Here is a 144,179-nt window from a genome sequence, read left to right as displayed (position 1 = left end):
CACCGATATCTAAATATCGGAGGAGGTAAAAAAATTAAAATGCTCCAGGGTTTGTGCAGCCCTGCACAATACATGCTGCACTCATCTGCACGTGTATGGGGAGGTGAAAGGTTCTCTTTAAAGACCAATTTACTTTTACCTATGGAGTACAGGCTGTGCTATGTCATCTGATATTATATCCAGTGAAGGAAACTTGATGTGGAGTGAAAACACATCCCGCAGATTTTTTTTGTGCAGCTGGTGTCCTCTACCCTCTCTTGCTGCTATCCAACTGTCTCCTATCAAGCCGTGCCACAACAATACTGGGACATCCAAATGAGATCAGTGCCATACATTCACAATTCTGCCAGCTTCAAAGCTAAAATCCCTCAGCATTCTTGACTGACTCAATTTAAGCACAAAACTTCTGTTTTACATTATGAAAAGTGTAGTCTTACCAGGCACTGTACAATTATCTGATGTAGGACAAAAAAAATAACTGTCCCCAGCACTATAGGAGCTTAGCTAAATTGTTCGAGTTGTGTCTGTCGACACACTTGTTGACTGTTTCCAATAACAACCTAGGAGTTCACTGTTGTCTGGGCAGCACGGTGGCTCAGTGGTTAGAGCAGGTATTTTGGGTCCGAATCCAACCAAGGGCAACCTCTGTATGGAGTTGGTATGTAATCCACATGTTGGTCTGGATGTCCTAATGGGTTGATTATCTGCCTATGAAATTGTCCGTAGTGTGTGTGTGTCTGAGATAGGGAAATTAGATTGAGAGCCCCATTGGGGACAGGGAATGATGTGAAGGGTGACATTCTCTGAACAGCGAGGTGGAATATGTTGGTACTGTTTAAGCAACGGGATATCAATTCTTGCCCACGGCACCACTTTGCTTTTGCCAGTCCTGTTCTGTAGGATCCGCCTTATTTTCCTACAACACCTCTTCAATGCAATTATTGTCAGTGTCGGGAAGATTAAAATAACATTTCTCAGAGATATTTAGAGCGACAGTGAATTGCCATTAGCCTTTTACAGTTCATACATCACTTAGACTCACGACTAAACATTACTAAAGATGGAAACCTGCTGGAGTCCTAGCACTCCTGGACATTCCCGTTGTTGTACGACTGTGTAAACAGACTTTAAAGTTCAGATGAGAGAGCCCTTAAGAAAATATTCACTTCATTTCAGCCATTAAGATTTCATGAGATTAATGTACTTAGTACTTCGGGGGGTCGTGACGATACAGATTATGAAGCTCTGGAGGTTCCTGACTTATTCTAAGGACTTCATTATAGGATTAATGTATCAGGTGGGAACTTGTTTATTATGCGTGCAACCTTTTTTCTCTCTCTCTTGTCTACATCAATAGAGCAGCAATATTTAATGGGGTTATGTGGGGACCAAAAATTACTAGCAGCATAGTCACTGCAGTATGTGAGTACAGTCGCTAATATATATTCTGGTCCCCCGCCGTGCTGATTCTGAGATTTTTATAGCGCTGCCGGGGGTCCGGAAGTCTAGTTGTGCAGCCTTCTTTGATCACGATACGACTCTTCGTCACATGACAGACCCCGCTGTACTTTATGTACTCGCTGATACTACATAGAGTACAGCGCGGCCGGTCACATGATGAAGAGTAGTATCGTCATCAAAGAAGGCCGTGCAACTAGACTTCCGGACCCCCGGCAGCGCAATAAAAATCTATGAAATTCTCAGAATCAGCACGACTGGAGACTGGAATGTATAATAGCGAGTGTACTCCGATGCTGAAGGGAGTACACTGCTAATCATTTTTGGTCCCTTACATAACCCCTTTAATATTATTACTCACCTCACCCCCATCCAGCGCTACCCGGAGTCTTGGGACCGCCGTATATTTTTAGCCCATTGGGTATTCATGATGACCGGCCCATTTGATGATGTCATGCAGTGGCAGCTTTAAAAGAGAAGATCTGCATGGATCCCCTTGCCTGTGAGTCAAAGTACATTCTGTCTGCTAGTTTTCTGTATATGACCCTGACTCTGACCCCTGACTTTAGCCTTGTCTCTGGATGTCACCTTAGGGTATGTTCACACGTAGAGTCAAAAACGTCTCAAATTACGGAGCTGTTTTCAAGGGAAAACAGCCCCTGATTTTCAGACGTTTTTTGACCAACTCGCGTTTTTCGCTGCGTTTTTGCAGCGTTTTTTACGTCCGTTTTTGGAGCTGTTTTCATTGGAGTCTATGAGAAAACGGCTCCAAAAACGTCCCAAGAAGTGTCCTGCACTTCTTTTGACGAGGCTGTAATTTTACGAGCCGTCTTTTGACAGCGACGCGTAAAATGACAGGTCGTCGGCACAGTACATCGGCAAACCCATTGAAATGAATGGGCAGATGTTTGCCGACGTATTGGAGCCGTTTTTTCAGACGTAATTCAAGGCGTAAAACGTCTCCATTACGTCTGAAAATAGGTCGTGTGAACCCAGCCTTAGTCTTTGGATTTGTTGCCTAAGTACTTGTCGTTTGACCTCTTGGTTTCGAACCATGGCCCACGTGACAATAAATAAAAATAAAAACTTTGTATATCATATTGTAATACAGTATGTGAATCGAAAGAAAATGATAAGAATGGATGTTTTCTCTACATAAACATAGAACAAATACCATACAACAATTTATCCATAACAAGTATACAAAAAAAAAAGACAAAAAACAAACAAAAGTATATTTTCCAGAGCGGCAATTTTGATCAGATTTTTTTCCACTCGGAAAACGTCCCTGGTGTGTATGTATAAACAATGGATTATGGGGAAACACCCGTTAGAAAGAATTTTCTGAGTATCATCTTCCAAAATTACAACAATAAAGTGTAAGAATGACTCTAATTATGATCCCTCTCCTAATTACCCCCTGACATCACTTAATACTGCACGCCAGTGATGTACGGAATGCAGGCTGTCAATCATTCTCTATACATTACTGACCTTGACCTCCCATTAGTTATGTCACAAAATAAGTTTCTTTGTTACAATTATATTTTAGTACTGACTGCTACAATTACAGATGACAAGAAGAGATATTATTTTACAAAAGGATTTCATATACGAAGATCTAAGGACTGTGAAATTTGACTTTTTGTGAAAAATAAACCGGTTTTGTGTTTTTAAATAGATTTTGTGACACAAAATCCGTTTTGTAACTGGCAAGGATTTATTCACACGTTATTGTGTGCACTGGTAGTGTGCCACGCTGACTAAAAAGGGGGTAAAGACTGTGTGTGCGCTTTTACAGCAAGTTGGCATGGTTTTTGGCAAGAGGGTAATCACCAGTGAAGAACATTAAAAACACAGATATTTTACTAATAAAAACCAGGTAGCCAAAAAAAAAACATTGAAAAACCAAAGTAATTCTCATTAGGAACATGCAGAGTTCTAGGTTATATTCACACATTTTGATTTGTTGTAGATATTGGTGCAGATCTTATTGCAGATTTTCGACACGAAAATCTTTGGCTTGAATCTCGATGTGTGAACATAGCCTTAGTCCGCACATCACACTACTGGTGCGTACCGGCATATGTGAATAGACCATAGGCCAGTTTCCCACAGATCCCTATTGATGCTGTTATTTCACATCAAAGCTGCTTTATAGAAAGTCCCACTATTTAATATATTACATTTGTTGGACGACACTAATAATTAAAGCGATCCTCCGGTCCAATAAAAAATATGAACTATACATTGGAAATCTATAGTCAACTTGCCTGCTAACTCTCCTGAATGATCCTGCTTCCGTTCCTGCACCCCAGTCCCCCGTTTTTCACTCTCCAAGGTGGCCGCCGCAGTCTTAGACTTCATTATGGAGAACTTCTTAGCAAGTCTGAGAAATACCCCTACAATGCTACCTGAGGGACCAGCGCTGATGACATCGGCGCTGCTGGACATTGCGCCGACACAGGGGCCAAGGCCATCAGCGATGATCCATCGGAGGGTGTAGGAATGTGACTCAGACTTGCAAAGAAGCTCTCCATAGCAAAGTCAAAAACTGTGGTTGATATCTTGGAGAGCGGAAAACGGGGGACAGGACCGCAGGAACAGAGGCCGGATCATTCAGAAGCTGGGTAGCAGGTATATTCACTATACATTTGCAATGTGTAGTCTTTTTTTCTTTTTTTGGATTGGCAGGTCGCGTTAAGCATTTTTTGCACCTCACGAAATACTTTTGTCCACTAGGGGCACAAAATTGTAAGGCTGAATGAATTTTGGCACCAGCCTTATGATCTTTGTTTTAAATTTGTATACAAAATATACCGGTGTTGAAAGGTGACACCAATACGAGAGGTGTAGTGTGTATTTAGGAAGACGCACGGCACATGGAAAATAGATTCATAGTAAACAAGGTCATGGACAAATGTCACATCTAAAGTAATGACAAACAGTGGCAGCAAATGACAGATGGACAGCCGGTGCAGTGGGGGAGCTATGTGATGAAAATGCCCTACGGAAAATGAAATGTAGTTTTAACCCCTCAAGGTATTTTGGGCCTTAATGACCAGACATTTTTCCCGTCGATACCACCTCAGGACTAGCACCCATAGTCACATCCTTTTTTATAGACATTATTCAAAAATGTGGAGGATGTGTAAAAAGTGTCTAAAACACATATAAAATATATGCTTACAATTTCTTACTAAATATCCCCATAGTAACCCTAAAATGTAATTTACATTTTCATCCACCAATGTTTGCTATATACTTTGGTATGTACACATGCAAGTTGAGCCCCTTCACACCACATTCATTCCCTACGTTTAGTGTGTACGTCGGGAAGGCTTCCGGTGTACCCGCTAGTCTGGTCCGTAGGGCTCCATTAGCCAGACGGAGGCCAAAAAAGCGTCCTTCTGGCCTCCGGCTGGCTAGTATATGTAGTAGATCTTTTTTGAATAATGTGATAGACTTCGCTATTCCATTCTGTGGGATCCGCCAAAAACAAAACTATACTGCAGGGTATACTTTTTTTTTTTGTAACATAGGAGCCTATAGGTGATGTATGCCACTGTATACATCACAGGTATACATTTAACATATACGTCATGGGCTTTTTGAAAGCTTTTCTTGACGTATGCTTTAAATAGATAATATTAGAGTCTATGGGTAATAATTGTGGCATCCGTCACCCATAGACTATAATGGTATCCGTTTAACGGATACGTCATGAACAGGGTCAGTAGAGTTCATAACGTATACATTTAACATATACTGTCAAAATCTATAGTGACAGATGCCACTGTGATGGCGCAACCTTCGTTAGGTGTATGAAAGGGGAGCTTAGGGGAATTGCAATGGAGTTAGTGGTATACATAGAACTACTGGAGGTGTATTGGTTTGTTTTTAAACAGTTCCCCTTAAAAGTCCTTAGAACCCTCTAAAATGTCCTGTATTGTGAAATTTGTTACAGTCAGTGCTTTGCTGGGTCTTGTAAGGCCTGAATTATAAAGAAACAAAAAAGGGCAATAACCCCCATGCCTCTATTGTTTAAATAGGACCTGTTATTAGGTCATATAAGTTGAACTGGTTATCTGACCTGAATAGCGCAGTCTTACTGATTCCAGCACTTTTTTATTTTTTCTTCTGGACCTCCCATTCCAGAGATATGGCCCACTGTTATGTTGGCTTCCTCTATGCGAATTTGCTATAGTTGGCCAACAGTACCCTGCCTTGCGTTGATTGGTCAGCATCAGAAGCAAGAAAGCTAGCTCCACCCTGTTGGCTAACTACAGCAAATTAGCATATAGAGAGCAAACACAACAGTGGGCCATACCTCTAGAACGGGGGGAATCTAGGAAAAAAAAGTGCTGGAATCAGGGAGACTGCGCTATTCAAGTCAGTAAACCAGTACATATGCTGGGAGGGCATGATGTGCTGGCGTTTGGTTTGGCATGCAGAGCAGCCCGCTTTAGCGAACAGTAGCGGCGTTACAAATAGGCTGTTATTCGGCAAGATATGCTATGCCTGACGACCAGCACATTATCCCTCCACGTATTACACATAGTACTGACACCCCATGTACTATTCACAGCACTGACCCCCATTCATCACATTTATTTATTATTTATTTTTATTACATTATCACACAGTTCTGACACTTTCATACATACACATTTCTTTTTTACCATACATTCACACCCTAGCACTACACTAACACTGACACTCATTTATCGCACACCTTTGAGCACTTAGTTCGCCACTCCCCCCAAGACTAGTGGGAGTGGCTATCACTATTTAATGCACCCGCCTTCTGCAGCATTTTTTGATCTGGCTGCGTCCTGCTGGGAGCGGGTTTTCACCCACCCACCTACCTACCTAGTAAGTATGGCCTTTTTTGTGGTTTTGACATTCCAGAGATATGGCCCACTGTTATGTTGGCTTCCTCTATGCGAATTTTCTGTAGTTGGCCAACAGGGCGTAAAGTACCCTGCCTCGCGTTGATTGGTCAGCATCAGAAGCAAGGAAGCTAGCTCCACCCTGTTGGCTAACTACAGCAAATTAGCATATAGAGAGCAAACACAACAGTGGGCCATACCTCTAGAACGGGGGGGGGAATCTAGGAAAAAAAGTGCTGGAATCAGGGAGACTGCGCTATTCAAGTCAGTAAACCAGTACATATTAGAAATAAGTTGCTGTAACCTGCAGTTTTTGATGGGATTGGCCAACTATTTGATGTGAATTGGGGCCTCCTTATTCTCCACCATGAAGATGTCGGTGGGAAGAAGGATCGGACATGTTGAATTTTAAAATGCCGATCCTTTGTTCCCCGTGAGATAAAAGGTGTCTGGCAGCGGCTTACTCCCCTCCTCCCATTGGAAAAAAGCATATAGATTTGGCAGATAGCTCTCTCATGTGCATGCCGACAATCAGTCTTGTTCCCTTAGTCCTATTCTACAGGGCCACAATGGCTGTAAAATTCAGTTTTTCCCGATGTGTTATAACTCGGTTTGATAAGGTCTCATGCACACAATCATATTACAGCTCCATACAACCTCCGAGTTGCATGGAGCTTTAATACACGGCCCATGGACTACTATGGGGTGCTCGCGTATCTCAATTTACCTCCAATTTCATACTGAGGCATATGTTTTTTTTCTGTCAGATCCTAAATACATGAAGGTTGGCTCTACGGAAACTTTTTTTTTTCCATATGTATCGATGAAGGGGGGGGGGGGGGGGCATACACGAAGAGACTAACTTACAACAACTTGGCTGTATCCGAAACTGAAAATGAATATTTTTTCTTTTCCAACTTCAGCATGAAATCCACCTCCGCTAACCATCAAAAAGAATATTATTTGCTTTTCCATGGTTTATTTAATGGATTTAATATCATCAAAACACACAGACACTTAAGTACAAGCTGCACCATATGATTATCTCGATGTTTATTATCCGAGGCCTAGAGTGAGCGGTTTCACATCTTTCCCTAGGAAGTCAATATACCGCGTCTCGTCACCGATGGTGGGGAGTTCAATTGCTCCCCGCTCTATAAAGTGTCTGAAGCTGTAACACATCGAGCTGCCTTCATTCCCAAAATAATTATTATTTTTATTTATTATTTTTTTTATCCAGTCTTCTAAGCAAAAAGTTTTAAAGAGCAGGAATGGATGAAATTACTCATACCCTTTCAGATCCATTTTTTTATCCATAGGGGGCAGTATTACAGTAGTTAGTGCCACTCTTAGATTATCTGAAAAATTACCAAAAGAGCTTGAAGTTTATTCCTTGGTCAAGTCTTTGCTGTAATTTTACAAATAGTGATCCGGGTAATGACATAACATTTCTAGTACAGGCAAGAACCAGAATATCTACACGTTTAATGCTGTGGATATTACTAAACAGATTTTGTTGCACAAAATCAATTTTGTGTCTTATATCAATGATCTTGTGATACAAAATAGATGTTGTGCCAGTCTCCAAAAATGCATATGTAATAGAAAAATATTAACATTAATTATAAAAAAAAAAAAATTTGTATTACAAAATTGACTTTGGCCATAATGTTTTACTTACAGGGGTTGCCGCACTACAAAAAACACTTTCATATTTGAGCCGCGGTCCGGCACCCCTGGCAAATGTTCTGATTTTGCCAGGGGAAGTCGTGACCAGCCGGACATCGCAGCAATAGACGGCACATGGAATGTCAATGACCCTCGAAATAACGCATGGACCGCTCTAGTCCACCAGAGCGGGAGCTGCTCTTACAGAGTGGCACTCTACGCGGGCTCATAGAGGGTGGTCTTGATCGGAGGACCCCCATCTATGCACTCTAATAGAGCATATGGACGGGGTTTTTATGATAAGACAACCTCTTAAATGCAGTATAAATTGGGGGTTACAAGATTTGGGTTACAAAATCAATTTTTTAACTTTAAAACATAAATTTTGTCTCTACTGGGGTTCATTTCCCCTATCTCAGCCGCACACACCTAGTCCCGCTACTGCCGATTTCATGGGAATTTATCTCTCTCCAAACATGAAAACTGCTGTGTGAAGTTATTAACCCGTCAGCTCTAAATTATGTTCCATCTCACTTTGGCACCAGTAGCGTTAAAGTGATTAAAAAGGTCTAATTTTGCACATCCTACAGTCATCAGAGTTATTTACGGCAACCTGGATTTCCTTAAATGCTCTGCAAATACACAATGCTTGTTCTGTTGACTGACAGAAAGGTCAGCGCTGCTTGTTTGCCACATCTGGACCACAGCTGCATCTCCGGAGACCGTCAGATGCTCATTTATTTCTCAGCTGCTTGTAACAGGCTCCCTAGTGCTGAACATAGGAAGACGTCTGTGCACAAACTAAAGGCCCTTTCCTGTTCTGGACTCTGAAGTTTCACTGCGAAGTCACAGACTGAACTATTTGCAATTCCGGCTTCATTGGTTTGGTTAATATGTTGGGTGTTGTGTCATTACCAGGCAGAGTGAATATCTGTTTATGCTGTATCTGTGAATACTGCTTCTTTAACCTCTTAATGACCAGCTATTTTTTTTTGTTTTTGCCTTTTATTTTAGCAGCCATAACTTTTTTTAATTTTTTTTTTTACTTTTTTGCCTGTATGAGGGCTTATTTTGTGTGTAAGAAATTGTCTTTTCTTTTGGCGCTGTTTAAGGGTACACATAAATTAAAGTAATTTGGATACTTAATGGATGCTTAATAAGTGTAGATTTTTTTGCTTTTATGTAATGTATGTGCAATAAATTGTATTTTATACTAAATTATCAAATTTCAAAATTTTTTGGGCCACTTGTTTTATTCCATCTAATGATTACAGTTTCAATTTTTTTTATACTTCAAATGTATTCGCATACTTCTGTATGCTAATACATTATGATCTGTGTCATTATGACATAGGCTGATGTCAGGGCAAAACATAGTGTGCCCTAACAACAGGCTTAGTGTACAGACAGTCCTGGGGGTCCTTTCTAGGTTCCCAGGGCTAACTGCACATAGGTCCCTGATCGTGTTACCGGGAAACCCGGTGATCCGATCGAAGGGGACGTATTCTTTAAACATGCTGCAGTCAGCTTTGACCATGGCAATGCAAGGGTTAAACAACCAGGGTTGGAGGCTTCCCTTATACTGGTCAGAGGAGCAGGAGAGCACCTGCTCCAGGGCGTCATGGGACAAGGTCCCTTAGCGGCTGACATAAAAGGACCATTGTCAGCAGGCCCCTTCTTATATTCTATTTGATTTGTATACAGGTCATTATACTCCATATACAAAGCAAGAGTTCCTGTGTGCTGCCTTTATGGTGCCTCTGTGAGGCACCATATTCTCGTCTAGAAGCAATGCACCTCCATATTATAGCATGTAATGGAAGACCGGGCCATAACTGGATGCACACAATTGGAGGTACAGGTTGGCCCTGTGAAACATAGATCTGCAATATTGCTTTGTACATGGGCCATTACAGTAGAAAGTAGATGCGTGCCTGGGTGTGAGTAATAGGCACAAGAGGTTTTGCCCTTTTTCCAGGAAAAAATGGATTTTCAAGAAACCCCCATTTCTTGGGTTAATTTTTTTGCTTTATATAGAGCGGGTATAAAAATCACTAATTTAGTACATTTGCTGAAAAGGCCACTCAACTTTGTAGATCAAGAAGACTCCTATAAAGACATGGATACGACCTTAGGTTGGGACTACGTGGTGACTTTTGCTGTGTGATCCCCAGCCCAGAACCATGGTGGCAAGATTATTATAAGATGATGCCATGCAAGGGGGCAACCAACCATTGCCTTGGGGTATCACTTGAGTGACCAATGCAGGGAATCAGAAAGAGGTTGCACAACTTGGCACAAAATGTTTCTCCTTCCGACATCCATGACTGTGAGAGATGTAAATCCTTTCTAGTATCTTCACCCACACTAATACTTCAGCTGACGAAAGAGTTGAAACCTCCCTCGTGAGAAAAACCCCTTTCATCCATATTCATATCACAACCTGGGTCCTGGCCCATTCGGGCTCTCGAACTTGGACTTTTGGATCGAGGGAGGAAACTCCGGTGAACACAGGTTGAACAAGCACATTAAAATTAACTTATTCAATTCCAAATAGCAGCAGTGGTACCCATCATGTCGCCCCACTGTCCCCCACATATATATAATTTATATGTCTTATTCTCCATTGTTGCCATCATATAACTTTTTGGAATACAAAGGAAGGAACATTTGCTTCTTTATACATGAGTGATCTGGAAATTACATGATAAGAAGAGATCGCTTTACTGTGTAGCTCTTTTTTTCATAATTTACAATCAAGACTTCTGTAGAATACATGGAAGAAAAACATGAAAGGAGATGAACCCCAAATTCATACGATCTTATGAAAGTGCCATTACAGAAAGTGATGGCATATTTCTTGTATATAACATCACTTTCTGATACAATGGGGTGTGCTTGCTGGATCGCCACAAATCCTGAGAATGAAGGGGCTGTGGTGCTAGTTTACCGCTGTGCCCCTTTCACACATTGAAGTGATCGGCAGCATATATGTACAGTACTGTCCAAAAGTTTTAGGCAGTTGTGGAAAAATGCTGCAAAGTAAAAATGCTTTAACCCCTTAAGGACGCAGCCTAGTTTTGGCCTTAAGGCTCAGAGACAATTTTTCAAATCTGACATATTTCACTTTATGTGGTAATAACGTCGGAATGCTTAAACCTATCCAATTCTGAGATTGTTTTCTCGTGACACATTGGGCTTCATGTTCGTGGTAAAATTTGGTCGATATATTCAGTGTTTATGGGTGAAAAATTGAAAAATTTAGAGAAAATTGTGAAAAAATAGCATTTTTCAGAATTTAAATGCATCTGCTTGTAAAACAGACTGTTATACCACCCACACTAGTCACTAGTTCACATTTCCCATATGTCTACTTTAGATTGGCATCGTTTTTTGAACATTCTTTTATTTTTCTTGGACGTTACAAGGCTTAGAACATAAACAGCATTTTCTCATATTTTTAAGAAAATTTCAAAAGCCTTTTTTATAAGGTACCTGTTCAGTTCTGAAGTGGCTTTGAGAGGCCTATGTATTAGAAACCCTGATAAACACCCCATTTTAAAAACTAGACCCCTCAAAGTATTCAAAACAGCATTTAGAAAGTTTTTTTTAACCCTTCAGGCATTTCACAGGAATTAAAGCAAAGTGGAGGTGAAATTTGCAAATTTCATTTTTCTTGCTGAATTTCAATTTTATTCAATTTGTTTTCTGGAACACAGAAGGTTTTACTAGAGAAACACTACTAAATATGTATTGTCCAGATTCTGCAGTTTTTAGAAATGTCCCACATGTGGCTCTACTGCGCTCGTGGACTAAAACACAAGCCCCAGAAGCAAAGAAGCACCTAGTGCATTTTGAGTCCTCTTTTTTATTAGAATATATTTTAGGCAGCATGCCAGGTTTGAAGAGGTGTTGAGGTGCCAAAACAGTAGGAATCCCCCAATAGTGACCCCATTTTGGAAACTACACCCCTCAAGGAATTCATTTATGGTTGTTGTTACCATTTTGACCGCACAGTTTTTTCACAGCACCTAATTGAATTTCGCTGTGAAATTAAAAAAATTTAAGTTTTTCCAATAAGATGTCATTTTTTATCAAAATTTCTAATTTTCACAGGGAACAAAATGCCCCATTTTGTTGCCCAATTTCTCCTGAGTGCAGCAATACCCCATTTGTGGCGATAAACTGCCGTTTGGGCCCATGGGAGGCCTCAGAAGGAAGGAGCGCTGTGTGTTCTTTGGAGTCCAGATTTTGCTGGTTTGGTTTTTGGGTGCTATGTCGCATTTGCAGAGCCCCAGAGGTATCAAAGCAATGGAAACCCACCAGAAGTGACCCCATTTTGGAAACTACACCCCTCAAGGAATTAATTTATTGGTGTTGTGACCATTTTGACCCCATAGTTTTTTCACAGAACTTATTTGAATTGGGCTGAGAATTAAAACAAAATAAATTTTTTCCAATAATATGTAGTTTTGACTGAAAATGTCTTATTTTTACAAGAAATAAAATACCCCATTCTGTTGCGCAATTTGTTCTGAGGGCCGCAATACCCCATTTGTGGTGAAAAACTGCCGTTTGGGCCCATGGGAGGCCTCAGAAGGAAAGGACCACCATTTGGCCTACTGGGGATTTTCTGGTGCGAAGTCATGTATGCAGAAGCCCCTGAGGTACCAGTACAGTTGAAACCCGCAAGAAGTAACCCCGTTTTAAAAACGACACCCTTAAGGCATTCATCTAGAGGTGTAGTGAGCATTTTGACCGGAGACCTACACCCTACACCCCATAAACTGTAATGTGGGTTCTCTCGGGTACAGCAATACCCTACATGTGGCTGTTATCAGCTGCCTGGGCACGCAGCAGGGCTCAGAAGAGAAAGACGAGGGGGGATAAGCTGTGCGGAGGGCATCAGGGTAAGTAAAATTGGGGTCAATTATAAACCAAGGGATGTATGATAAATTTTAAAACACTTTCATACAGAGCTCTGGTTTTTCAGGACACGTGTCACATTGATATATTGTGTCATCCCTTATCGCCCTCTTATAGCAGACTTTGCACCTCTTTTGACTTTTTCCCTTCTTGCCAGTTTGGGGAACTTCTCCTGGAAAGTGTTGCCCTGGTACGATGCGTGTGGCCTCGCTTCCAGGAGTACTGGGTGCCCCGCCTTCTTGGTCCCTAAAGATTAGGTTCTTGATAACCACCTCTTGAAATTCCAGGAAAGTTCCCGTCTGGCCTGCACATCGACGTAGCACGTACGCATTGTACAAAGCCATCTGTATGATGTGCCCGGCCAGCTTCTTATACCACACCGCATGGCGCTGTAGGGCTTTAGGACTTGATCTGACAAGTCCACCCCTCCCATGTACCTATTGTAGTCCAGGATGCAGTCTGGTTTGGGGGTGGCCTTTCCTTCATATATCCTAAACCTGTAGGTATACCCTGATGCACTCTCACAGCTTATACATCTTCACGCCATACCTTGCCCTCTTACCCGGCAGCTACACGCAGAATTGAACCCTCCCTTTAAAATGTACCAGGGACTCATCAATAGAAATACACTTCTCGGGGGTGTATGCTTGGGAAAACCAGGCACTGGAACGGTCAAAACTGGGGTCATCTCGGGGTGGGCACGGCTCATTATCAGTATAATGTAAGAAGCGAAGTATTGCCTCATTCATTTATTTTTTAGGTTCCAGTTCAGTTCTGAAGTTGCTTTGAGGGGCCCATATATTAGAAACCCCTGTGAAACACCCCATTTTAGAAACTAGACCCCTCAAAGTATTCACAACAGCATTTAGAAAGTTTATGAACCCTTTAGGTGTTTCACAGAAATTTAGAGCAAAGTAGGTGTGAAATGTACATATTTTTTTTTGGTCAGAAAATCCTATTTATACCATTTTTTTATAACACAAAAGGTTTTACCAGAGAAACGCAACTTAATACTTATTGCCCAGATTCTGCCGTTTTGAGAAATATCCCACATGTGGCCCTAGTGCAGTAATGGACTGAAGCACCGGCCTCCGAAGCAAAGGAGCTCCTAGTGGATTATGAGGCCTCTTTTTTATTAGGCACCATGTCCGGTTTGAAGAGGTCTTGTGGTGCCAAAACAGTGGAAAACCCCCAAAAGTGACCCCAATTTGGAAACTAGACCCCTTGAGGAATCCATTGTAGTTTTCTTGGGGTGCATGCGGCTTTTTGATCAGTTTTTATTCTATTTTTAGGTGGCGCGGTGACTAAAAAACAGCAATTCTACTATTGTTTTTTTATTCTATTTTTTTTACAGCGTTCACCGTGCGCTATAAATGACATATTCACTTTATTCTGCGGGGCGATACGATTACGGCGATACCAGATGTTTATAGTTTTTTTATGTCTTATGGCGTTTGCACAATAAAATACGTTTTGTAAACAATCATTTACTTTTTGTGTTACCTTATTCTAAGCGCCAGAACTTTTTTATTTTTCCATCAATAAAGCCGTGCGAGGACTTATTTTTTGCGTAACGAACTGTAGTTTCGATCAGGACCATTTTTAGGTACATGCGACTTTTTGATCTCTTTTTATTTCATTTTTTGGGAGGTGAAGTGACCAAACAATTGTGATTGTGGTACGGTTTATTATTATTTTATTTTACGGCGTTCACCGTGCGGGATAAATAACGAAATAATTTTGTAGTTCAGGCCGTTACGGACACGGTGATACCAATTATGTATAGTTTATTTGTTTGTTTATATATTTTTATTAATAATAAAGGACTGATAAGGGAAAAAGGGGGATTTTTACTTTTAAAACTTTTATTTTCTTATTTTTACACATCTTTTTTTTTACTTTTTTTTTACTTTATTACTTTGTCCCATTAGGGGACTTGAGGGCAGGAGATCCTGATCACTATTCTAATACACTGCACTACATGCGTAGTGCAGTGTATTAGAACTGTCAGCTACTCACTGACAGCAAGCATAGTGGGTCCTGACTTTGTCAGGACCCACTAGGCTTCCGTAGATGGCATAGCCGGACGCCATTGTTTGGTGTCCGGTTGCCATAGTCACCATCGCCGGCCGCTATCGTGTAGCAGGCCGGCGATGGCAGCTTAACCCCTAAAAAGCCGCGATCTCTATTGAACGTGGCTTTTAAGGGGTTAATCAGCGGGGACACAGCGATCGGTCCCCGCTGTAGGAGCTGTGACAGCTCCTGTATGTGTCGGGAGGACGGCCGAAACGGCCGTTACTCCCGAGACGTACTATTAGGTCATGGAGCGCGAACGATACAGCTACCATGACAAAATAGTACGTCCAGGAGCGGGAAGGGGTTAAAAAATAGAAGTGTTAATAGTTCTTTTTTAATCAATTAACGAAATACGAAGCGAATGAACAGAAGATCAATCTAAATCAAAACAATATTTGGTGTGACCACACTTTGTCTTCAAAACAGCATCAATTTTTCTAGGTATACTTTCATACAGTTTTTGAAGGAACTCAGCAGGGAGGTTGTTCCAAACATCTAGGAGAACTAACCACAGATCTTCTGTGAATGTCGCTTCCTCAAATCCTTCTGTCTCTTCATGTAATCCCAGACAGACTCGTTGATGCTGAAATCAGGGCATTGAGGGGCCCATATCATCACTTCCAGGGCTCCTTGTTCTTCTTTATGCTGAAGATAGTTCTTAATGACATCGGCTGTATGTTTGGGGTCATTGTCCTGCTGCAGAATAAATTTGGAGCCAATCAGATGCCTCCATGATGGATAAGTAACTGCCGGTATTTCTCAGCATTGGGGACACCATTAATCCTGTCCATATCCCCAACTCCATTTGCTGTAATGCAGCCAGAAACTTGCAAGGAGCCTCCACCGTGCTTCACTGTTGCCTGCAAACACTAATTATTGTACCGCTTTCCAGCCCTTCGGCAAACAAACTGCCTTCTGTTACAGCCAAATATTTCAAATTCTGACTGATCGGTCTAGAGCACCAGCTGCCATTTTCTTGCACCCCAGTACCTATGCTTTTGCGCATAGTTGAGTCGCTTGGCCTTGTTTCCATATCGAAGGTCTGGTTTTTCGGCCGCAATTCTTCCATGAAGACCACTTGTGGCCAGACTTCTCAGAATAGTGTATGGGTGTACTTGGGTCCCACTGGTTTCTGCCAGTTCAGAGCTGATGGCACTGCTGGACATCCTCCAATTTCAAAGGGAAGTAAGCATGAGGTGTCTTTGATCTCCTGCACTAAGTTCCCTAGGCTGACCACTGCGTCTGCGGTCCTCAACATTGCCCGTTTCTTTGTGATTTTTCAGAATAGCTTGAACAGCACATCTTAAAACCCTAGTCTGCTTTGAAATATTTGCCTGGGAGAGACCTTGCTGATGTAGTGTCTTGTATCTTGTTGCTGTGCTCAGTCTTGCCATGGTGGACCGGTAACATCAAACTGTCCACCACAATCTCACCTTTGTAGCAGAGTTTGGCTGTTCCTCACCAATTTTAAGCCTTAATGACTGTGTTTTAACCTAGATATGAAAATGATGATCATTATAACCTGTTTGGTATAATTGGTTAATCATACACCTGACTCATAACCTTACAAAATTACTTTGTGAACGTTTACTTAGAATAATTGATGCTGTTCTGAAGGCAAACGGTGGTCACACCAGATATGGATTTGATTTAGATTTCTCTTCTTTTTATTTATTTTGTATTTTGTTAATTGATAAAAAACAAAAATATTAACACTTCTATTTTTGAAAGCATTTTTAATTTGCCTCATTTTTCCACTACTGCCTAAAACTATTGCACAGTACTGTATATACCAATAAGATATCTGGTGTGGGGCTCACTATCCCCTACGTAAGGTCCCATGGAGGAACATTGTGATAGTCCCACTTCTGCTCTAAAATTCACATATTCTGCTGATGGTGTCTGGGGTGGTAGCTGCAGTAAATTTGATTTCCACGTAGCTGCCCTTCTCTATTATGTACATTTTTAAGGGGGGTTCTCAAGTGTGTTGGTGTTTACGACAGAAACAGCAGATTTCCCAACCTCCTCCTTCACCTCCCATTAAATTAACTTTGCCAACTTTCTACATGTACTAGATAACACTTTTTTTTTTTTTTTTAGATAGGGTGGTTAAGGGGTTAGTGATAATATCCCTGGGGGTCTAGAGTGACTCAGTAGTTAATATCTAGTATCTCTGTTGGTCTAGGGTGATAAAGTGGTTAATATTGATATACATTATATAGGATGGTTATGTATCTAATGTATCTGGAGGTCTAGGGTGGTTCAGTGGTTAATAAGATGTATTTAACTCAATGTTTTCTCCTGAAAGAGGTTTTCTGGGTACTAGGAAACCCCCTAGGTTTGCCCATGAAAGTGGATATTAGGTGTGGAGTTATAGAGTGAAGAGTCAATCTTACAGGTAGTCAGCGGCAGCCAGCTCAAAAACCCATATTTTATATAAAGGAGACCAGATCCGACTGTATTCACAAATGTTAAATACTTGGATGAAAGGTCTTAATTAAAACCAAGAAGCCACAAGAGACACAATTACAACTTCTTAATGACAAAAAATAATAAATGTCTCATGTAAAACTATAAAAAAAATGAACTTTTCCTTGAGGTTCTGAGCACATTAACATTTTTCTTGGGATGATTTATGTTCCTTTCTGCTACTTGGATTAAAATTAAACTTGTGAAAGAATGCTAAGTAAATATGAATGGCCTCCGTGGGGCTGGGGACTATTTCATAAAAAAAAAAAAGAATTGGCCGCATGGAGAGAACAGAATATTTTAGCAACGTTAATCTAACTCATGCTGCTTCCTCTCCGGAGTCTCTGGTATTATGAAGTAGGTCAAGGTAATTACTAATGCAACAATGTTTACCTCTGCTTTATAATAAAAGTGTCATATGCCAACGATTGAATGCAAGAACAGTCCCTGAAAGGTAAAGTAATGGGTAACATGGCACGGGAGTGGTTTCTGTGTGCCAGGATGGATTGTAAGGTCTTTGCCCTGCTTAGGAAATTTTTATATTATATATTCCAAAAATGACTTACGGGAATGGACATGTTTGTGACTTAGTCTTAACGGCTGGAAGGCATGTACTCATGTATGGCATATGTTATATATTATATTGAGATGTGGGATGTCTTTATGCCCCACATTGAGATACAGGATGGGTTACATGGGGTCATCCACTCCAAAATCACTTTTGTGTTTTCTCAGTGGAGGACAAAGAAAGTCCTTGTACAAGAAGAGTATGGGAGCCCCTTGCACCCCAAAATGTACTATGCCAAGAGTGAAGTGGTGATCATAGATCGATCGCTCAATTTCTCTGGTAGATCGTAGACCAGCAGTACTTTTGAGCAGGAGCGGACCCTCCGGACCACAATATCCCATCACTACCCCCGTAAACAGCCAGCAGGATCCTCCGGACCAAAATATCCCATCACTACCCAGTATACAGCCAGCAGGACACTCCGGACCACAATATCCCATCACTACCCCCGTATACAGCCAGCAGGACCCTCCGGCTCCGGACCACAATATCCCGCTATTACCTTCCTCCCTTTCTATAGCCAGCACCTTTGGATCACTATCCCCATGAATTACCACTTTTCGACGCTCACCAATCCCCCCGTATATGCTGTGTGACCCCGCCGGGAGCACAGCCTCCTCATTCACCATACAGCGTCTAAAGTACATGGGCGTACCACAGGGTAGACGGACCATATACAGAGCTCTGTGTCTCCGCTATAACATGTAGGTGGCCCTAACACGTCCTATGTCAGTGTTAGAACGTGTTAAAAAGTGTTAGAAAGGGTAAAAAGAACAATTGCCCTGGGGCAGCAGCAGCCAGACATGGGACTTTTAAAAAATATAAAGCCTTCGACCAACGATATAAAAGGTCTAGACTGTTGCCTGGTTCTGTTGACATCAGGAGAATATGCCATCAATTATCGAATGTGTATGGTCAGCGTAAGTTATCCACTCATTATAGAAAACAACTACTGGGAAGGGAGCCCCCAACAAAATGTTTCCCCATGAGCCTCCAGCAATCTTGATCCAGCCACGATTTTGAGCTATGGGAGAAGCACAGGCTCTTAGATCTTGAAGACAGTAGAAGACACTGAGATTTTCCTTTAGAGGTGGCTGCAGTGCCTTGCCTACATGGACCATGCACAGCTGCATTGGCGGCACATGTGCTATGCCTACTCCTAGCAAAATTTGACTCATGATGGGGTGCCATGCTAGTCCATACCAACAATACCTCTCATCTGTAATAACGAATTCATTGATTATCTCACACTTATTACATCCCAACTGTGATGCCAAGAACAATGGGTCAATGCTACTGGGTGGAAAACAGCCTAAGGGTATGTTCACACGTCTTAACAAATTACGTCTGAAATTACGGAGCTGTTTTCAGGCAAAAACAGCTCCTGAATTTCAGACGTTTTTGCAAGTACTCGCGTTTTTCACGGCATAAATTACGGACGTAATTGGAGCTGTTTTTCAATGGAGTCAATGAAAAACTGCTCCAAAAACGTCCAAAGAAGTGATATGCACTTCTTTGACGCGGGCGTCTTTTTACGCGCCGTCTTTTGACAGCGACGCGTAAAATTACACCTCATCTGAACAGAACACTGTAAAACCCATTGCAAGCAATGGGCAGATGTTTGCAGGCGTAATGGAGCCGTCTTTTCAGGCGTAATTCGAGGCGTAAAACTCCCGAATTACGTCTGAAAACAGGCCGTGTGAACGTACCCTTACAGGTTTACAAGTACAGTAGTTCCCTATACACGGTCAATGCAAATTGTCATAGAGTTATCAAGAATACAAGTGGAGATGCTAAATGGTCCTTCTTAAATTAGGACAATCATTCCTAGAATGATTGTATCTGTGGGAAGGTTTATAAATAGACGGCTAATGTTTGTAGAGCTCTTCTTGTTAAGTAAGACTGTGCCAGGCTTGAGAAAATGCTTCCTCCATAAATTATAGTTTTATTACTAGTACAACTGTATATTTATTCACCTCAGATGTCTTTAGTTAAGGCTGGGATAGACTATGACTTTAGGTTTGTACCATCCTCCAACTTTTGCACGACAGTTGCACCAAAGACACTCAATGCAACTACAACTATCGTGCGTGCTTACTCTTCAGGTTTGTCTGGGAGTCTCCGAAATAGCAGCCTACTGATTTCATTTTTAATTTGTTCTTGCGATTCGATGAAATGAAGAACTATGTTGTCACTGTGTTTGAGGGGAACACTTTTTTCACACTATTTGGGGCACTTTGCTGGCTTTAATGGTTATGGGGCAGTCTGCTGGCCCTGTTTATGTAAGGCATGTTTCTGGCACTGGTTTTTTTGGGGTACTTTGCTTGCAATGTTAATAGGGTAACTCTGATAGCGCAGTTAATGGACATAATTTGGCTGGTCTTATGGGGGTGTGGTCTATATGTGTTTGTGGGGGAAGGGGGGTTTCTAAGAAAAAAAAATGACTACCATGTGGTTCTGCATCTTTGGTATGACTTACAGTTCTGCCATAGTTGCTCTATAATAGAAGTGAGTAGGAACCAAGCAGGGGGGCAACTAGCCTATCACCGTTAGAGGCCCAGCCAAATAGGAAGTTCGCCTGTCAGCTCATCGTCAGGACAAGCAGTAACATAGAGTAAACAGAGGAAAAAAAATTCTGGCTGTCAGCAGACACCACTAGGGGGAGCTCATTGCATAAGGATTTTGAATCTGCCTTTGAGTACAATGAGATCTGTATAGCCAATGGCATTTGAAGGGGCACAATGCTCAGCTAAGACATAAAGACAGTCCCGACTATTTAACTGTATGTGGCACTGAAATGTTTAATATTGACCCTTCTGAGATCCCACTGCTCAAACCTTTGTCTACCACTGACCTGAAGCTGTTCTTGTGCATCCAAAATCGTATCAGCCCCTTTAGGTAACAGTGTTTGACAAGATTATATCTTGAATACAAAGAAGACCCAGAGAAGGACAGGAATGGGTGAAGGGGGACACGACTAGGTTAGGAGGGATAGAATTTCCTATGGAGGGAGTATGGAGGAAAAGGTCCTAGAGATTGGCACAGAAGGAATCCATCTTGCCTTCAAACTTTGGCAGGGCCAATGGAGTCCATAGAGTCCAGCAGGGGACAAACCCTACCTCAGGTTGACAATAGACCATATCACTTTCTTGGATTTTTTTCCCAAATTACCTACTAGATTTTATGGATGATACGGCCTGTGAGGGAAATGATAGCAGCATACAAAGCACATAAAAGTAGAAATGCAATTAATCAATACAGAGTAGGGAAGTGTGCGCACAAGGTGCCTAGTACTGTCCTGTGGGATGGCCAAGTCAGAAAATTATGATGCATTTTCATTAAAATTAAAAAGGTTGTCTGGTTTAGGAGACCAATTTTCACATACCCTATTTGGGAATTTTGAGTTAATAGAGGGGGTTGTCCCGTTCAGGACCCACATCTTTCAGTTAGAGAAACTACAAAGATAGTGTCCCACTCTGGAGAACAATGAGCACAGTGTAATACTTACATTCCCCTGTTGTGGGGCTGCAGGGAAATTAAACACTTGCTTCCAGGTTCCTCCACAGATCACAGCTGATCACTGGGGGTTGCAGCAGCAGGAGACCCTGTAATCGGCTTATGGTCAGAGATTATCCACAGCGGAGAACCTTTTAGTCACTGATTTCTATATTTTCACAAACAGCATTTTAGCGGATAGTAACTATGTTACTCTGATGTCTTAATTCATAGTGATTTATGGAAGGTGCTTTGTTTTTATATGTTAAAGCATCATATTTAGCCTTGAAATGTAAATGGGAAATTTCCTGCCCCTTCTGTCTACAATGATGTATGTGTATTGTGTATATATTTATTGTGTATATCCTGTAGTTGAGAATAGGCCTTAACAGCATTTAGAAGCATCAATCATCGGCTGGTGCCTTTACTTCTTTTTTTTTCATAAATAACATATTTTCTTCATAATAATACCCTATATAGACTCCAAACATAATATACATATGCAAATATCCCTCATATGCGCCATTTCTCCATTGTTTTGTATTTACATAAAAAAAATATATAACCTGATAATATTTATCAAAGAACATGACAGCTGTAGATGTGTATTAGATGTAGATGTTTGTATAATAGAAGATAAGAAAAAATACAGCAGATTTAGTTGAGTTTGCTGTATTCATGAGTTTGGATCCCTGCCTCTTCTAGCCCCTCTCACAAGTGATTAAGACAGCCACTGTATTCATGAGTTTAGTGCTCCCTGCTTCTCCCTGCCCCCTCACCAGTGACTGAAAGACAATTTATTCATGTCTGACGCTCCCTCCCTCTTCCTGCCCCCTCACCAATGATTGACAGCCACTGTATTCATGTCTGACGCTGCCTCCCTCTTCCTGCCTCCTCACCAATGATTGACAGCCACTTTATTCATGAGTTTGGCTCCCTGCCTCTTCCTGCCTCCTCACTAATGATTGACAGCCACTGTATTCATGAGTTTAACGCTCCCCGCCTCTTCCTGCCTCCTCACCAATGATTGACAGCCACTGTATTCATGTCTGACGCTCCCTCCCTCTTCCTGCCCCCTCACCAATGATTGACAGCCACTGTATTCATGAATTTGGCTCCCCGCCTCATCCTGCCCCCTCACCAATGATTGACAGCCACTGTATTCATGTCTGACGCTCCCTCCCTCTTCCTGCCCCCTCACCAATGATTGACAGCCACTGTATTCATGAGTTTGGCTCCCTGCCTCATCCTGCCCCCTCACCAATGATTGACAGCCACTGTATTCATGTCTGACGCTCCCTCCCTCTTCCTGCCTCCTCACCAATGATTGACAGCCACTTTATTCATGAGTTTGGCTCCCTGCCTCTTCCTGCCTCCTCACTAATGATTGACAGCCACTGTATTCATGTCTGACGCTCCCTCCCTCTTCCTGCCTCCTCACCAATGATTGACAGCCACTGTATTCATGAGTCTGACGCTCCCCGCCTCTTCCTGCCCCCTCACCAATGATTGACAGCCACTGTATTCATGAGTCTGACGCTCCCCGCCTCTTCCTGCCCCCTCACCAATGATTGACAGCCACTGTATTCATGTCTGACGCTCCCTCCCTCTTCCTGCCTCCTCACCAATGATTGACAGCCACTGTATTCATGAGCTAGGCTCCCCGCCTCTTCCTGCCCCCTCACCAATGATTGACAGCCTCTGTATTCATGTCTGACGCTCCCTCCCTCTTCCTGCCTCCTCACCAATGATTGACAGCCACTGTATTCATGAGTTTGGCTCCCCGCCTCTTCCTGCCTCCTCACCAATGATTGACAGCCACTGTATTCATGAGTTTGGCTCCCCGCCTCTTCCTGCCCCCTCACCAATGATTGACAGCCACTGTATTCATGAGTCAGACGCTCCACGCCTCTTCCTGCCCCCTCACCAATGATTAACAGCCACTGTATTCATGAGTTTGGTGCTCCTGCCTCTTCCTGCCCCCTCACCAATGATTGGCGGATCAAGTGAAATTGATGCCCCCCTGCTTCCTGAGTGACATTGGGGAAGATTTATCAGGGTGTTTTATAGTAAGAATGTCCTTTGTTGCCTTTAGCAACCCCCCAGCTTTCATATATTAATGAGCTCAGGTAAAATGAAAGCTGAGCTCTGATTGGTTGCTATGGGCAACAAAGGACATTCTTACAGCTTGATAAATCTCCCCCGTTATAAATATGAGTCTTTGGGATTGTGGACACGGCAACAACGCCAGCTATTCGGTATATGGAAGTTGTTCCTGATAGAAGTACTGAAACCCTCCTTCCTATTATTCGTGGGACGCCCAGGTTCGATGGTGCACAGTGATTCCTGGACTGCCTACAACAATATTCAACCGGCACTGAATTTGAGTCCTGAACGTGTCAATCACAGTGATCCCAAGTTTCCTTTTGTTTCTCCAACTGGTGCTCACACGCAACATATAGAGTCTTACTGGGATAAATGTAAGGCTCGTAACAAGGCGAAAAGGGGTGTTCTTGGTGAATTGCTTTCTATATATCTTGCAGAATTCATGTGGAGAGATCGGTTTGACAAAATACGCATTTAACACTTTGTTTCTACATATTGCAGAGCAGTTTCCTGTTTAGGATTATGCAGTATGATTATGGTTATAAATAAATAAATTGTTATCCCTAGAAATATTGACAGGGGACATATAATTTATTTTTGTTAAAGTGTAACTAAATCTTTAACTAACTTCTGACATATCATAGTGACATGTCAGACGTTTTGATCGGTGGGGGTCCGAGCACTGAGACCCCCACCGATCACTAGAACGAAACGGCAGAAGTGTTCGGGTGAGCGCTGAGCCGCTGTTTCCGATCTGCTTTTTTTCGGAAAGCCGATGCAGCGGTGTACGGGCTCATAGACTTTCTATTGAGTCCGTACACTGTTACATCGACTTTCAGAGAAAAGCCGATCAGAAACCAAGCGGCTGAGCGCTCACCCGAGCGCTTCTGTCGCTTCGTTCAAGCGATCGGTGGGGTTCTCAGTGCTCGGACCCCCACCAATCAAAACTTCTGACATGTCACTATGACATGTCAGAAGTTAGTTAAAGGTTTAGTTCACTTGACAAAAATGTTGTTAAAGTCCTAGGGGGATATAATCTTCACTTGATCCTGATTGACAGCCACTGTATTCATGAGTCTGCCGCTCCCTGCCGCTTCCTGCCCCCTGACCAGTGTTTGACAGACGCTGTATTCGTTCTAAGCAGTTATTATGCAAACTTTAATAATTAAATAGGGCAGCATACAGTATTCCCATGACAGATCCACTTTAAGTTGTGGCAGTGTTACGTCTTATGACGTAACTTCTTTCTCCTATTATTTCATGTCATGTTTTCTAGTCCTAAGTAAACGACAGATGTCTGATAGGTGGCGCCACATCTCTGGGACCTCCACCTATCTCGAGATTGGGGGCCGATGGCCACAGTATCAAGGCGGAGATTACTCCAGAGAAAGTTGCACATGCGCGGCCACCTCTACATTCAATCTCATTTATGACATATCCGCAGGAAATATCTATGGTAGAAGATGTGATAACCCATTTTGTAAACCAGAAAAAAACTAGTGCAGTTGTAATACAAATAATTACTCAGCAGGGGTTGACAACGAGCAGAGAAGAAAGCTCCTTCCAGCATAAAGAGAATAGGAAACCTATGCTCCTTCCTGATGCATGATGGGAGTGATTTGCTCTTTGCCGTGGATTTACCTGTTCTCTGGATCAGGAATGGTCAGGTTCCTAGTCACAAAGCACATCTTGAGTGGAATGGTTTTCTTGTCTCCATAACTGGGCAAAGAAATAGGTGATGGCGGACACGTGGAAGAATTACCCAGCCGCGGAGATTCAGGAGGGGGAGTCTCCCAACCGATTTCTGATACCGGAGATCCCTTCTTGACGTAGGGGGTGGCCTCTCGCATGTACTTCACTATCAAAGACATAAAAGAGCAGAGTTACTCTACATCCCCAACAAGTACAGTGTATAGACACATCACTCAACAAACTAATATCTGCTTTTACAAGCTGCATCTGGCTTGGTCTGGGAAGGAGGCAGTGCAATACATAAAACTTTTTCCTTTTTTCCTGCGGTGGCCAACTTCAAAGAACTCTTCATCTTCTATATATTATGTATTCCTCATTTAATAAGTAAGAGGTCTTGTAATATGATCAAAAGGAACGTGGAACGGTGAGACAAAAATGAATCAGGGAATGCTATTCTGAGAGTGGTTTGTAATGTCAAGTCATTGTGAGCCACAATATTAATGGATATCTATCTATCTATCTATCTATCTATCTATCTATCTATCTATCTATCTATCTATCTATCTATCTATCTATTCTATCTCTCTCTCTCTATATCTAATCTATCTACATATTTCTTACTCTTATCTTATCTTTCTCTCTCTCCCTCTTTCTAGTTATCCCTCGATTTCTAATCTATCTATCTATCTATCTATCTATCTATCTATCTATCTATCTATCTATCTATCTATCTATCTATCTATCTATCTATCTATCTATCTATCTCTTACTCTTATCTTTCTCTCTCTATTCCTAATCTTTCTCTCTCTCGATTTCTAATCTATCTCTTACTCATATCTTTCTCTCTCTATCTCTAACCTCTCTATCTATTTCTCTTTCTCTCTCTGTCATCTATCAATTTTTAGGTAGCAGTTTATCTTTATATTTATCTACGCATCTCATTATCTTTCTATCTTCAGTTAATTCTATGTCATATTTATCTACCATATCCTTGTCTGAGCCGGCATGATTGCCCCTTTGGATTTCCCTTCTCATATATTTTGCATTTCCTACATCAATTCATTCTGGATCCTTTCATTCTTATATGTATTTATTATTCAAAGGTAAAACTCCTTTTTTTATACCCATAGTGGGGAGAATATGTAAAAGGTTTACGCCTGAAGAGAAATCTAAATCAAATCAATATGTAGTGTGACCACCCTTTGCCTTTGAAACATCAATTCTTCTAGGTACACCTGCACAAAGTTATGGGTTTTGTAGGAGTATAGTCAGGTGTATGATTAACCAATTATACCAAACAGGTAATAATGATTATCGTTTTCATATGTAGGTTGAAACACAGCCATTAACTGTAAGAGAAGCAGCTATGTAGGAGGCTTAAAAATGGGTTAGGAACAGCCAAATTTTGCTACAAAGGTGAGGTTGTGGAAGAGTTTCATGTCACATTTCCATCATGGCAAGACTGAGCAAGCCAACAAGACACAGGGTAGTTATATTTAGTCAGCAAGGTCTGTCCCAGACAAAGGTTTCAAAGCAGACTGGGGTTTCAAGATGTGCTGTTTAGGCTCATTTGCAGAAGTACAAAGAAATGGGCAACGTTGAGGACCGTAGACGTAGTGGTCGGTGAAAGATATATCATGCTTACTTCCCTTTGAATTCGGAAGATGTCCAGCAGTGCCACCAGCTCAGAACTGGCAGAAACCAGTTCGGAGAAGTCTGGCCAGAAGTGGTGTTCATGGAATAATTGCGGCCAAAAAAAAGTCACACCTTCAATGTGGAGACTAGGCCAATTGACTCAACTATGCTCAAACATAGGAACTGGGGTGCAGAAAAATGGCAGTAGGTGCTCTGGACTGATGAGTCAAAATGTGAAATATTTGGCAGTAACAGAAGGCAGTTTGTACGCCGAAGGACTGGCGAGCGGTACAATAATAAGTGTCTGCAGGCACCAGTGAAGCATGGTGGAGGTTCCTTGCAAGTTTGGGGCTGCATTACAGCAAATGGAGATTGTCAGAATTAATGGTGTCCTCAATGCTGAGAAATACCGGCAGCTATTTATCCATCATGCAATACCATCAGGGAAGGATCTGATTGGCTCCAAATTTATTCTGCAGCAGAACAACGACCCCAAACACACAGCCGATGTCATTAAGAACTATCTTCAGCATAAAGAAGAAGAAGGAGCCCTGGAAGTGATGATATGGCCCCTACAGAGCCCTGATCTCAACATCATCGAGTTTGTCTGGGATTACATGAAGAGAAGGATTTGGGGAAGCGACAGCCACAGAAAGATCTGTGGTCCGTTCTCCAAGATGATTGGAACAACCTACCTGCCGAGTTCCTTCAAAACCTGTGTGCAAGTACCTAGAAGAATTGATGCTGTTTTGAAGGCAAAGGATGGTCACACCAAATATTGATTTGTTTTAGATTTCTCTACTGTTCTTTCCCTTTGTATTTTGTTAATAAGTGAGGTCGTCTTGTCGTGGCAGATGGGCTCATACAATTTGTTCAAAATGTGCGCTAAGAACCTCACTATTATAAGTAGATTCAGCCGTAATGCATATTTATTTATAGTTTTTTAGGTGGTATTGGTGTTTGCAGTGTACTGTCGCCATTTTCTTGTGTATTGTTTTGCAGTCACAAGCGTACTTGCACCTGTATACACATTCTTTTCATTTTGCTGGAATGTGCTGATCAAACTTTCTTGTGTATTAGATAGATATGAGAGAGATAGATAGATAGATAGATTAGATAGATATGAGACAGATAGATTAGATAGATATGAGATAGATAGATAGATAGATAGATATTTTAACCACACATGTAGAGATGAATTTGTTATTTATGGTTGCAACATTTCTACACTGTGATAACTTAATATCTAAAATGCAGTCCTGTGTAAACTGCAGTCCTATGTCCAACGTGACAGACTGAGCTCTACTACCCCTGTATATAACATCCATTAGGACAGTGCTATATCTCGCCTTGTTGTGCTGTCATGGCGTGTTAGTCTGAAGATGTAGCCAGCCGTGTACTTTACGCAGGATGCGGCAATGATCTTTGTTCTTTGCACAAGATTCATCTCTAATCATTTTAAATCCTCATTTGCCGCTGACATCACGGAACTAAAACAAAAGATTCTATTTTTTTCTTTACTGTAGAAGAGAAACTTGCCAAAATAGCTGAGTGCAGAACTATCTCATGTTCAACAAAGCGTCCATTGTCCGATGTCTGGGTGACATTTACAAGACCAGAAAACACTAGTGAGAGACGACTCGTTACATCAGTTATTGACTGATCGGCCTGTGACTGCAACGTATCCTCAGCCAGAAATCCAGCCAGGAGAATCTGCGTGATCATTTTACAAATACATCATTTTTTTTACATGGCTGTCCTATTAGGACCACCCTAGTAAATATGTCCTATAAGAGCACATGGGGGTCCCCTGCTCAGGAGGTCCCTCTATTAGTCGGAGTGGATTGCTGCTGCAAAGAGCGGCTCCTGCTCTAGAGAACCCATTTATTTAAAGGTACGGCTGGACGCAGCTTCCCTGCTGGTCAGAGTTCAGCTGATCGTCAGCGGGTCTTCATTTAAAAAAGAAGCTGTCCAGTTGGGACAACACTTTAACCGGTTCAGGACCACCGTTTAGCCAGCACGCATTATTTTAACGGCTATAACTTTCTTATTTGTTTGGTAGTGTCGTGATCTTTAGTCTTATAGTTTGAAAAAATTTGTAAAAGAAATAAATAAATATGCTTTTTTACATTTAAGCTATTTATCATTGTCTACCGTAATTTTGGATATATTATATGTCTACTTTAGGGTAATTTGGTCAGGGCTAGCGTTACGACAATGATTGGTGGGGGAGCGTTGTTTTTTTTGGTCGTATATTTTGTGTGTCATTTTTATGGAATTTATTTTTGCTTTGGTTTTTTTACTTTTATTTTTTTAATTTTATAGCCTTTACCTATTTTTTTGAATTTTTTGAATTTTTTTACAATTTACTTTTCCACTGTAAGGGTATGTTCACACGGCAACGCCAAATACGCCTGAAATTACGACGCTGTTTTCAGGCGAAAACCGCTCCTGAATTTCAGACGTTTTTGCAAGTTCACGTGTTTTTCAATGGAGTCAATGAAAAACGGCTCCAATTACGTCCCAAGAAGTGACAGGCACGTCTTTTGACAGCAACGCGTAAAAATACACCTGGTCTGCACAGAACACTGTAAGACCCATTAAAATCAATGGGCAGATGTTTGCAGACAGTTTGGAGCCGTTTTTCCAGGCGTAATTCGAGGTGTAAAACGCCTGAATTACGTCCGTAAATAGGGCGTGTGAACATACCCTAACTGGGGCTGCATAGGGTAAATCAGCCCTGTTATAGTGACTATTGTCACTGTTAGGGCTGTGCTAGGTCTAGTTAGACCAAGCAGCAGCCTCCTACTACTGGCATCCCGGCGATCATATGACTAGTCACATGATCATCGGGACCAATAGAGGCAGCGGCCTATACACAGAACTATGTACATTATTACACAGAAGACAAAAGCGATGAAAACCTCTTTGTCTTTTCTCTAGGGTCCCTGTCAGTTTCTGATTGCTGGGCACCTAACTTCAGCTGCCCAATCGCTCGGACAACGAGCTTACACCTGCGCCGTATATGCACAGTGGGCAGTCCTCAACCGGCATTGATCATAAAAATCATACTTTCCTACTGAGAAATTAACTCAGGGACATAATGTTATTTCCTTGAACCCATAACAATGCCACTTCAGTGCCCTTATAACAGTCACAGCCACAGTGCCCCCATAATAGTGCCAGCTACAAAGCCCCATAACAGTTCCAGACAGTGCCCCATAATAATGACAGTCACAGTGGCCTCCATACTAGTCACAATCACAGTGCCCTATCAGCCAAAATGCAACCCTTTAAAGTGCCATTGACAAGGCTCCTTCTCTGACCATGGGTGGTCATAAGACTATAGGAGGCTCAGTGTAAAATGGAAAAAAAAATTAGATTTTATAAAGATAGATTATTCAAACCAAATTAAATAGTGTATCGGGCCTTCTGATTGGTTTACGATTGAATTCTTTATACACTCTTGCATTATTTGTTCGTACAGGATTGATTGGTCAGCCTGCTCTGTTTGAATGGACTTCATCTATAGAGAATTCAGTCTATATAGAGCGGACATGAGTAATTGATTTGCCATGAAGAATAAAGAATAAAAAGAATAAAAAATAGAGATGCCAACCTCAAAATTGGCGTTAAGGGTCAAAGCGATATATTGGCGAGGTGGAGCAGAAGCTCATTTCATTGTATTCACATAATCTTAGAGATCCCCTTTAAATGTATATACAGTGAATAGAAAAAGTCTACACACCCCTGTTAATATGCCAGGTTTTTGCCATGTTACAATATCAGTCCAAGATTAATAATTTTTCCATCTTTAATGTCACCTATAATCTGCACAATTACATTGAAAAGCAAACTGAAATCTTTTAGGGTGGAAAAATAAAAATAAAGAACAAACATAATGTGGTTGCATAAATATGCACACCCTTAAACTAATACTTTGTTGAATTGCCCTTTGACTTTATGACGGCATTCAGTCTTTTTGGGTAGAGTCTATCAGCATGGCACATCTTGACTCGGCAATTGTTGCCCACTCTTCCTTGCAAAAGCTCCAAATCTGTCAGATTGCCAAGTATCTCCTGTGTACAGCCCTCTTCAGGTCACCCCACAGATTTTCAATGGGATTCCAGTCTGGGCTCTTCCAAAACTTCTTCTGGTGAAGCCGTTCTTTTGTTGATTTGGAGGTTCTGCTTTGGGTCGCTGTCGTGCTGAAAGGTGAAATTCCTCTTCATCTTCAGCTTCTTAGCAGAGGCTGCAGGTTTTGTGACAATATTAACTGATATTTGGAACTGTTCATAATTCCCTCCACCTTGACTAAAGCCCCAGTTCCAGCTGCAGAAACACAGCCCCAAAGCATAATGCTGCCTCCACCGTGCTCCATAATGCTGCCTCCACCGTGCTCCATAATGCTGCCTCCACCGTGCTGCATAATGCTGCCTCCACCGTGCTCCATAATGCTGCCTCCACCGTGCTCCATAATGCTGCCTCCACCGTGCTCCATAATGCTGCCTCCACCGTGCTCCATAATGCTGCCTCCACCGTGCTCCATAATGCTGCCTCCACCGTGCTCCATAATGCTGCCTCCACCGTGCTCCATAATGCTGCCTCCACCGTGCTCCATAATGCTGCCTCCACCGTGCTCCATAATGCTGCCTCCACCGTGCTCCATAATGCTGCCTCCACCACCGTGCTCCATAATGCTGCCTCCACCGTGCTCCATAATGCTGCCCCCACCGTGCTCCATAATGCTGCCTCCACCGTGCTCCATAATGCTGCCTCCACCGTGCTCCATAATGCTGCCTCCACCGTGTTCCATAATGCTGCCTCCACCGTGCTCCAAAATGCTGCCTCCACCGTGCTCCATAAAGCATGCCTCCACCGTGCTCCATTATGCTGCCTCCACCGTGCTCCATAATGCTGCCTCCACTGTGCTCCAAAATGCTGCCTCCCCCGTGCTCCATAATGCTGCCTCCACCGTGCTCCATAATGCTGCCTCCACCGTGCTCCATAATGCTGCCTCCGCCATGCTCCATAATGCTGCCTCCGCCATGCTCCATAATGCTGCCTTCACCATGCTGCACTGTGGGGATGGTGGTCTTTTGGTGATGTGCAGTGTTGGCTTTGCGACAAACATACCTTTTGTAATTATGGCCAAAAAGTTCAAACTTGGTCTCCTCAGTCCATAACACGTTTTCCTACATGCTTCCTGCCCGACTTGATGTAGGTCTTTGCAAAACGTAGCCAGGCTTGGATGTTTTTCTTTGCTAGAAAAGGCTTCTGTCTTGCCACCCTACCCCACAGCGCAGACACATGAAGAATACGGGAGATTTTTGTCACATGCAATACACAACCAGAACCTATGAGAAAGTCCTGCAGCTCTTTTAATGTTGCTATAGGCCTCTTGGTAGCCTCCCGGACCAATTTTCATCTTGTCTTTTCATCAAGTTTTGAGGGACGTCCAGTTCTTGGTAATGTCACTGCTGTGCCAAATGTAATCCACTTCTTGATGACCATCTTCACTGTGTTCCATGGTATATCTACTGCCTTGGAAATTCTTTGGTACCCTCCCCCTGACTGATGCCTTTCAACAATCAGATCCCTTTGATGTGTTGTAAGCTCTTTACAGACAATGGCTTCTGCTGTCACATGCAACAAAGAAAATGTCAGGAAAATCCTAATAGAACAGCTGAACTTTATATGGGGTTACTCAGAATCACTTTACATAATGACAGCTGTGCACTGACTACTATTTAGCATGAGTTTAAATGTGATTGGCTAATTCTGAACACCACCACATCCCCAATTATAAGAGGCTGTTCACACTTATGCAACCACATTATTGTAGTTTTATCATCTTTATTTTTCAGCTGTAAATGATTTCAGTTTGTTTTTCAATGGAATTGTACAGATTATGGGTCACATTAAAGGTGGAAAAAGTTCTGAAATAATTCATCTTGGACTGATTTTTTGACATGACTAAAACCCGGCATTTTGTAGGGGTGTGTAGACTTTTTATATCCACTGTAATTCTGCTACCAGTTTAACAGATTGCACCCAGCACCTATAGAGTAAATTTTCTGAATATTACTGGTAAGCAGAAAATATAGCTGTCACCATCGCCATTTCCACCACCCACACTGCACATTTCTCAGGGCTTGATACACCCTATTTTCTAGACACAAAACACCTTTGAAGTTTTCGGTGTGTAACTTTGATACCAAAGCCCTACATAATGCCCCATACAGAACTGTATGATCCCCGCATGATGGTATTTACTGAGGCATTGTGTGGCACTGTGCAAACAGCCTACAAAGAAGGAGAATCTATATTCCACCTATGTTGAATATAAAATGTACAATATTTTATTAGATACAAAGATAAAACCACAGATATAAAACAGAGATGATTACCACAAGGTGATAGAATGAATGCCAGGCAATAGAGGAGGTTGACCAAGCATAGGTATACAGTGAATAATGTCAGCCTCTATGTGTGGCACAGTACAGTATGTTCTTTTACAGTGTATTTTGCTGGTTGCACTGTATACAGTAGCATATCTATCCTTCTATCATCTATCCAAATATCTCATATCTATCTATCTATCCATCCATCCATCCATCCATCCATCCCTACAGTACCTTGTATAAATATTCCCCAACCTAAAAAGTTAAACAGATCTGGATAAGAAAAGAACACTTACACATATTACTCCGGGCAATATTTTATTATTGCAGATTAGTATGCTCTTAAAATAAATTCTTCTCCTGAAATTCATTATTTGTCAGATTTAAAAAAAAAAATTAAATTAAAAACAGAAAAATACTGCACCTATATAAAAGTGCTAGTTGGAAACTTTCCGTGTACCCATTGTAATTCAGACCCAACTGTTGACTTTTTTGTGGGTTGAATACTTTTACAAGGCGCTCTGTCTATCTGATACAAATTCATACAATGGGTTTATACAGTTAATAGAAGCGTTAGATTTTCTGTATCTCGTCTTCAATCTTTCGTGTTATTTTTGTTCTCTCTGTATATTTAGGACAATCTTTAGGCTTCGACTATTCTTTGTAGACTATTTTTATATACTCTCTGTCAAAGAAATGAGAAAAGAGGCCATTCGACTTCTTTTACATTGGGGCAAGCTGTGATGATTTAAGCTGTGATGAACCGTATCACAGGAGCAGCGAAACGCGTCGTTCATCGGTCCAGGCACTCGGAATAGTCATAGGGAACTGCATGTATTACAGGAAGAACCACCTGTGTCTCACACAAGAAAAATAGAAAACCTGTCTATGGTTATAACTTGAAAGAACATTTTCTCCAAAATAATTGCGCACCGTTTTTGGCCGCGCAGTTTCTACAGTCACAAAACAGTGTCAATTTGGGTGAAACTGCATGCATGCCACTGCCATAAGGGCACTAGATGGACGGGCACCGTAATAGTAATCAGATCGTTTGTCACCCAGCTTTCCAAGATACCTTCAAAATGAAAGCATGTGGGCAATGTATTGCTGTATAACTACAACGATTTGCCATTCAGGTGTCTAGGAGAGCTAGGTGACCACCCCCGAGGAGCTGTAAAAGTACAATATTGTTTTGTCAACCAGCTTACGTAGGTAATTATGTTATACGGGTGGACAATAGATTGCTATATAACTAGGCAGCTTTGCCATTCAGTTGTGTTAGAAAGCTGGGTGACAACCTTGGAGCGAGCTTTTCAATTGGCCATACCTTTTGCTGCCCAGCTTTCCTAATAAATACCTGCCTAATTTTGCATGACATATGGGAAGATCATGTATCACATTATATGGCCAATATATTGCTGTATAACTAAGTAGATTTGGCATTCAGATGTCTAGGAAAGCTGAGTAACAACCACAGAGCGAGCTGAGATAGTGGAAATATTGCTTGGCACTTAGCTTTCCCAGATACTTGCCTTATTATACATAATATATAGGCATATCGCCGATCAGTGCAGCCCATTAACTCTTTCAGCACCCTGGACAGTACCATGCTCGGCGCACGGAAACGGAAAGACGGAGTACACATGGGAGTGCACACGGCCGCTAAAACAGGCACACGGATCCGTCAAAAACCGCCGTGAAAACGGTGTCGGAAGTGTGCACGAGGCCTTACCCAGAATTCTGTGTTTCTTCATCCAGACGTCCTCCTGGGATAACGTTTCATCCCATGTGACCGCTGCAGCCAATCACAGACTGTAGTGGTCACATGGGATGAAACGTCATTTCAGGAGGCTGGTCTGCAGAGGGATGCGTCGCCTAAGTATGAAGCTTCTTTTTTTTTTTCTATGTGCGGTCTTCCGCAGCGGACATTCTGGCCTAAAAACAGCACCACAATTTGGTGCAGTTTTTCGGACGGAGTTTCCAGCGGCGCCTAGAGCGGATACGCTGTGTGCTTTTATGCAGCGTATCTGCCCTGTGTGAACATCCCCTAATACATTGCTGTATCACAAGGCAATTGTGCAATTCAGTAGTTTAGGAAAGCTGGGTAACCACTACTGAGGGAGCTGGAATAACGGCCATATTGTTTATCACCCAGCTTTCCGAAATAGAAATTGCAAATAGAATTTCGTCATTTGAATTTTTCCACCCCTCCTTCCCCCGTCCTGGATTCAGGTCTCAGCACTAGATATAGCTGCTCTGTATCCAGGATACAAGGCAGCTGTATCTCAAAAACAAAAAATAATTTTTAATAAAAACTAATTAGAATGTTGCACAAAACACACCGATACACTTTTTTTTTTTTTATATGAAAACAGATTACTTATGTATTGCAGTGTATTGCAAATTTTTCGTCCTCTGATTATGTCCAATTCCGACCGTTGAAGCGAGGTGTCAGCTCTAATATACAGCTGACACCCGCAGCATATGGAGCAGGTTCAGCCCGTGAGCCCGCTCCATACTTCCTCCTAACGACTATGATGTACATGTACGTCACATGGCTATGTTGTGTTCAATAGCCTCGCTTTCAGCTTCTTACAGCACTTTGCTTTTCATTACTGCTGCAAATCATGCTCGCCTTTTACAGCGTAGAGGGCGGCGGTGATAAAAGCGAGAGGTTAGATTCCTCCAGCCTCATAAGTAAACCTTATCTGATTATGTGGACTTCATTAGCAGGTCACAGACACAATCCATGGCACCATTTGGCTGGCACTGAATGTATCTCAGCACAATAAGCTTATTCTTCTAGCAGGCAGCCAATTATGAATAGAGGAGAGTTGGCATGACATTACAAAGTCTCCTGAAGAATAAACAAAGTATAATTACCCGATGGAGAAATGTTACCAGTAGCCTCTCATTGTATTACCACGGGGCACCATGTTAATGCTGCTAGTGGAATGACAGGTTCCTCTCCGGTATCTGCCGCAGTCATGTCAGAATCACTGTGTACCTGTGTGTGAGGACAGAGATAGCTAACATGTGGCTCGCCAGCTGTAGTGGGACTACAAATCCCACAATATCATGCCAACCAAAGTATAATAATCAGCTAAGCATGACACGTCTTACACGTCTGCAGCACCCGAGGACACGATCTACAGCTGGTATGGAACCTGAAGACTGAGTAAAAGTGAAAAGAATTACAAAGGGATGGGGGGGATGGCGGATTGTCACTTCACAATGTCCCAAAAAAAAGGTTCACGGGATCTGTAGTTCGATGACAGGAGGAGAAGACAACATACTTTACAATTCATTATTACACTTTGTAAAATTGCAGCTTTTATGGAATAGCAAATCCAGTGAGATGTTATAATTCTTCTACCTGTTACATATTCTTGAACTTAGGGGACAGTATTATAGTAGTTATATTCTTGAATATAGGGGCAGTATTATAGTAGTTATATTCTTGTATATAGGAGCAGTATTATAGTAGTTATATTCTTGTATAAAGGGGGCAGTATTATAGTAGTTATATTCTTGTACATAGGGGGCAGTATTATAATAGTTATATTCTTGTATATAGGGGCAGTATTATAGTAGTTATATTCTTGTATATAGGGGCAGTATTATAGTAGTTATATTCTTGTATATAGGGGGCAGTATTATAATAGTTATATTCTTGTATATAGGGGCAGTATTATAGTAGTTATATTCTTGTATATAGGGGCAGTATTATAGTAGTTATATTCTTGTATATAGGGGGCAGTATTATAGTAGTTATATTCTTGTACATAGGGGGCAGTATTATAGTAGTTATATTATTGTACATACGGAGCAGTATTATAGTAGTTATAGTCTTGTACATAGGGGGCAGTATTATAGTAGTTATATTCTTGTATATAGGGGCAGTATTATAGTAGTTATATTCTTGTATATAGGGGGTAGTATTATAGTAGTTATATTCTTGTATATAGGGGCAGTATTATAGTACTTATATTCTTGTATATAGGGGCAGTATTATAGTAGTTATATTCTTGTATATAGGGGGCAGTATTATAGTAGTTATATTCTTGTACATAGGGGGCAGTATTATAGTAGTTATATTCTTGTACATAGGGGGCAGTATTATAGTAGTTATATTATTGTACATACGGAGCAGTAGTATAGTAGTTATAGTCTTGTACATAGGGGGCAGTATTATAGTAGTTATATTCTTGTATATAGGGACAGTATTATAGTAGTTATATTCTTGTATATAGGGGGTAGTATTATAGTAGTTATATTCTTGTATATATGGGGCAGTATAAGGGCATGACCACACATGGCGGAATTCCTCCGCAACTGTCCGCATCAATGCCGCACCTAATCCGGGTTGCGGATTACGGCTGCGGATCTGCACAAAATGTGCAGAAAATTGATGCGGACTGGCCGCTGCGGACTGCAGGAAAAGTGCTTCCCTTCTCCCTATCAGTGCAGGATAGAGAGAAGGGACAGCACTTTCCCTAGTGAAAGTAAAAGAAATTCATACTTACCGCCCGTTGTCTTGATGACGCGTCCCTCCTTCGGCATCCAGCCCGACCTCCCTGGATGACGCGCCAGTCCATGTGACCGCTGCAGCCTGTGCTTGGCCTGTGATTGGCTGCAGCCGTCACTTCCACTGAAACGTCATCCTGGGAGGCCGGACTGGAGACAGAAACAGGGAGTTCTCGGTAAGTATGAACTTATATGTTTTTTTACAGATACATGTATATTGGGATCGGTAGTCACTGTCCCGGGTGCAGAAACAGTTACTGCCGATCGCGTAACTCTTTCAGCACCCTGGACAGTGACTATTTACTGACGTCTCCTAGCAACGCTCCCGTCATTACGGGAGCCCCATTGACTTCCTCAGTCTGGCTGTAGACCTAGAAATACATAGGTCCAGCCAGAATGAAGAAATGTCATGTTAAAAAACCAATACGCTCCGCACCACACATAACATGTGCATGACAGCTGCGGACTTCATTGCGGAACTTAGAATCTCCATTGAAGTCAATGGAGAAATTCCGCCATGAGTCCGCAACCAGTCCGCCACTGCTCCGCAACAGACAGAGCATGCTGCGGACACCACATTCCGCTCCTCAGCCTTACGCATCGTCTAAACGAACACTGCTAAATTAAAGTGGAAGTCAATGGAGAAACGGCTCCGCTGCGGATTAACGCTGCGGAGTGTCCGCAGCGGAATTTAAGTGAAAATCCGCCATGTGTGAACCCGCCCTTATAGTAGTTATATTCTTGTATATAGGAGCAGTATTAAAGTAGTTATATTCTTATATATAGGGGGCAATATTATAGTAGTTATATTCTTGTACATAGGGGGCAGTATTATAGTAGATATATTCTTGTACATAGAGGGCAGTATTATAGTAGTTATATTCTTGTACATAGGAGAAGTATTATAGTAGTTATATTCTTGTATATAGGGCAGTATTATAGTAGTTATATTCTTGTATATAGGGGCAGTATTATAGTAGTTATATTCTTGTATATAGGGGGCAGTATTATAGTAGTTATATTCTTGTACATAGGGGGCAGTATTATAGTAGTTATATTATTGTACATACGGAGCAGTATTATAGTAGTTATAGTCTTGTACATAGGGGGCAGTATTATAGTAGTTATATTCTTGTATATAGGGACAGTATTATAGTAGTTATATTCTTGTATATAGGGGGTAGTATTATAGTAGTTATATTCTTGTATATATGGGGCAGTATTATAGTAGTTATATTCTTGTATATAGGAGCAGTATTAAGTAGTTATATTCTTATATATAGGGGGCAGTATTATAGTAGTTATATTCTTGTACATAGGGGGCAGTATTATAGTAGATATATTCTTGTACATAGAGGGCAGTATTATAGTAGTTATATTCTTGTACATAGGGGGCAGTATTATAGTAGTTATATTCTTGTATATAGGGGGTAGTATTATAGTAGTTATATTCTTGTATATATGGGGCAGTATTATAGTAGTTATATTCTTGTATATATGGGGCAGTATTATAGTAGTTATATTCTTGTATATAGGAGCAGTATTATAGTAGTTATATTCTTGTACATAGGGGGCAGTATTATAGTAGATATATTCTTGTACATAGAGGGCAGTATTATAGTAGTTATATTCTTGTATATAGGGGCAGTATTATAGTAGTTATACTCTTGTACATAGGTGACAGTATTATAGTAGTTATAGTCTTGTATATAGGGGGCAGTATTATAGTAGTTATATTCTTGTACATAGGAAGCAGTATTATAGTAGTTATAGTCTTGTATATAGGGGGCAGTATTATAGTAGTTATATTCTAGTACATAGGAGTAGTATTATAGTAGTTATATTCTTGTACATAGGGAGCAGTATTATAATAGTTATATTCTTGTACATAGGGGCAGTATTATAGTAGTTATATTCTTGTATATAGGGGCAGTATTATAGTAGTTATATTCTTGTATATAGGGGGCAGTATTATAGTAGTTATATTCTTGTATATAGGAGGCAGTATTATAGTAGTTATATTCTTGTATATAGGGGGCAGTATTATAATAGTTATATTCTTGTATATAGGGGGCAGTATTATAGTAGTTATATTCTTGTATATAGGAGCAGTATTATAGTAGTTATATTCTTGTACATAGGGGGCAGTATTATAATAGTTATATTCTTGTATATAGGGGCAGTATTACAGTAGTTATAGTCTTGTACATAGGAGGCAGTATTATAGTAGTTATATTCTTGTATATAGGAGACAGTATTACAGTAATTATATTCTTGTATATAGGGGCAGTATTATAGTAGTTATATTCTTGTATATAGGGGCAGTATTATAGTAGTTATATTCTTGTATATAGGAGCAGTATTATAGTAGTTATATTCTTGTACATAGGGGGCAGTATTATAGTAGTTATATTCTTGAACATAGGGGCAGTATTATAGTAGTTATATTCTTGTATATAGGGGCAGTATTATAGTAGTTATATTCTTGTATATAGGGGGCAGTATTATAGTAGTTATATTCTTGTACATAGGGGACAGTATTATAGTAGTTATATTCTTGTACATAGGGGGCAGTATTATAGTAGATATATTCTTGTATATAGGGGCAGTATTATAGTAGTTATATTCTTGTACATATGAGCAGTATTATAGTAGTTATATTCTTGTACGTAAGGGGCAGTATTATAGTAGTTATATTCTTGTACATAGGGGGCAGTATTATAGTAGTTATATTCTTGTATATAGGAGCAGTATTATAGTAGTTATATTCATGTATATAGGAGCAGTATTATAGTAGTTATTTTCTTTTATATGGGGCAGTATTAGGGTATGTGCACACACACTAATTACGTCCGTAATTGACGGACGTATTTCGGCCGCAAGTCCCGGACCGAACACAGTGCATTGAGCCGGGCTCCTAGCATCATACTTATGTACGATTCTAGGAGTCCCTGCCTCGCTGCAGGACAACTGTCCCGTACTGTAATCATGTTTTCAGTACGGGACAGTAGTTCCACGGAGAGGCAGGGACTCCTAGCATCGTACATAAGTATGATGCTAGGAGCCCGGCTCCCTGCACTGAGTTCGGTCCACTACTTGCGGCCGAAATACGTCCGTCAATTACGGACGTAATTAGTGTGTGTGCACATACCCTAATAGTAGTTATATTCTTGTACATAGGGGGCAGTATTATAGTAGTTATATTCTTGTATATAGAGGGCAGTATTATAGTAGTTATATTCTTGTATATAGGGGGCAGTATTATAGTAGTTATAGTCTTGTATATAGGGGGCAGTATTTTAGTAGTTATATTCTTGTATATAGGGGCAGTATTATAGTAGTTATATTCTTGTATATAGGGAGCAGTATTATAGTAGTTATATTCTGTACATAGGGGGCAGTATTATAGTAGTTATATTCTCTACATAGGGGGGCAGTATTATAGTAGTTATATTCTTGTACATAGGAGACAGTATTATAGTAATTATATTCTTGTACATAGGGGGCAGTATTATAGTAGATATATTCTTGTATATAGGGGCAGTATTATAGTAGTTATATTCTTGTACATATGAGCAGTATTATAGTAGTTATATTCTTGTACGTAAGGGGCAGTATTATAGTAGTTATATTCTTGTACATAGGGGGCAGTATTATAGTAGTTATATTCTTGTATATAGGAGCAGTATTATAGTAGTTATATTCTTGTATATAGGAGCAGTATTATAGTAGTTATTTTCTTGTATATGGGGCAGTATTATAGTAGTTATATTCTTGTGTATAGGGGCAGTATTATAGTAGTTATATTCTTGTATATAGGGAGCAGTATTATAGTAGTTATATTCTGTACATAAGGGGCAGTATTATAGTAGTTATATTCTTGTATATAGGGGCAGTATTATAGTAGTTATATTCTTGTATATAGGGAGCAGTATTATAGTAGTTATATTCTGTACATAAGGGGCAGTATTATAGTAGATTTTATTCTGTACATAGGGGGCAGTATTATAGTAGTTATATTCTTGTACATAGGAGACAGTATTATAGTAGTTATATTCTTGTACATAGGGGCAGTATTATAGTAGTTATATTCTTGTATATAGGGGGCAGTATTATAGTAGTTATATTCTTGTATATAGGGGCAGTATTATAGTAGTTATATTCTTGTATATAGGGAGCAGTATTATAGTAGTTATATTCTGTACATAAGGGGCAGTATTATAGTAGTTATATTCTGTACATAGGGGGCAGTATTATAGTAGTTATATTCTTGTACATAGGAGACAGTATTATAGTAGTTATATTCTGTACATAGGAGCAGTATTATTGTAGTTATATTCTTGTACATAGGAGACAGTATTATAGTAGTTCTATCGGTGTCAATATATGACACTGTATCAGCTAAGGATATATTTCCCCACTTTCTATCTCTATTATCAGATTACAAATGTACATAAAAACTGCAATTAATACACTAGAAGAATAGCAGGACATTAATTGTCCTAAACCTCCTAATTCATCTGTATAATTCAAGAACATTGTTTTAGATTGGCACAATGATAAAGTAGGTAATGCCATCCTGGGTCTGTGGAAAGCTAGCTGACAGTCCCTATGGCCACCTTTGTTAGACCAAAATAAGTAATAAGAAGTTTAATTGAATATTATAAGATCTCCCACAAAGGGACAATTCTTCTTTTTTTAGGGTATTTGGTGATTTTGAGATCTTTTTATGTTGCCTTCTATATCTCCTTTATATATGTGCATCTGGTTACCCCATAATGGCAGTGTACTGGAATCCCTACCTGTGGATTGTAGCATGAGCTATAAACTGCAGGCGCTGCTCCGGTTTATGGAGGGTTTTTATAAAACGTTTATTGCTATTTACCCTGGGGAAGTTTTTAAGGATGAATTTAATCAAAATGATCAGCTTGGCTGGAGCTGTAGGAATCAGTGTGGAGCGCAGTTTCTCGGGGCTTGGAGTGTTCGCCGTGTCCCTAATAACATGGACGGTGTCATTTGCAGTTCAGCACCTGAGCTCTATGTTATATCCAGACACTCTGTATGGTAAAACCCATATGTAACAACATTTATTTCAAAACTACATCCTACTGTATATCCCATTCTGAGATATCTACAAATGAAGCAGATAGAGTTTACAAGACATAGCAGAGCTGACTATGTCATCTGGCGCAACACATGGCAATTTCACAAATGATTGCAGGTAAAATAATAAAAATACCTGGGGAAACAATTTCACATGTGCTACATCAGCATTTAATACAAATATAGGAATAACCCTAAGGCCATAGGGGGTCTATGGTGATCTAAATTAGCTTCAGTAGAACCATAGGTCCTGGTCTATCTGCCATAATACAGTGACTATGTTATGGCTGCGCGAAACCACCGTAAAGGTCAGAAATCAAAACATATCTATGCCAAGACTTCTACTTGTTCTATCAGTTTTGTGTGCTGTGTTTCCTTCCTATGTCCGTGGGTTACATTCCTGACCTCTTCATATAGCAATTTTTAGCCGATATGAAGGTATCATTTAGTCACAGGGTCACCCAGTCTTCCAAGAAATGCATAGTCCCTTCTCTCTCCTCCCATCTTTTCTATCTCCTGTTAGGTTTTTCAAAGCACCCATTTATTTTAATAGGGAGTGACTGTGTATGGATGGCCATAATTCAGACTGTTTTTGGCATCTATTAATGTTTTATGGAATTTCCTATTGCAAGGCCAGAGCAACACAGTCACTTAAAGGGGTTACCCATCAATAACATTGATCACCTATGCATGCCTATCCACTGTGGACGAATATGCGGGTGGCCGCTCGTACAACTGTATGGGAGATAGGGTAATAGTTGAGCGGGCTCATTTGCCACATTTGTATAGAGTGTCATTGTCTTGGCCACCCCTCCATACAACTCCTTCTCAACATAGCTGTCCTTCTCAGAAGATATGGTGATTCTGTTTTAGTGATCGGTAGGGGTCCCAGCGGTTGTACCACAATCAACCTAACATTTATCACCTATTTTTGTCTATAGGGGGCAGTGTATACAAAGTATTTCCTTTTGTATCATTCTCTAAGTCTGTCACTTTTGTATATCCTTCTCCCATAATTAAACCCCTATGCCTTCTGTGTCTGCTTTGATTTATATGCCAGGGAAACCCACATGACAGCCCACAAGCACTCTGGAAGTTAACAGCATCAACTAGTTAGGGTTTACATTCATTTCAATGGAAGCAGTCAGGTACGAACAGCATGGAAATTTGCTCTAAAGTTATCACAGGCCTTAATAGACCACCCAAGGTGTTACATTTAGGAAATAAATTCTTGAATATGTAGGATTATTGTGAAAAATGACCAGATGTGACTCTACTGATATACTGTACAACTCCTAGAGAGCTTTAGAAAGTTCTATGACACTCAGAAGTTGCACACACTAATGAAAAGTTGCTGTAACAATTTAGCAAATCCTCGACATCAACAGACGGCTTTTCATTTGTGACTGTATCACGGAGACAAAAGCAACAAGATCATCTTTAATCTCCAGCAGAGAAGCTACGGGATTCGGCTAAAACATGTCGATTCGTCATAACTTTATGCAGCAAACCCTGCTGACAAATGCAAAACGGCAAAGCTGTTCTACACCGGCGCTCAGTACGACTGCTGAGGCCGAGCTCAAGCCGTTTCTGTGTATTAACAGGAAACTGCAAAAAGAAAAGGCCCCCCTGCTGCTATTGTATCGCCAAGTATTAAATGTTGATACTTGGATGAATTTTAAATAATGTGCCTTTGCTTTGTCCTGCCGTGCCCCCGCCTTGTGGTAATATTCATTTATAAGACGCACGGCGCTGAAAGAACAAGAAGAAAGAATAGAAAGCAGGGAAAACCTTATGGTGCGCACTGTTTTCAACAGGCATAATAGATCTTAAGGATAATGGTAAATCTGTGGTTACATATTAGGGAATTATAGGATAAGCATATGTTTCTATTACTGTGATTTCATCCTTAATATTGAGCAGCAGAACACAAGATGCTGTTTTTGGTGGTCTGTACACTAGCTATGGGGCCAAAGCAACAGGCTGTCCTAAAACATCACGTCCCCAGATCGTCGGGAGGAATGCTGCAAAGAATTCAGTTTCCCAATTACTCCACATTAAGGACATAATAGAAAGACATACGGGACATGGTAGAGGTATATGAGCAAATTGCTAAATATATATACAGTATATAAGCATTAGTTCACCTCTGGTAAGAAATGTTAAAGGCTATGTACACATTTACAAATAATAGTTTTTTTTTATTGCGCCAATGCATCAAAACATTAATTAAAGCAACACTTGAAAAAGTCTTTAATAAAAAATAATATCTACTGTTTTGTGTATACAACTGCTATGAAGACCTGAGCGTCTCCGGGGTAACAGACTACAAACAAACTCTTTGTAGTCTGATCCTGCAGTTATATTCCCTTTCATCTGTCCCCCTATTTCGTATTAACCTACCAGATGTATATTAGGAAAAAGTAGGGGACATATATAACGGAATGTGACAGCAGGATCAGACTACACAGTGTTTGCTTGTAGTCTGTTACCATGGAGACACATAGGTCTGCATAGAAACTGAATGTGGTAAAAAAAAATGCCTGGATATTAGCCTATTTTCAAATTCCGCAATATTACTTATTTCATTGTGCTCTGCAAACAGCATGAACCTGTAATATTCCGCAGAGAGAGTATTTATACAAAAGAACTATGGAGCATGACACCTACTCTATCCAGATGTTGATAGTAACATGAACTAACTGAAGGTAAGTGGGGAGCTGCATTGTCTATGAGAGTTTAGGATAGTCTGAAATTCACCTTCTGTCTCATCAGAGATTTAGGATCCTGCTTTCTCTCAACCGTGATTTACACTGCAGCTCTGCTTATTCTGATCGGCTGCTGTGTATAAACACTAGCCCAACACAAAGGTCACGAGGAAGTAAATGCATATAGAGCTGGTTTCCATTACAGCAAGAATAGAATGATTATAAACTATAAGCAACTAAACCACCAATGAGAAAAAGGAGATAACCATGTCACTGCCGCAAAACAGAGGAAAATGACCCTGAAAAGGTGGCCTGTGAAGGTCAAGACTTGTCTTTTGTTACAGTTCCTCGATAATCAGCTTAACACAGGATGTCCTACTGCTGCGACCTCCTGGCAAAAAGGGTTCAATATTCCTACAGCTCCACCACAGAGTAAATGAGGCATTACATTGTATCATTGAAATCAATGGACCATCTGTGTAATGCAAGGATGTGCCGGGTCCTCCAGAGCAAGAGACGCTCTTTGTAGCTTATTGATGGAGATCTTGGACTGTGAAATTCCCTAAATGGGTATATGAAAATGGCTTTTCTAAAACAGACACCCCCTTTAAATAGGACTTATCGTTGGGATACAAGTTTATGTAGATAGTATGCCCAGGACTCTGGTTTCATGGACTATATGCAGAACATGGCACAACTATAAAGCTGCCAGTTATGTTTCTATTGTCCCAAAGAGGTACTCAAGCCACAAACATTAGACTGGTGGGAGCCCGACTGATGGGATCCACACCTATCTCTAGAACTGGTGATCCCTGTTTTCCCGTCCCTCCCCTGCCACGCGACTGCAGCAAGTAGAATATGAAAAGGAGCGCGGTGGTAGAGCATGCACAATGCCGAACCCTCGCCCTCCAGCCATGCAAATGTAGCAAGGAGAAGTTGGAAAGGAGCGGCATTCAAGCATGACCACTACCGCTCCCTCTCCTCCCCCCACCAATGCCATGGTGGCAAGGAGAAGTTTAAATGGAGCGGTGGTCGGGCATGCTTGTTGCCACTCAATTTAAACTCAATGGGACTGACGGAAGCAGCCTCTGTCTTTTTTATATCTGGTGAGAGCAGCTGTGCCAATGTAATACCCAGCACAAAAATACTACAATGTGTCGTCAATGATTGGAACATTTTGTAAAACTTTCCCATGATACAATGAAGTACCTACATAGTGGAATTACAAACTCACACTTTTTTGTTTTGTTTTATCACCTGGCGTGTGATTTGCAATTTTTCTTTTTGCAAAACAGAATTTGCTATTAGTCAGTCTCCACCCCACAGGATACAAAGCCACTTGTCTGAGTGGGAGTTAGTTTCGCTCCTCAGAATGATACAGTGTGAGAATCTGCGACTACACTGAACACCGTTATCTCCTCTATGATCAGTGTGTATACCCAGGAAGGACATATATACAGCCACCCAACAAATACAACCACAGCAGAAATCTATAGACATATCATAGTTGCAAAATTTTGAGAAGGGACATCAAGGAGATTTGCACACACGAAGAGGCGCACACAATTTTTTTTGCTTATGCCTCATAAAGGACACGCTCCAAACAACGGCATAGGAGTCACAAATATTGCATATGTCCCCCCTTCATCACACTCCAAATTAATACAGACACAAGACCCCTTAAATAAATACAGCCCCCCCAGACCAAATCCCCTAAATTAGTACAGACCCCAAACCTTCTACATACAGACCCCACACCCCCTGAATAAATCCAGACCCCCTGAATAAATCCAGACCCCAGACCAGATCCACTAAATACATACAGACCCCAGACCAGACCCCCTGAATAAATACTGAGCCCATCAATAGCAGACCCCGGACCAGAATCCCTAAATACAGACTCCCAAACCCCATCAATAAATACAGACCTTTTAAACAGACACCAGACCCCCTAAATACAGATCACAGACCAGAGTTGTTAAATACAGAACCCCTAAATAAATATAGCCCCCTAGATATCCTAAATACAGACCCCAGACCAGGCCCTCTAAATACAGACCCCAGACCAGGCCCTCTAAATACAGACCCCAGACCAGGCCCTCTAAATACAGACCCCAGACCAGGCCCTCTAAATACAGACCCCAGACCAGGCCCTCTAAATACAGACCCCAGACCAGGCCCTCTAAATACAGACCCCAGACCAGGCCCTCTAAATACAGACTCCCAGGACCAGTCCTCTTAAAAAAAATGCATGTGTCAATATATGTGATGTTTTATTATGGTGTTTTTGTGGTGTTTTTTTAGAATAAATCATATGTTGCAAAAAGGAATCTTGACTCCCATTATGTGCAACGTGACAAACACCACTCAAAAAAACCAGAGGTAGTAAAACACATTATTAGCAAAAAAAACATCACCAGAAACGCATGTACCATTTTACAAACAAAAACTTGCGTTTTTCTAGATGTTTTTTTTAGACAAAAAAAAAATGATAACACAAAAAGTGTGTGTGAAGGATGCCTAAAGGATTGTGACTGAGTTTTTATTATGTCAAGTTGTTGCTGCTTCCCCCCCCCCCCCTACAAATGAGAAGGATTAACCCACACATCCCAAAGTAGGAGTGCGTCCCAAAAGTAATGAGAATGATTTCCAAAAAACTTGTCCGATAAACAGAAGGAGAATCGTCAGTTCATTTCCCAAGAACTGCTGGATCGTGTGACAACTGAGCCCGACGTCCAGTCAGCCGCGACGAGGGCTCTGAACAACCTCTCACATAAGGACTTCCAGCGCCGCTATGGTGTCCCTGGAATGGTTGTGTTCAGTCCCAGGGGACTTACTCTGAAGGAGATCGAGTCTAATTGTATGTTTTTGGAATAAAAGGATTTTTGGGGAAATCATTCTGATTACTTTTTGGATGCACCTTGTATGGAGTATAATGCCGTAAACCAGCATGAAGTCTCTCATCTATGTACGCCCTCGAGAATAACATAATAAATATGAGCATAGAACATTTTTAAAAAGTATACAGTAAAATTCCTTTAATCCAGCATTGATAATGCAGGAATTCTGATAATCCGGCACTTATTTCTGAACAGCAACTTAACCTGGAATCTTACAAAATCAAAAGCAGAAGAGAGAGCAGAGAAATTTTATGACTACACTTTTATTGTTCTTTTTATGGGGGGCTCCTAAATTTAAGGGTAACCAAACGTTCAAAAAACTTCTGACATGTCATAGTGACATGTCAGAAGTTTTGATCGGTGGGGGTCTGAGCCACTTAGTTTCTGATCGTTTTTTTCTCGGAAAGCCGAGCAGTTGGTGTACGGGGTCATAGACTTTCTATAGATCCTGTACACCAATTGCTTGGCTTTCCGAGAAAAGCCGATCAGAGACTAAGCGGCTCAGGACTCACCCAAGTGCCTCTACCGCTACATTTTAGCGATCGGTGGGGGTCTCAGTGCTCGGACCCCCACCGATCAAAACTTCTGTCATGTCACTAAGTTTTGTGAATGTTTAGTTACACTTTAAGCCAGAATCCAATAGTTCAGAAATTCCGATATTTAATAATTTGTTAATAATTCTTGAAGGCATAAAATTCTGGACTCTCTACTCTTCAAACTAAGATTTATATATATATTTTTTTTATTTTATTACTGATTGATAATCCGGAATATTTTATGATCTTTTATATATCAATCCAATTGATGCAAAATTAGGGTATGTTCACACGGCAGCGTCCGTAACGGGCGAAATTACGGGGCTGTTTCCAGGAGAAAACAGCCCCGTCATTTCAGCCGTCATGGCATGTGCAGGCGCTTGAACGCCGCGTCCATTACGGACGTAACTGGAGCTGGTTTTCCATGGAGTCCATGGAAAACGGCTCCATTTACGTCTGAAGAAGTGACATGACACTTCTTTGGCGCGGGCGTCTATTTACGCGCCGTCTTTTGACGTAATTCGGGGGTTAAAACGCCCGAATTACATCCGTAAATAGGCCGTGTGAACATACCCTTAAAGGAATTTCATTGTATGTATAAAACTCGGTGTGAATATTTCTTACTGCTGTTCACACGCTGTCTGCAGGTAACAAAACCTGTTTATATGAAATTTTTTACATTTTATTCAAGAAATCTGGTGACATAAATATTGCGGTGCTGGATGACCTTTAACCTGGAAGTAAATCCTGATAGAGCGCAGTGATAAATGGTATCAGTGAGAGGAATGTGTGTCATGCAGACCTTTGGCCCAGAGTCATATGGTCTCCTGGGTGCAATAATTCCTCTCTCAACCTGTTCAGTCACAACTAGGTCAAGGGCTTCACAATATATTCATCATTTTTTATACAACATGTTTGGACACAAAGTTTCCAGGAGCCTCCTGTGTAAATTCTGTATCATCGTCATCTGGATATTTATCTCACCCTCGCTCTTTTAAAATGATTGAGTGCACAATGATGTCGCAGGGGTCAGCACAAGTATTACTATGCCCACCTTTCACCATCATCCTACAGTTAAATATATTATTCTCATTAAAAAGTTGAGTCACTTTGTAAGTACATGACATTACCTATCTTGTACTGATCATGAGTTACATCCTGTATTATACTCCAGAGCTGCACTCACTATTCTGCTGGTGGAGTCACTGTGTACATACATTACATTACTTATCCTGTACTGATCCTGAGTTACATCATGTATTATACTCCAGAGCTGCACTCACTATTCTGCTGGTGGAGTCACTGTGTACATACATTACATTACTTATCCTGTACTGATCCTGAGTTATATCCTGGATTATACTCCAGAGCTGCACTCACTATTCTGCTGGTGGAGTCACTGTGTACATTACATTACTTATCCTGTACTGATCCTGAGTTACATACTGTATTATACTACAGAGCTGCACTTGCTATTCTGCTGGTGGAGTCACTGTGTACATACATTACATATCTTGTACTGATCATGAGTTACATCCTGTATTATACTCCAGAGCTGCACTCACTATTCTGCTGGTGGAGTCACTGTGTACATACATTACATTACTTATCCTGTACTGATCCTGAGTTACATCATGTATTATACTCCAGAGCTGCACTCACTATTCTGCTGGTGGAGTCACTGTGTACATACATTACATTACTTATCCTGTACTGATCCTGAGTTATATCCTGGATTATACTCCAGAGCTGCACTCACTATTCTGCTGGTGGAGTCACTGTGTACACACATTACATTACTTATCTTGTACTGATCATGAGTTACATCATGTATTATACTCCAGAGCTGCACTCACTATTCTGCTGGTGGAGTCACTGTGTACATACATTACATTGCTTATCCTGTACTGATCCTGAGTTATATCCTGGATTATACTCCAGAGCTGCACTCACTATTCTGCTGGTGGAGTCACTGTGTACACACATTACATTACTTATCCTGTACTGATCCTGAGTTATATCCTGGATTATACTCCAGAGCTGCACTCACTATTCTGCTGGTGGAGTCACTGTGTACACACATTACATTACTTATCTTGTACTGATCCTGAGTTACATACTGTATTATACTCCAGAGCTGCACTCACTATTCTACTGGTGGAGTCACTGTGTACATTACATTACTTATCCTGTACTGATCCTGAGTTACATACTGTATTATACTCCAGAGCTGCACTCACTATACTGCTGGTGGAGTCACTATGTAAATACAATACATTACTTATCTTGTACTGATCATGAGTTACATCATGTATTATACTTCAGAGCTGTACTCACTATTCTGCTGGTGGAGTCACTGTGTACATACATTACATTACTTATCTTGTACTGATCCTGAGTTACATACTGTATTATACTCCAGAGCTGCACTCACTATTCTGCTGGTGGAGTCACTATGTACATACATTACTTATCCTGTACTGATCCTGTGTTATATGCTGTATTATACTCCAGAGCTGCACTCACTATTCTGCTGGTGGAGTCACTGTGTACATACATTACATTACTTATCCTGTCTGATCCTGAGTTATATCCTGTATTATACTCCAGAGCTGCACTCACTATGCTGCTGGTGGAGTCACTGTGTATATACATTACATTACTTACCCTGTACTGATCCTGAGTCACATCCTGTATTATACTCCAGAGCTGCAATCACTATTCTGCTGGTGGAATTACTGTGTACATACATTACATTACTTATCCTGTACTGATACCGAGTTACATCCTGTAATATACGCCAGCGCTTCACTCACTATTCTGCTGGTGGAGTCACTGTGTACATACATTACATTACTTATCTTGTACTGATCCTGAGTTACATCCTGTATTACACTCCAGAGCTGAACTCACTATTCTGCTGGTGGAGTCACTGTGTACATACATTACATTACTTATCTTGTACTGATCCTGAGTTACAACCTGTATTAGGCTATGTTCACACGGGGTATTTTGCAGAGTTTTTTGACGCGGAAACCGCGTCGCAAAACTTGGCAGAAACGGCCCGAGAACGCCTCCCATTGATTTCAATGGGAGGCGTCGGCGTCTTTTTCCCGCGAGCAGTAAAACTGCCTCGCGGGAAAAAGAAGCGACATGCCCTATCTTCGGGCGCTTCCGCCTCTGACCTCCCATTGACTTCAATGGGAGGCAGGAGAAAGAGTATTTCTCGCTGTTTTATGCCCGCGGCGCTCAATGGCCGCGGGCGAAAAACGGCGCGATAATTCCCGCGAAAATCGGCGTGCAGGGAGAGGAATATCTGCCTCAAAGTTCCAAACGGAATTTTGAGGCAGATATTCCTCCCCCAAAATACTCTGTGTGAACATAGCCTTACACTCCAGAGCTGCACTCACTATTCTGCTGGTGGAGTCACTGTGTACATACTGTATATGACTTGGGGTACTTCGAGTAGTGTATCTGTATGTGGATTACCTTTTACCTAGTACTTGTTAATCATCCACTCCCACAACTTTCATAGCAAGAAGAGATTGGATAAATTGGCCACAGCAGCCATTTTATTAGAAATAAACAAGAAGAGTTATATATATCAAATAACTATAAATAAATAATATTCCCATTATTTATTAAAACAACAAATAATAACATTCTAAAATGCAATACGCATTGTAAGACCTTAACATTCAACCACACCCAACACGTCAGACACCACTGACAAACAACATTAACACATAGACTAGGAGAAGTTCTTGGAGCTATATATTTTGTCACGTTGTTGCCGGCCACCTGCACCACCATTTTACCCCAGCCATAAAAAACCCGGCTCGGTGGCACCAATACTCCTAGCAGATGCCGTAAAGTAATTGCCATCTCTCCTAAGGAATCCCACACTATCCAGCCAGACAGGGTCCTTTACATCTTTAAAACTCGGGGGGGGGGGGGGGGGGATACATACCCACGATGTGTCCCCCACACCACTTTTTCAGCAACCCCTAGGACTCCCCAGCAAGCTGCCATGACAATATGATGAAACCTGCCAACAAACAAGTGCTAGTAACAAACTCACATCATGAGTCTCTAACACAGGGCGGGTGGGCGAGGATGTACCTACTGTGCTACTCCTGTTGAAAAGACCGGGAATCTGGCAGCACAGCCGCTAATATCCGCTGCTAATTCCCCCCCCCCCCGATGTAGCCCCCTCTAACCTCATCCCTGTGACCAATGACCCTCCCTCCTATTCCCGTCATGTGCGACCCACCCTCCACTGTGCCAGGGTCAGTCTGGCCTGTGCTTGACATGACTTATCTTGTACTGATCCTGAGTTACAACCTGTATTATACTCCAGAGTTGCACTCACTATTCTGCTGGTGGAGTCACTGTGTACATACATTGCATTACTTATCCTGTACTAATCCTGAGTTATATCCTGTATTATACTCCAGAGCTGCACACACTATTCTGCTGGTGGAGTCACTGTGTACATATATTGCATTACTTATCCTGCACTAATCCTGAGATACAGTCTGTAATATAGTCCAGAGCTGCACTCACTATTCTGCTGGTGGAGTCACTGTATACATACATTACAATACTTATCCTGTGCTAAGTTACAGTGTGCAGATACAGAGCTGCAATCACAATTCAGCTAGATGCCATTGGAAACAGTCGACAAGCTTGCCATCAGACACACCCCTAACAGTTTATCTGAACTCTCATAACAGTTTTTACTACATCGGATTACTGTACAGTGTGTAGCGCAAAGATTATACATCCCAGAATGCAAATCACCATTGTTCTAGGAAGACATGCTGAGAGATTCCAATTGTGAATTCAGTCTTGCACTATAATACGGGCTGTAACTCAGAATTAGTAATTAATTCTGAGCTTTGCTACATCTGCAAATAAACAAAAATTTTTGAATATGTTTATAGGTGAATTCTAAAATGTCAAAAATTTTACAGCACAATTTTAGCTTCGTTTGAACTTTTCCTCAGTTTTATTTCTGGACTCAGGAGTGGCGCACACACCCCACCATCATGTCGACAAACAACGAAGTCAATTTCGCGTTATCAGTAACCTGTTCTATTAATATAGTCATACATGATGCAACAAGGAACACTTCAGGTCACGCAGATCATGTGACCAGAATGTTTTTGAACTATTCCCATAAGTTTTTATTCAGATGGCTGTAGTTTTGCCGGCTGGCAAGTGTTCATATTGACCTGGACTCCCCCGCGGTTCACGTGAACCACACTTACATCACCATAGAACCCAATGGTGAACTAGGTTCGGTTCACTTGAAATACAGGAGTGTCCGGGTTTGCGATCGTAAAATGGACAATAAAATGTGTCTGAATAAGGCTTTAAATTAAAAAGATAAACCTGTAAATATACAGTATGTCCTTGAGTCCTCCTTTATGTTGAGTTGATAAAATGTCTACTCTGCAGTTATTTTGTTATATCTCGGTGACAACCACTCCAGCTCCCCCAATGGTTGTCACCCACATTTCCCAGATTCCTAAATGCCAAATCTCCTTAGCTATGCAGAAATATGGAAGAAGTATTATGTAAAAAGGCAGATATGTATTGGAAAGCTGGGTGAGAACCCCTATGGATTGTCACCCAGAAACAGATATATCTAAAAAACAGTTGAACTGGACAGGAGACGACAACTCAAGGACTAATATCAAAGTAACAGTCCCTGCTCCTCGCATTAGGGTATAACTACTTGCCGTTCAGGCGTCTGGGAAACTGGCAAATAATCCAGAAATGGTTGCAAAGAAATGTTTTTAAGGAGGAAAAACGTACACTACTGTAATACTACATGCATCGGTGCCAATACTATAATGGGACTGCAATTCTCTACCATGAAATAGATGTAAGTAATATTATCCTAGCAGTAACGAATGGTACAGCCAGTTTTTCCATATATTTTACATACATTATACAGAGTCCATGTGGCGCTTTCCTCACTTTACTGCACTTTTTGTACTAACAGAAAATCGTCATCATGACATTGGTGCCAGGAATAACAGACTGAGGCTGGAAGCAAATGAAAGAATGGGGAACAAACGACCACAAGGAAAGTCTAAGATCTGTTAGCAGATACTATGGGTGGGATCTGCCAGCTAAGACCCTCCACCAGTGTTGGTTTTAAGCGTAGGGAACGTTCATCTGGATCAGCATGGACCACTCAAGCCCAGTGGGCACTGGCACCTGCCACGGTTTGCCTGGTTCTGACACTGACCCTCCCCTCACTGATCGATGGTCCTTCAACGACAGGGGTGGTGCAGGGTGCCGTGGTGTCCTAGGCAGTTACCCCTCCCAATACACACAGTGCCAGTCATAGCTTGCCTCCCCATACAGTGCCAGCCACCATTAAAAGGCAACCCAGTGACACCCATTGGCATCTGCAATGTCTTCTAGTGTCAACCATTATACCCCACTACTGTCAGCCACAATGCTCCTATAATATCAGCTACAATGGTCCCATTTTGCCAGCCACCCAGTGTCTGGCCCAATTTTTTCCCTATCGCCAGCCAATATGCCCTCCAATTTCGTCACAGTGCCTCTCTATTGCCAACCAGAATACACTCCAGTGTCAGCCAGAATAAGTTCTTCACTATTTCCAGCCACAATATCCGTGCACTGTGAGCCACAATGCCCCCTATTACTAGCCACAGTACCCCATTAGCCACGGTACTAGCGAAAATTTCCTCATATTGTCAGTCACAATGCCCCCTAGACACAATACTTCTCTATTGCCAGCCATAATGCCCCCCACAATGCCCACTTATAGGAAGCTACATTGTCCCCTGTCTCAGTCATTCCTCCTGTATACTTAGTAAGATCTGAAGTCAGAAAGTGTGATTATATATTTATCACTGTCTTACCCGATTGAGCTCTTCATCCCATCAAATCTCAGTGACCTCTAGGCGGGTGCCCACCATGTCTTACCCATGTCCCGGCCCTCCTAAACACGATGGAGCTGAGGTGCCAGTCAGAGTTCTGCACCCCTTCCCTGCCTGCCTACTTCTTTCAACTTTTCCTCTGGAGAGACCCTATTGGGCCATTATGGTCTATGACAAACACTGCAACCCCATTGTTCTTGAGATCGACGAGGGTCTGAGCGCCCAGACCCCTAGCCAAATATCTCCTAAAATGTCATAGGCACGATTCTGGAAGATAGACTTTTGGACACAAAGTGCACATGTATTTTAAATTGGGGCCTCGACTTTCTAGACGTCTCTACCAAAGTTCAAGACAATTCAGAGCAGGGGCAAACTATGACGCCGTGTCACCTAGCCTTCAATGTGTCTTTCATAACACAAGAGAGAACTATATGTTTTCTGTTACTGATGGATGATCTCTCAAAGAAAAGGTTCACCAGTGCAGTGTTCTTGTTCCCTGCTGTGTGAGTCACCGATTTGTGCAGACGTTATGATAGGATATATCTAGTTACTGCCCTGCCAGGACCTTCCTCCTCAACGACATCCCCACAGAACTACAGTTCCCAGCACCTAGACTCTGCTAGTTTCTTTATCTGTACATGTCTTGAAGCGACCGATAGGAATCAGAAGCGGAGTGGTTATGAACAGCCTTTTGGATGTTTGCGACCCGTGCTTAAAAGGGGGCCCCACAGAAGGCCTGACACAAAGCTTGAGACCACCACGATTCTTAATAATAATCATACAGTAGTTTTATTTAGGCATTGTACAGAGCTGTTATTAGATTACTTTATGTGTAGATCTGTTATCTGGTCGTTGCATATTGGTATTATATGAGCACTGTATGAGGGCATTATTTGAACACTGTATGATGGTATTATTTGAGCACTGTATGATGGTATTATTTGGTCACTATATGGTGGTATTATTTGAGCACTGTATGTTGGTATTATTTGGTCGCTGTATGTTGGCATTACTTGAGCACTGTACGGTGGTATAATTTAAGCACTGTATTGTGGTATTATTTGAGCACTGTATTGTGGTATTGTTTGGTTGCTGTATTTGGTATTATATGAGCGCTTTATGTTATTATTTGAGCACTGTATGTTGGTATTATTTGAGCACTGTATTGTGGTATTATTTGAGTAGTGTATTGTGGTATTATTTGAGTAGTGTATTGTGGTATTATTTGAGTAGTGTATTGTGGTATTTGGTTGCTGTATTTGGTATTATTTTAGCGCTGTATGGTGGTATTATTTGAGTGCTGAATGTTATTATTTGAGCACTCCATGTTAGTATTATTTAATCACTATATGTTGGTATTATTTGGTCGCTGTATGGTGGTATTTACTTTGTATTGTGGGGCACAGTTACCTAGCCACTGTAAAGTGTATTATTTTTGCAGTGTATGGTGGTGATTGTGGCACTGTATAACATTGTCATTTAGGTAACTGTATGAAAATATTATTTGGCCAACCTATGGCACTGTCATTAAGGCACCTTACTGTATGGCACTTATAATTTTACACTTTATGGTACTGTTATTTGTACACTGTATTACAGTACACCATATGAAGGGGGACAACACCCAACCTGACAAAGACAAGGGGGTAGGGGAATAAATCCCAGGAAACATGTCGTTAACCCTAGACATGTAATGATCTGGTTCCTGCGATACCATGGGTAAGATTTAACAGTATGGCAGAATTCACCCAAAGCCCCCTCCTTTCCCACAACTGCGGGTTTTGGTCGAGGTAGAGGCGTAACTTGAAGCATCTGGGCCCCAATGCAAAATCTATAACCGTGCCCCCACCTACCATATATCATTTCAACACTGGTGTCTTCTTATGCGGCTGAGGAGCTTTTGGGCCCCCCTCAGGCTTAAGGGCCTGGGTGCGACTTCTATCTCTGCATCCTATTAGCTACACCCCTGGGTCGAGGTACTCAGCTGGCTCCCGGACTTTGGTGTCCTTAGCAGAACGTCAATATAAAAGTGTACCATGAGGGTAGTGCGATGAGCGGGGAAAACAGGAGCGCAGTCAAACAGGCCAGGGATCAAGGTAGCAGAGGTCAGACAGAACCACAGGACCGACTCAGAGTAGTCAGCCAAGGGCCAGGTCACATACACTTCCTGCTCTTAAATTAACAAATATATATGGGTTTTGAGTAAAAATGACTGAACTTCGGCGCAATGTGACATTTTCTGTTTTGGCGGGAGGTTCACTTTAAGATTCTATTACATAACATTACACTCAGCACAATTCTCTAGCACTGCATGGTCCATTAAGCCATTACTGAGCGGCTCTGACAAATGAGCGCATCCCAAAAACTAAAATATTCCAAGTTTACAGTGATTGAATGTGTAATTATGTAGCAGATTAAAACAAAGTGCCTGAGTATTTTCCATTAATATTAGTGTTCTACTGTAGCAGCGCAGAGAAAACAAGATTCATCATTTAATCTAGGACTGTACACACAAGTCAACTATCCTGTTTGATCAAGACAGAGAAAAAATACCTTCTTCTCCAGGGGCAAACGCAGGGTTTTTAAAGGGGTTTCCAAACGCATACTTTTTTAAAAAGTTATTTTCCCCACGCTCCCGCGACCCTCTGGTTTTTATGCTACCAGCAGTAGTCTGCACTTATCCCCAGCCCAGCCCTTTATATTACAAGCTGTAATAAAAAAAAAGGGCTAGACTAGTCTGGTAGCGTAAAAAACAGCGTAGATAGTGCAACATCAAGTGCCCTTTGTAGATAGTACCCCACACTTCCCCCTGTAGTTAGTGCCACAGTGCACCTGTACATAGTGCCACAGTGCCCCCTGAAGATAGTGCCACAGTGCCTCCTGTAGATAGTGCCACATACTGCTCCCTGTAGATAGTGCCACATACTGCTCCCTGTAGATAGTGCCATAGTGCCTCATGTAGATAGTGCCACACACTGCTCCCTGTAGATAGTACCACAGTGCTCCCTGTAGAGTGCCACATCAATTGGCAAAGAAGTGTGACTACATTTGCATACAGTTTGTAGTCAGACCCACCCCCTAACAGATTAAGGGTGATGACACACTATCAAATATTGTCTACCATACTTCGACAGATTACCTGATAATCTGTTAGTGGCTGTTCTTTTAGGAGACAATAGTTAACAGTGTGTCATTTTCCTAACTACATTTTTTTTTTAACTCCCACCATGTTCTTTTATCAGAAAACCTGACGACAATATAGAACACAAAATGATAGAACTAAAGTAAAGAGCAATATGAGATAGGTAAAGCAAAGTATTTGCAAAATTACTCAACATAAGCTGTAGATTTTAACATTTTTATCAGTCTTTATAAAAAAAAAAAAAACTGTACATTTTTTATTTCGGTATTAAGAACACCAATATCTCATGTCTGTGATATATCTGTAATGCATTCACTGAATCATTATTGAGATGTTTACAACTTTTATAGCTTTTTATATAACCCTATTTGAGGTATGAGGCACTGTTTCAAATACTACTACTATATCCTGAAGTACTACAACCGCTGTACGTTATCCACACCCCTTTATATAAACCACACCCTTATAAGGGCTACTCCCATTTTTGCCACAACCCGCTGCTCAAGTATCATGATGTGACAGGCTCTCCCAGGTTGACATCTCTGCTGATTTAGACCCAGCAGATCTTTCAGAGCTACCTAGCACTAGGCGATCATGTGATTGATGGGACTAGATCCGTAAGCGGCATTGCTGCTTGCTGAACTCACTGACCACCATGCATTCATTGATCAGGAAGGCAGAGACTTAAGGGGGTTTTCACTGGGCGATTATCGGGCAGACAATCGTTCATAGAACGCTCGTTGCCGATAATTGCCCTGTGTAAACAGGGCAGCGATCAGTACATCAACAAATGATCGAGCATCTGCTTGTTCATCGTATCATTTCAAAAAAGTTAAATATTATTGCTGTCGGCAATCGGGCAAACAGGGAGACGCGCCTTCCAACATGATAATAACGTATGGGGATGAGCGATCGGAGTAACGACCGCTCGTCCCCATGCATAGCTCCGTGTGACAGGTGCAAACGAGCGCCGATCAACGATGTCTCGTTGATCGGCGCTCGCTGCACTGGCCGATTATCGGCTGGTGTAAAAGGGCCTTTAATAAATCATCAGTCGGCTCTCCTCTCCTGCAGATGTACGATTTCTAAATGCCTCTGAAGAATTATATGCAGACCAGTCCAATGTCTAAAGTTGTCTTTGGAAATTTGTATTGTCTAATTGCTCTAAAAAATTAAACCGGCTCCTGGAGTGGTATGACTGGCTCCCAGGGTCCACAACTTCTGCTTCGTTTGGACCTCAATAAGAAATAAATACTAAAGACAAGTTTTTGAAAGTTCTACAAATACTGCAAAAATAGATCATAAAAAATCTGCCTCTCTCAGCAAGTTTGATTTTTTGATAATGAATAGGAGCTGCCATACTAATAACCTACAATGAAACAGAGCCCCTAGTGGCCACATCATAAACATTCTAGGAATACAGATGAAAATGGATGAAAGCCGTATCCTATGAACAAACCACTACTCCAGAGCCGCACATAAGATACATTATTTCTGGAATAAATAACATTTCATTATCATGCCCTTATAGAGAGTTATCTTAAGACAATGGGACTTATTTGCAATGTACGTCCAAACAGCTTATCTTAATACATTTTGTGCAAGCAAAAGAAGGAGGTAGCAAAATGGGGAACTATTGGATTGCTGAAAAAATATGAGTAAAGATAATTAAGTAATAAGCAGACTGAAAATTGAGCGGTCAAAAACTGAAGGTAAAGTGTTGAAGAAAAAAAATTAAGAATAAGTAGAAAAAATAAAAGAGGTAAAAGAAGCAGAGGAGGAGCAGCAAAATAAGTAGAAAAAGAAACAGGATGTAAAGAAGAATCAAAGGATGATAAAAAGAAGTAGCGATAGAGAAGGAGACAGGCAAGAGAATGAAGAATAAAAAAGGATGTGAAGAAGTGGAAGAAACAGAGAAGAAGAAGAAGAAGAAGAAGAAGAAACAGAAGAAAGAGAAGAAGAAGAAGAAACAGAGAAGAGAAGAAAAAGAAGAAGAATAAACAGAGAAGAAGAAGAAACAGAGAAGAAGACGAAGAAGAAGAAGAAGAAGAAACAGAGAAGAAGACGAAGAAGAAGAAGAAGAAGAAACAGAAGAAAAAGAAGAAACAGAAGAAAAAAAAGAAAAAACTGTGGATGAGAGGAGAAAAAGAAGAAGAAGAAACAGAGAAAAAGAAGAAACAGAGAAGAAGAAGAAGACGAAGAAGAAGAAGAAGAAGAAGGAAGTAACAGGAGAAGACAAAAAACAAAGAAAGAGGAGAAGTAACAGGAGACAAAAAGGAGAAAAGGAAGAAGAGGTAGAAGCAAAGGAGGCAACAGCGGTAGAGGAAGAAGAATAGGAAACAGGGGAAAGGACAGAAGAAGTGGAATAATGTAAAGATGAGACAAAAGAAAAATCATAATTTAGAAAAAGAGGATGAAGAAACAGAAATAAGTGAAAAATTAATATTAATAATAAGAATCACTAACAAAGGTGCTGTAGAACTGACATAGCAAGGACAGAATAATGGAGTGGGGCAGAGACAGTAACAGGAAGATGGGAAGAAGGGCAAAGATGACAAAGTCTCTGTACCATGCATGAACGCCGCTGTGACTGGACTGCAGATATATATATATATAGGTCCACAGCTTGTGAGAGTACACGAGGAGATAGCTCATCTCAATATAAAGATATAATGGCACTACTCACTGTAAGAAAAATCTATGTCATCTCTGCTGAATTATAATAAGTTCAGACACTGAACACGTTATTATAACGGAATAATCAATGACTGATACTTCATGACTTGTTCATACTCATTAACAGGCATGGAGCAATGAATTTGCTATGTTGTGTGTTTTAAAAAAATATATATATATTTGATGCTTTAGGACTAAATTGTAAATATAAGCTCATGGGACTGTTTCCTCTGCACCACTATCGCTACGCCCTTGTATTTGATTTATGAATTTACTTTTGGTCATTTAAAAAAAACAAAAAACATATATATATATATATACAATATATATTTTACATGTCGTATGATACATAGAAACAGGTAGCGAATGATGGTACATTTGAGTGTGGCCCTACAGAGAGAGAACAGGGCAGCCATACCAAAGTAGTACAGTGTTGTCTGGGGTTGTTTCCACATGAGTGCATGCCTTGAATGTCAAAAGAGCGGAGAGGGCAGAATTAAGATTCTAACTTTCAATAGCGCCCTCTACTGTACACCATGTAGAATTAAGATTCTAACTTTCAATAGCGCCCTCTACTGTACACCATGTCTTCTATAAATCATGGGTGTGTGTTTAACCACTTAAAGGGGTTGCTTGGTTTAAAAAATACATTATCAAATATACTATTAAGGAATTATTGACCCCCATTTATAAGTGGAGAGTGGCTACAAAGTGCAGAGCATTACATGGACTGCGCATTCATTTCAGAGAGAAGAGTGTAATGTTTAATTTCCCCTGTGGTGGCGCTGCAGAGAAATTGAAAACTTGCTGCTAGGTACCCCACAGATTACAGCTGATCGCTAGGGGTTCCTGCAGTGGTACACTCTGTGATCAGCTTATCATCAGGGGACCATTCTAACAAAAAGGGATTATCTAAAGCGCCTTTAAATGGGATCAGAGAGAGCTCAATCGGCAATTGTTGTGGCAGGAACCTGGTTATATATTACAGTCGTCTAGTGCGGTCAAAGGTGTGGACTCAGCTCCTCAATATACACCAGGCCGTACATTTACGGGGATGTGCGTTAAGTCCCTTCACGATGCGCCATACATTTACGGTGCAGTGCTGGAAGGGGTTAACAACCTCTTTAAAGAGGCTCTGTCACCAGATTTTGCAGCCCCTATCTGCTATTGCAGCAGATAGGCGCTGCAATGTAGATTACAGTAACGTTTTTATTTAAAAAAAACGAGCATTTTTGGCCAAGTTATGACCATTTTTGTATTTATGCAAATGAGGCTTGCAAAAGTCCAAGTGGGTGTGTTTAAAAGTAAAAGTACAACTGGGCGTGTATTATGTGCGTACATCGGGGCGTTTTTAATACTTTTACTAGCTGGGCGTTGTGTATAGAAGTATCATCCACTTCTCTTCAGAACGCCCAGCTTCTGGCAGTGCAGACACACAGCGTGTTCTCGAGAGATCACGCTGTGACGTCACTCACAGGTCCTGCATCGTGTCAGACGAGCGAGGACACATCGGCACCAGAGGCTACAGTTGATTCTGCAGCAGCATCAGCGTTTGCAGGTAAGTCGATGTAGCTACTTACCTGCAAACGCTGATGCTGCTGCAGAATCATCTGGTGCCGATGTGTCCTCGCTCGTCTGACACGATGCAGGACCTGGGGCAGGAAGTGAGTGACGTCACAGCGTGATCTCTCGAGAACACGCTGTGTCTGCACTGCCAGAAGCTGGGCGTTCTGAAGAGAAGTGGATGATACTTCTCGTCAGAACGCCCAGCTAGTAAAAGTATTAAAAACGCCCCGATGTACGCACATAATACACGCCCAGTTGTACTTTTACTTTTAAACACGCCCAGTTGTACTTTTGCAAGCCTCATTTGCATAAATACAAAAATGGTCATAACTTGGCCAAAAATGCTCGTTTTTTTTAAATAAAGACGTTACTGTAATCTACATTGCAGCGCCGATCTGCTGCAATAGCAGATAGGGGTTGCAAAATCTGGTGACAGAGCCTCTTTAAGGATACAGACAACTTTCAGAGCTTGTTTTTATCTCTCACAAATGTATACTTTTATTTTTAGGTTGACACAGCTATAAGGCTATGTTCACACGGGGTATTTTGCCGAGTTTTTTGACGCGGAAACCGCGTCGCAAAACTCGGCAAAAACGGCCCGAGAACGCCTCCCATTGATTTCAATGGGAGGCGTCGGCGTCTTTTTCCCGCGAGCAGTAAAACTGCCTCGCGGGAAAAAGAAGCGACATGCCCTATCTTCGGGCGCTTCCGCCTCTGACCTCCCATTGACTTCAATGGGAGGCAGGAGAAAGCGTATTTCTCGCTGTTTTATGCCCGCGGCGCTCAGTGGCCGCGGGCGAAAAACGGCGCGATAATTGCCGCGAAAATCGGCGTGCAGGGAGAGGAATATCTGCCTCAAAGTTCCAAACGGAATTTTGAGGCAGATATTCCTCCCCCAAAATACTCCGTGTGAACATAGCCTAAGAGGCCTTGTTTTTTGTTTGAGTTGTAGTATTTTTAGACATCATCCTAACATCTCACCTGAGCCCCTGTATTTCAGGGGGAAAGTCAGTTTTTCCTACATCAGATTACTAGACAGTGCCCTGTAGAATACAAATCCTCAAAGCAAGCTCTGTGCAGACACTGAACCAGCAGTGAAAGCTGGGTGATTTCAGCTCTAAAGCCTGCAGAATTAAGAATGCAGCTCTGGAGTATAATAGAAGATGTCACTCAGGATCCGTACAAGATAAATAATGTAGTGTATTTGGAAAGTGACTCAAATCTAGATTAATTTCTATATACAAACTGCTAAATGATATTTAAGATGCACAGGTGGGGTTAACATCTTAAATCTCAACATGTTCAAATATAATATAAAAAAATATAGCAAGCAAAATGTGAGGGTACGAAACATTTCAGAATTATAAGAAAGCGTTTTCATTATTTTGTTGACTGAAGAATAAAAGGACAAGATGTCTTCCTTGTGTATATATATATATATATATATATATATATATGTAAATAATCCCCAAAAAATTAAAATGAAGAGGCAGCACTCCAAGGAAATTGGTGAAAAAAAGTGGTGTGTTTATTCACCCCAGGCAGGCAACGTTTCGATCCATCTCTATGGGATCTTTGTCGAGCCAAATTCTCTTTTTCTCAGTATATATATTACCCGAGAAAAATAAAATTTGGCTTGACAAAGATCCCATAGAGATGGATATATATATATGAGAGAAATCTACCTTTCTGAAGACTGAGTGAGTTGAATGCACTGGAGGTTACGGAGAGGTCAAGAGAATCTGACACATACTGAATAATCATGCGATCTTGCAATCGAGAATTCAATCTCCTATATAAACAAGAGTCAAGCCATTAAAGTACAATAAAAATATGACTTTGCCAAATGATATATAAAAAAAAAAACTGCCTTAACTTGCTGAATGGGTTGTTAATTTCCACGTTAAAGAAAGTGGGCTCGATGTTGTCAGTGACAAAGTATTCTTATTGCATAAATGGCAGTTTCAATGAACTTGTAAGCAGTGGCAGCACCCCTGTTTTTTTTTTTTTATTCATTACTTGGACATTTTGCCATTCATGTGTTAAATCAGTATAGCATCCATGTCACACGTTTAGAAGAGAAGTCTGTAAAAAATCCCGGACGAACCCCCAAGTTTATCTGCATTTAATAGAGATGCTTTCAAAGAGTTGTTGCTCTTGCTTTGAGTGACCTTTTAGAATCAGTAAACGTCTACATTGTGCACATGATTTTGATCCCCAAAAAATCAGTACATAGAAACAGTGTTTTTTTATGTCTAATTTGGTGCAGTTGGTGTTTTGTTTTTTCAAAATAATGCATTTATAATGCACATATCTCAATCACTGCTCTTAGAAAGAAGAGTCTGATTTCATGCTAATACAGACAAATATCTGTCTCCTTGGCTATGTTCACACGGGGTATTTTGCCGAGTTTTTTGCCCTATCTTCGGGCGCTTCCGCCTCCGACCTCCCATTGACTTCAATGGGAGGCAGGAGAAAGCGTATTTCTCACTGTTTTATGCCCGCGGCGCTCAATGGCCGCGGGCGAAAAACGGCGCGATAATTGCCGCGAAAATCGGCGTGCAGGGAGAGGAATATCTGCCTCAAAGTTCCAAACAGAATTTTGAGGCAGATATTCCTCCCCCAAAATACTCCGTGTGAACATAGCCTAAGGGTACGTCAACACACACTGTGTATGTTGCAGATTTACCACAACGGATTTCATTGCAGAAAATGTGCAGAATATTACAGCAGCAGCAGAGTGGATGAGGTTTGAACAAATCTCATCCACACGCTGTGTGAAAAGACTGCAAAAAAAGTTCATAAATTGACCTGCAGTGCGTTTTTTTATGTCACTATATGCTGTGGAATGGCTGTTCTTTTGTTGCATGTTTCCCCCATTGAATTCGATGGGAAGGTAAAACCCACAATAAATAGGCAAATGTTGCATTTTTTACGACAGAAAAGCTGTGATTCTGCTGTTAAAAATGACAGATCATAAAAACAAAAAAAAACATTGTTTAAAAAAAGTAAAAAGGTTAATATTTTCGCCCAGGCATTGTGATAGCGACGGGTTCCTCTGTTTTGAGTGCAGTCCGGCCTCCTGGAATGAAGTTTCATTCCATGTAACTACTGCAGTCGATCGAAGACCGCAGCGGTTATATGGACTGCAGCGTCATCCCAGGAGGTCGCGCTGCACTCAGAATAGAGGAACCCATCACTATGACAACGTCTGGGGTAAGTATTAACCGTTTTTTGTTTTCTGGCACAGGTTTCCGTAGCGGAAATTCCGCCCAAAAAACTGCACCAAAATATGGTGCGGTTCTTCGGGCCGAATTCCCTGCGGGTTCGAGGCTGGAAACGCTGCGTACTTTTAGGCAGCGTATCCGCCCTGTGTGCACCCAGCCTAAAGGTCCATCTGCAGACTGTGGCAGAGCAGGTTTGCAGAGGTGAATGGGATAACAGGATCCTAAAAGGAACAAAGAAAATACAGAAGTCATAAATGCTTTGTTTCAATATTTGTCTTTCCTTTTAAGATTTGTTCCATTGTAATCACAAGTCAAACACTTCTTAGAAGTCTCCGCGACGAGCACATAATGTTAAAGAAGACGTCACCGTTAATTCCGGGAGAATTAACTCCTGAAGGAAATACAGTATAAGGTCTGTCTTTAGTCTTGTCCCCACTTGCATTTCTGAGAACAGTTTGCAGGATTTCATATAGTGAATTGCACACAATGAATAGTACAACCAGTCATTAATGATATTAACATCAATGGTCCCAGAAACATTCCTAAGTTACATGGTAAAGACCTTTCAGATGATAACTCCCACCATGCCTAAAAATATAGCACAGATTTTAAATTACTTCTTTCTTTGTCGCTGCCTGTATGAGCAGCCCACGAATGTAGTTGTCCGTTTTTGTGCTTAGTCATGTTCTCACAAGCGGCGGTCTTAATATTTTCATGGGTACAACACCATATTCCCACAGTTTTTTACAGCTCTGGCATTATCAGTGACATGTAAAGGTTGGTGGTGCATCATCTTATATGCCACCAGCACTTTCAGTCCCAGCTGCCAATGGAAAAAAATGGGAACTAGGACATATCTCTGGATTTTGAAGTATTGGTCCTTTTTTTTTTTTAATTCAACTTTTTGTTAGCACTGTGAGTCCGGCTGTGGACTTTTTGTCATGACCAAGAGTCTGGCTGTGAACTTTCTGTGTGGAGCGTAAGTCGGTCTGTTAACGTTTTGTGGGGACCATACGTCCAGCTGTGAACTTTTCGTGAAGACAATGAGTCTGGCTGTGGACTCTTTATGAGGATCATAAGTCCAGATGTGAACTTTTCGTGAAGACCATAAGTCTGGCTATGGACTTTTTGTGAAGACCGTGGTCCAGATGTGAACTTTTTGTGTGAACCATAAGTCCAGCTGTGGACTTTTTCTGAGGACCATAAGTCCAACGGTGAACTATTTGTGAAGACCATGAGACGAACTGTGAACTTTTTGTGAAGACCATAAGTCCAGCTGAGGACCTTTTGTGAGGACCATCTATGGCATGACCATATCCATGACAGGGAGTGCCACAGTTCCCCATAAATCAACAAGTCAAGGTAAATAGACCACAGTGCTCCCATAAGAAAACAAGTCACAGTGCCCCATGAGAGAACAAGCCACTGTGGCCACAAAAAAATCCACACTGACCCCATAAGAAAGCAAGTCACAGTGCCCCATGAGAGAATACGTCAGAGTGCTCCCATAACAGTGAAATACACTGTGACCCTTTAAGATAACAAACTAAAGTGCTCCCATTAGAACATAAGCCACAAAGACCCATAACAATGGGAGCCACAGTGAGCAGTATGTACCCATAGGATTATATGTAACCATTGCCGGTTAAGGTGTTACGGGCAGTTACTAAAGCTCGAGCTGTTGCTTCTGCACATGGATGATATGGGTGTTGGGTAACTTTGTTCCTTAATAAATGTAGTAATATTTCATAGATTTTTTGTGTTATCGGATTATTAAGGTTTTACATTTTGCTTTAAGCCACTGATGCTACCTTGAATGCCCCAAATGTGCACCTAGCAATGGTGTGGCCCCATAAGTTCTTCAGCCACAGATTCCCCCATAAGACCCTTAGTCACAGGGGTGTCCCCTTAAGTGCTTCAGACATAGGTGTGCCCCCTTATGTGCCTGCCAATTGGTGTGCCTATGGTGTACTGTGGATTATTCTCTTATGGGAACACTGTGGCTTGTATTTTATGGGTGCACGGTTTTATTTTCTAATGGGTGCACTGTGGGGCACTCAAAAGATGTGTAAAAAAAAATTGTGTTCATGTATATTTATGTGGGGGAACCACTGAACTTATCTTTGATTTGTTGGAAGTTTTCATACAGTCCACTATTTAGATTCAGCAAACCAGAACAAAGTGTCTATATCACCATTTCCATGGGATAAAAATAAATTCTTGATAAAGGTATAAAAATTGCAGAAATAATATAAATGAGTGACACACATAGAAGAGAGAGGGTCTCATAGAACATAGGGGGCTTCTGGTGCTGGTTCACATGACCCCGATTCTCGGACAGTGAACCTAGTTCTTATTTTCACCCCTTCTCTTGAGATTTCCCAAACATCAGATTCCTTCTTTCTTGTTTTGTTGCTGGCGGAAAGAGGAAGCCAGTGGCATTGCTAGTAAATGGCTCAAAGGGCATGTGTCTCCAGTTGTTTTTGTCTGGTGCCCTGGATATCCCGGTACCAGTGCTCGCCAACTTTCAAGTGTATCTGCCTCTTCTGCCAGTGCCCCACACTTCTTTAGAATTCACGAAAACAACCCATCCCATAGTATCTATCTAATCTATCTATCTATCTATCTATCTATCTATCTATCTATCTATCTATCTATCTATCTATCTATCTATCTATCTATCTACCGTATTAAAATAATTTTCCTGAAACAAAAATAATGTACAACTGACAGATCTCTGTAGTTGTAAGAGTTTCTTCATTTCACGTAGGGGATTAGTAAGATTTTATCTTGCCTGCATGTGAATGCCTCCATCAGTACATTCTTATCATACCTATCCGCCAACACGTGCTGAGACGGTCAGCATCTCAAGTCTGCCGTGATTTTCCTGACTGCAACAAGACAGAACGTTGGGGCACATATATAAAAAGTATTTTGCCCAACTGTTTTTTATTTTCGAAAATTGCTAAAATTAGTGAAATCTGACGCGGACCTGCCTTCAGAAAAACTTCAACGTGTGCCTGGTCTGACCTGGTGTAGGCTGGCTGACACTTTTTGGCATTGAATATGTTATATGTGCTTTATAAATATTGCCGTTTAGTTCGCGCCCTCGAAGTGAAATTGAAAGACCACAAGGAAAACATGCAATAAATGGTGGTCGATTGTTTTATAAATAACGCTTATGTGGTTGGACTATTTTCAAATTCTTATCTAATCCAAAGACATAGCAGGGAAATAGTTTTTGTCTCTTAGGATAGGCCATCAATGTTTGATCGGTGGACGTCCATCCTCCAGGACCCTTGCCGATCAGCTCAATGAAAGGGCTCTGGTACCAAAAGGTCTGACTCCCACAGATCTGAGATAATTTCTGTGCAGGGAAACACTGTGAAGGAGTTACTTAGCTTAGCTAGCGCTGTGTCCCCTTCATTCTAGGGACCAGGATCCCTAGAATGAACCAATCAGTAAGTGGTGGCATATCGTAGCTATATGCCATCACTTATGGTCCTCTTACATGGCCCGACATGGGCCGTGTAAACGAGCGCCAATCAAAGAGACAGCTCATTGATCGGCACTAGTTTGCTCCTGTTACACGGAGTTATGTATGGGGACGAGCAATTGTTCCTATGGCCTTTACTATGGTGAGAATCTTTTTTAATATGTACCTTCAATTTGGTATGGAAATTAGATTGCAAGATTTAACGCTGTACAGAGGCATGCTGGGAGTTGTAGTTTCACAACAGCCGCAGAGTCACAGGTCGCAGACCACTGTGGTATTCAATAGTCTCCTGCGGTGTTGAACGATAGGTATGTGTCCTAGAACTGATCTCAGAGAACAATAGACCATTTGTTTGAGGGCCTCAGCCCAGAGAATGAACACACCTGATGCCTTGTACAACCTCTCACAATGATATAATCTGTGATTCTCAAATAATTACCATCCAGGCCCAAAGAACTGGGATGTCTCATTATTCCGGGTCAATGCCAACTGTATTGGCAGAGACGATACGAGCGCTCGTGAGATCAAACTGGGAAACAAAGTCTCTGTTAATGGTTTACCATTGAAAACTGATTACTGTGATCCATATCAGTTACAGGTTATATGAGACACGATTTATCCTAATATTTAGAATGATAGAAAAGTTAGTCTGTTGAATGTGCTGCTTATTTCATGACTTTTTACATTGTTTATATATATTTTTTTCTTCTAAAAACCCATGTCCATATACCCAATTAGGGCAAATAGACGTCATAGGGAAGTGACAACTGCTCAGTACACATTTCTGGCTCAGGAAAGAGGTTGTCAGCTTTCATTCCCTTTTAACCATTGGGCGAAATATGTTTGTTAGTACTAGGTGGCATAATACTGCCCTATGGACAAGTATATGGGTGTAAATGGGTAGCAGGGTATTCATATCAGACTGAAATATTAATCGTGGCCTATATGCTGATACAACTGTTTAACTGAGCTCAACCAGCTTAGAGATTTGTCGGGAAATGGTTATAGAAAGAGCAATTTCACAGACTCATATACAATAGAAATCTATGACTACGCAATTATATCATTATAACATATTGAAGGAACATAATCACCTACATGTGTACGTCAATTCTCCAGCGATACTACATTACCTTCTTTTCACTAAGGCCCTATGCACACGGCCATGCCCGTAATCACAGCGTGCAATTACGGGCACGGCTGGCCGTGGCGGCCCAACAGACACTCGCATTTTTCGGCCTGTTCTCCCATACAAAATATGGGAGCACGGCCCGTAAAAAGCAAAAGAACGGACATGTCCTATCTTTTGCGGTACACTTCTACGGCCCAGACACCTTCAACCAAATATACGGGAAGGTGTCCATGGGACAATAGAAGTCAACGGGTCCATAATTGCGGACCGCAATTACGGACAATTTTTACGGTCGTGTGCATAGGGCCTAAGGACTGTTTGATGTGCAATCATGAGGAGATATCTGAGTCTTGGACAGGTTTTATAAGCTGTAGAGATTTAGGTTTAGTGGAACCTCCTTCAAGCCTCATTGTCAGCTTAGTATAATTATTATTACATGCCTTTGCAACGCCCCTTAGTATATACTGCAGACATATTTTTGTGTTTCAGTTGCCTAGCAACCATTGACTTCCTGTCTAGGTGACCACTATTTCTGCACAGGCAGATACATGTATTGAAGTGGTCACAGGAAGCTCTATGTGCTTTATAGTACACTGCCACTTAATGCAACGCAGGCTTGGTCTTTTAGGGTCTTTCTATTCAGGCAGAAGACTTCAGGTTGTTCAATATAAGGGGGGGGTATAAGAAGAAACAAGGACGGTTGGTAATGTGCTATTTCTAAGCTGAGAGGGAGGCTTTTGGTTGACACTTTTTAATGCTTGCTATGGGACTGAAGGAGAATCCATGACAGGGTGAAGTTGGACTGCTATCAACACGATATAGGTTGATCTATAAGGGCTGATCAACCCTTCAGATCTCCAAATGGGCAAACTCGACTCACTTAAAGGGGTTCTCCAGGATTTTAACACTGATGGCCTATCCTTAGGATAGGCCCACAATGTTTGATCGGTGGCAGTCTGATCTCTGTAACCCGTCAATGAAAGGACTGTAGCGGTCCTGTAAACTTGAATAGGCCATCAATTTTAAAGTCCTAGAGAACCGCTTTAGGATTCTTCCATTTCTATTTTTTTTTTTTTTTAGGGATGCAAAGAAATACCGAGCACACGTGTCATAGGTTTGGAGCTGTGTGCTGTATACATCAGATATATGGCCCAAACGTGAAGAGATCCTTATGTTATGCAAGAAGAATGCTGAGAGCCCGGGGAAGAATCTGTACTTAGAACAAGGACAAGAACAAGGAATCCTAGCTGAGAACTTGCTATGGGTTAATGGGTGTACAGTGACTGAACGTGATCGACAGGTGCATTTAAACCCTGAAGCAGGTCAATTTTCTTTAAGGGGCGATACCGTCGTTCATTCACCCGCAATTGGATTTGATATCCAGTAAAGTTATCTTTATTAGGTGCACAGATCAAGGACTTATTTCCTTGTTCCTGTAAATTGCATGACCTAAGGTATGTTTGACGCCTTTGCTATCTATGATCTCCCACCACCAGTAACCCAATAAGGGACCACAACTTGAATTGGTGTAAAGGCCACAGCAGCCATTTATTAAATACACAAAATACTCAAATGCAATCAATAGCATAACACATAATATAACAAACACTCAATAAATTAGCATCTTGTTCTATTCTGCAACATTCCCCTGTTAAAGGATCATTGAAGGCACTTTAGGCATTATATTTTCACTCCATCCTTTCCTTATCAGGTCTGGATCCTAATGCCCTACAGCCGTACTGCACCTGACCCGAGGGCACCAACCATCTCCAAGACCTACCCTTCCTGGGGACCATGCCCATCAGGAATGTATGAAGCAAGCTGGGTAACCACTCCCCAGCCCCTACGATACTACCCAGGGTTAAATTCCCTGAGTTCTTTTCCAACAATGCCATATATTGTTCTCCTTCTTCCCATTACGTGCCTTCAAAGACCCCTCCTCCTACCGCCACGACATTCATGTGTGATACCTTACACATGAACGTCCCTCCACAACCACAGGGCTTTCTCCAAGCTGTCTTTAAAGAGGCTCTGTCACCAGATTTTGCAACCCCTATCTGCTATTGCAGCAGATAGGCGCTGCAATGTAGATTACAGTAACGTTTTTATTTTAAAAAAACGAGCATTTTTGGCCAAGTTATGACCATTTTTGTAGTTATGCAAATGAGGCTTGCAAAAGTCCAAGTGGGTGTGTTTAAAAGTAAAAGTCCAAGTGGGCGTGTATTATGTGCGTACATCGGGGCGTTTTTAATACTTTCACTAGCTGGGCGCTCTGAAGAGAAGTAACATCCTCTTCTCTTCAGAACGCCCAGCTTCTGACAGTGCAGATCTGTGACGTCACTCACAGGTCCTGCATCGTGACGGCCACATCGGCACCAGAGGCTACAGTTGATTCTGCAGCAGCATCAGCGTTTGCAGGTAAGATCGACTTACCTGCAAACGCTGATGCTGCTGCAGAATCAACTGTAGCCTCTGGTGCCGATGTGGCCGTCACGATGCAGGACCTGTGAGTGACGTCACAGGTCTGCACTGCCAGAAGCTGGGCGTTCTGAAGAGAAGTGGATGACACTTCTCATCAGAATGCCCAGCTAGTGAAAGTATTAAAAACGCCCCGATGTACGCACATAATACACACCCACTTGGACTTTTACTTTTAAACACACCCACTTGGACTTTTGCAAGCCTCATTTGCATAACTACAAAAATGGTCATAACTTGGCCAAAAATGCTAGTTTTTTAAAAATAAAAACGTTACTGTAATCTACATTGCAGCGCCTATCTGCTGCAATAGCAGATAGGGGTTGCAAAATCTGTTGACAGAGCCTCTTTAATGCCCACATGTCCAACCCCACTTCATTTAAATGGACCCCGTCCAACCGAAGAAAGCCGACCTCAGCCCCCTCCAACTCCCTATGATGCACCACCACACCACCGTTGCGAGACACAAATTTTCCCACAACTTTATTGACCTTTGCCCTGGCCCGATTCAAACTCTGCACTGAACGCGCCTGCCTCCACACCCTGCGAGCAACAATGTCTGACCAAATGATGAGCAAACCCGGAAATGATGACCATAAACGCAAAAGATCCAATTTGACATCCCGCATAAGATCCCTGGACGACCTTATTCCTAAATCATTTCCACCAAGGTGAATGACTAAAATATCAGGCGCCCTATCTAAACCTGCATAAAACTGGAGTTCCGGCGACAACCTGCACCAAAGCATGCCCCTCAAACCCAACCATCTGACCTGAACCTCGGATTGGTCCAAGCCCAACTGTCATCCAGCCGGACGAACATCAGCCCGAACACCTCCCCAGTGCAGGTATGAGTGCCCCATTATCCACACCAAGCAGGGGCCGCACCTAGAACAAAATACAGAACAACAGTAAGGTAAGCAAATCGATCCCACACTTACAACATAACTCACCCCCACCGCCCTAAAGCAAATGAGGCCGAACATAAATCCTATATCTGTCTGACTCCCACCTACCTATCTTCTTAACCATCGCTGAGGATAAACCCCACCTAGCCGCTTCAGTAGCCGCGCCAATTCTAATCGAGTGAGAGCTATACCCCGTTCCTACCCGGCCATACAACAGGATACATATTTTGAAAACCTGCACAAACTGATATTTCGACAAAGACACACCATCTGCATGAACCAACAAGGATGCCGGGCCCTCAGGCCTAACCTCAACAAACTCTTGAAAACAGCGAACCGGGCATACCCTCGACCCTGTTAACTCATGCAAGCGCACCAAAAAACCTTTCCCCGCTTGGTTTGTCTTTGATCTACGGAGCAAGCATGACATGCAGGACCCTTTCAATTCAATATCCGTGAACAATATGCCCCCAGCCACCTGCTTACTTGCCGCCACCAACTCCAATATCCTGTAAGCCCCAAAGAAAGCTAAAGAAAAATCCAGCGCAAACAAACCTACTTCAAACCCTGACACACAAAAAGTCTGCAAATGCTCACAAAGAGATTCCAAAAGATCAAAAGATACCGGCTTCCTATGATCCCTAAACACGGAACCCCTCCTGAAACCCTTCATTGCTTGCCTAACCAGAAAAAACGTAGTCACGTCTTCCTCCCCTCTGAGTTTAAACCAAAAAGCTAGCGCCGACAAACGCTGAGCGACCCCTGATGCAGACACACCTTCATTGTAAGAATTCCCTATGAAATACAACAAGCAGGCCAACCGATCCACGTCCGAACTACCCACCTGTGCATCCCCCAACAAGGATTCCCAAACCCGCCAATCCGCACTGTACCTCTTCCACGTAACCGCACTAACTGACTTCCTAATTAGCGACATTGCCACAGTCATACCACCTTCCAAAGATGCTCCGGGAAAGCCAGGCCATGAGTCTCCGCCCCCGGCGCCAGCAGACAAAACCTGTCTCACTGTTGACGAGAATGGGAATCAGCCACTGAATTAAGCACCCCTGGATCATGAACTGCCACAAAATGCGAATTCAAAGCCAACCCCCTCAAAACCAATTGTCTCAATAATCGCACAACCGGCAGGGAATTTGCCATCTGCGCATTGATGGCCTGAACCACTCCCAAATTATCACACACAAAACGCACTCTCCTGTCCCTCAGACAATCCCCCCAAAGTTTCGCAGCCACCACAATCGGGAACAATTCCAGCAAAGCCAAATTACGGACGAAACCACATTCACGCCATGTACTAGGCCAAGCACCCGCACATCACTGCCCGTGGAAATATGCCCCAAAACCACAAGCACCAGATGCATCCGTAAAGAGCTCTAAATCTACACTAGACACTGGCCTATACATGAGAACAGATCGCCCATTGTAGCTTTGCAAATACTCCCCCCATACCAACAAATCCGCTTTTAACTCACAGGGCAACCTAATGAAATGATGGGGAGAATGAACCCCTGCGGTAGCACTAGCCAACCGCCTACAAAAAACCCGCCCCATGGGCATAATCCTCCATGCAAAATTCAAACGTCCCAACAACGATTGCAAGTCCCGCAACTGAATCATCTTTCTGCGCAATGCACTGGCTACCAACTCTCTCAATTTCAGCAATTTATCCTCAGGCAAACGACATTCCATTCTGTCCGAGTCAATAATTATCCCCAGAAACTTGATGGGGTAGATCCCTCAGTTTTCTCGGGCGCCAGCGTTACCCCAAAGTCAATCACCACCCTTTCGATAGTATGCAGCAACCCCGCACACACATACATAACCGGAGGACCGATAAACAAAAAATCGTCTAGATAGTGCAGCGCCGATGGCACTTGCGCCTCGTGCCGAACCACCCACTCCAAAAAACGTGCTAAACATTTAAAAATAAGCGCAGGAAATGGAGCCGCCCAACTTTCTGGGTGCACCGACAACAAACGAAACAAGACCTCAATGTCAGATTTTGCCAACAGCGACCCCTTCCCATACTTGCGAACCCAAACGACCGCCGCATCAAAGGAAGTGTAACTAACTGCGCAAAGGTTAGGATCGATGCCATCGTTCACCTACTCCCCTTCTGGATAAGGTAAATGATGAATAAGGCGGAATTTGTTAACCTCCTATTTCGGAACCAAACCCAAAGGGGAAACCCGCAAACCAGGAACGGGGGGTGAGGAAAACGGGCCAGCCATGCGGCCCAAAGCCATCTCTTTCATCATTTTATCAGTAACCAATGCGGGCCGGACCAAGGCAGACGACAAATTACGGACCACCCCATCCCGTACGGCAGAAGTACAAGGAATCCTAAAACCCTCTGAAAAACCCAGAAACAATAATTCCGCCACTTTCCTATTTGGGTACGCCCTTAAAAACGGAAGCATCCTTTCCACTTTCTCCGGCATCGCCCCTCTTCTGTTTAGCATCTCCCTGCTTGCCCTTATGCTTCCTGAAGCACCTGGACAAACCATGGGCGCCTCCGCAACTGGAGCACTCGTGCTTGTACCTACAATCTGTTCCAAATTTACAATGCCCCTCGTTAAACTGCCAGCAACATCCTTTCCCAGAGGAAGCCGACCGACCCGTTGCTGACCTCTGCCCGCCGGCTGCATTACGAAAGGGCTGATGCCCCTGATTTGGAGCCGACATTAATCGCATCCAAAGACTAATGTCCTTGTGATCCCATTGTTCATCGTACATCAACCATGCGTTACCGCCGTATACCCTGTACGCCTGCCTCACGGAATCCATGTAGCAAAACAGCGCCGAGCAATTATCCGGCGCCTTTTCGCCCACCACTCTAGCCAAAATAGCGAAGGCCTGCAGCCAATTCGCAAACGTCTGAGGAATCAAGTGATAACGACACTGCTCCTCTTCTGCCTTTTTACTCTCATCCGGTTTCCACCAGTCCAGGTTAAACTTTTCCAGTGGCATATTCATCCTTCCATATCTTTTCTTTAAGCTCTGACTTCAAATGCGCCCAAAGCGGGTCCTCAAAGCACACATACACCTCGCCCCTTGCAGTGTCAGTCAAACGCACATCATCCAACACTTTCTTGGACATACCAGCCCCCTCATCAACAGACTTATCCACCTCCACCACAGCCCCCGCACCAGGCTCCACTGCACTAGCAACTGCAACCCCTGCCACAGCCGCACTTCCACACACCTCACTAGCAGCACCCCACACCCTCACCGGGGACTGCCCTACATCCCCCATACCCTTAGCAAAAAATTCCTGCATACCCTTAAAAAACATCTGCATATTAGACATAGAAAACATGCCCCGCACATCACTCCCACCCATCCCCGGAACATTATCACTGGTAGACTCACCCGGCCGTCCCTGAGGTGACCTCCCAGCGGCCGTGTCCATAGATCTAGACGGTCTCTCCCTCAATCGCGGCGTTCCGGGGGGGGGGGGTGATGGACCAGCACCACCCTCTCCCCGCAGCTGGCTGACATCCTGGCCGACATAGCACTAGGCCCAGCCGACACCGGCCCGTCCAAAATGCAGCCACCCGCTTCTGGCGTGGCATACACGGATAAGGAGTTCAGGCTCCTATGATCCTCGGCGTCACCAATGCTGTCCTCTGACTCCTCAGCAGCCCTTTCAGGAGGGCAACATGGCCGCCGCACCCCCCTTTCCGGAAAGGGCGCGACGTCACCACAATTCCCGGACCGTGTACTTCCGGTCCCCGCCGCACGCCTCCCTGCTCCAGCAAGAGGCGATAGCATCCTCCGAGCCGAGCCTGCCGCTCCCTGCGGGCCGCCCGTGATTTCCCCGACTCTGTCCGCTGAGCTCCTCCAGCGCCGATGGAGAGGGCCGTCACATCCGGTCCCACCGTCACTTCCGGTCTCGTCGTTGAAGACACGAGGAGGGAAGATGGCCACGGCACCACTCCTCCTGCCACCTCCACTCCCGCCCGCCTGCCAGTATTCCTCCCTGACCTCCTAGCCCCCAAGCATGGCGCCCGCTTAGGAGCCGGAGGGTCCCTGGTGGGGCTCCCACGGCGGCGACGGGACTGAGACGTTACCTCAGGGGAAAGCCTCTCCGGAGGCCGGAACGCTGGCTCCTGCGTCCCTCCACGCTCTACACTCCTGCCGCTGGAACAGGAGGAAGAGCCACCGCAAAATGCTGCTCCAGCCATCCAGGCCCATGCAGCAGTGCCGCATTCTGAATCCTGGCCATCATGGACTCCAACGAAGCATCCATGTTCAGGTAAGTGATTGTTTCTCACACTACACTACACAAATACTGTCTTCTGTTGTCCAGCGGGAAAGAGGGCTGCCTCTATCCCACCAGGGCTTATATACACCATACTCCTCCCTCCACTTAAGGATAAACCCCTATGGCCAATCCCCTTTTCCTTAACCCCTCAAACCCCTTAAACTTAGCCTCCAACTTATAGCATTACCCAAACCACCTTGTCATGCGCTCTCTTCATTACGTCTGCGCCTACATTACGTTGGGCTTACTGGACACATTGCACAATTATTTTACATACTATAGGGCAACAGTTTCCAATCTACAGATTTCTAGCTGTTACAAAACGTCAACTTCCATCATAGCGGATCACAAAAGGATGGGCTTATGCAATTGTGCATAAAAATAAGTGTTTGGATGTGTTCCTAGGTGGACGGGGGGTGTCCCGTGATTTGGAATTTAATTGTTGGAAAGTATAGTATTGGTGTGATTCAGACTGCATAATATGACAGCATTAGATGACTTCTCTGAGGGGAGGGGTGTTAGGAAACAAAAATGCTATAAGCTAATGTAGCTGTTTGTAAAACACTTTTATTGCTCCAAAGAAAAGTAAAAATGAAAGCAAATTTGTAAATAATCTTCTACCGTTTTGTGTATACAGCTCCTATGCAGACCCATGTGTATCCATGGTTACACATTATAAACAAATACTGTATGACATGACTGCAGGATCAGACTACAAGATACAAGACCTGAATGCAACAAAACATGTAACAGTAACCATAACACTAGGTTCTAAATACTAATAGTCAGGTATTATCTATGTCACAAAAATATGTAGCGGATATTCTGGTTAAACTGCATGAGACGTTGTCCACAAACTGCAGAGAAAAGGTTATTGTATTTTGGGTAATGCTAATTATTCATTTATTTTCCATTAACCAACAACAAAAAAGTTCTCTAAAAAGTATACAATGCAGAGAGCTGGGTCTACCGATTGTCAGTATACAATACAGTTATAATGGCCAGTAAAGACAGCATGCTCTAGTGACCACTATACAATGCAGAACATGTGCTAATGGATAGTGCATCATATGAACAACATGTTCTAGTCACCAGTATACAATGCAGAGATCTAGTGACTGCTATACAATGCAGAACATGCTAATGGCCAGTATACAAACAGCATGTTCTAGTCATAAGTATACAATGCAGAGAGCATGATCTAATGGCCACTATACAATGCAGAACATGTGCTAATAGCCAGTATACAATACAGAGAGCATGATCTAGTGACTGCTATACAATGCAGTATGTGTGCTAATGGCCAGTATAAAATACAGAGCATACTCGAGACCACTATACAATGCAGAACATGTTGTTAATGGCCAGTACACCATATGAACAACATGTTCTAGTCACCAGTATACAATGCAGATAGCATGATCTAATGACTACTATACAATGCAGAACATGTGCTAGTGGCCAATATACAATACAGAGAGAATGCTCTAGTGACCACTATTTAATGCAGAACATGTGCTAGTGGCCAGTATACAATACATAGAGACCACTCTAGTGATACAATACAATACAATACAATACAGAGAGCGCCTTCTACTGACCAGTATACAATACAGAGAGTGTCTTCTACTGACCAGAGAGCGCCTCCTACTGACCAGTATACAATACAGAGAGCGTCTTCTACTGACCATTATACAATATAGAGTGTGTCTTCTACTGACCAGTATACAATACAGAGAGAGTCTTCTACTGACCAGTATGCAATACAGAGAGCGTCTTCTACTGACCAGTATACAATACAGAGAGCGTCTTCTACTGACCAGTATGCAATACAGAGAGTGTCTTCTACTGACCAGTATACAATACAGAGAGCGTCTTCTACTGACCAGTATACAATTCAGAGAGCGACTTCTACTGACCAGTATACAATACAGAGAGCGTCTTCTACCGACCAGTATGCAATACAGAGAGCATCTTCTACTGACCAGTATACAATACAAAGAGCGTCTTCTACTGACCAGTATACAATACAGAGAGTGTCTTCTACTGACCAGTATACAATACAGAGCATCTTCTCCTGACCAGTATACAATACAGAGTCTTCTACTGACCAATATGCAATACAGAGAGCGTCTTCTGACCAGTATACAATACAGAGATCGTCTTCTACTGACCAGTATACAATACAGAGAGTGTCTTCTACTGACCAGTATACAATACAGAGAGCGACTTCTACTGGCCAGTATACAATACAGAGAGCGTGTTCTACTGATCAGTATACAATACAGAGATCGTCTTCTACTGACCAGTATACAATACAGAGAGCGTCTTCTACTGACCAGTATACAATACAGAGCATCTTCTACTGACCAGTATACAATACAGAGAGCGTGTTCTACTGACCAGTATACAATACAGAGAGCGTCTTCTACCGACCAGTATACAATACAGAGAGCGTCTTCTACCGACCAGTATACAATACAGAGAGCATCTTCTACTGACCAGTATACAATACAGAGAGCGTCTTCTACTGGCCAGTATACAATACAGAGAGCGTGTTCTACTGACCAGTATACAATACAAAGAGCGTCTTCTACTGGCCAGTATACAATACAGAGAGCTTCTTCTACTGACCAGTATACGATACAGAGAGGGTGTTCTACTGACCAGTATACAATACAGAGAGCGTCTTCTACTGACCAGTATACAATACAGAGTGTGTCTTCTACTGATCAGTTTACAATACAGAGAGCGTCTTCTACTGACCAGTATACAATACAGAGAACGTCTTCTACTGACCAGTATACAATACAGAGAGCGTCTTCTACTGACTAGTATACAATATAGAGTGTGTCTTCTACTGACCAGTATACAATACAGAGAGCGTCTTCTACTGACCAGTATACAATACAGAGAGCATCTTCTACTGACCAGTATACAATTCAGGGAACATGTTTTATTGACCAGTATACAATACAGACATGTATTCTAATAGAAATCACATTCTATAGACCAATATACAAAGCAGAGGTCATCCTACGAACATAAATGCCATAAATCCATAAATTGCTATTTCAATACCTGATTTAGTGGAAAAATCTGGTAACTAATTCATCTTATCACAGTGATGACCTAATGACCTATATATGATGTCAATCACTAAAACCATCGTAGATGCTGCCACAGTGCCCTCTGTAGATGCTGCCACAGTGCCCTCTGTAGATGCTGCCACAGTGACCTCCGTAGATGCTGCCACAGTGCCCTCCGTAGATGCTGCCACAGTGCCCTCCGTAGATGCTGCCACAGTGCCCTCAGTAGATGCTGCTACAGTGCCCTCCGTGGATGCTGCCACAGATCCCTCCGTAGATGCTGCCACAGTGCCCTCCGTAGATGCTGCCACAGTGCCCTCCGCAGATGCTGCCACAGTGCCCTCCGCAGATGCTGCCACACACACACCCCAAGTACATAGCTCCATTGGGGCTCCCTCTAGGAGTGGAATCCCCAGCCAGAGCGTTGCCGAAGCTTTGGCTGGGGATTCCTCTGCTGTTGGAGCCCCTGACGTCGCTGTCCATACACTGTGACGTCAGAGGATTCTCCTGGACGGGAATGTGATATCAGGGGCAACCCCAGAGCTGGAGTCCCGGGCAAAGAACTAGTAGGCTCTTCCTGGGACTCCAGCTGTGCTCCTGACATCACTGGGACTCCTGCTCTGGGGAAGCCCCTGACATCACTGTCGATATATGGACAGCGATGTCAGGGAATTCCACAGAGTCCCGGAGCAGAGCCGATACTAGCGCTCTGCACGGGACTCCAGCTCTGGTGAAGCCCCAGACATCGCTGTCAATATGAGGACAGCGATGTCAGGGGATTCCCCAGAGTCCTGGAGCAGAGCCTGTACTAGCGCTCTGCTCGGGACTCTGCTCTTGGGAAGACCCTGACAACACTGTCCACATATGGACAGCGATGTCAGGGAATTCCACAGAGTCCCGGAGCAGAGCTCGAACTAGCGCTCTGCTCGGGACTGAGCTCTGGGGAAGACCCTGACAACACTGTCCATATATGGAGAGCGATGTCAGGGAATTCCACAGAGTGCCGAAGCAGAGCCGATACTAGCGCTCTGCACCGGACTCCGGCTCTGCGGAAGCCCCAGACATCGCTGTCCATATGTTGACAGCGATGTCAGGGAATTCCACAGAATCCCGGAGCAGAGCCTGTACTAGCGTCTCTCTGTCCCACGAGCCGCAAATGACTGCCCAAGGGGCCGCATGCGGCCCGCGGACCGCGTGCTTGAGACCTCTGATCTAGACTAAAGGCCCTTTTACACCGGCTGATAAGCGGCCGGTGAGGCGAGCGCCGATCAATGAGACATCGATGATCGGCGCTCGCTTGCTCCTGTCACACGGAGTTATGGATGGGGACGAGCGGTTGTTACTCTGATCCCTCGTCCCCATACATTATTATCATGTCGGCAGCGCGTCTCCCTGTTTACACACCAAGATGCGCTGCCGACAACAATGATATTTTACTTTTTTTAAAACGATACGACCAGCAGATGATTGATCGTTTGCTCGTTCATCTGCTGATCCTTCCCCTGTTTACACAGGGAAATTATCGGCAACGAGCGTTATATTTACCCCCTTAAGACTAGAATAAGGGCGGATTTACACGAGCGTGTGCGTTTTGCAAGCGCAAAAACGCGGCCTTTTGCACGCGCAAAAGGCACTTAACAGCTCCGTGTGTCATCACCATATGATGTGCGGCTGCATGCTTTTCGCGCAGTCGCCATCATTATAACACTCTGTATGTTTGTAAACAGAAAAGCACGTGGTGCTTTTCTGTTTACATTCATAGTTTTACTGCTGTTGCGCGAATCACGCGCGTCCCACGGAAGTGCTTCCGTGTGCTGCGCGTGATTTTCACGCACCCATTGGCTTCAATGGGTGCGTGATGCGCGAAAAGCGCAGAAATATAGGACATGTCGTGAGTTTTACGCAGCGGGCACCCGCTGAATGAAAATCACTGACAGTCTGCACGGCCCCATAGACTTGCATAGGTCCGTGCGAGGCGCGTGAAATTGCACGGACCTATTATACGTTCGTGTAAATAAGCCCTCACTGTGAGAACTGTTAATCTATGGAATAGTCACAGCAGGGACAGGAGATGCTTTAAAAAAGGCTTTAGATCATTTCCTAGAACGAAAAAATACCCGCTCTTATGTGTAGAAATGTTTCCCTTCCCTTTTCCCATCCCTTGGTGGAACTTGATGAACATGTGTCTTTTTTCAACTGTACGAACTATGTAACTATTTAACCTTTAGGCGATGTTCACACGGGCTATTTTCAGACATTTTTCAGGCCGTAAACGCCCCAAAAAACTGCTAAAAATGCGGAGGCTGAACACCTACAAACATCTGCCTATTGATTTCAAAATGGCCGCGTAAAAAAACGCCTCGTAAAAAGAAGTGCATGTCACTTCTTGAGAAGTTTTTGGAGCCGTTTTTCATTGACTCTATAGAAAAACAGCTCCAAAAACGGCCATGAAAAACACCACAAAATACGCAAGTTGCTTAAAAAACGACTGAAAAATCAGAGTCCCTTGAAAACAGCTCCGTATTTTCAGCCGTTTTTTGTTAGTTAAGCGTATGAACATAGCGTTAGACTAAGTGTTCGGGAGGACAATTACTGTCACCGCTGCCACAGAGTCAATGAGGTTGGGAGAAACCGTATAATGGACAGTACGGCAGAGCCCAACAAAACACTACAGATAGAAAACCAGCCCTGGTGACCGGATTGTGTTCCAGCCAGTTGCTTCTACCCGGCCGCTTGGAACTGGCCGCTGTCACTAACCGCTTCAAACTCCATTTATTCCAGCAGAAGCAGTCACAGACCGTTCCAACTGGGAAGAAAAAGACTACTTGTATGTAGCTTCCTGCCAGCAGAGGGCGCATCGTGGGAAATGAATACATACGTGGTAAGGGTACCATGCTGTGACTACTAGGAGGTGGCTACAGAAAAGGTGTGCAAAGCTTTGACCACTGACGGAAGGAGGAGGTTGCTGTTCCTACTGGAGACATGACCAGACATCCTAGAGTCAGTGACCATGCAGCGACTGCCATTTAAGACCCCATTCACTTTACGTTTCTTCACTACGTTTAGCGTATATACCTGGGAAAGCTTCCGACCTATACATTAAACACGGGCTGTGATGGATGAATAGTGGCATCCGTCACCCATAGACTATTATGGCGTTTGTTTAACATATACGTCATGGAAAGCTATTGAGACGCCCATGACATATACGCCAAACGTATGCCTGTGACTTATGTCATACAGTGGTACACGTCACTTATAGCACCCTATGTTAAAAAAAAACGTTTTCTTTTCTTGCAGGGTCCCATTGTATAAAATAGTGTAGTCTACCACGCTCTATCATACTTAAAAAAAAGGTACAGTGTACTTACGTATACCAGGTCTAAAGGACACTCTTTGTGCCTTCATCAGGCCAATGGAGCCCAATGGACTTGTCAATGGCAACGTGCTCCCAGGGAATAAAATAGAGTTTAACCAAAACCAAACCTTGAACAGTTTTAATGGCAGATTATTTTTTCAATGATGTAATTGGACAGTGCAAATCCATGATGCGGAGCAAGAACGTCATCCTGGTGGAGAGCTCTGCACGGCCGCCATGCTCTGCTGAACCCCCTCATTGGCAGCACAATGCAGAATACACGAGACGCAGAGTGCGGCCTGACTGACAGGCTGTGACATGATATAAAAAGACAGTGTGACTGTATACAATGTGCCGTTTCACAATGTGGAGGGAAGCAGATGCTCCGCATACCATTCCTTCCATTATCATCCAGCACCTCGGATTATACTGCATTGTGCAAGTAGAGACACGCCGCCGGCTTCAGATCTGCGCAGCGCACGCTCTACTCCATACACTGAAAACCTAGTCTAATAAGCAACGCCAGCATGTATAAAAAATTACCTGCAATACGCAAAAATAAATTCAGCTCCACTACACCTAGCAATCTTAGCTCTGCGACATCTGACCATTATAATACTAATAGGAAGACTTTTGTTCTGAGTTAATATATGAATTAATGAAAAAAAAAAAAGTGTTTTTGTTGTTTGGGGTGTTATTTGCTTATTTGTTTGCTTTATTTTTCTTGTTTCTGTGCACTTTGGTTGGCATGGGTGGGAGTAGGTTCTTTTTTGCTATTGTTTTGTTCTGTAGGTTTTTTTGAGAATCTAGTTGTTGTTGTTTTGGATAAGGTGTGAATGTGGCTGTATGAGTGGAGTAGATGGGGCCAGGTCAGGTATTATATATACAGCAATGTATTTTTAGTTAAGATTTTTGTTTTTCGTTTTTGTTATGTATTTTGTGGATTTGTTTTATATTTTTCTATAAAATAAAAGAGTTCCAGCACTCGCCATGCCGTCGCCTTTACAACATTTGTGATAGAATGGGTCGTTGTAAAGAGATCACTGAACTCGAGCGCGGTCCTGTAATAGGACGCCACCGGTGTAACAAGTCGTTCCTGAAATGTCTTCCCTCCTGGATATAACGCCATCAACTGTGAGTGATATTATTGTAAAGTGGAGGGAACCGCAGCAACTCAGCCACGAAGTGTCAGACCACGTGAAGTTACAGAGCGGGGGCGCCGAGTGCTGAGGAGCATAGTGCATAAAAGTTGCCAACGCTTTGCTGACTGAATAACTGCAGAGTATAAACCTCCTCTGGCGTTAACATCCGCAGAAGTACGGTGTGCCCTGGAGCCTCATGACATGGGGGCCGAACAGCTGCATGCCAGTCTTACATCCCCAAGCATCAGATGGAGGGGTGTAAAGCCGCCACCGCTGAACTGTGGAGCAGTGCAAACGTGTTCTGTGGAGTGACGCTTCTCTATATGACAGTCTGATGGATGAGTCTGGGTTTGGTGAATGCCAGGAGAACGTTCCCTGCCGGACTGCATTGTGCCAACTGTAAAGTTTGGTGGAGGAGGGTAACGCTATGGGGGTGTTTTTCAGGGGTCGGCTCCTTAGTTCAAGTAAAGGGAAATCTTAATACTTCAGCATAACAAGATATTGTGGACAATTGTAGCTTCCAACTTTGGGGGAACAGTTTGGGGTTCGGTCTTTTGTGTTCCAGCATGACTGTGCACCAGTGAACAAGGTCCATATAGACATGGGTGGGCGGTTGGTTGGTTGGTTGGTTGGAGTTTGGGGTGGAAGAACTTGACTGGCCGCACAGTCCTGACTCAACCCCATCCGACACCTTTGGTATGAATTAGAGCGGAGATTGTGAGCCAGACCCCCTCCCCCAACATCAGTGTCTGACCTCACAAATGTTCTTCTGGATGAATGAGCAAAAATTCCCACAGACGCTCCAAAATCTTGTAGAAAGCCCCCAGAAGAGTGGAAGATGTTTCAGCTGCAAAGCAGGAACCAACTTCATATTAATGTCTATGGATTTAGAATGGGCTGTCATAAAAGCTCCTGTAGGTGTAACGTGGAAGTGTCCCAATACCTTTGTCCATATAGTGTATCTAATGTGTATGGCCTCCTTATCACTACAGCTCTTCTCCCGACTCCATACCTCACATCTCTCCTAATCCATAAACTGCTCCCCCCTCCAATGGTGCCCTAGGTGGTCACCTAGTCTGCCTATCTCTTGTTCCAGCCCTAAAGAGAGCTGATCACCAGGACAAACCCCTTCAAAAAAAGGCTTCTTAAAGAACCCCTAATAATGCTAAACGAGTAGGTCCAATTGTGCCCACTCAGCTGCCCCTAAAGTGCCCACAAAGCTTGTCACGTACTTGTCACGTATGATAGAGAGGGAGTTCTTAAACTTCAAGCGAGTTTTCTTTCAGTAATAAGGAGTCAATTTCCTCAATCCCGGGATTTCTTTGAAGCAAAACCTACAGGATGCCTTAATCTAAAGGGGTCTACCCTGGTGACAGTCTCCCCTTCAGTGCATGTTACTCCGTAAAGTTGTGCCCTATTACAATGTAACCAAAGTAACAAACTTCTCTTGATATTAATGTTTGGTAAAATAGTACAGAAATCAGCAAGAAGCGCGGCAATGTTTGTAGTCAATTTTTACGAGTTTAATGCGAAAGAAGAAAACCCATTAAAGTTCTTAAATAATTGAACAGAAAATCATGAAGTTCTATTAAAGGAGAATATCCCCCTCCCCGTGCAGGTGATAATTGTCCAAGTATTCACCTAAGAATCCCGTGCTCTGCAGAAAAGGAAATTGTTTGGGAATTGATGAAATTCCTCAGTGACTCTTGTGCAGAGTAAAATGTCTTTATATTATATTGAATTTAAGACCCTGCGGTATTTTTGCAAAGCGGCCAAAATTACTTCAAGAGGGACAATAACACAGGTTCAGAAGAAGGACGCATAAAGTTGTACTGCCAGCCGCAGCTCATTATGAACGTACTTCAGGGGGTTGTATAGGATGAGAAAAACACGGCAGCTTCCTTCCAAAAACAGTGCCACACCTGTCCACAGGTTGTGTGTGGTATTGCAGTCTAGTCCCATTCTTTTCAATGGAGCTTAGCTGCAATACCACATTCAACCCATGGACAGGTGTGGCGCTGTTTCTATAGAAAGCAACTATGTTTTTCTGATACTGTACCCCCTCTTGGTTCACTTTAGAGAAATTTCACAGAACATTTAACAATTTTTTTTTAAAGGGGTAGTCTCACTGAGACTTTTCGTAAGTTGTGCCGATGTGTTTGAGTATAATGGTCATCGCTAGAACCCACGATACAGAGACCAACGAGGAACCAGGGCAGCGTTTCCAGACGAGCAGCAGAAGATTGGGAAAGTGTGTATAGTGTTATTTATGTATTTAACTTTTTTTTATGTTACAGTTGTCCAAATTTTGGTGCCGATCTGCGGGTAATTCATAGAAAATTCTGCAACAAATCCACGGCCGTTCTGCATCAAAAATGCTGCTAATTTTAACACCGCAGGTGAATATCCACAAGGACATTTTCCGCAGCGTGTGAATAAGATTTGGTAAAATATCATCCACTTTGCTGCTGCTGTATTATGCAACAACTGCTTGTAATCTAATACTGTAATCTGCAACAACTCCGCTACGTGTGAACGAAGCCGAAATCTTCTGGCAGCAGACAAAGCGGAGTATAACTTTGGAGGTACCCTTTAAGCCCAGGGACTGGCAAGGAATTCTGACATGCATGGATCCATAAAAGTCGTCAAATCCACAAACTTCCTACTACAACATGGGAGTAAGCTGGCGGCTGGCAGAACAAGCTACAAGTATGCTACAATGACTGAGAATCAACAAGCTGCGGCCTGCCTCGCACTACATCAACTCTACTCAATCCACGTAAAAGCAGTCACCTAAAACTGCCAAGACCAAAATAAGAACAGTAAAAAAAAAATGAAATTTCTGAAAAGGTCATAGTTACATTTTCTACACGCAAGGAAAAAACAGAGTGGATCGTCTCTAATCCTGCACTTCTGAAGACATTTTCGGCATAAGGTTTGGGACAGCAACTTCTGCAAAGTGTTGGTAGGTGCCAAGAAACATCATAAAATGTCACCGTCCATACATTAAAGGGGTTGTCCCACAAAACACATGTATTCCCTATCCACAGGATAGGGGATACATGTGTGATCACTGGGGGTCTGACCGCTGCAAACCCCAGCGATAAGGAGAACGGAGGTACTGAAAGTCCCTGAAGTGCTCCATGAGAAACTGGGACTTCCGGGGTCTCTGTCCGGCTTGTGTGTTCGGCAGCTCCATAGAAATTAATGGAGCACTGGTCACGCATCGGCACAAGCGTGACTGGCGCTCATTCATTTCTATGGAGCTGCCGGACACAGACCCCGAAAGTCCCACTCTTCTCATGGAGAACTTCGGGGGACTTTCGCTCCCCCGTTCTCCTTATCGCTGGTGGTCCCAGCGATCAGACCCTCAGCAATCACACATGTATCCCCTATCCTGTGGATACTGTTATATAGTTCCCACATACTAATCATAAACCGCAAAACAATACTGGGTGGTTTTAGCTTGCTCCTGGGGTTTCGATCCTTAAAGAAGGCCTCCAGTGGAGACACAACGTTCCATCCTTGCACCCCCCACCTGACTGTATACCACACTCTACACTTTTATGTATACTGTACTTACTTTTTGAACTGCGGCCTTGTCTGTGCTTTAAAAAAAAGCCTCCATCTTGATTCTTAGATTTCCCCAGCTTTCTCTTCCTCTCTGCTTTGCTATGAATCCCATGTTGTTTCAGCACAGCATCACATGACCAGCTAAAGACCATACCATCTCTGCATGCTGGGGGACACTGTGATTATCATTCTCTCTATATTCTCCTAAATAAGCTGAGAAACCATAAGTATACAGACAGGGGGGCCGCACTATATTCTTCTACATTATACCTGTGTGATAGGAACCTGTCTAAGTATCAGTAGTAGCTGATGATTGAAGTTTTTGTCTCACCCCCTGTTTAATACTAGTGTGGTACAGGAACTGCTAAAGCCTGTGATGGGTGACACATAGATTTCCATAGACTCAAGTAGAGAAAGCGTCACCGAGCCGGATCCACACTGATGCTAAGCAACTGTCCCAGTCTGATATATAGAGATAGACGCAGCAAGAAAAATAACAGGTGAGAGACTGACACATGGAATACCACAATGGTACACGTGCCATATGCAATTGCCCAGTTTGCCACCCTCTAAAAACGAACCTGATCTTAGCCATATGCCATCAATGACTGTGGTGGGGAAACCTCCATCTGTATACCTCCCAAAATTTGAATCCCAAATCCTTAAGTCCCGCCCCTGCTTAACTCGGGAACACTCAAACATCCTAGAGATGCTTCTTTAGGCAAATTTATATAAGCTCAGTTCCTCTTGTGGTCTCAGACTATTGGAAGGTATATCTCATATCATGGACAGTAGGCTTATTAATGTGTTTTGCGTAGGAAATATGTGGTTGTCACTTCCTTCCCCTAAGGAACCATATTGCCAAGTCTTTCTCTAACACCTTAATAAATGCAACGTATCATGGTCCAGAACTTTGAGATTATAAAAAGACATTGTTTATGATAAATTGTCCCTACGTAAAACTTATGATAAGTGTATTTAGGTCTAAATAATGTCTAGTGTACTTGCCCTTTAACTCAGCAGAGCTGAGAACTTCTTCAATGACTTGTGGTCAGCGCTAGCTGAGTACATGAGTATAACATATAGTTCTTCAGACAGTTTTTACTAGTGGACGAATACGTTCTGGTGGCTGCCGTCCAATAGGTGCATGACTGAATATCCATAGATGCTGCTTAGATGGATCCATTTGTACCAGATATCTGCCAACTGCTGGGACCCCAATATATTAAGAAAGTATCCCATTACTTATTGGTTTCTGTAACCTTCATAGATTCCAATGGAGAGTTATATATAGGCCAGATCTCGATCAAGATCAATTCTAGGCTAAACTCGTTCTTGACATGGGTGGGGGTCCCATCTACACGTGATATGGAGGGAAAACTATGGTCACCGTTGATTTTCTTCCCCTCAATAATACTATAGAAAATACATCTATTTTTAAGACAGGGGCCCTTTAAATAAAGTCATTTATAGGATACCCATATTGTGGAACCCCAGTTCTGGTGTAACTTACATCTCCCATGGATTCCACTTCAGGGGGGCTGTACACTGTGCACACTGCACCCCCTGTATAACTTCATATTGGTATTGTATATTACTCTATTTAAAGGGCCAGCAACACCATTTTATTAGTCATGAAGAGAAGATCTCCGGTGACCATCTTATTCTGCCCATATCATAGGGAGCACCACACAGGGACAGATAAAGCAGCTGTACAGTGTGAGGACCCCACCAAACAGCTCCTCATACCTCAGCTTCCTGGACGCTTGTGACATGACATGGAGGATATAAGGGTAAACTGCAGTCATAGCTATTTTTTGGGGGATTGGACATCATACACACAACCTGTAGTGGCATTACATCTGCACACACACAAAGTAGAAGCTGCTGCAGAACATGTTTGAAAGCAGAAATTACAATGATTCCTGGACAGCTGACAGGGAACTGTCACTCGAAATTCACACTTAGTGGAGTGGTATAAGATGCACAAATACCCAATAACATATGACATGTCACAGCTGCTGCAGAACATCTTTGAGTGCAGAATTGTCAATTATAAGTCAGCAATACATGTATGCAGTTTTTTGTGACATCCAATTCAAACTTGAAAGTTAGTTACTATGAAGTAGTAATCTATTAAAATAAGTAATCTAATTCCTATACAGAAGCAGCTGCTGCAGAACATCTTTGAATGGAAAAGTTTCAATTATCGTCCAACATAGTCAAATTAGGCAGTGTAGACAGACTGTAATTATATATACTCAGCAAATACATGCTCTAGTCATACATCTAGTAAGATCTTTAATCCCTGTGAAACAGCTGCTGCAGAACATCTTTGAATGCAGACGTGTCAACTGTAATCTAGCATGGATACAGTAATAACACAAATGACATGCAGCTGTAATGTTGTAAACCCAGCAAACACATGTTCTAGTCATACAATCAATGAGATCTATCATTTCTGTGTAGCAGATGCTGCAGAACTTCTTTGAATGGAATAAAGAAGTGTCAATTATCATCCAGCATAAGACAGTGTAGGCAGACTGTAATCATATAAACTCAGCAAATACATGCTCTAGTCATACATCTAGTAAGATCTTCAATCCCTGTGAAACAGCTGCTGCAGAACAGCTTTGAATGCAGACCTGTCAATTCTAATCGAGCATTGATAAAGTAATAACATACATAACATGCTGTAATGTAAATTCAGCAAACACATGTTCTAGTTATAAAAGCAATGACATCTATCATTCCTGTGTAGCAGCTGCTGCAGAACGTCTTTGTATACAGAACTGACAGTTACAATTCAGCATGGTTAGAGCCTATAATAGTGTCATTTCTATACATTCATGACCTACATATACTAGTAAAAGGAGCCTTGCTCTAAGGCAGCTGCTGCAGAACATCTTTGAGTGTAGCACTGATGAAGTTTAATGTGCCCATACCACCTGTCAGAGCTCATCCCCAGCATGCAGCACTCACCCTCCAGAATCACCTCCCTGCCAGCCTTCTTCAGAGCCTGCACAGCCTCATCATGAGTGGCATCCCTCAGGTCCACCCTATTGACAGATAAGATGGCATCTCCAACATAAAGAGACTGTGTCTGGTCCGCTGCCAGCCCCTTGAAGATCTTGCTGATGAGAATGGGCATCTTGTTCTCCTTGCCCCCCTTGATACTGATGCCCAGCCCCCCCAACTCCTGCTTCACCACCTTAACTGCCCTCTTCTTGTTGGCAATAGCCTCTGGCACTTGCTCTGGCAGGTCTGTGAGTGCAGTCCTGACCCCCTTGGGGCTGCCAGGCTCCTGGTCTTGGGGGCTTCTGTAAGAGCCATTGGTAATGCCATTGGAGCTGATGTCCTCACTGCTCAGCACCAGGGAGTCCTCATATAAGTTCACCCCAACTTTGTGCCAGTGCTCCCTCACCAGAACTTCCAGCCAGCCGCTCCTCTGCACCCTGGTGCCCGGTGCTGCTGCAGCTACAGCCATGCCTGGTGCATTGTCCACCTCCAGGACTTTACTCCGAGTTCACACACTGGGAAATAGTTTTAGTGCCAACTAATGGCTTTCTGTCTCCTGATCCCCAGTGGGGTGGAGCAAAGAGCTGGGAAACCCGAGAAGAGCTGAGCAAACAAAGCAGAACAAATAATGCACAGAATCATCAGCTCGGTGCGGTGGGCAGGGAAGGTGGGAGCCAGGCATTAGGCAAGGCACAAGGTGGCGCCCCGGGCAGCACAGGGTTAATGAGGGACGCGTCCTGATGCAACATTGTATCCACTGAAAAAAAAAACATCCAGCAAGCGAAAGCAATGCAGAGGGTTAGTGGGAAACAGCGACATCTAGTGGACGCTCTGGGTGTTACAGCTATGTAAATTACACAAAAACTTTTTTGTTTGTTAACATTTTGATGTTATTTTATGTCCTTGTCGCTGCAGCAATTTTTTTTTAAATTTTTTTTTTGTTTTTTTTTCTTCCCCATATTCCAAAAGCTTTAATTTTTCTTTCGATCAAGCCGTAGGAGGGCTTGTTTTCTGCGGGAGTTTTGTAGTTGTAGTTTTTCACTGCACAATTTAGTGTACCATTTGATGTACTGGGAAACTGGAAAAAAAATTCTTTGTGGTGTGGAATGGGACAAAAAAAACAGTGATTCCTCCATTGTTTTTGGCGTTTTGTTTTTACGGCGTTCGCCGTGCATTAAAAATGACATGTTAGCTTTATTCTGCGGTCAATACAATTACAGCGATACCAAATTTCTATAGTTTTTTTTTACGTTTTATTACTTTTACAAGGAAAAAAAGAATTGTTGAAAGAAAATTAGTTTTATGTCGCCAAATTCTGAGAGCCATTACTTTTTTTATTTTTACGTTGATTGAGCGATGTGAGGGTTTGTTTTTTTATGGGATGAGCTGTACTTTTTATTGGTACCGTTTTGGAGTACATGAGACTTTTTCATCACGTTTTATTAAATTTTTTATGGGAGACCAAGTAACCAAAAAACAGCAATTCTTGATTTTTTTTTTACTACATTCACTGCGTGGGTTAAATGATGTTATATTATAATACTTTTACGGACGTGGCAATATCAATTATGTTTATGTTTTTTTTTTACATTGCTATAGGGGGAAATGAGAATTTTTTTTTTTAACAGAATAAAAAAGCTTTATTTAACTGTATATGACTTTTTTTTTTATTAGACCCCCTAGGGGACTTGAACCAGTGATTGTTGCATTGCTTGCATGATATACTGCAATACTAATGTTTTGCAGTATATCGTGATTTTTACAGGCTATAGGAGCATAAATAAGGCCCCCAGGTTTCCATGACAACCACCGACTACCCGCGATCGCGTCAAGGAGGGGCCGATAGGACGTTGAAGGGAGCGGTCACCTCTTTCTAATGGCTTACTTTAAAAAATAATATTAGGGAGTTATGAGTTAATAAAGGGGAGTCCATGTTCAGGACCATCATCTATAACTGTGTAATGCTTCATTTCTCCTGTGGAGGTGCTGCAGGGGAATCAAACACTTGCTGCCAGATCCTCCCAGAATTTAGAGCTAATCACTTTGGGTCCCAACATCAGGACACCCTGTGTTCACATTACAGTTGGGGGACCCTTATAACAGAATGGGATTGTTCACAATGAACAATCCGTTTAAGAAATGATATACTGTTATTATCTGCAACAGTAATGATATGTTCTTTATCTAAGGAAATAAAACTTTTTTTGGCTTGTGATTGGCAGAAACGCCATGCTGGCAGGTGTAACAGCGGCTTCCAAACCCAGACCCAGGAAACAAGGGTTTATAGGATCCCTCACAGGTGAGCGGTACATTCCCTTCTGTAGCTGATCAGACTTTTAGGTCAGCTGACCAAAACATAGTGATCTACAATTATCAATGTGCTTACGCCAGTTTTTGGCATCAAATTTGCGCAATTTTTTGCAACAATTCTCCTTCTGAAATTTAAAATGTGATAAGAAAAGTTGCCGTGGTCTCCCAGGAGATGTCGTTTAGGCCAAATGTATATGTCATAAATCTACATCTGGTCATAGCAGGCGTAGAAAGATTCCTAAACAAAATGCGCCAAATTGAATAAGAGGTGAGCACCAACAGCACAAATTTCACTGACTACCCTCCCCAGTCTTAGTAAACGTCGGCCACTGTGTAAAGTCAGCGCACCCATGCAGCTCCAACTAATTCCAGTAAGTGGAGACCCAGAGCTACAGGAGTATATATGTATATGTATTTGTGTATGTAAATTAACATATATGTATTGTGAGCCCTACGAGGACAGTGGATGTTGATAACTTCTGTGCAGCGCTGCGGAATAAGTTGGCGCTATATAAGCAACCAAAATAAATAAGTAAATAAATCATTTATTTGCACAGAAAAGTGTCTTCTCAGCTCATGAACCTCCATGTAAAATCCGTACCAGAGCTCTCAGGGTATGTTCACACGCACTGTTTTCAGACGTTATTCGGGCATTTTACGGCTCGAATTACGCCTGAAAAACGGCTCCATTATGCCTACAAACATCTGCCCATTGCTTGCAATGGTTTTTACAATATTCTGTTCCCACGAGGTGTTATTTTACGCGTCGCTGTCGAAAGATGGCGGGTAAAAAAACGCCCGCGAAAAAGAAGTCCATGTCACTTCTTGGGCCGTTTTTGGAGCCGTTTTTCATCGACTCCATTGAAAAACAGCTCCAATAATGTCCGTAAAATACGCAGCGAAAACGCGAGTAGTTAAAAAAACGCCTGAAAACAGCTCCGTATTTTCAGACGTACTTTGCTAAGCCGTGTGAACATACCCTAATAGCTACCACATGCCATTTAAAGAACTGACCTCTTAGACCTTGTTCACACCGCGCTAAAAAAAACCCTGACGTGTATACGTGTCAAAAACGCTAGCGTTTTTGTAAAGTGCTTTTTAAAATACAGGTGTTTGGCGCATTTTCGCTGTGCTTTTGATGCGTTTCGTGTGCGTTTTTCTGGCACGTAATTAGGACTCCCGTTGACTATGAGAATTAGGCCAAAGGATTGCCCTGACACTTCTTTTTTTACGTGATGCATTTTTTAAATACATATCGTATGCACCAACAATTCGCTTTCCCATTGATGTTAATGGGTCAGTTTTTGACGCATTTTTTGGGCACGTGAAACGCAACAAAAAACACTTCAAATATACGCCGTGTGAACAGGGCCTTATGTGAAATAGGGGCTACTGAACCCCCTAAGGCATCAGGGCCAGGTGTGACTCTGACCTCAGCATCACCTATAGCTACAGCCCTATATATACATGTGTGTCTTCATCTATGTGTGTGTGCATGTGTATATATATATATATATATATATATATATCTCAGTATGTGAGAATGTTCTTTGGGGCCCTGTGAATACTTGTTAGACCCCTGATGATTATAGACTATCATTAAGTGTCTCTGAAGTTTAATAATGAGGTAACTTGCATCTATTCTACTGGACTCTGCTGTGAGGGAGACATTTACAACCCTTAATTAAAGGGCCGAAACCTCTTCATGTCGGCGCGCTGCGAGCAGTAATGACTGAACCTTGTGCTTTGATAATGGGACCCTTTGAATTGTCACTTGACCAGATGTTTGTTACATGTTGTGAATAAAGTTGGTTTAATTGATGAGTCAAAATGTATTTATTCATCGAACTTCGGTGCAATTAACCCCTTTTGGACACAGCCTGTTTTGGCCTTGTGGACACAGATGATTTTTTCAAATCTGACATGTGTCACTTTATGTGGTAATAACTCCGGAACACTTTTACCTATCCAAGCGATTCTGAGACTGTTTTCTCGTGACATATTGTACTTTATGTTAGTGAAAAAATTTGGTCGATAAATTCAATATTTATTTGTGAAAAACTTCAAATTTTAGCAAAAATTTGCAAAAATTAGCATTTTTCTAAATTTAAATGTATTTGCTTGTGAAACAGATAGTAATACCACACAAAATAGTTACTAGTTAACATTTCCCATATGTCTACTTTATGTTTGCATCATTTTTTTTCACGTACTTTTATTTTTCTAGGACGTTACAAGGCTTAGAACTTTAGCAGCAATTTCTCATATTTTCAATAAAATTTCAAAAGGCTATTTTTTCAGGGACCAGTTCAGTTCTGATGTGGCTTTGAGGGCCTTATATATTAGAAAGTCCCCATAAATCACCCCATTTTGAAAACTGCACCCCTCAAGGTATTCAAAACCACATTCAGAAAGTATTTTAACCCTTTAGGCGTTTCACAGGAATTAAGGCAAAGTAGAGGTGAAATTTACAAATTTCATTTTTTTTGCCGAAATTCATTTGTAATAAAAAAAAATCTGTAACACAGAAGGTTTTACCCGAGAAACGCAACTCAATATTTATTGCCCAGATTCTGCAGATTTTATAAATATCCAACATGTGGCCCTAGTGTCCTACTGGACTGAAGCACCGGCCTCCGAAGCAAAAGGAGCACCTAGTGGATTTTGGGGCCTCCTTTTTTTAGGAATATATTTTAGGCACCATGTCTGGTTTGAGGAGGTCTTGTGGTACCTAAACAGTCGAAACCCCCAAAAAGTGACCCCATTTTGGAAACTACACCCCTCAAGGCATTTTTCTAGGGGTATAGTTAGCATATTGACCCCACAGTTTTTTTTTCAGAATTTAGTGGAATTAGTCTGTGAAGATGAAAATCACCTATTTTTCTGTGGAAACATAGAATTTTTTCCTTTTTACAAGGAATTTAGGAGAAAAAGCCGCTCAACATTTGTAAAGCAATTTCTCCCGATTACGGCAATACCCCATATGTGGTAATAAACTGCTGTTTGGTCCCACTGCAGGGCTCAGAACGGAAGGAGCGCCTTTTGGATTTTGGAGCGCAGATTTTGCTGGATTGGTTTTCAGTGCCATGTCGGGTTTGCAACGCCCCGGAGGGACCAAAACAGTGGAAACCCCCCAAAAGTGACCCCATTTTGGAATCTACACCCCTCAAGGAATTTTTCTAGGGGTATAGTGAGCATTTTGGCCCCTCAGGATCTTTTTTAGAGCTAAGGTGACGAAAAACAGCGATTTTGGCGCTTTAAATTCTTTATTTATTACAGCGTTCACCGTGCGCAATAAATTACGTTTTAATTTATTCTGCTGGTCGGTACGATTACGCCGATACCATATGTGTATAGTTTTTTTAAAGTTTTGCAGCGTTTGCACAATAAAATTAAGTTTCTATAAAATAATTTATTTTCTGGGACACGCTATTCTGAGCCGTAACTTTTTTATTTTTTCGTAAAAAAAGCTGTGGGATGTCTTGTTTTTTTGCGGGACGGGTTGTAGTTTTTATTGGTACCATTTTGGGGTAAATGCGACTTTTTGATCACTTTTTATTCTATATCTTGGGAGGGGTGGTGACCAAAAAAATAGCGATGTTGACAGTTTTCCGTTTATTTTGTTTGCGGCGTTCACTGTGCGGAAAAATTAACATTATAGTTTCATAGTTTGGGTCGTTACGAAACGCGGCGATACCAAATATGTGTACTTTTTTTTAACGTTTTCATTTTTTCCCTATAATAAATGACTTATTATAGGAAAACAAAACCTTTTATTTTTACACTTTTATAAAACATTTTTATTAACTTTTTTTTACTTTTTACACTTTATATTTTTGTTTATTAACTTTTTTTTTACTTTTTACACTTTATTTTTTTGACCTGCAGCTCTGATCGCTGCTAGAATACATTACACTACCTAGGTAGTGTAACGTATTCCAACTGTCAGTGTGACGTCACAGTCACTCTGACAGTTGGTCTACGAGGATCAGCAGAGGCTGATCCTCATAGGCTGACATACATGGCAGACCCGGGGGCCGTTGTCTGGCCCCCGGGTGCCATCACAAGCATCAGAAGCCCCCACGATTGCATGGGGGCTGCTGATGTGCTACAAACCCGCTACATGCGACAGTGTGCATCGGGAACGACACAGTGACTTCCTGTCACTCTGACAGGAAGCCTATCAGGACCAGCCGAAGGTTGGTCCTGATGGGCTTCCGTCCATGGCAGACCCGGAAGCCATTGTTTGGCTTCCGTTTGCCATACTAACTATCGGCAGACCCCGCGATTTCGGACGGGGGTCTGCCGATATGCTAGAAACCCCTAAAATTCGGCGATTGCACCCAATCGCCGAATTTTAGGGGTTAATTCGCCGAAATCAGCGGCAAAGGACCGCTGGCCGGCAAGAGGGGAGTGTCAGCTGTCGGCGACAGCTGACCTCCCGGTTCCCGGTGCACACTGTCGCCGACAGTGTGCACCGGGAAAAACTCAGTAACTGTACGTCCTCGTGCGGGAAATAACCTCCCGCGAGGACGGACAGTTACGTTCTGGTGCGGATAGGGGTTAATTTATATAATTAGATTAACCCCTTAAAGAAGATCTATCACCAGGAGAGATCCCGTTTTTAATTGATATAGAGTTACACGCCACCAAAAAAATATTTTCTAAAATATAACTGAAAAAAATTTAAAATAAAAATGTTTTTAAGGAACACGCCTATTATGCAAATAGGTGAATTTCACCTCAGGAGTAGGCACATGCATCCTCTTTAACAGCTACTATTGTGCCCAGCCGTGCCGACGTCACATTCCCACAAACTGCCGTGGCATAGACTAAATGCATGAGATCTCGCTATTTATTCTGAGAGTCAAACATCTGTGATTAAAGGAGCGCTGGTAATTCTGAATTATTATGCTATATTTTTGTAACTTTAAAAAAAATAATAAAAAAAAATGTAGTGCCAATAGAGGACTTGGACATGTGAACGATTGATCGCTTTAATATTAGGCCTCTTCCGGCCCCGGCATGTGAAGATGCACGCATAGAGCGCTCCTGCCTCCGCCTCACATATCTCTCAGCCAGACCTTACAACTTACCGCTGTGACACCCAAAAGTCTCCTCCTACAATTAGGGAGTTCGTCCGGTGAGTGTATGGACAGATTTGTCCACATTACCCACAGAAGTCCGGACGTTCTGCCGACCAGGCATCTAACATAGCGGACGAGTCTCTCCCGGCAAACAACCCTCCTGAGTCCCCAGAACTCCACTCTTCACCGGATTCGGTTATTAGTGAGTCGTCTATTCATATTGACTGTAAAAAACTGGCAATTTAAGTAGCCCAATTGATCTCCCCGGATTTACAAGAATCCCTGTCTAAAACTATATCCACCTCTCTGAACCAACTGCATGATTCGGTGGCGGAACATAGCATGACGCCCTTGAAATAGCTGTGCATCATGTTGATTCCGAATTTATGGATCTTCGCCAACTAGTTCAGGACACTCCCCTAGAAACTAAAAAGCTATGGGACCGGGTCGAAGATCTTAAAAACAGATCTCGCCGTAATAAGGGTATGTTCACATGCAGTGTTTTCAGACGTAATTCGGGCGTTTTACGCCTCGAATTACGCCTGAAATAACAGCTCCATTACGCCTGCAAACATCTGCCCATTGCTTGCAATGGGTTTTACAGTGTTCTGTTCCCACGAGGTGTAATTTTACACATCGCTGTCAAAATACGGCGCGTAAAAAGACGCCCGTGAAAAAGAAGTGCATGTCACTTCTTGGGACATTTTTGGAGCCGTTTTTCATTGACTCCATTGAAAGACAGCTCTAATAATGTCCGTAAAATACGCCGCGAAAAACGCGAGTTGCTACAAAAACGTCTGAAAATCAGGAGCTATTTTCGCCTGAAAACAGCTCCGTATTTTCAGACGTTTTTGGTCACTGCGTGTGAACAGACCCTAACTTGCGCATAGTGTGCTGGCCGGAATCAGTACTGGTGAAAGATCTGCGTCGTCTATGTGAACTAGACCTAACTTAGGATTTCAACATATATGTAAGGTGGAACGGGCTCAAAGAGTCGGACCTGAGCTTTGGCCAACTGTTTCCATTAAACGGAATGGAGATACGATGGCAAGACATCGACCAAGGCAGGTCATAGTTAAATACTTGGACTACTGTAATGACGGGGTAGGGAGACAGACAGGTGAGCCCTAATCTACCCGCCACTCAGTCCCTGCCTACTTGCAACGGCCCGTCCTAGGCGACGGCGTACAACTGGGCGACGGTCCCTACGCTCAATATGTGCACGACAGACAAACAGACAAGGGTACACAGAAGCTAAGGGAAATGGGGCAGTTGCCCACGGAAAAACACCGTGAGCAACAAGAGTAGTGAACAAGCCGAGTCAAACCAGGAGTGTATGAGGTACCAAATGCAGAGAAGGAGAGTAGTCAGTAAAGCCAGGGTCAATATGAAGCAGAGGTCAATAGTACAAGCAGCAGCAGCAGAGCCAGGAAACAGGCAGAATCACAGGCAAAGGAGGAGCAGGAAATGAAGGTATAAATAGACAGAGGGCGGGAGCTAGCTCCGTCGGCCAGGCTGTGATAGGCTCTCCCACTTCTCAGCCTCCCAGCCCGAGTGGTAGATGATCGAGTCACTCTATCAGACTTAGGAGCAGGTGAAGACTGATTAACCACGGGCGTCGACACAGAAGCTGTGCAGATCCTTTACAGTACCCCCCCTTTTATGAGGGGCCACTGGACCCTTTCTAGGTGGACCTGGCTTATTGGGGAACCGAAGATGGAACCTCCTGAGCAATACCCCAGCGTGAACATTCCGGGCGGGTACCCAAGTCCTCTCCTCAGGCCCGTATCCTCTCCAATGGACCAGGTACTGGAGGGAGCCTTGGACCATCTTGCTGTCCACAATCTTGGCCACCTCGAATTCTACCCCTTCAGGGTTGAGAACAAGGACCGGAGGTTTCCTTGAGGCAGCCAATTACGGGGAGCAGCGTTTCAGGAGGGAGGCATGAAACACGTCGTGTATTCGAAAAGACGGGGGTAACTCCAGTCGGAAGGAGACAGGGTTAAGGACTTCAATGACCTTGTACGGCCCTATATACCGGGGAGCAAATTTTTTGGACAGGACTTTAAGGCGCAAATTTTTTGAAGACAGCCACACCAGATCCCCGACCACAAACAAGGGGTTAGCAGAACGTCTTCTATCTGCCTGAGTTTTTTGTATGCTCTGGGACGCCTCTAGGTTCTTCTGAACCTGGGCCCAGACTGTGCACAGTTCCCGATGAACGACATCTACCTCGGGATTGTGGGAACCACCAGGTGTAACGGAGGAGAGCCGTGGATTAAACCCAAAATTACAGAAAAAGGGGGAGACCCCTGACGAGTTACTGACCCGGTTATTAAGGAAAAATTCGGCGAGGGAAATGAAGGAGACCCAATCATATTGACAGTCAGAGATAAAACACCTTAAATATTGTTCTAGAGACTGATTAGTCCACTCAGTTTGGCCATTAGTTTCAGGATGGAAGGCCGAGGAGAAGGACAGATTAATCTCCAACTTTTTACAGAAGGCTCTCCAAAACAATGAAACAAATTGTACCCCTCTGTCAGAAATTATATTGACAGGAACCCATGGAGACGCAGGATGTGTTTGACAAACAAGGTAGCTAACGTCTTAGCATTGGGTAGTTTCTTGAGGGGCACAAAGTGGCACATCTTACTGAAGCGGTCTACTACAACCCACACCACCGACTTGCCTTGAGATGGAGGCAGATCGGTGATAAAATCCATGGAGATATGGGTCCAAGGTCTCTGGGGAATGGGCAAAGAACATAGTAAGCCCGCTGGTCGGGACCTGGGAGTCTTGGACCTAGCACAAATTTCACAAGCGGCGACGTAGGCCTTAACATCTTTAGGCAACCCAGGCCACCTATAGTTTCTGGCAATGAGATGCTTGGTACCCAGGATGCCTGGATGACCAGATAGTGCAGAGTCATGATTTTCCCTGAGTACCCTTAGCCGGAATTGCAGGGGAACAAACAGCTTGTTCTCAGGAAGGTTCCCGGGAGCTGAACCTTGATCAGCCGCAATTTCGGAGACAAAGTCAGAATCAACAGAGGAAATGATTATACCTGGGGGCAAAACACAAGCAGTCTCTTCCTCCGAAAGAGGGCTGGCCATGAAACTACGCGACAGTGCATCAGCTTTAATATTTTTAGACCCAGCCCTATAAGTGACCAAAAAGTTAAATCTAGTAAAAAACAACGCCCATCGAGCTTGTCTCGGGTTTAGCCTCCGGGCAGATTCTAGGAAAACCAGATTCTTGTGGTCGGTAAGGACCGTTACCTGGTGCCTAGCCCCCTCCAAGAAGTGGCGCCACACTTCAAATGCCCATTTAATGGCTAAGAGTTTGCGGTTGCCAATGTCATAGTTACTCTCAGTGGGCGAGAAATTCCTGGAGAAGTAGGCACAGGGACGGAGATGGGTGAGGGACCTGGTACCCTGGGACAAGACAGCACCCACTCCCACCTCGGAGGCGTCAACCTCCACGATGAATGGCTCAATTTGGTTAGGCTGAATCAGCACTGGGGCCGAGATAAAGCACTTCTTAAGGACCTCAAAAGCCTGGACCGCCTCTGGAGGCCAGTGGAGGAGATCAGCACCTTTGCGAGTAAGATCCGTAAGAGGCTTAGCGATGACCGAGAAGTTAGCAATAAATCTCCTGTAATAATTAGCAAACCCCAGGAAGCACTGTAACGCCTTCAGGGAGGCAGGTTGGACCCATTCAGCCTCAGCCTGAACCTTGGCAGGGTCCATGCGGAATTCATGAGGAGTGAGGATTTGACCCAAAAATTGTATCTCCTGCACCCCAAACACACATTTTTCGGTTTTAGCAAACAGTTTGTTTTCCCAAAGGGCCTGGAGCACTTTCCTGACATGCTCAATGTGGGAGGACCAGTCCTTGGAAAACACAAGTATGTCATCAAGGTACACTACAAGAAATTCTCAGGATTCTCAACTGTATTGGGACATATCGAAGGCAGTCATGCGAGGTCATCTTATAGCATATGTGTAACGTCCGTGCTCGCTGACCACGAACTCCTTCCATCCAGTCGACGCTCCTTCTCTCCAGAGATGTCTGCACATACGGCCATCCTGTTCCACAGTGACCACCAGGGTGCGCTCGTGAGCTCAGTCCAGACTTAAGAAGCCAAAGCGCACGCACGTGGGAGATTGAGCTGATTGCTCCCCGAGCACCCTGGGCTATAAGAAGGTCCCAGCCCCATCCTCCGATGCCTTGTTGTCGTATCCTAAGTTTGTCTTGCAAATTGTCCCCTAGTGTTTCCTGCTCCCAGTGTTCCCTGTTCCTGTATCCTCTAACCTGTATCCTGATCTAGTGCCGTGCTGAGCTGTAGCTGTGCTGTGCTGTTTACCACGCCTGTCCTGCTACTCCACGCCTGACGTCTACCTGCTGCCTAGTCCCAGCCAAGCCTGCCTTGCTGCTGTCCGAGCTGCCACAGGTACCCTATATAAACTATAGACTCCGACCTGCACCCTGTTGGCCAGCTGCCATACCGCCAAGGCGGTACGGCCCTGTGGGTCCACGAACCCTACGTGACAATATGTCTCTAATCTTAAAAAACGATCCAAATGGAAAATTCTAAATTTTAGCCTAGCTCTTAGACAGGCATATACCCTTTTTCAGGCTAGTCCAACTTCATCCCATAAGGATCCTTGGCAAAAGGCTAAATGTGATTACGAACTGTGGTTGGACACAGGAGAGAAATTGAAACGCTCAGCCCATTAAGCGAAGTTGTTTCGTTTTGGAAATAAATTGGGTAGATTGCTAGCTCGTCTGTCCAGGGGCTCCTGGTCACACTCTCATATCTCCAAGATGAAGGATAGATCTGGACAATCTCATGTTCACCCGCAGCAGATAAATTCCATTTTAAGAGACTTCTACGTTGAACTATATGCTCGCCGTCAGAATATCTCTCCTCCAGTCCCTTTTGCCCTTGAATCCTTGAACCTGCCTACCCTTACAGAAGAGGAAAAATTACTTCTAGACTCTCCCATTACAGAATTAGAACTTAAGACATACATTAATTCCCTCAAACTTCAGAAAACCCCGGGCCCAGATGGATATTATGGCGAATATTATAAGATCATGAGGGATCAGATAGCACCATGTCTATTAGGTTTATATAATGGATATTTGACGGGACAACAGATCCCTGCCTCCTCCAATGTTACATACATAAAGGTCTTACCTAAGCACGGCAAGGACCCTGAACTACCATCTTCTTATCGTCCTATTTCATTAATTAATTCTGATATAAAGTTAATCTCTAAAATTATGACGGATCGATTAGCCATTATCCTTCCCAGACTAATTTCTCCCAGCCAGGCTGGCTGTGTCAAAGGCGGCTCTGCGGTGGCTAATATTTATTTTAATGTCCTTGATGACATTGAGATAAATCCTTCTGCACACACATCCCCTGCTATCCTCACTATTGATGCAGAAAAAGCTTTTCATATGGTTGACTGGGATTGGCTGGGCAGTACTTTGGATTCTATGCACATAGTGGGACCTTTCCGGTCTTATGTATGTTCTCTTTATTCAGACTCTTCCGCGAGAATATATACTCCAGGTTTTCTCTCACCTTCCTTCCCCTTATATAAGGGGACACGTTAGGGCTGCCCACTTTCACCTCTCTTTTTCAATATTGCTTTGGAGCCTTTTATCCTCACATTGGAGGCAAATCGTAGCATCAAAGTAGGTCCCAATGTGGTTAAGGCGACTTACTTCGTTGATGATGTCTTGGTGTTCTTATCTGATCCTCTTCATGATCTTTCTCATGTCTTTGACCTCCTAAAAATCTTCGAACTCCATTCGGGCTTAAAGGTAAATGTCACTAAGTGCGAATTATTGGATTTGTCTAAAATCTTGTCTCCCATTGGTCCTCATTGGATATTCCTGTCACTATAGCCAAATCTTCTATTAAATACCTAGGGATACATATTGGTCGCCCACCTGACTTGCTATATGCACTTAATTACCCCCCTGTTATAACTAAAATTATTCAAGAATTGAAATGTTGGCAACATTTATCCCTTTCCTTTATAGGAAGATGTCACCTTCTTAAAATGGTTAGCTTCCCTAAATTGCTGTACGCAATGCAGACCATTCCTCTTCTTCTACAACATTCTGATATTTTAAAATTGAATTCAACATTCTCCTCTTTCATTTGGTCCTAAAAACGTCCCAGAATTGCTCTTAAAAAACGAATGGTCCCTAAAGATATGGGTGGAATTAATTTTCCAGATCTTCGTAGCTACAACATGGCATATCTCGCTCGTCATGGTCTTGACTGGCTGCAAGGCTCCAATTTTTACTCTAACTACACCTCGGATATGGGGGTGGTGGCACCATGGCATTTGACCTCCTTACTGCATACTTCCTCTGGGAATATCCCAACGGCATTATGTGTATTATTTAGTGATACTATCATGGCATGGAAGTCTATTAGGACCTCTTTTGGACTTCCTCAACGTATATCCAAACATATGAACCTATGGGGGTACCCAGAGTTTCCCCAGGAGAGGGAGAATCCCCACTTTCGTGAGTGGTGTTCCTTGGACATCTCACGACTCAGCCACCTTTTTCATACAACAGATAGACGTTGTATGACCTTTCAGGAAATGAGAACGATTAAAAACATCTCGTCACGCCATTACCAAGCCTACTGTCAATTAATGTCATTCTTAAAGTCGAAACTTCATGATGTAACACCAGAGTGTGAAGGGAACTTATTAGACCTCTGAATTACTAATCCACCAACTAAATCCTCCTTGTCTATCCTCTACAGTAAGTTGAGAGAAAAACAAGCCAAATCTACCACTTCCACAATGTTTAAAGCATGGAACAGGGAAATTCCAGACTCAGATCTCACTCAGAAACTCTTAGAGGGTTGGTCAAGAGTACGAAAGGGTCATATGTGAGCAATGGAGGGAAACCCATTTTAAATTCCTACATGAGGCGATTTGACATACCCCCTCATCCTAACTTTCCAGATAGATTGGTGATGATAAAAGCACGGAGAGAAAATATAGATCTATATTGGCGCTGCTGTGTGGTGAGGACAGGATAAATCCAGAAGTCGGGTGAACGTAAAAGTATTTATTGCTATGCAACGCGTTTCAACGCCGAACTGGCGTTTTCGTCAGGCATGGTGAACACAGAAAAAAAGAGACATGTATATATACACACAGAAGAGGTCATCTGATTGGAGCCAGTTCAGACTGGGCAAAAAAACCGCCAAAAACTCAAGCAGGTCAGAGTTCAAGCGGTGCAATCCATTGCAATGACATTTCATAGTATTTACACAATAAAACACAATAAAAACCATAGGAAAGGTAAAAGGCGAGTTGTCACTGTAGGGAACTCTTATTTTGTTCATAAATAAAAAATGTAAAATGTCAGGGGATTGGATAAAAACATTGTGTGTGAGGGACGGCAATGTTTTGTTATTGCATGGTTAACTGATGATATCAGAAGGGAACAAATGGTGAACAAGTAATGTATGATTTGTTTTTAGTGGTTTATTTATTTCAATCGTGGGACGTTTGTGTGACTGAGATATGAGAAGTTACGTGTGCAGATTGGATTTGTTACCGGTTGTCAAGGAGACCACCTACGCTACGGTGGCCGACGTGGTCCAAAACAAGATGGAACGCACGGTGAACCGCAAAACGCCAGAGGACGCCGGTCTATGCAGCAAGAACAGTGGGAGAGGAAAGGAGAATGTGTTGCCGAGAAGGAATAGGTAGATATTAATATTGAATGTGAGTAATGGAACTAGAATTAAAATTTAATGTTTTCATTGACGCAGTGTTACTTACGGTAGTTTGTTTCTATGTTTGTTTTTATCACTATTTTTTATTTTAATTAGTTTACGTCTCTTAGAGCAAATGGAGTGTTAGGGGGGGTGAAGGTGGCATCGATGAATGTTGCTGGGGCAATGCCTAATTAAAAGGTTAGTTTATTGCCTTAGATGGAGAGTGCATAACATTTGTATTAACTCTTAGAGTTACTGCGAGGGGAAGGAGCCCTAACAGGGATAGTTGGTGCATTAGGGTTCGGACATGAAACCGCAGATGCATAAAGGGGGGGGTGGTTGTTTGATGGGAAATACGGCAACAATTGTGTCAACCGGGTCCCGTGGTTACATATTTGGGCTGTTGCACTGTACTGTATTTTTGGAGAGGGGCTGGTGGGATCCATAGGTTTTCCGATGTTTGTCTAGGGATGTTTGATAATTAGTCTAGAGATGACTCTGTGATGTCGTTTAGACCAAATGGGTATAGTGTGTTCATTTTAAAAATCCAGAAGTTTTCTCTTTGTTTTAATTTGTTAAATCTGTTTGGGACGTCGGGGTGAATGTATTCAATGGGTGTTATTGTAATTTTATTGGATTGGCATTCGTGTGTCTGAGAGAAATGACGGGATACACTGTGTTTGAGATACCCAGTGTTAATATTGAAACGGTGATTATTGACTCGGGTTCTTAGGCATTGGGTGGTTCTACCAATGTACTGTAGTTGGCACGGGCATTCTAAAAGGTAAATGACATATGAGCTGCCGCAGTTAAGGAGTGTTTGAATTGTGAATGTCTCGTTGGTGACAGTGGAAGTGTAGTTGTATTTTTTGTGGCTTATGGTGTTACAACAAAGGCAGCGTGAGTGTCCACATTTGAAGGAGCCTTTGAGGTTAGAAAGAAAGTTTGTATGTGTTGTCAGATGTTTCTTTGTTCTGCTGGGAGCAAGTATATTTTTGAGGGTTAGGGAACGTCTGAATGTGATGTTAGGTTTGTCTGATAATGTGTCTTTTAGGTGCGGATAATTTTTTAGGATGTGCCAATGTTTGGAGAGAATGTTCCTAATCATTTTGTTGCCTCTATTGTAGGTGGTGATGAAGTTGATATTGGAGTTGCTAGGGCCAGACTTGGGTTTCACTATGGGGGGATTTAAGCAGGAATTTTGTGTGAGTTCAGAGGCTTTTGATTTTGCGCCTTTTATAAGATTTATTGGAAAATATTTGTCTTTGAATCTTTTTTCTAAGATTGCGCATTCTTTGTTGAAGTCCTTATCTGTGCTGCAGTTCTTCCTAATTCTCCTGAATTGGCCAAAAGGGATGTTCTTAAGCCAGGGGCGGTGGTGGGCGCTTCTGAAATCGATATAACTATTAACGTCTACTAATTTAAAGTGTGTAGTTGTCGTGAATTTGTTGTTACCGTTATCGTAATTGATGGTGAGATCCAGAAAATCTATGGAGGTGGGGGAAAAAGTGTGTGTAAATGATAGGTCGTAGTTGTTGTTGTTTAGGGTTCCAATGAAGCGAGCGGCTTCCTCTTCAGTGCCTTTCCATACTATAAACAGGTCGTCGATGTACCGTTTGTATAGCAATATGTTGTTTTTATAAGGGTGAAAAAATTAAAAAGAGATCAGGCAGATTATGCCCTCAATCCTGCAGGTGACTGGAAATCCAGCACCATACCTATCCCTCACAAAGATACCATTGTATCTGACCATACCCATACCCAAAATAGGAACTATTTGGGCAAATCCAATCCTGCAACCCCACAGAATAGAGTCATGACCTATAGCAGGTCCTTCAGGAACAACTCCAAATCCAGACCCACCAACCAAACAAACGAGACAGCACCACAAAGAAAACAAGGAAATCCTTCAGAGACTCCCCAAGTCCCCAAGTCCGGTTGTCACCACACAGCTCCGATTCCCACCCTGAACCCCACCCCATTACCCTCTCACCCTTCCTCACATAGACTTTTCAGCCCTAAGGTACCAATGAATGCCTTTAAATCTTCCGACCTAGCTATCCATTTATCTAGGCTACCCTCCACTTCTGAACCAATGGAAGTTCCCCCACCCTCCACCATCCATTCCCCCCTTTCCTTGACCAATGACTCCATAGACGACATAGATGAGGACGACGGCAACAATCTCTCATCCCTACTCCAATTATCAGTACATAACACTCCCTATTTCACCAATCCAACTTCACCTGAGGACCACTTCCGCAGTCCACCAGAGGACCATAACACAACCCAGGGGTTCACAAACCCCAACCTAGACCTGGCCACATCTGTTCTTGATTTCACATACGCAACAACGTCTTTTTTAGGACTCCCCTCCCAGCTAGTCAGACCGCCACTAACTCCCACTGTAGTGAGCAAAGACATTCTGATTCCCTACATCACAAGTCCCAAAGCCCAAACCATCACCCACTTCTTCCCAAGAATACAAAAAATTTCGACCAAAAGAAAATTAGACATAGACCTAGAGGACGGAGAGGAGGCAGAAAACAGACCAAACCAACATCCATCACTCAACAAAAAGAGGAATCTGGTCCAACAATAAAATTGTTCAACTTATCACTACACATCCTAAACAGTTCTGAACACAGCCTTTTGAATAGGGGCCTTTCTTTCTGCCCCACGGCACCAATTGACAGCTTTGAACTTTTTATGGACCTCAACAGGTTCATAAGAAAACTCACACTCACCAGACACTTCGCTATGACCAAATACACCACCAAACCAGGCCCAACCATTGAATTACCTGTAGATTCTCCCACACCCTTAGCCATCCCAGTGGAAGTCCACCCCAAATCTAATTTTTACCCGACCCACCACCAGGGCCCAATGATTGAAACATTCTCGTCCCTGGTTAGTAACGAATTTAGAACACTAGAACTTCCATCTCATTATATCGACAACTTAACTAACCACGAAAGAAGAGCTATGAAAAATCTCCAAAAGAATCAAGAAATCATAATTCGCCCAGCTGACAAAGGGGGGGGCATAGTTATCCAGGACCGACACAAGTACTTTGAAGAGACCATAAGGATCCTAAGCGACATCACGTTCTACAGAAAACTCACCACCAACCCATTATCCCTTTATACACAAGAATATAAAGACCTAATTGAGTCAGCTGCCAAATCAGGACTGATAAATAAAAAAGAGAAACGTTTTCTAACTGTCCCATTCCCGAACATGCCCTTCATTTACCACCTTCCAAAAATCCACAAATCACTAATCGATCCGCCCGGACGCCCCATCATCTCGGGAATAGACTCCCTCACAAGCAACCTTTCACACTTCATTGACCTTCATCTCCAACCACTTGTCCTAACCTTACCATCCCACCTCAGAGATTCCACACAACTAATTAAAGATTTAAATGACCTAAATTTTGACCGTTCAATATCCCCAATCAGCTTTTTAACAGCAGACGTAACCACATTGTATAGTAACATTCCCCATAATAAAGGCATAGAAGTAGCCCATTCTTTCCTCTCATCCACCAACACAATCCCCGAATCCCAGTTAGATTTTCTAACCAACTGCATCGATTTCATCCTCAAACACAACATCTTCAGCTTCAATAACAGTTTTTACCACCAGATCAAAGGATGTGCTATGGGCACCCGTTTTGCACCCTCCTACGCCAATCTCTACATGGGATCCTTCGAAAAAATACACATCCACGGTGAACACCCTTATAAAAACAACATATTGCTATACAAACGGTACATCGACGACCTGTTTATAGTATGGAAAGGCACTGAAGAGGAAGCCGCTCGCTTCATTGGAACCCTAAACAACAACAACTACGACCTATCATTTACACACACTTTTTCCCCCACCTCCATAGATTTTCTGGATCTCACCATCAATTACGATAACGGTAACAACAAATTCACGACAACTACACACTTTAAATTAGTAGACGTTAATAGTTATATCGATTTCAGAAGCGCCCACCACCGCCCCTGGCTTAAGAACATCCCTTTTGGCCAATTCAGGAGAATTAGGAAGAACTGCAGCACAGATAAGGACTTCAACAAAGAATGCGCAATCTTAGAAAAAAGATTCAAAGACAAATATTTTCCAATAAATCTTATAAAAGGCGCAAAATCAAAAGCCTCTGAACTCACACAAAATTCCTGCTTAAATCCCCCCATAGTGAAACCCAAGTCTGGCCCTAGCAACTCCAATATCAACTTCATCACCACCTACAATAGAGGCAACAAAATGATTAGGAACATTCTCTCCAAACATTGGCACATCCTAAAAAATGATCCGCACCTAAAAGACACATTATCAGACAAACCTAACATCACATTCAGACGTTCCCTAACCCTCAAAAATATACTTGCTCCCAGCAGAACAAAGAAACATCTGACAACACATACAAACTTTCTTTCTAACCTCAAAGGCTCCTTCAAATGTGGACACTCACGCTGCCTTTGTTGTAACACCATAAGCCACAAAAAATACAACTACACTTCCACTGTCACCAACGAGACATTCACAATTCAAACACTCCTTAACTGCGGCAGCTCATATGTCATTTACCTTTTAGAATGCCCGTGCCAACTACAGTACATTGGTAGAACCACCCAATGCCTAAGAACCCGAGTCAATAATCACCGTTTCAATATTAACACTGGGTATCTCAAACACAGTGTATCCCGTCATTTCTCTCAGACACACGAATGCCAATCCAATAAAATTACAATAACACCCATTGAATACATTCACCCCGACGTCCCAAACAGATTTAACAAATTAAAACAAAGAGAAAACTTCTGGATTTTTAAAATGAACACACTATACCCATTTGGTCTAAACGACATCACAGAGTCATCTCTAGACTAATTATCAAACATCCCTAGACAAACATCGGAAAACCTATGGATCCCACCAGCCCCTCTCCAAAAATACAGTACAGTGCAACAGCCCAAATATGTAACCACGGGACCCGGTTGACACAATTGTTGCCGTATTTCCCATCAAACAACCACCCCCCCCTTTATGCATCTGCGGTTTCATGTCCGAACCCTAATGCACCAACTATCCCTGTTAGGGCTCCTTCCCCTCGCAGTAACTCTAAGAGTTAATACAAATGTTATGCACTCTCCATCTAAGGCAATAAACTAACCTTTTAATTAGGCATTGCCCCAGCAACATTCATCGATGCCACCTTCACCCCCCCTAACACTCCATTTGCTCTAAGAGACGTAAACTAATTAAAATAAAAAATAGTGATAAAAACAAACATAGAAACAAACTACCGTAAGTAACACTGCGTCAATGAAAACATTAAATTTTAATTCTAGTTCCATTACTCACATTCAATATTAATATCTACCTATTCCTTCTCGGCAACACATTCTCCTTTCCTCTCCCACTGTTCTTGCTGCATAGACCGGCGTCCTCTGGCGTTTTGCGGTTCACCGTGCGTTCCATCTTGTTTTGGACCACGTCGGCCACCGTAGCGTAGGTGGTCTCCTTGACAACCGGTAACAAATCCAATCTGCACACGTAACTTCTCATATCTCAGTCACACAAACGTCCCACGATTGAAATAAATAAACCACTAAAAACAAATCATACATTACTTGTTCACCATTTGTTCCCTTCTGATATCATCAGTTAACCATGCAATAACAAAACATTGCCGTCCCTCACACACAATGTTTTTATCCAATCCCCTGACATTTTACATTTTTTATTTATGAACAAAATAAGAGTTCCCTACAGTGACAACTCGCCTTTTACCTTTCCTATGGTTTTTATTGTGTTTTATTGTGTAAATACTATGAAATGTCATTGCAATGGATTGCACCGCTTGAACTCTGACCTGCTTGAGTTTTTGGCGGTTTTTTTGCCCAGTCTGAACTGGCTCCAATCAGATGACCTCTTCTGTGTGTATATATACATGTCTCTTTTTTTCTGTGTTCACCATGCCTGACGAAAACGCCAGTTCGGCGTTGAAACGCGTTGCATAGCAATAAATACTTTTACGTTCACCCGACTTCTGGATTTATCCTGTCCTCACCACACAGCAGCGCCAATATAGATCTATATTTTCTCTCCGTGCTTTTATCATACCCAAGCGGTCACCTCGGTAACCGGCCCGGATCTGGCAGCAGCTATCTCGTGGACTCCTTCTTTCAACTTTCATAACCTCACGGTGAGCATATATTATCTTTATTTCTCACCTCCACCTTCTTTGATCCACACCAAGTGGCGCCGTGGTTTCTTGCCCTTTTCCCAGATAGATTGGTGACATGCCCAAGGTGCAATACTCCTAAGACAAACATGTTCCACGGGTTGTGGCATTTCCCTAAAATACTTCCATATTGGGAAAATATTTTGGTGGTCATAATGGATACCTTGGGGATATCACTTGCCATGGATCCCTTACCTCTATTATTTCACATACTTCCTGATTCTTGAGGTCCTCCACAAGCTTTACATGTTTTTTTGCTAGTGGCTAAACGGTCCATATTGGCCCATTGGCTTAAAGGGGTTGTCCGAGATTTTTTTTTTTTTGTACATTTAAAACCACATTGCACATATTTACAATTGTATAACATACTTACCCGTGCAATCTTGCTTCTGTTCTCCGCTCTGGCTGCCTTTTCCTTCTGCTCACATGAGCTCTGACGTCACGTTTTCAGCCTCATCCACTGTCTTGTCGTATCCCGATCACATGGTCTCGTACCAGAGAGACCTCGGATGGTATACGACACGTCACTTGTCATGTGGTGTATATCGGCTTGTTCTGCTTCACAGCCCGTAACGCGAATGCTCTGTCACTGCTGTTCTCGCGGTCCCTGCTGTTCTCGAGATAACAGCATGGGCCGCGCATGCGTGTTACAACAGAACAAGCCGATATACACCACGTCACAAGTGTCGTATACCCGGCAAAGAATTCAAGATCAACAAAGCGGCAGAGCCAGACAGGGCTGCCATCAGGAATTTCAGGGCCCCATACAGCTAAATTTTCTGGGCCCCCCTACCGTGGCACCGCCTGTTAACGGTACTCCGTCCAGCACTATATCATGGTACCCAGGGCCGCCATCAGGGGGGGTATTAGGGGTACTGATGTGAGGGGCCCGGCCAAACCTAATTGAAAGGGTGGCCCGGCAAACTGCCGCAACTTGCCTTTGGTAGAAAAAAAACAGGCCCCTGCAATGGGGCCCGTTTTCTTCACCAAAAGAATGTCGTGAGCTGCGGGCCCCCCCTCTCGTCATGGGGGCCGTCAAACACCCGCGACCGCACGCACCCGCCTGGAAGCGCGCACCGAATTTTGAGGCAGATTTTGACCTGCCCACACTATCTTGCCGCGTTTTTTTGCTGCGTTTTTTGCCCGCGGCAATTGAGGACAGCAGACAAAAAACGCAGCGAAAAATGCATTTTCTGTCTCCCATTGATTTCGATGGCAGGTCAGAGGCGGAACAGCTGCAAGAAAGGACGTGCTGCTTTTTCTTTTTTCCGCGACTGGCTCCCATTGATTTCAGATTAAATCAATGGGAGGCGGTTTTGGAAGTTGTTTGGTGCTGATTCTGACGCAGTGTCCGAGTCAATATCAAGGCCCAAAAACTCTGTGAACTGGGCCTTATTGTTAGGGCTTATTCAGACGAACGTGTAATACATCCGTGCAACGTGCGTGATTTTCACGCGCCTCGCACGGACCTATGTTACTCTATGGGGCCGTGCAGACTGTCAGTGATTTTCACGCAGCGTGTGTCCGCTGCGTAAAACTCACGACATGTCCTATATTTGTGCATTGTTCGCGCATCACGCACCCATTGAAGTCAATGGGTGCATGAAAATCACGCCCAGCACTTCCGCAGCAGTATAAACTATGAATGAAAACAGAAAAGCACCACGTGCTACAAACAGAGTGTCATAATGATGGCGGCTGCGCGAAAATCACGCAGCCGCGCATCATACGCTGCTGACACACGGAGCTGTTATGGACCTTTTGCATGCGCAAAATGGTACGTTTTTTGTGCGCGCAAAAAGCACACGCTTGTGTAAATCCGGCCTTAGGGTAGGAACACACTAGGCATGAACGCTGCGGATTTTATGCAACACATTTTATTGTGGAAAATCAACAGCGTATCACAGTCGCAGCAGAGTGGATGAGATTTGAACAAATCTCATTCACACGCTGCAAAAAAAATGGACCTGCAGTGTGACTTTTTGGCTTTTTAAGCCGCAGAATGTCAATTTATTCTGTGGAATCGCTGCTCCTCTGTTGCGGAAATGCTGCGGTTCTGCCGCAAAAATCACAAATGAGGAAAAAAAAATTCACTTTTTTAAATTTATAAAAAAGTTTAAACATACCCCGGCCGTAGTCCTGGTGACGCATCTCTCTCTTCTGAACGTAGCCCCGCCTCCTGGGATGACGCTGTAGACCATGTGACCGCTGCAGCAGTCACATGGGATGAAACGTCATGACAGGAGGCGGGGCTGCGCTAAGAATAGAGGATCGCGTCACCAGGACTACGGCCGGGGCAAGTCTAAACTTTTTTATAAATTTAAAAAAGTGCCTTTTTTTCCCTCATGCGTGAAATACACTGACAGTCTGCACGGCCCCATAGAGTAACACAGGTCCGTGCGAGGCGCGTGAAAATCACGCGCGTTGCACGGACGTATTACACGTTCGTCTGAATAAGCCCTAACAATAAGGCCCAGTTCACAGAGTTTTTGGGCCTTGATATTGACTCGGACACTGCGTCAGAATCAGCACCAAACAACTTCCAAAACCGCCTCCCATTGATTTAATCTGAAATCAATGGGAGCCAGTCGCGGAAAAAAGAAAAAGCAGCACGTCCTTTCTTGCCGCTGTTCCGCCTCTGACCTCCCATCGAAATCAATGGGAGGCAGAAAATGCATTTTTCGCTGCGTTTTTTGTCTGCTGTCCTCAATCGCTGCAGCCAAAAAACGCAGCAAAAAAACGCGGCAAGATAGTGTGGGCAGGTCAAAATCTGCCTCAAAATTCTTTAAGGAATTTTGAGGCAGATTTTTTTCTGCCTGCAAAATACTCTGTGTGAACAGGGCCATACTTAAACAGCACTTTGAGACACTTTACTCACTGTCAGAAGAGCTGCTCCCACTCCAGTCCTCGTCAGGCGATGTCTTCCAGGCGATGTCTTCGGTCCAGACGTCCAGTCCTTCACCTCCAGCCAGGCTCCAGGTAAGTTGTGTCTATGTGTGTCCGCTTCGTTCGCGGGTGCGTGCGTGGGCGGGCTTTCGCGGGTGCGCGCTCGCAGACGATTGCGAGTGCGCACGCGTGGGAGTTTGCGGGTGTGCGCGATCGGTCCAGCGCGCGGGCGGGCGGGCGGTGTTTGACGGGCAGCCATGACGAGAGGGGGGGGGGGCCTGCAGCTCACGACATTCTTTTGGTAAAAAAAACGGGCCCCATTGCAGGGGCCTGTTTTTTTCTACAAAAGGCAAGTCGCGGCAGTTGCCGGGCCCCCTTTCAATTAGGTTTGTCCGGGCCCCTCACATCAGTACCCCTAATACCCCCCTGATGGCGGCCCTGGAGCCAGAGCAGAGAGTGACATCAACAGTCAAGTTCCCCACTGCAGAATCTGGAAACGGGGCCACTTTGGAAAACGTAAGTATCTTACAAATGTATTTACATTTTTAACTTACATGCATTAAAGGGGTTATTGAAAATATGATGGTATCTCGGACAACCCCTTTAAGCCACAGTTACCGACAGTAGTTGAGACTATATCTCAGATGAAAAAATTTATACATATGGACAGGCTCGAAATTGAACATGTAGCAGAGTGTGACACCCATGGCCGTGGACCATTGGGATTACTCACCCCCACGATAGCCGCAGCCATGGATCAGTGAGCGCTGACTCGCATCTTCTCCCCAGGAGACACCAGCACTCAGTTCCGCTCCGCTCTGCAGTGTCCCATAGGGTGCACGTGCACGCTCGTGCTCGGCCTTAAAGGGCCTGCACGCACAAATGAAAATGGGGTTTTAATTGTCCTTTCACTCCTTGCCTGAGCGTTGTTTGTATTCCTCTTTTAGTCTTGCAAATGGTCCCTTAGTCGTATCCTGTTCCCGGTGTACCTGTGCCCTGCTACCTGTTTCCTGTGCCATCTCTAATGTTGGAGTCGTGTTGTGCCATCTACTACACATGCTGACTTACACCACGTCTGGTGTCATCTGCCAACTTTTGCATCACCTGCAGCCAAAATCTCATCTGTGACTAAGCCGTTGCTACTGTCTGGACTGTAGCAGGTACCCTTGTGTTCGGACTTTATATTGACTTGGTACGCTGTTGTTTGGCTAGCTGCTACCGCGCTGCGGCAGTGCGGCCTAGTGGGTCCACATACCCACAGATTGTAACAACTACCTTGGTGAAGTAACTAGAAGTTGACTTTTACACAAGCCTCACTCTTCTCTAGTGACCTCTGTGGAATGAGAAAAAGAATTCTAAACCAAAGTCAACATTTATGTTTCTCACCGGCATTTCTTCTCTCTTCTGGGTTATATTTTATTTGGTTTATTTTTATTTTTGTATTTAACGGCAGTCAAGAAAAATCGCAATGCTTATTTTTTTTATTAATTCATGGTTTCAAGCATACACTGGAAGTGTAGACAAAAGCAAGTAGCATCTAATCTGGGTAATAATGAGATTAATTTATTTTTCTTTTTTTCTATCACTCCTATTATGCCTCAGGATGGAGCAAAAATGTTATATTCTCTATACCCTGGTATGAGCTTTCTCCATTGCTCCCTACCACCCCCTGCTCAGTAATTTACATTGAACTAGCTGCCAAGAGGAGTGAGGGTGATTCTGACAAAACATGCCAACAGGGGATATGTGGTGAGTACTATAGGGCTGCGTTAGGGGAACGGTACATAATTATTATGGTAAGTATACTTTAAATCCGGAATTATTGATAATTTAATATTGAACAGTAATTTGGAATAATACTAAAAATATTTGTGACCGATTTCTGGAACCTTCCTGTAATATGACCTATTTAAAGGGGGTAACACGCATTTCATGTACGAAAAGCTAATTAATGCATAATAAATGGCTATAAAACTTTTTATTATAAGTTGTGTATCAATTTCTGGCAATTACAGAGCAACAAGAATTCCAAGGAGCAATCTTCTGAAGTACAAAAAGAAGGAAGACAACAGCAGGGTTCCCCTAGTGGTCATATACAACCCCCAAATGAACATCTTGAGGAAAATTGCTGCTGATCTCCAACCTATATTTAACAAAGACAATAAACTGAAGGAAATATTCCCAGATTTACCACTCCTTGCCTACAAACAGCCACCAAACCTAAGGAATCTCCTGGTCAGAAGTGCCCTCTCACCACCATCAGAGACTGGCACTTTTCCTTGCAACAGTAGAAAATGCAAGACCTGTACCAACATCTTGTCTAGAGATGAGCGAACCGGGACAACCGAACCCGGTTTTGGTCCGAACTTCCGGAAAAGTTCGGTTCGCAGCGAATCCGAACTTCACCGGGTTCGGCCGAACCCGTTTTGACCGAACCCGGTCAAAAACATTATACAAATCGGCAGCCACTTATCTCTATCAATCACTGATAGAGAAAAGAGGCTGCTGATTAAAAATAAAATAAAAAGCATTTCATACGTACCCGGTCGTTGTCTTGGTGACGAGTCCCTCTTCTTCCTCCAGTCCGACCTTTTCTGACGCGGCAGCCTGTGATTGGCTGCAGAGGCCTCTGCAGCCTGTGATTGGCTGCAGAGGCCGCGGCAGCCTGTGATTGGCTGCAGCGCTCACATGGGCTGCATCGTCATCAAGGAATGTCGGGCCGGATGTCGAGAGGGACGCGTCACCTAGGCAACGGCCAGGAGACCGGACTGGAGGAAGCAGGGAGTTCCCGGTAAGTATTAACGTCTTTTTTTTTACAGGTACTGTGATCGGTAGTCACTGTCCAGGGTACTGAAACAGTTACTGCCGATCAGTTAACTCTTTCAGCACCCTGGACAGTGACTATTTAGGGTATGTGCGCACACACTAATTACGTCCGTAATTGACGGACGTATTTCGGCCGCAAGTACCGGACCGAACACAGTGCAGGGAGCCGGGCTCCTAGCATCATAGTTATGTACGATGCTAGGAGTCCCTGCCTCTCTGCAGGACAACTGTCCCGTACTGTAATCATGTTTTCAGTACGGGACAGTAGTTCCACGGAGAGGCAGGGACTCCTAGCATCGTACATAAATATGATGCTAGGAGCCCGGCTCCCTGCACTGTGTTCGGTCCGGTACTTGCGGCCGAAATACGTCCGTCAATTACGGACGTAATTAGTGTGTGTGCACATACCCTTACTGACGTCGCCTAGCAACGCTGCCGTAATGACGGGTGCACACATGTAGCCACCTGTCATTACGGGGCCTCATGCACACGACCATAAAAACACCCGTTATCACGGGTCGTAATTACGACCCGAAATAGCGGGCCCATAGACTTCTGTTAGCCACGGGTACCTTTCCGTTTTCTCACGGGAAGGTGCCCGTGCCGTTAAAAAGATAGAACATGTTCTATTTTTTTTATTTTACGGGCCGTGCTCGTAATTACGACTCGTAATTACGAGCACGGCCGGCCACGGGCAGCCGGCCACTTTTGAGAACCGTGCTGTCATTATAATTATAGCAGCACGGCCTGTAAAATAGAAAAATAGAACATGTTCTATTTTTTTAACGGCACGGGCACCTTCCCGTGAGAAAACGGAAAGGTACCCGTGGGTAACAGAAGTCTATGAGCCCGTTATTGCGGGTCGTAATTACGACCCGCAATAACGGGTGTTTTTACGGTCGTGTGCATAATGGGAGCACGGCTCGGAAAAACGAACGGCTGCCCGTGCTCATCTCCTGAAATACTCTGTGCTGCCTTAAACTCTGTGGACAGGTCAGGATCCTGTTTCTTTTAAATGCTGCTAGGGAACCCGCTCGATCCACTATATAAGGCTACACTACAGTGCATCATTTAAAAGAAACCGGATCCTGACCTGTCCACAGAGTTTAAGGCAGCACAGAGTATTTCAGGAGATGAGCATGCAGATTCAGTGCTGCTGTGAACTCTGCTCTTACCATTACGTAGCTCTCAGTCTGTTACCTCTCCTCCACTCCTGTCCTCAAGAACACCTTCACATGATTGGCAAGTCACCACGTAATGGTAAGAGCAGAGTTCATAGCAGCACAGAGTATTTCAGGAGATGAGCGTGCGGATCTTGTGCGGGGTGGTGACTTGCCAATCATGTGAAGGTGTTCTTGAGGCCAGGAGTGGAGGAGAGGTAACAGACTGAGAGCTACGTAATGGTAAGAGCAGAGTTCACAGCAGCACAGAATATTTCAGGAGAGGAGCGTGCAGATTCTGTGCTGCTGTGAACTCTGCTCTTACCATTACGTAGCTCAGTCTGTTACCTCTCCTCCACTCCTGTCCTCAATAACACCTTCACATGATTGGCAAGTCACCACCCCGCACAAGATCCGCACGCTCATCTCCTGAAATACTCTGTGCTGCTGTGAACTCTGCTCTTACCATTACGTGGTGACTTGCCAATCATGTGAAGGTGTTCTGGAGGACAGGAGTGGAGGAGAGGTAACAGACTGAGAGCTACGTAATGGTAAGAGCAGAGTTCACAGCAGCACTGAATCTGCACGCTCATTTCCTTAAATACTCTGTGCTGCCTTAAACTCTATGGACAGGTCAGGATCCTGTTTCTTTTAAATGCTGCACTGTAGCGCAGCCTTATATAGTGGATCGAGCGGGTTTCCCAGCAGCATTTAAAAGAAACCGTGTTTGTGTATGTGTGTGTTTGTGTATATATGTGTGTTTGGGTATGTGTCTTTGTCTGTTTTTGTTTTTATGTGTGTTTGTGTATATGTGTGTGTGTGTTTATGTGTGTTTGTGTATAGATGGGTGTGTTTGTGTATATGTGTTTGTGTATATATGGGTGTATTTGTGTATATGTTTGTGTGTAGATGTTTGTGTGTGTTTTTGTATATGTGTGTGTTTGTGTATATGTGTGTATATGGGTGTGTGTTTATGTGTGTGTGTTTGTGTGTATATATGGGTGTGTTTGTGTATATGTGTTTGTGTATTTGTGTGTGTTTGGGTATGTGTGTTTTTGTTTGTATATGTGTTTGTGTATATGTGTTCGTGTATGTGTGTATAACTGTGTGTGTTTGGATATGTGTGTTTTTGTTTGTATATGTGTGAGTTCGTGTATATGTATGTGTGTTTGTCTGTTTATGTGTGTGTGTGTGTGTGTGTGTGTGTGTGTGTGTGTGTGTATGGTTGTTTGTGTGTGCGTGTATATATGTGTGTAGGTGAGTATAAGTATTGGTATTGTTCACATTGATAACTGTTTTTTTATGTTGTTGCAGATTTTGATGTACCGATTGGACTACATATTCGATTCGTTGGACTACTGCGTAGATCTACGTTTTTTCAAATTTTAATAAAATGGTTAACGAGGGTTTTGTTGGGGATTTCTTATTTCAATAAAAAAGAATTGTCTTTGTGTTTTTTTTAAAACTTTATTAGTGCCTAGATGATGGCAGTTGGCTGATTGACAGCGTACATTATTAAGGCGGTACTTAGTGTTAGCCGGTGCAGAGGCTAGCACTAACCACCCATTATTACCCCGGTACCCACCACCACCAGGGGTGCCGGGAAGAGCTTGGTACGATCCAGTACCCGACCATCTGTTGTGATGGTCGGGTACTGGGGCGGCCGTAGGCTGGTATTATGAGGCTGGGAAGGGCCAAAAACAGTGGACCTTCCCACCCTTGTAATGCTAGGCTGCTGCGGCTGTGTTGTATCGGGCTGGTTATAAAAATGGGGGGGACCCCACGTCGTTTTTTTTTTTTAATTTAACAAATTTAGCAATAGACGGGTCCCCCACATTTTTAATAACCAGCCATATACAAGGCCGCAGCAGTCTGGCATTACATGGGTGGGAAGGGCCACTGGTTTTGTCCATTCCCAGGCTAATAACACTGTGTTGTATGTGGCTGGTTATGATAAATTGGGTGGAACCCCATGTCTTTTTAAAAATAAAAATAAAAAAATAATTAAAAAAAAATGACGTGGGGTCCCCCCCACTTTTATAACCAGCCAGATACAACACAGCAGCAGCAGCCTAGCATTACAAGGGTGGGAAGGTCCACTGTTTTTGGCCCTTCCCAGCCTCATAATACCAGCCTGCGGCCGCCCCAGAGCCCGACCATCACAACAGATGGTCGGGTACTGGATCGTACCTGGCTCTTCCCGGCACCCCTGGTGGTGGTTGGTACTGGGGTAATAATGTTGGTTAGTGTTAGCCTCTGCACCGGCTAACACTAAGCCTCGCCTTAGTAATGGATGTTGTCACTCAGACAGCGGCCATTACTAAAGTGGTAGTAATAAAATTTGAAAAGAAAAAGACAAAGATATAGATAAAATATTTTATTGAAATAAAGCACCCCCAACACAACCCTCATTAACCATTTTATTGTAGAAAAAAAAACGTCATCTAAGTAGTCCTCGAAACCGACGTAGTCCAAACACCAAACCTGTAAAAAAAAAATAAAATGACATAAAACATGTCGTAGGATTAGATTCAGTTTAATGTGTGATACTGACTGTTATACCATGTATAGAAGCCTGCCGTGAAGTTGACTTAGATACAGGGCGCCAGCAGACAGTATCATACATGGCCATACAGACATATATACAAACAAACATACATGCAAACATACATACATATATAGAAACATACATACAAGCATGCACATATATACATGCAAATATACATACATGCAAACATACACACATATATACATGCAAACTATCATACATACATACATACATACATGAAAACATACATACATACATGCAAATATACATACATACAAGCATGCACAAATATACATGCAAACATAATTACATACATGCACATATATATAAACATACATGCAAAAATAAAAACATGCAAACATACATACATGCACATATATACATACATAACAACATACATACAAACATACATACATACATGACAACATACATACATGCAAACATACATACACACATGCAAACATACATGCAAACATACACACATGCAAATATACATACAAACATGCACATGTATACATACATGCATACATACATGCAAATATATACATGCAAATATACATACACACATGCACATATATACATACATGCCAACATACATGCACATATATACATACATACATGCCAACATACATACATACATGCAAACATACATATATATATATATATACACACACACATGCAAATATACATACAAACATGCATACATACATGCAAACATACATTCATGCAAACACACATACATGCAAACATACATACATACATTCATGCAAACATACATACATACATACAAATATACATGCACATATACATACATACATGACAACATACATGCAAAAATACATACATGCAAACATACACACATGCAAACATACATACATGCAAATATATACATGCAAATATACATACAAACATGCACATATCTACATACATGACAACATACATGCAAACATACATGCACATATATACATACATACATACATACATGACAACATACATACATACATGCCAACATACATACATGCCAAAAAAAAAAAATAATACGTTCATACTTACTTTCCTCCTATCCGGCCTCCAGCGATGACGTTTCATCCATGTCGCCGCTGCAGCCTGTGATTGGCTGCAGAGGCGGTCACGTGGGATGAAGCGTCATCCTGACGTGCGTGACCGCCACTACAGCCTGTGATTGGCTGCAGCGGCGAAAGGGATGAAAAGTCATCGCTGGAGGCCGGACAGGAGGAAAGTAAGTACGAACGTATAATTTTTATTTTTTTATTACATTTAAATTGTATTTTCCGCGCGCCGAGCATGTACTGTCAAGGTTGCTGAAAGAGTTAGTGCAGCCCATTAACTCTTTCAGCACCCCGGACAGTAGCATGCTCGGCGCACTGAAGTGACAGGTTCGGTCCGAACTAGTTCGGTCCGAACCAAACTTTTTTGTGAAATTCGGCGAACTAGCCGAACCGAACTTTTGATAAGTTCGCTCATCTCTAATCTTGTCATCAAACACCATCCAGATACCAAACACGCAGCAGGACTATAAAATCACTGGCACGTTCTCCTGTACATCCTCCAATGTAGTGTACATGATCCTGTGTACAAGGTGCATCAATAAAGGAATCTACATTGGAGAAACAATACAAAAACTACAAACCAGGATGAATCTTCACAGACATACAATAAAACAGGAGGTGGATACACCCGTGGGAAAACACTTCTCTGGACCTGATCACGGTTTGGCAGATTTAAAGGTACTCATTCTGAAGGGTCATTTTAAAAACAACAGAGAAAGAAAAATTTGGGAATTCAAGATGATGATAAAATTCCAGTCATTGACACAAGGCCTCAATCTAACACCAGGATTTATGAGCCACTACATGGACACACGTCACGTCCCCCATCAGACTGACTCCAGATGCCTTAACTCCTAAGTCATCACCCCTATAACCTCAGTTTTATTGCCCCGGCTTATCTTAATGATGTATCACCTCATGTACTAATTGTCTTTGTGTAACATCTAAATGTTGTGCTTTTTTCTAAGTCATTCATTTGTAAACTGCCTGAAGAAGGGGCCTCAGCGCTCTGAAAGCCGCATATAGAACTTTTATGGTTAGCCAATAAAGGTATCATACCTATTATACTTTTGTCTTTTTTGACACTAAAGTATTTAACATTTCATATGGCAATTTTCTAAAATTCTGCCTGTTGTCAGTGACATGAAAACAATATAATTTACAGCCAAAGTGTTAGGGATCTGCCAGGTACTTCATCTAGCTATACTCCTGGGATTAATCAATCCACACCTGAGGCCAGACCTGTTCGACTGACACCATCTCCCACCAACCAGGGTGGCAGGCTCAGGAGTGGGAGAGCCTATCGCGGCCTGGTCTCTCGGAGTTAGCTCCGCCCCCTGCCCTTTATTACCTGCCCTGTGCTCTCCCTCAGTGCTTGTAATTCTTTTGGATTCCTGGCCCCACTGCTGCTTGCTCCAGCCTGCTTCTGCCGTGCTTCTGCCTTGCTGCAGTTCTGCTTGTCCTGCTTGCTTGCCCTGGCTTGCTTCTGTCTCCGTGCCCGCTCGGGTGTACTCACTTCGTCCTGGTCCTGACTGTTCGTTCGCCGCCCCGTTTCCTCGTGGCGTTCCGTGGCTACTGCCCCTTCCCTTGCGTGTTCCCTGTTTGTCTTCCAGTGCACTTAGCCAGCGTAGGGACCGCCGCCCAGTTGTACCTCGTCGCCTAGGGCGGGTCGTTGCAAGTAGGCAGGGACAGGGCGGTGGGTAGATTAGGGCTCACTTTCCCTTCACCTCCTTCCTGCCATTACACAAAGGCAGAGAAACCGGCCTGACCATGTCTAGCTGATAAAGGTGACCGCTTTTACCGTATATTAGGGTGCCTGTACATGTAGTGGTGGTGTACCTCATGGCCAAGAAGCGTGCAGCAAAATCGTGGTTTAGCAGTTTGTTCTCGGCTCGGTGATACTTTCGCATGGCGAGCAGCCAAGAACTGCGTAATTCACCTGTACAGGGCCCGGATGCCACTGCTATCTCTCCATCCCCCAATATCTCCTCATACTATATTAGGCTACAGTCTCCCAAAACTGGAGTCTCCCTTTAAGACTGAAACAAGCTGCTTGTAAGGAAATATTTATTTTCATTTTAAATGCAGAACAGTAAAAACACTTGGGGCATTGTTCTTCTTAGCTGGAATGTAGATTTCTGATCCATTCTCAAAAATGAAAACCCTGATATCCTACTATCTGCTGTAATTACATTCTCAACATAACTTTCTTCACAGCGATATCCGTTATTATCCGCAGGAAATTACATCGAACGACAGGACAGTGGACTGCAGGTATCAAAATAACATTCCTCACATATCAATCATGATGACAGGGGTCTCATATAAAACAATGTGATATAAGTCAGCGGCAAAACTCATTTATGGGACACTCGAGAATCAGACAAAGGCTCTTAGATGCAGATATTGAATTAATCTTGTTGTAATTGATGGATTTACCCCAATGTTGAGCAACTGTGCCCCACTGTGATGTCTCCTATAGTTGCTGTTCTTTTAGCTGTGAATCCTTATTTTATTTTAGATTGTAAAATCTTTGTATACACATAATTTCTAATGTCACTGTGAACAACTGTTATTGGACCTAAAAAATATTTGACTATGGTATATCCTTCTCCATAATGGGCAGTATTATAGTAGTTATATTCTTGTATATAGGGGCAGTATTATAGTAGTTATATTCTTGTATATAGGGGCAGTATTATAGTAGTTATATTCTTGTATATAGGGGCAGTATTATAGTAGTTATATTCTTGTACATAGGAGCAGTATTATAGTAGTTATATTCTTGTATATAGAGGCAGTATTATAGTAGTTATATTCTTGTATATAGGGGGCAGTATTATAGTAGTTATATTCTTGTATATAGGGACAGTATTATAGTAGTTATATTCTTGTATATAAAGGCAGTATTATAGTAGTTATATTCTTGTACATAGGGGGCAGTATTATAGTAGTTGTATTCTTGTATATAGGGGGCAGTATTATAGTAGTTGTATTCTTGTATATAGGGGGCAGTATTATAGTAGTTATATTCTTGTACATAGGGGGCAGTATTATAGTAGTTATATTCTTGAATATAGGGGTAGTATTATAGTAGTTATATTCTTGTATATATGAGCAGTATTATAGTAGTTATATTCTTGTACATAGGGGGCAGTATTATAGTAGTTATATTCTTGTATATAGGGGTAGTATTATAGTAGTTATATTCTTGTATATATGAGCAGTATTATAGTAGTTATATTCTTGTATATAGGAGGCAGTAATATAGTAGTTATATTCTTGTACAAAGGGGGCAGTATTATAGTAGTTATATTCTTGTATATAGGGGCAGTATTATAGTAGTTATATTCTTGTATATAGGCGGCAGTATTATAGTAGTTATATTCTTGTATATAGGGAGCAGTATTACAGTAGTTATATTCTTGTATATAGGGGCAGTATTATAGTAGTTATATTCTTGTATATAGCGGCAGTATTATAGTAGTTATATTCTTGTACATATTGGCAGTATTATAGTAGTTATATTGCATATAGGGGGCAGTAGTATAGTAGTTATATTCTTTTATATAGGGGCAGTATTATAGTAGTTATATTCTTGTATATAGGGGCAGTTTTATAGCCGTTATATGCTTGTATATAGGGGCACTATTATAGTAGTTATATTCTTGTATATAGGGGCACTATTATAGTAGTTATATTCTTTTATATAGGGGCAGTATTATAGCTGAAATTTGCTTACCGAAATTTTCATTTCCTGGAGTCCGGAGGCAGCACACATATGAGATGTTATCTCCCTAGATATAATTAGAAGAGAACAGGTTAGCAAGCAATAACCAATTAACTAGTAATGCAAGGACCTCCTATATAAGGCCCAGGGAAACCCCACCTCCTTGTATGGTATGTAGCAGTTAAAATAATTAGTTAGGGTGGGAAGCTGTGCTGCCTCCGGACTCCAGGAAATGAAAATTTCGGTAAGCAAATTTCAGCTTTCCTGATCGTCCGTCGGCAGCACACATATGAGATTTGTAAAGCAATATTTATGGGGTGGGAGATCCAGTCGCTTTATTTAACACCATTTTGTCAAAAGGCTGAACACACGGGAGCAGAAACGTCCAACCTATAGTGACGGATGAAGGTTGAAGGTGATGCCCAAGTTGCTGCTTTGCAGATCTGTTCTAAGGGCATACGACCAATTTCTGCTCATGAGGTTGCAATAGAACGAGTGGGGTGAGCTTTTACATGGATCGGAGCCATCTGCCCGGACAGAGAATAACAGACTGATGGTGTCTTTTATCCATCTAGCCAGGGTAGCTTCACTGGTCTTTGGCTTTGCCATGAAATTGTAAGAATAAGGATTCTGAATGGTTGAGTTGACTGAAGGTATGAGAGCCCTGCTCTTTTTACATCCAGAGTATGTAGAGAGGTTTGATGATCCAATTCTGGTTCAGGAAAAAAAGACAGCTAGGATGATTTCCTATTTAACGTGTGACGCAGAAGGAATTTTAGGTCTGAAATTTGGAAGAGTTTGAAGGATGATGCAGTCATGTAATATACGAAGATGCGGCTCTTTGTATGACAGGGCCTGCAGTTCTCCTACTCTCTTTACCGAAGTGATTGGCACTAAGAATAGAGTTTTGAAGGATATGTGTTTCAGGCTCGCTTGGAGAACAGGTTCTAATGGAGGACCTGTTAACGCTTGGAGGCCCAAGGACAAATCTCATGAAGAAACAGGATTATGAACCTTCGGTTTTAGATTTCTTATAGTTTTGAATAATCTACGGATCAGAGCTGGATTAGAACATGATGATTCTGATTGAGCATTTATGGCTATGCAGTACACCTTCAGCGTGTTGTATTTAAGGCCTTTGTTGAAACCTTCTTGGAGAAATTGAAGAAGGGATGCGAGAACGTCCATAGAGACGGAGTTTGAGACACACCATAGCATTTATAGATATTCCAGACTCTATTGTACACAGAAATGGTGGCTGGTTTTCTAGCCGCAAGTAGTGTTTTAATGACCACTTCTGACAGGCCTGATTGAGCGGGAGCCCCTAAAACAGTCTCCAAACTGTCCGATGTAAGTTGCGGACCTGTTGGTGAAAGTAACCTTCCTGGATGAGGAGGTCTTGATGGGCTGGCAGTTTCCACAATCTGCCTCTCGCAATATATAATGCAAGAGAAAACCAAGCCCGGCGTGGCCAGAAGGGTATCACTGCGATGGCTTCTGCTTTGTCATCTAAGATTTTCTTGAGGAATTTCTGAATTAGAAGGAGAGGCAGAAAGACATAGATCAACTTGTTGGACCAACTGATCCACTGTCTATGGCCACTGTGTGACCTATTGGGGACAGAGAACAAAAATAAATTTTTCGCGTTGTCCCATGATGCCATCACGTCTAGATCTGGTAATCCCATCCTCATGGTGATCGGTCTGAATATCTCTGGATTCAGGCTCCCTTCTCCTGAATGTAGAGTGTTCCGATTTAGCTAGACTGCTTTGAGAGAACCCCGGATATGAGCTGCCGAATATTCAGAAGATTGGATTCGGACCATGTCATTATAGCTCTGCCCTCTTTGGAAAGTTGATGACTCCTTGTGCCGCCATGTTTGTTTATATAGTAGACTGATGCCAGGTTGTCTGTCTGGACCAGGACATTGAGATTATGAAGGACAGAGTGAAAATGATGAAGTGCTAGCTTGACCGCTTTCAATTCTCTTGGATGGATGAAAGAGACTTCTTCTGAGGCGACCATAACTGTTGGATCCAATGATTTTCTACAAGAGCACCAAAGCCCAAAGAGGATGCATCCGTTGTGAGAGTCACCTGAGGATGAGGAGTCAGAGTTCTGCCTGAGAGAAAGTCTGAGGGGATTTAGCCACCATAGTAGATCTGTCATGGTGTGGAGAGAGACATGACTTTGTTCTTGTTCCATAGGGCCAGTATGTTTGATTGTAAATATCTTATGTGGGCTCTGGCCCAGGGAACTGCGTCTATGGATGATGTTAACAGTCCCAGTACCCTCATGGATGACCGGGTAGAGACTCTGCGGTCTGAGATTAAGTCAGTTACTTCTGTCCCAATTCTCCTTCTCCTTTCTAAAGATAATCTTAGGAAGATAAATTGTGAGTTGATCAGGAACCCTAAGAACTTTATCTCCTGGACCGGAGTGAGTTAGAGATTTCTCCTGATTTATCAGGAACCCATGATCTTCCAGAGCGCTCAGTCACTTGAAGATGGAGAATTAGATCTTTTTTGGAGGGAGAGACAATTAGCCAGTCGTCTAGAAATGGAAACACTGTTACCCCTTGGAGACGAAGAGCTGCAGTGAGAACTACCACAATTTTGGTGAACACCCGAGGTGTTGAGGTGAAGCCGAACGGGCGACACTTGAATTGGTAGTGAAGAGTTTGTGACTTGTTTTGGATGGCTATCCTAAGATATTTCCGGTGGCTTTGTAAGATGGGAACATGTAGATATGCATCTGTTAGATCTATGGATGCCATAAACTGTCTTTTTGAAGAATGTGAAGGACAGATCGAACAGTTTGCATCCCCAAAAAAATGTGTTTTTTTTTCGGTTTTGTGACCAATTCCAAGGCTCCTTTCTTTATAAATTCTTGATCCAGATCAATCAATACTAGAGTTGCTTGATTGATGAAAAATTTGTACAGGGGGGGGGGGCGATTGAATTCTAGGGAGTACTCCCTTTGAATTGTGGAGGACACCCACTCGTCCGAGGAGGTCTTGGACCAAATGGACAAAAAAAGATGTAGTCTTCCTCCCCCCTGCGCTTTTACAGCTCTGGCGTCATAAATCATTGGGTTCTGCTTCTTTTTGAAGTTACCCGGGTTGCCTTGGCGAGGTCTGGACCACCACTGCTTATTCTTTCAGAATTTTGGGGACCTCTTTCTTTTGAAAAACGAAAAGGACCTAAAACTGGGGTTAGGTATTTTCGTTTGAGGAAAGGAGTGACCCTTCCCATTTGCAAGAGCTTTCCACTGTCGACCAAACAGATTTCCTGACTGAAAAGGCAAATTACAACAATTTGTCTTGGCAGGAATATCCCCATTCCAGAATTTTAGCCATAGGGCTCTTCTGGCTGAGTTAGCGGCAGTCATTGCTTTAAATTAATTTTTAATAATATCAAGTGGAGCATCACAAAGAAATTCAGACTAATTTTTAATGAGAGGTAGTGACTCCAAAGTGTCATCTCTAGGCACCCCATCCTCTAAATTTTGGGTTAACTGGCTTAACCACACACGTTTGGCTCTAGCCACGGAACCGCAGAGGAAAACCATTTTACATGCAGCAGCTGCAGATAAATAGGAATTTTTATTATTTATTTTATTTTCCTTTTTAAATAACCCATTAGCCTTCCTGTCCATAGGGTCTGGAGCAGGGCAAGATCTGCTGATGGGAATATGGATTCTTTAGAGCGCTTGGCATCCATTTTTGGTACAGAGTCCCACTGATCCACATAATGAGAATACATTGTATAAGTGCATTAAAACTTTGCTCAAACTTCTTTCCAGGCTTAGCCCATTCTGGCCTGGAAGACCTTTATCTGTAGTGATAGGAAAGTAAAAGAGCAGCTCTTTATTACTTAGGCCCTGTTCACACTGAGCTTCTTGACAAGTTTTTTTGGTGCAGAAACCTTATGGAACAGTTTTTGCAGGAGGAATTTTTCCTCCTGCAAAAAAACTCAGTGCGAACACAGCCTTGTACTATGTGTCTTTTTTAGACTTATACTTTGTGTCTTTTTTAGACTCCATAGTGGTTTTTACCGCTTTAATAAGAGGGGGCAAAATTCTCTTTGAGAAGAAAAAGATCCTCAGGATCATCAGAGTCTTCATCAATAGAAATATATTCCCCTTCAGATGATGGGGATACACTAGAGAATGATGGGGAAGTTGCTCTGGCTGGGTTATGCGTACTCTTTTTAGGAGAAGATTTAACCCCTTCAAATGTGGAGGAAAATTGCTATTTAAACCAAGACAAGCAGGATTGGGCTTCAGCCCTCTGAGGACCCTGTTCCTCTATCACAACATATAGAACATATCTTTAATGCTGCGTCTTCAGACAGGGCCGGCTGCTTCTCACACATTCTATGTCTAGGTTTTCTCTATCCACTGACATGTCTGGAGGAGGACGTCTAGCAGAAAACAGAGAGAAAGCCATTAGGATAATGAGGCAACACCTGCAATCAACACAACATCGCAGTGGAAACAGAGCCCAGAAAACCAAACTCAGTAAGTCTAGACTAAGAGCTTTGGTAACAAAAGAGCAACAGCCGCTGTTTATAATGTATAGTACACACAGTAAATACATAAACATTTTCCACAGATGACCATCAGACTCCCATAGGGACATTACTCACGTGGCAGGAACCGAGGATTCTGCTGTTTAGGCAATGGTGTAATCAAACACATAGCGCCAAAGTTTAAATATCCTCCGAAATCCCATGTATGCGCGCGTTCAAGCCCAGACTGCGACTACATCCCGCACACGGAACAAGCAAGGGATTACCATGGATGGCGTTCTCTTATGGCAAGCGAGATCGTGCCCGCGCCATCTTTGCCCGGAGTCAGATGGTCAAACACCGGCACCTTCTTTGCACGATTCCCAGGAAGTGCATTGAGAAGGGAAAACCAGGTACGGCTGCCTAAGCAGGACACTGGTAGATTTGTGTGTCCAATATGCCAGTTGGACACACACATTCGTGCAGCAAATGCAGCACAGCCATAGACTTTTAAATTAAAATAAAGAAATAAAAAAAACAAAGGGGCATAATGGCTCTTCGGGCCGAGGGACCTGAAACTATTGTGGTATACAGCCTGGAATGATAGATAAAGAAGGAAGGAAGAAAATAACTAAATAAGGACTCCAAAGAGTCCCACCTGTAGTCTTCTAAACATGAAGAGAAATAAAAATACAAGGAGGTGGGGTTTCCCTGGGCCTTATATAGGAGGTCCTTGCATTACTAGTTAATTGGTTATTGCTTGTTAACCTGTTCTCTTCTAATTATATCTAGGGAGATAACATCTCATATGTGTGCTGCCGACGGACGATCAGGAAAGTAGTTATATTCTTGTATATAGGGGCACTATTATAGTAGTTATATTCTTGTATATAGGAGCAGTATTATAGTAGTTATATTCTTGTATATAGGAGCAGTATTATAGTAGTTATATTCTTGTATATAGGGAGCAGTATTATAGTAGTTATATTCTTGTATATAGGGGCACTATTATAGTAGTTATATTCTTGTATATAGGGGGCAGTATTATAGTAGTTATATTCTTGTATATAGGGGCACTATTATAGTAGTTATATTCTTGTATACAGGGGCACTATTATAGTAGTTATATTCTTGTATATAGGGGCAGTATTATAGTAGTTATAATCTTGTTAATAGGGGCAGTATTATAGTAGTTATATTCTTGTATATAGGAGGCAGTATTATAGTAGTAATATTCTTGTACATAGGGGGCAGTATTATAGTAGTTATATTCTTGTGTATAGGGGCAGTATTATAGTAGTTATATTCTTGTTTATAGGAGCAGTATTATAGTAGTTATATTCTTGTATATAGGGGGCAGTATTATAGTAGTTATATTCTTGTATATAGGAGGCAGTATTATAGTAGTAATATTCTTGTTCATAGGGGACAGTATTATAGTAGTTATATTCTTGTATATAGGGGAGCAGTATTATAGTAGTTATATTCTTGTACATAGGAGGCAGTATTATAGTAGTTATATTCTTGTACATAGGGGACAGTATTATAGTAGTTATATTCTTGTATATAGGGACAGTATCATAGTAGTTATATTCTTGTATATAGGAGGCAGTATTATAGTACTTATAGTCTTGTACATAGGGGTAGTAATATAGTAGTTATATTCTTGTACATAGGGGCAGTGTTATAGTAGTTATATTTTTGTATATAGGGGGCATTATTATAGTAGTTATATTCTTGTACATAGGGGAGAGAAAGAGAAAAAACGCATGGCGCCACCTTGTGCAAATCAGTGGGTAGAGGGTGAGGTAAGAGGGCATGTATTATGCTCACCTAGGTAGAATGTTTTGGAGCGAATAGATAGAACCACAGTGCTGCTGCCAGATCCGAGTCAGTACCCCGAGGGGACCGCTTAGTTTGAGGGAAATAGAGGGAGAAAAAATTGGATCTTTTCGGGGGCGCTGCTGCGTGGAGAACTTGGTAGGAATGAAGTCCAGATATAATAGATAAGATGAGTTTATTTCGTTGAGTGGCTACGCGTTTCAACGCTGAACAAGCGTCTTCCTCAGGCCATGTGCACACTATGTTTACAGCATTTTTTATAACATGGTGGGTTCAAATCGACATAGGTGAAAAAACCGCCAAATCTGCCGAGGTCAAGGTGCGACCGTGACGTCACACCCGGTCCCCCCCCCCCCCCCCGGGCAGGGCAGAAAAAACATGGATAAAACAATTATACAAATGAATACATTCCTTTGTGAATAAATACATTCTTTGGGAAGACAAAGTTATTTTCAATATAACGGTATAATGAACATATGTTAAAATGACATAATTCACAAGAGCAACTTTGCAGTAATGATCTTTAAAAGCCGGCAGTGTGTAGTTATATTCTTGTATATAGGGGCAGTATTATAGTAGTTATATTCTTGTATATAGGGGCAGTATTATAGTAGTTATATTCTTGTATATAGGGGCAGTATTATAGTAGTTATAATCTTGTACATAGGGGACAGTATTATAGTAGTTATATTCTTGTATATAGGGGCAGTATTATAGTAGTTATATTCTTGTATATAGATGGCAGTATTATAGTAGTTATATTCTTGTATATTTTGGCAGTATTATAGTAGTTATATTCTTGTATATAGGGGCAGTATTATAGTAGTTATATTCTTGTACATAGCGGGCAGTATTATAGTAGTTATGTTCTTGTACATAGGGGGCAGTATTATAGTTGACAACATCCGGCATGATATTATCTCCCAGTCCCCTAGTAACATCGATCCCCTTCCCCCCCGCACTCCCTCTTCTTCACTCTCAGCATTTGACCCAATAACTGAAGAAGAAGTCTCGAGGCTCCTCTCTTCTTCTCGTCCTACTACCTGCCCTAGTGATCCTGTCCCCTCACACCTCCTCCAGTCCCTCTCCCCGGCTGTCACTAGTCACCTCACTAAAATATTTAACCTCTCTCTTTCCTCTGGTATCTTTCCCTCCGCTTTTAAACATGCCATTATAAACCCATTATTGAAAAAACCAACACTTGACCCATTCAGCGCTGCCAACTACCGACCAGTCTCTAATCTGCCCTTCATCTCTAAACTCCTGGAACGCTTGGTCTACTCTCGCCTTATCCGCTATCTCTCTGCTAACTCCATTCTTGACCCCTTACAATCTGGTTTCCGCACTCTACACTCCACAGAAACTGCCCTTACTAAAGTCTCAAATGATCTCTTGGCGGCTAAATCGGACGGTAAATCCTCTCTCCTGATTCTTTTGGATCTCTCTGCAGCCTTTGACACTGTAGACCACAAACTCCTACTTAACATGCTCCACTCTATTGGCCTCAAGGACGCGGCTCTCTCTTGGTTTTCCTCCTATCTCTCTGACCGCTCATTCAGTGTGTCATTTGCTGGTTCCACCTCTTCTCCTCTTCCCCTTGATATCGGGGTTCCTCAGGGATCAGTCCTAGGTCCGCTCCTCTTTTCTCTCTACACAGCTCCTATTGGACAAACCATCAGCAGATTTGGCTTCCAGTACCATCTCTACGCTGATGACACCCAATTATATACCTCTTCCCGTGACATCACCCCTGCTCTAATACAGAACACCAGTGATTGTCTGTCCGCTGTCTCTAACATCATGTCCTCTCTCTATCTGAAACTGAATCTTTCTAAAACTGAGCTCCTTGTGTTCCCACCATCTACTAACCTCCCTAAACCTGATGTCTCCATCTCTGTGTGTGGCACTATCATCACTCCTAAGCAGCACGCCCGCTGTCTCGGGGTTATTTTTGACTCAGATCTTTCCTTTACTCCTCACATACAATCACTTTCACGCTCCTGTCATTTTCACCTCAAAAACATCTCCAGAATCCGCTCTTTTCTTACGGAGGAAACCGCCAAAACTCTCATTGTTGCTCTTATTCACTCTCGTCTTGACTACTGTAACTCATTACTAGTCGGTCTTCCCCTCACTAAACTCTCCCCTCTCCAATCTATCCTCAATGCAGCAGCCAGGCTCATCTTTATGACCAACCGCTACACCAACGCCTCTAATCTGTGCCAGTCACTGCACTGGTTGCCCATCCCCTTCCGAATAAAATTCAAACTTATTACTCTCACCCACAAAGCTCTCCACAGTGCTGCACCTCCTTACATCTCCTCCCTCATCTCTGTCTACCACCCTACTCGGACTCTACGTTCTGCCAACGACCTTAGATTAAAATCCTCCATAATCCGAACCTCCCACTACCGTCTCCAGGATTTCTCTCGTGCTGCACCCGTCCTCTGGAATGTGCTACCCCAGACAATCAGATTAATTCCCAATATCCACAGTTTTAAACGTGCCCTGAAAACACATCTATTTAGACAGGCCTATAACATTCCCTAATCTGACTCCTTTCCATGGCCCTCCATTTAGATTAGTCATCAGAATAAGATTCCCTCACACTCCTTCTCTTCATGTCCGTCATACACGGATACTGGCTGGTGACCGGCTCATGCAGCTTTATGTTACCACCGCATGTGTATAAAAATGGCCGGACTATTGTACAGAACAAACACTGTTACACTTTGTGTCTCCCTTATGTCCTCATAGATTGTAAGCTCTTGCGAGCAGGGTCCTCACTCCCCAGGTTTGAATTGTAAATGATCTTTGTCACTATGTAATGTCTGATATTGTTTGTTTCATGTTCCCTCTAAATTGTAAAGTGCTGCGTAATATGTTGGCGCTATATAAATAAAGATTATTATTATTATTATTATTAGTTATATTCTTGTACATTTGTACAGTTATATAATTGATATGGGCGTAAAGTGCAGACTCTCAGCTTTAATTTGAGGGTATTCACATCCTAATTGGAGGAAGGGTTTAGGAAGTACATAGGGGGCAGTATTATAGCAGTTATATTCTAGTACATAGGGTCAGTATTATAGTAGTTATGTAGCAATGTTCGGATAGAACTAGGTTAAGGCGTGGGTGCATAAGTAGGGTCCCAACCCGATCCAATGGAAAAAAAGCACTATGCACACCAAAGTGGAAATTCTTTTGCAGATAAATAGTTTATTATGTTTATAGCCTATGACAGTGCGACGTTTCGGTCAATACCATGACCTTCCTCAGGCACTATAGAATTCACAAACATATATTATATAAGTATAAGTTCCGTAACAGCTGGTACAGAATGTCATCAGTAACATGGAGAAAGCAAAGTAGTTGTACAGATCACAAATGTATATAAATCTTCCTAGGAAGCAATATTAAGTAATTGAGTACAATAGGTACTATTTGTCATGGGTTACAAATAGTCGAAAAAATAAAAGAAAATAATTTCTTCACGTGGAATGCATATTACAGATATTAGAACATGCATGTATCAGCGCATAAACTACAGAAAACAAGGCGTGAATAGCAAGGAGAGGTTGCGGATTATCAGACAGTGAATATATGCCATATATCAAATCATTTGTTGTAAATATTTGCAGTGTTTAGTCATCATCTATAGAGGTAGTTAAGGAGAAAGGGGCATGCCAGGAGATATTAACACAAGAATTATTAACACAAGGATATATAGTTGATGGATAGCAATTGATGGTACTTGGCATAGATACTCAATTTGGATAGTCTGGAGAAGTACTACTGTATGTGAATGTCTATAGTCTTATGTGGAGAGAAAGATGATAGGTAAAGTAAAAGTACGATATTATGTAAGTAGTGCAGGGATTTACCTTAGTCAACGTATGATCCTGTATGGATGGCGCATTCTTATGGTGGCTGACCGCTGTTGTTCGGCGCTACTTGTTTGGAAACGCTATATAGATGACATTTTCTGTCTATGGAATGGCACGCTAGAGACGCTACTGGAGTTTTCCCTCTACATCAACTCGGTATGGTCTGAGTTACAATTCACCCTGAACTATAATCAGACATCAATCAACTATAGTTTCCACATAAGACTATAGACATTCACATACAGTAGTACTTCTCCACACTATCCAAATCGAGTATCTATGCCAAGTACCATCAATTGCTATCCATCAACTATATATCCTTGTGTTAATAATTCTTGTGTTAATATGTCCTGGCATGCCCCTTTCTCCTTAACTACCTCTATAGATGATGACTAAACACTGCAAATATTTACAACAAATGATTTGATATATGGCATATATTCACTGTCTGATAATCCGCAACCTCTCCTTGCTATTCACGCCTTGTTTTCTGTAGTTTATGCGCTGATACATGCATGTTCTAATATCTGTAATATGCATTCCACGTGACGAAATTATTTTCTTTTATTTTTTTGACTATTTGTAACCTATGACAAATAGTACCTATTGTACTCAATTACTTAATATTGCTTCCTAGGAAGATTTATATACATTTGTGATCTGTACAACTACTTTGCTTTCTCCATGTTACTGATCACATTCTGTACCAGCCAATGGCGGATTATAATATGGGCGGTTCGGGCGGTCGCTCGGGGCCCGAGGCTGCCAGGGGGCCCATCGCGGCCCGAACCGCACACAAACTTCAAAAACTATGCAGCGCTGCCCGCTTCCAACTGAATCTGCGTCCGCAGGACGCAGATTCAGTTGGATTGAATGCTGGAGCCTCGCCCCAGCATTCACTCTGCCGTGAGCGGCTCGGTGCAGGCAGGCGCGATGTAGTGACGTCATCGCGCCTGTCTGCACGGAGTCACTCACAGCACAGTGCAGAGGAGGAGAAGCATCCCCCACCGTCGTGGGAGCCGGGATAGGTAAGTAATTATGTTTTCTTTTTTATTAGGTACGTACATATGGGGCATTATGCTGTGTCAGCTATGGGGCATTATACTGTGTCAGCTATGGGGCATTATACTGTGTCAGCTATGGGGCATTATACTGTGTCAGCTATGGGGCATTATGCTGTGTCAGCTATGGGGCATTATACTGTGTCAGCTATGGGGCATTATACTGTGTCAGCTATGGGGCATTATGCTGTGTCAGCTATGGGGCATTATGCTGTGTCAGCTATGGGGCATTATGCTGTGTCAGCTATGGGGCATTATACTGTGTCAGCTATGGGTCATTATGCTGTGTCAGCTATGGGGCATTATACTGTGTCAGCTATGGGGCATTATACTGTGTTGCAGCTATGGGGCATTATGCTGTGTCAGCTATGGGGCATTATACTGTGTCGGCTATGGGGCATTATACTGTGTCGGCTATGGGGCATTATACTGTGTCAGCTATGGGGCATTATACTGTGTCAGCTATGGGGCATTATGCTGTGTCAGCTATGGGGCATTATACTGTGTCAGCTATGGGGCATTATGCTGTGTCAGCTATGGGGCATTATACTGTGTCAGCTATGGGGCATTATACTGTGTCAGCTATGGGGCATTATACTGTGTCAGCTATGGGGCATTATACTGTGTCAGCTATGGGGCATTATGCTGTGTCAGCTATGGGGCATTATACTGTGTCAGCTATGGGGCATTATGCTGTGTCAGCTATGGGGTATTATACTGTGTCACAGCTATGGGGATATTATACTGTGTCACAGCTATGGGGGCATTATACTGTGTCACAGCTATGGGGGCATTATACTGTGTCGGCTATGGGGCATTATACTGTGTCAGCTATGGGGCATTATACTGTGTCACCTCTATGGGGCATTATACTGTGTCACAGCTATGGGGGGATTATACTGTGTTGCAGCTATGGGGGCATTATACTGTGTCACAGCTATGGAGGCATTATACTGTGTAGCAGCTATGGAGGCATTATACTGTGTCGCAGCTATGGGGATATTATACTGTGTCGCAGCTATGGAGGCATTATACTGTGTCACAGCTATGGGGATATTATACTGTGTCGCAGCTATGGAGGCATTATACTGTGTCGCAGCTATGGGGATATTATACTGTGTCGCAGCTATGGAGGCATTATACTGTGTCGCAGCTATGGGGACATTATACTGTGTTGCAGCAATGGAGGCATTATACTGTATCACATCTATGGGGACATTATACTGTGTCACAGCTATGGAGGCATTATACTGTGTCGCAGCTATGGGGATATTATACTGTGTTGCAGCTATGGAGGCATTATACTGTATCACATCTATGGGGACATTATACTGTGTCACAGCTATGGAGGCATTATACTGTGTCGCAGCTATGGGGGCATTATACTGTGTCACAGCTATGGGGACATTATACTGTGTCACAGCTATGGGGACATTATACTGTGTCGCAGCTATGGGGATATTATACTGTGTCGCAGCTATGGAGGCATTATACTGTGTCGCAGCTATGAAGGGCATTATACTGTGGGGGCAGCTATGGGTGGCAATATACTATGGGGGCAGCTACGGGGGACATTATACTGAGCAATTACAAGAGCTGCAGGTCCAAGGGGGGAGACGCTGTGTAGCACAATATACAAGGGGGGATTGTTGTATAGCACTATATAGAAGGGAGCGCTGTGCATCACTATATCTAAGGGGGATTGCTGTGTAGCACTATATACAAGAAGGGGAGGGCTATGTGACGCTATTTACAGAGTGGGAGGACTGTGTAGCGCTATTTACAGGGGGCTGTGTGTGGTGCTATCTACAGTGTTTGACACAATTATATTCAGTGGCGCAGTCTATGGTGCTATAATATTTAGGGGCACAGTGTTTGTACTATTTTATTCAGGGGCGCAGTGTTTGGTGCTATTATATTTAGGGGCACAGTGTGTGGCACCATGGTAATATTATCTTTGTTTATAGGTGTGGAAATGTTGGAAAAGTGAGGAGCCAAAGACATCCGAGTGGCAAATTCTGCAGAAATGGGTCATGGCCGGGAAAAGTCGTCATGAAGTCTGGACTGGATGGAGAAGAGAAAAAAAACTACCTCGTCACCTGTGAGTCACTAGATTTATAGACAATCTGTCATCTCTACTGACATGTTTATTATAGGAAATACTTGTATTTCACAAAGTCTTTGTGCAGTCCAGGACTAATAGACAAATAAGTGTTACTATTCCCCTTGTCAGGAGAATGTGTCCCTACACGGCGCGATACTGTCAGCGATGGTTGGAGACTGTCAGTATGTGGGGACACAGCCTTTTGACAAGGGGAGTAGTAACACCCATTTGTGTTAACAATAGTTACAGGGCGGCGGTGGAGAAGGGGGGCCCAACTATGGGTAACAGCCCAGGGCCTATGGTCTACTTAATCCGCCACTGGTACCAGCTGTTACAGAACTTATACTTATATAATATATGTTTGTGAATTCTATAGTGCCTGAGGAAGGTCATGGTATTGACCGAAACGTCGCATTGGCTATAAATATAATAAACTATTTAAATGCAAAAGAATTTCCACTTTGGTGTGCATAGTGCTTTTTTTCTATTATAGTAGTTATATTCTTGTATATAGGGGGCAGTATTATAGTAGTTATATTCTTGTACATAGGAGCAGTATTATAGTAATTATATTCTTGTATATAGGGGGCAGTATTTTTGTAGTTATATTCTTGTACATAGGGGGCAGTATTATAGTAGTTATATTCTTGTATATAGGAGCAGTATTATAGTAATTATATTCTTGTTTATAGGGGCAGTATTTTTGTAGTTATATTCTTGTATATAGGGGGCAGTATTATAGTAGTTATATTCTTGTATATAAGGGCAGTATTATAGTAGTTATATTCTTGTATATAGGGGCAGTATTATAGTAGTTATATTCTTGTATATAGGAAGCAGTATTATAGTAGTTATATTCTTGTATATAGGGGGCAGTATTATAGTAGTTATATTCTTGTATATAGGAGCAGTATTATAGTAGTTATATTCTTGTATATAGGAGCAGTATTATAGTAGTTATATTCTTGTATATAGGGGCAGTATTATAGTAGTTATATTCTTGTATATAGGGGGCAGTATTATAGTAGTTATATTCTTGTATATAGGAGCAGTATTATAGTAGTTATATTCTTGTATATAGGGGCAGTATTTTTGTAGTTATATTCTTCTATATAGGGGGCAGTATTATAGTAGTTATATTCTTGTTTATAGGGGCAGTATTTTTGCAGTTATATGTTTGTACACAATATACATACACATTAGATGTTGGTCTGTTCCTGCCAAAATTGGCGGGTTCGACCGATATTCATCAATTGTGTGTAGGCACTTTAATTTATATAGCGTACAACATTATAACTTACAAAAATAGTCTGGTAAATATTAATCTTAATGCTGGTGTAATTTTCACTGGCCCAGTTCGCTGCTGTCTTCTCAATTAACGAAAGTAACATTTAATACATTTTCAATTTATTTTGAAAAAGCAGACTGTATAGAGCTGAAACAACCAGCAAATAAATAAGCATAAGCAACTGATGAAGTTCCAAGACGGCATTATAATAAGGAAGAGTAAATGGCTATAAATCTCAATTACTACACAAGCTATTGGATTAGTAACTTTTTTTTTTCTTTGCAAACAGATAAGAAGAATTGTCTGTTACAACAAAGTTGCCAAGGGTGTTACAAGTTGTAATGTGCACCTGTCACACAGTAACAATCACGAAATGTGCCTTACCTTCAAAACAAACTTGGAGAAGCAGACTTTTATTGGGATTGATATTCACTGTAACTCCTATCATTGCAGTATAAGATATAGAAGAACTGAATAAAAAAAAATCAGTGTGATTGGTGAAACTTTATAATTAGTTTTTATTAAAAATTATTTAGACTTTATGAGATACAGCTGCTTTGTATCCTGTATACAGAGCAACTGTATCTTTCGCTAAGACCTGAATCCGTCAGTCCTGCAGACCTGACGTTTCCAGTGTCAGCGGGT

General features: G+C 42.5%; 1 protein-coding gene across 1 annotated transcript; it reads right to left on the bottom strand.

The window, feature by feature from the left end:
- Positions 1 to 25,295: 25,295 nt before the first annotated feature.
- On the bottom strand, positions 25,296 to 93,853 carry SNTB1 (syntrophin beta 1). The gene is made up of 2 exons (XM_075827969.1): positions 93,147 to 93,853; positions 25,296 to 25,516 (listed from the first exon to the last, which is right to left on the bottom strand). The coding sequence occupies exons 1-2, from the start codon at positions 93,649 to 93,651 to the stop codon at positions 25,296 to 25,298; spliced, it is 726 nt and encodes a 241-aa protein (XP_075684084.1). The 5' UTR covers positions 93,652 to 93,853.
- Between the last annotated feature and the right edge of the window lie 50,326 nt (positions 93,854 to 144,179).

The sequence above is a fragment of the Rhinoderma darwinii genome, chromosome 5 (genome assembly GCF_050947455.1).
Source record: "Rhinoderma darwinii isolate aRhiDar2 chromosome 5, aRhiDar2.hap1, whole genome shotgun sequence".
Taxonomy (NCBI): domain Eukaryota; kingdom Metazoa; phylum Chordata; class Amphibia; order Anura; family Rhinodermatidae; genus Rhinoderma; species Rhinoderma darwinii.
The sequence above is the reverse complement of the archived record's forward strand: the minus strand, read 5'-3'. Positions and strand labels throughout refer to the sequence as shown.

Bases quoted from the DNA above. Each gene is read 5' to 3' on its own strand.
- SNTB1 (XM_075827969.1), bottom strand. From the start codon at position 93,651: ATGGCTGTAGCTGCAGCAGCACCGGGCACCAGGGTGCAGAGGAGCGGC. The intron at 25,517-93,146 runs GTGAGTGCTGCA...TGTCTTTGATAG, and splicing joins CAGGGAGGTGATTCTGGAGG to TGAAGTACATGCGAGAGGCC.